General features: G+C 36.1%; 13 protein-coding genes and 3 long non-coding RNA genes across 33 annotated transcripts in view; 12 read left to right on the top strand and 4 right to left on the bottom strand.

Annotated features, from left to right (window-relative positions):
* Nucleotides 1-1,332, top strand: part of LOC143450433 (uncharacterized) — a 6,242-nt gene extending 4,910 nt beyond the window's left edge. Inside the window, exon 4 of the mRNA XM_076950983.1 lies at nt 409-1,332. Within this exon, the coding sequence (XP_076807098.1) occupies nt 409-539 (131 nt within the window). The 3' untranslated portion in view covers nt 540-1,332. The remainder of the gene's footprint in view (nt 1-408) is intronic.
* A 1,990-nt stretch (nt 1,333-3,322) lies between these two features.
* On the bottom strand, nt 3,323-7,316 carry LOC143450738 (uncharacterized). Its single transcript, XR_013114768.1, has 4 exons — nt 7,133-7,316; nt 4,484-4,572; nt 4,253-4,284; nt 3,323-3,762 (listed from the first exon to the last, which is right to left on the bottom strand). It is a non-coding gene; the product is annotated as an uncharacterized LOC143450738 (long non-coding RNA).
* A 1,594-nt stretch (nt 7,317-8,910) lies between these two features.
* LOC143449492 (uncharacterized) lies at nt 8,911-21,009 on the top strand. 8 transcript variants are annotated; one of them, XR_013114584.1, is made up of 5 exons: nt 12,654-13,058; nt 17,906-18,107; nt 18,232-19,620; nt 19,729-19,760; nt 20,371-20,393. XR_013114584.1 is itself a non-coding variant. In XM_076949711.1 (5 exons), the coding sequence occupies exons 3-5, from the start codon at nt 19,544-19,546 to the stop codon at nt 20,526-20,528; spliced, it is 267 nt and encodes an 88-aa protein (XP_076805826.1). In that variant the 5' UTR covers nt 12,657-13,058; nt 17,906-18,107; nt 18,232-19,543; the 3' UTR covers nt 20,529-21,009. The 8 variants fall into 8 exon arrangements, 6 of the variants coding, with proteins under 6 accessions (XP_076805825.1, XP_076805828.1, XP_076805823.1 ...); XM_076949711.1 differs by having other exon boundaries at nt 12,657-13,058; nt 20,371-21,009; XM_076949710.1 differs by lacking the exons at nt 12,654-13,058; nt 17,906-18,107 and adding an exon at nt 8,911-8,984 and having other exon boundaries at nt 19,532-19,620; nt 20,371-21,009.
* Nucleotides 21,010-25,577: 4,568 nt separating this feature from the next.
* Nucleotides 25,578-30,198, top strand: LOC143450364 (integrin alpha-X-like). Of its 2 annotated transcripts, XR_013114685.1 has the most exons (11): nt 25,578-25,909; nt 26,185-26,255; nt 26,363-26,502; nt 27,579-27,696; nt 27,884-28,058; nt 28,224-28,296; nt 28,401-28,543; nt 28,696-28,801; nt 28,889-29,003; nt 29,216-29,586; nt 29,715-30,198. XR_013114685.1 is itself a non-coding variant. In XM_076950880.1 (10 exons), exons 1-10 carry the CDS (start codon nt 25,743-25,745, stop codon nt 29,428-29,430), a joined length of 1,323 nt encoding a protein of 440 aa, XP_076806995.1. In that variant the 5' UTR covers nt 25,578-25,742; the 3' UTR covers nt 29,431-30,198. The 2 variants fall into 2 exon arrangements, 1 of the variants encoding a protein (XP_076806995.1); XM_076950880.1 differs by having other exon boundaries at nt 29,216-30,198.
* A 433-nt stretch (nt 30,199-30,631) lies between these two features.
* LOC143450365 (uncharacterized) lies at nt 30,632-33,197 on the top strand. Its single transcript, XM_076950881.1, has 5 exons — nt 30,632-31,162; nt 32,222-32,332; nt 32,636-32,721; nt 32,841-32,887; nt 33,040-33,197. Exons 1-5 carry the CDS (start codon nt 31,151-31,153, stop codon nt 33,195-33,197), a joined length of 414 nt encoding a protein of 137 aa, XP_076806996.1. The 5' UTR covers nt 30,632-31,150.
* Nucleotides 33,198-33,210: 13 nt separating this feature from the next.
* On the bottom strand, nt 33,211-34,426 carry LOC143450366 (uncharacterized). Its single transcript, XR_013114686.1, has 3 exons — nt 34,351-34,426; nt 33,942-34,096; nt 33,211-33,275 (listed from the first exon to the last, which is right to left on the bottom strand). It is a non-coding gene; the product is annotated as an uncharacterized LOC143450366 (long non-coding RNA).
* A 4,253-nt stretch (nt 34,427-38,679) lies between these two features.
* LOC143449808 (uncharacterized) lies at nt 38,680-39,723 on the top strand. The gene is made up of 3 exons (XR_013114614.1): nt 38,680-38,944; nt 39,158-39,220; nt 39,662-39,723. It is a non-coding gene; the product is annotated as an uncharacterized LOC143449808 (long non-coding RNA).
* A 3,249-nt stretch (nt 39,724-42,972) lies between these two features.
* Nucleotides 42,973-46,384, top strand: LOC143449539 (uncharacterized). Of its 3 annotated transcripts, XM_076949781.1 has the most exons (6): nt 42,973-43,294; nt 43,492-43,572; nt 44,321-44,422; nt 45,043-45,128; nt 45,624-45,664; nt 45,812-46,384. In XM_076949781.1, the coding sequence occupies exons 3-6, from the start codon at nt 44,345-44,347 to the stop codon at nt 45,970-45,972; spliced, it is 366 nt and encodes a 121-aa protein (XP_076805896.1). In that variant the 5' UTR covers nt 42,973-43,294; nt 43,492-43,572; nt 44,321-44,344; the 3' UTR covers nt 45,973-46,384. The 3 variants fall into 3 exon arrangements, with proteins under 3 accessions (XP_076805896.1, XP_076805898.1, XP_076805895.1); XM_076949780.1 differs by lacking the exon at nt 43,492-43,572 and having other exon boundaries at nt 42,974-43,294; XM_076949783.1 differs by having other exon boundaries at nt 42,973-44,422.
* Nucleotides 46,385-49,598: 3,214 nt separating this feature from the next.
* On the top strand, nt 49,599-54,052 carry LOC143450779 (uncharacterized). The gene is made up of 5 exons (XM_076951468.1): nt 49,599-51,382; nt 52,209-52,317; nt 53,189-53,274; nt 53,388-53,428; nt 53,572-54,052. The coding sequence occupies exons 2-5, from the start codon at nt 52,246-52,248 to the stop codon at nt 53,730-53,732; spliced, it is 360 nt and encodes a 119-aa protein (XP_076807583.1). The 5' UTR covers nt 49,599-51,382; nt 52,209-52,245; the 3' UTR covers nt 53,733-54,052.
* A 1,803-nt stretch (nt 54,053-55,855) lies between these two features.
* On the top strand, nt 55,856-58,169 carry LOC143448963 (uncharacterized). Of its 2 annotated transcripts, none has more exons than XM_076948940.1 (7): nt 55,856-56,062; nt 56,171-56,201; nt 56,480-56,748; nt 57,028-57,124; nt 57,201-57,287; nt 57,470-57,625; nt 57,745-58,169. In XM_076948940.1, the coding sequence occupies exons 1-5, from the start codon at nt 55,976-55,978 to the stop codon at nt 57,212-57,214; spliced, it is 498 nt and encodes a 165-aa protein (XP_076805055.1). In that variant the 5' UTR covers nt 55,856-55,975; the 3' UTR covers nt 57,215-57,287; nt 57,470-57,625; nt 57,745-58,169. The 2 variants fall into 2 exon arrangements, with proteins under 2 accessions (XP_076805055.1, XP_076805054.1); XM_076948939.1 differs by having other exon boundaries at nt 57,491-57,625.
* Nucleotides 58,170-58,415: 246 nt separating this feature from the next.
* On the bottom strand, nt 58,416-61,385 carry LOC143448962 (mitochondrial genome maintenance exonuclease 1-like). Of its 3 annotated transcripts, none has more exons than XM_076948937.1 (8): nt 61,257-61,385; nt 61,064-61,143; nt 60,779-60,925; nt 60,588-60,714; nt 60,243-60,459; nt 59,942-60,074; nt 59,317-59,445; nt 58,416-59,119 (listed from the first exon to the last, which is right to left on the bottom strand). In XM_076948937.1, the coding sequence occupies exons 2-8, from the start codon at nt 61,103-61,105 to the stop codon at nt 59,099-59,101; spliced, it is 816 nt and encodes a 271-aa protein (XP_076805052.1). In that variant the 5' UTR covers nt 61,106-61,143; nt 61,257-61,385; the 3' UTR covers nt 58,416-59,098. The 3 variants fall into 3 exon arrangements, with proteins under 3 accessions (XP_076805052.1, XP_076805053.1, XP_076805051.1); XM_076948938.1 differs by having other exon boundaries at nt 58,416-59,116; nt 61,064-61,166; XM_076948936.1 differs by having other exon boundaries at nt 61,064-61,166.
* Nucleotides 61,383-67,532, bottom strand: LOC143448961 (protein phosphatase 1G-like). Its single transcript, XM_076948934.1, has 16 exons — nt 66,629-67,532; nt 66,455-66,524; nt 66,121-66,266; nt 65,881-65,980; nt 65,621-65,694; nt 65,404-65,478; nt 64,961-65,027; nt 64,811-64,845; nt 64,675-64,729; nt 64,389-64,478; nt 64,090-64,285; nt 63,646-63,769; nt 63,433-63,532; nt 63,144-63,273; nt 62,851-62,980; nt 61,383-62,633 (listed from the first exon to the last, which is right to left on the bottom strand). The coding sequence occupies exons 1-16, from the start codon at nt 66,740-66,742 to the stop codon at nt 62,214-62,216; spliced, it is 1,926 nt and encodes a 641-aa protein (XP_076805049.1). The 5' UTR covers nt 66,743-67,532; the 3' UTR covers nt 61,383-62,213.
* A 2,726-nt stretch (nt 67,533-70,258) lies between these two features.
* Nucleotides 70,259-73,379, top strand: LOC143450352 (uncharacterized). Its single transcript, XM_076950863.1, has 8 exons — nt 70,259-70,884; nt 70,969-71,161; nt 71,258-71,351; nt 71,489-71,536; nt 71,602-71,751; nt 71,814-72,028; nt 72,218-72,504; nt 72,704-73,379. Exons 1-8 carry the CDS (start codon nt 70,460-70,462, stop codon nt 72,912-72,914), a joined length of 1,623 nt encoding a protein of 540 aa, XP_076806978.1. The 5' UTR covers nt 70,259-70,459; the 3' UTR covers nt 72,915-73,379.
* A 3,989-nt stretch (nt 73,380-77,368) lies between these two features.
* On the top strand, nt 77,369-80,345 carry LOC143450491 (vacuolar protein sorting-associated protein 28 homolog). The gene is made up of 4 exons (XM_076951056.1): nt 77,369-77,598; nt 78,470-78,677; nt 78,755-78,900; nt 79,677-80,345. Exons 1-4 carry the CDS (start codon nt 77,441-77,443, stop codon nt 79,789-79,791), a joined length of 627 nt encoding a protein of 208 aa, XP_076807171.1. The 5' UTR covers nt 77,369-77,440; the 3' UTR covers nt 79,792-80,345.
* Nucleotides 80,346-82,065: 1,720 nt separating this feature from the next.
* On the top strand, nt 82,066-86,163 carry LOC143448917 (protein fuzzy homolog). 2 transcript variants are annotated; one of them, XM_076948854.1, is made up of 9 exons: nt 82,066-82,212; nt 82,712-82,840; nt 83,231-83,422; nt 83,573-83,665; nt 83,749-83,846; nt 83,957-84,085; nt 84,371-84,561; nt 84,858-85,103; nt 85,443-86,163. In XM_076948854.1, exons 1-9 carry the CDS (start codon nt 82,146-82,148, stop codon nt 85,675-85,677), a joined length of 1,380 nt encoding a protein of 459 aa, XP_076804969.1. In that variant the 5' UTR covers nt 82,066-82,145; the 3' UTR covers nt 85,678-86,163. The 2 variants fall into 2 exon arrangements, with proteins under 2 accessions (XP_076804969.1, XP_076804970.1); XM_076948855.1 differs by lacking the exon at nt 82,066-82,212 and adding an exon at nt 82,435-82,600.
* Nucleotides 86,164-87,702: 1,539 nt separating this feature from the next.
* Nucleotides 87,703-108,579, top strand: LOC143448919 (uncharacterized). Of its 4 annotated transcripts, none has more exons than XM_076948859.1 (29): nt 87,703-87,850; nt 90,241-90,428; nt 90,648-91,121; nt 91,234-91,469; nt 92,558-92,767; nt 92,871-92,951; nt 93,206-93,346; nt 94,116-94,239; nt 94,299-94,382; nt 94,486-94,583; nt 94,758-94,898; nt 96,131-96,268; nt 96,348-96,469; nt 97,463-97,582; nt 98,079-98,208; nt 98,408-98,542; nt 98,737-98,900; nt 101,212-101,266; nt 101,921-102,037; nt 102,335-102,443; nt 102,965-103,045; nt 104,547-104,647; nt 105,422-105,880; nt 106,092-106,219; nt 106,293-106,418; nt 106,608-106,746; nt 106,826-106,957; nt 107,053-107,213; nt 108,047-108,579. In XM_076948859.1, exons 1-29 carry the CDS (start codon nt 87,848-87,850, stop codon nt 108,080-108,082), a joined length of 4,233 nt encoding a protein of 1,410 aa, XP_076804974.1. In that variant the 5' UTR covers nt 87,703-87,847; the 3' UTR covers nt 108,083-108,579. The 4 variants fall into 4 exon arrangements, with proteins under 4 accessions (XP_076804974.1, XP_076804971.1, XP_076804972.1 ...); XM_076948856.1 differs by having other exon boundaries at nt 87,704-87,850; nt 94,486-94,589; XM_076948857.1 differs by having other exon boundaries at nt 87,704-87,850; nt 94,486-94,589; nt 98,411-98,542.
* Nucleotides 108,580-110,253: the final 1,674 nt, after the last annotated feature.

A 110,253-nucleotide genomic window follows, 5' to 3' on the forward strand; every position in this document is an offset into this window, starting at 1 on the left:
ACATAACTGCATCTTTGCTTGGCACACCAGGTATCCAATGGGTTGCCGGTCGTATGTGCAATGATGCAGTTTTTTAGCTGTTATGTTCGTCTGCATCCCAAACCAAAAATTCATGCATTCGTTGTCCGCAAATCTTACTGAAAGTTTGTTTTGCTTAATTGACAAAACAAAACGATTTTTTGTAGACAAAAACATTTTAAGTGTCTCATCGTAAGCGATGCGCCATGGGTAGGAAACGACACATTTAAAAAGATTGCAAACCTCAATGAAAAGCTGTTACCAAAAGCGCAGAGCTCGTTACACCGACAGTGTTTTGCGATATTTCATGTCCTTTGTATTGCAAATAAGCTAATTCATATGTACTAAAAAGAATTCTTATTCAACAGTAAAATGTTTGTTTTTTCTCAGGAATGCCTGAAAGACAAACTGCCATTTCCATTCTTGTAGAATTGGACGAGATAGAGCAGTTTCGTGTAATCAAGGAAAAAATCCAGGAAGCTTCTATCTCCGTTATTACAGCTCCCACAAGTGACGAGTAAAGCGATCAAGAAGAATTTAGCTTTGATGCTTTTAAAAACCGGATTGTATTTTATTCAGCTTTGATATTAAAGAGGGAATTAATCGAATCAAATTTGTTATTATTGCAATGTTACTTTCCAATGTTCCTTTACTGCTATATCTGCTGAACCAAACTGTTGCTAATAGCTATAATTGCAGAATTTGATATGTTCATAGCGTACTGAAAACCCGAGTGATACGTACAGTAACTCCAATGGGAGTAAGTTATATTGCTGCTGTGTTTGTTTGGTATAATGCTGTTGTTTGGGAGCTGCCTGTGATTTATTGTTTGTGGTCACATATAAATTTTAACTTGATTAACTAAACTCCAAGTAATTCAACCCCAGGCGACCAGGCCTAGGTTTGAACATTCTTTTATTCAAGTTATAAACAAAAGTAAGTTACAGTGAAAGTAAACCACCACCGTTGTATATCAGTGCACAATCATAGAATTATAAGTAACTTCTACCCAAGTGATATTAGAAAGCTTCAAACTGCAATTGCTGCAGTTGGAGCACTGCATCAAAGTTGTATTATATAAGAAGTGGTTACTGTTTGAAAAAAAAGATATCTAACTTATTTTGCAAGTTTGTTTGTTCCATTTAATAAGCTTTAAGATTTTGCGAATTCAATCGGCTTTTGAAACATCACGCTGTTTTTTGTTCAAAATTAATTATCGATTTATTGATAGAGTTCATATGAGTTTGTAATGAGTAAAAGTTGTGTTTATATGAGCTAAGTATGACCGCAAATGTTGTTTGTATGATTAAAATAGTGTCTACACTTCCATTTGTGTTCAGTTATTTAAATAAACTTTCTGGTTTCAAAATTTGGTTTATCACGTGCTTCAAACAAGCATGAAGAAGTTCAAATAGTTACAAATAAGGTCGAACTCTAATGAGAGCATCAGAGCATCCCAGAGCACTTTGTATACGCTCTAGCAATACTTTGTATACGCTCTTGAAAAGCTTGCAATCGTGCCATTTGTTTATAGAATTGGTTGTTTAGCTTGGGAAAAGCTGTTGTTGTTGTTTTCGTCCGGTATTTGCTAAACTGCAGTTGGGTTGATGTTTTTTAAACTACCAAAAGCTTTATAACAGTACAGTAAACTTTAGGTAAACAGTAAACAGTAAGATATATGATGTCTTTGGTTAGGAGATCACCCTGTTGGTTTTTAACAGTTTTTACTGCAGATGATCTTTTGCCCTGCAGTCTGCTGATGGTTTGCCAGAATACTTTATTAACCGTTCCATAGTTTGATTCCAACTTTTGTCCGAATTCCTTCCAAGTCTGCTCTCTGGGCTGCTTCACTGCCTGCGCTGCAGCTTTTCACGCCTCAGTGTATTGAGCTCGCTTTGTAGGCCGCCATCTTTGCTCGAATAGCATCTTTAACTCCTTGGTTCCACCATGGGGATTTTTCTCTGTATTTCTCGCCACACCGAGTCTTTTTCGCCACTGGTAGCAGATATTAGAACTGCCGCAGACTCAAACAGCATCCAATCCACCTTAACGATCTCCCTGCACTCCAAAGAACTTTCAAACTTTTACTGTTTGCCTTTGGCCGATTTGTGAGAGAATACGTGTAGGACCTCCATAAGTACCCTGCGCTGTCCCCAGTCGCCGCTCCAACACGTAGCGAAAGCATTGGATGTCGCTTTCTTACGAACGAGCCACTCTGCCTAAAACTCGAACGCATTCCTTGTTGACCTGCGCGATGAACGATGAGGTATGGTTGGGATTCTTGTGCATATTTATAAGTTTCTCTATGAGCATAAAGTTGTAACAAAACTCAGTATTTTAAGCGAAAACCAAAACCGACGTTTGCTATATTGATGATGTGAACTAAACTTGCGTAGTTGCACATTAAATAGAAAAAATATGATACAAAAAGTTACATGAACCGAATATATTATATATTATATCTGGATATAAAACTATCTTCTGGAAATATTCATTTTATGCAGTTTTGTGCATCTAACGGTCCCCTACCAAACGTCTAAAAATATAAACCGCCCGTAATTACTAAAGCGTGACAACATGGGCTCATAGTTGTTATTGGCAATCGTAGACGCGGTTGCGCAGATGTGACGCAGCTGAGACAAAAAGCCAACAGCTCAAGCGCCAATATCCTTCGAAGTAACACAACATTGAACAACATGCAAGGATGGATTAAGACTGGGCGGGGCTTAAATTGTACGCAGTCCGTCAATGCCTACATGGAAACGCGCAACTACTAGACTGCGTCGTGTAATAAAAAATGCTCAAGTTCTGTACGGTTATTAACTAATACGGTTGGTAACAAGGAACAAATAAAATAATACTTCACGTATGCAAGTGTACAGAATATGGTTATATTACATATATTCGTTGTGAGAAATAGGCCAGGTATGTCTGAAAACATAACGCGTTAGTACTGACTTGACCCCACACCCTGTACATGACACAGTGTCCTGCATGAATGTGTTGCGCTTGCTCATAATTGCTGTTGATGCTTTCTTTCTTAATTGGGGAAGTTTGTTCGAAAAATATAGTTGGTTTGATGCGTTTTGTTAATGGACTTTGTCACTTATTTCGAATGAAAACTATAACTTAAAAAATTCAACTAATTGAATAGTTATGTGATTACAGTTGTTTCCTTAAAAGAATTTATTTTCCTGGGTAACTTTTTCCAGAATATGTTTGGCACAAAAGTCCAAGTTTAAAGCAACTTCTGGTTAAAAGTAATTTGATGCCAAAAGCGTCATAATCGACAACAACAACAGTCTTTAGTTAACAACAGTTTTTATTACAATTTGTTTTATTTACGATTTCGATATACGGTAAATATACGACAGTGTACGATAAATTTTGTTAAGCTTGTAATTAAGGATTCAGAGCAAATTTAGAGTAAGCGTCCACTCAGAACATCAACCAAAAAGTAGAATCAATTCAATGCAAAATGTCTTACAGCACGCTGAAACATAAAATTTAGCACAATTTTTGCATGGAGCACCAAATGTACTGAATTTTATCCAATTGTATATGTTGTGTGCATTGCGTTACAAAATGATTTCAGATGCAGCCAGATATTTTATTAATCCTGGTCGCCAGATGGACATGTGATAATCAGCAACGAAGCCTTTTCTATTTTCTGTTTAATCAAACGATAATTCTCTATTTCCTCTTCCTGGATGTGAATTAAAATGGCAAAGTTGTCAAGAACCCCTGCAAAGAAAATGCCAGACATGAGCTATACATACAGTAATATGCATAGCTGTATCATATGTACGATAATTTGTATAATTATTGAACTCGTGGTCTGTTGGTTTATGTAGCTGAAAATGTTTGACCATCCAAAATAAATACAGTCGGATAAAGAACGTATTGTCCAATGTAAAGCACAGCTCTTTATCTAGTAAGTTAATACATAAGCATGTATTTTGACAAAATTGACTGATTGATTCGGGATGTACACTTTACTCACTCACTATACTTTAAAAGTTGTACTTCGGTTTTAAAGCAGAGTAAACTTTAGACACCAAAAGCCAATCAATCAACCATACAACTACACATGGTGGAAACATTGACGTTTATTAGGAAGCATTAAAAAAGGGAACAATAGACATACAATAAACACGAGTACGGTTTTACCGCTTTGCATTGCAAGCTTTCGCTTATTGAATGAATACTGCAATTCAAAAAGCAAGCAACCTACTTCCATCTGTGTTCCGTCGCAAGTACTTCACTCTGGAAAGTACAATTGACATCATTATGAAAATCATAGGAACTATTAGATCTATCTTTTCTATTTAGATAAAGGAGAAACATTTTCCTAGATTTGCTGTATTACAATATGAGCAAGTACACTGAGGACTGGGAGATATAGAAAAGGCAAAATGAACATGCGGAAAAGTTATTTAATTTGTGAAATAAAACAACTGCTTACACGTCACTAGGCAGCACCAACCGCAGTGGAAAAGCTGCACCATTGTCAAATTCTGCCATCGCATGTTCCATGACAACAACTGCACTCTCCTGCAAAACATATTTTGAAACTGTGTGTTACAAGCTTTATTTCTTGTTTCAATGACAAAAAGACAAAAACTGAAGCTAAATAGCCAATTGCCTTCTGGTTAAACTTGGCTTTGCTGTTGTACACTTTTGTCGTAAGCAAGTCATTTATAGAGTGCGTTTTACATGGGTTTGGATTCACAGCTGCACATTGAAATTTATTTCGAATACTACATTGACTTTATGAAAATTGTCAATTCATCTTCGAGACGAAACGCCCACAGAGGATGTGGTACCAGGCGCATTACCCTCTCAAATGAACCTGAAATGATCTCAAATGAAATTTACGATTAAAAGTTCCAAAAGAAAACATTTTTGCCTCTCACAACAAAAGCAATTAGGACGCTTAATTATGATGACTACAATACAGCATCTCAGAATAAAGAAGGAAATGTTGAGAAAAGTTTTTGAGTCGACTGGCTTGAGCCATAGTAGCTTGAAGAGCAATCAAAAAGCTTTCAGTCGACCACAGCCAAGCCAGCTACTACCCCACCGTAGCTGAAAATTATGTCGCCCACCAACTACTCTGCAATCTTTTATGAGTCTCAAAATCTCAGGTCGTGAGTTTGTTCCCTACTTGGGGTACCAGTTATATCTAATTGATTATTGATAAACATCATATAAACAATGGTAATAATAAACCATTAACTGTGTTTTGGTAGATATTGAGTTATACTTATAGTTCATGGTTACGTGGTTACATGTTGTGATTTGGTGGCTATATTAAATGAGTTTCATAATTCAAGGTCGTATGTTTGATCCTCAATCAGCTTTTGTTTGATGACTGAAGGTTTTGGCAATTCGATACGTGTGCAACCTGTCCTAGATAACTTTACTATAGTTGAAGGCAGACCTGATGGACACAGGTGCACCGTCATGTTATATTTAAGCTCACGCTTTTCTTTCATGTTGTTAAGGTGAAAGGGTGCGGACACCGTTATCGGCTGATGTTTAATTTCTATTCCTGGAAGGAAACCGATAAAATGGTCATATCTTGACAAAGGGTTCTCTCCACTGTTTATCATTTCCTTTCCGAATGCACAATCGCCAGATCGTTCGCAAACTTACACGACACACTTGCAATAAGTTGACCTTCGATATCGTGTTTGTTTGATTATGGGTGCAGATGTTAGAGGAGGAGGTTAAGACTTTGCTGGTTCACAGCTTTTAAGGCGTCACTGCCTGTTTCCATGACAGCTGATAAAGATAAAGGTTCGGTTTTACACAAGCTTCAAGATCGTGTGAATGTGCCTGTATGGGAGCAGACGGAGCAGCTCGCAGGCAAGGCCACAGTGTCATTATTTGTGCCAATATGTGGATCGTGGACTGGTGCAAGCTTTTAAAGTACAGCTTCGCTCATTGAATAGCCTCAAAGTTGTCTTCCACGAGTCATCCAAGTGTCTTGGGTCATGAACAGTATGGGTGACCTGATTGACTTTCTGCATCGATACCATGACCTGCAGCAAAGGATGTGGGGGCCAAAAATGGATTCAACACGGATGTTGATCAACCTTTTGAGGATTTTAAAAGGGATACAAGAAAGAGACGAACAACGGAACGGTACCTTTCTGGGTTCCTTAGTGGTTTTTAAGACTTTGGGATTGCGACTGGAAGGGCTCTTCTCAAAATTGGGAGTTTTTAAACAAAACATGAACTCAGATTGAGTTCAAAGATAACTTACTACATTTGTAGGATCACATTCATAAATTTAGAAACATGTGTTTTATACAGTTAGCTGTATAAACTGCTAGATAAACTACACAGCTACTTCTAATCCAAGGATTTCAGTTTGTGACATTACATTTAAATTCCGAATTTTGTTCAGCAGTGTTATAAAAAGGCAATGACAAATAAATCAAAAAACAACAAGTTTTATTACAATTTGCCAGATATGTTTAAAGGATCCGCAGAAGAATCGGTTTTTCGATTGAATTTCACTTCGTGAATGAAACTTACTCTTCTCTAATAAACTTTTGGCTATAACTAGATATATCAAAAGATTTCTTCATACCTGTTTGCAACAGTGTAATTGCGTGTACAGATTCACAAGCTACTTTTACTAGTATTGCGGAGTTACACGTGGTATTGTAAACATAAACAGTCCAATCTTCTTCACAAATACATTATTTAACATCTTTGTAAAAAGAAACTTAACACCTGCGATTACAGGCTATTAATATGATACTTAGTTTGGTGCAACACCATACCTCTAGTTCAGCAAGGGCCAGTCGTTGGTATTGACGAAATATTGCGGATAAATATGACATACTAACCTAAAAAGATTTTCTTACAAAAGTTTTGTGTGCAAAAAGGACTTAAAGTACGTGTGAAAAAGACCTTGCTGTAAATGCTGTAGTGGTTTTCTCATAACCAAAATCATCAACATCATGTAAACAATGATTATAATTAATATTTTGTGCAGCGCCCTACACCCAACAATATACGCTCCATGACAAAATTAAAGCAAACAAAAGTTTAAACAAATTGATCTATGATTATGTGCAATAAACAATTTTATACTCACTTTTCAATGTTCACATTTTTAATCTTGCTGGCCTTCAGATATTTGACAAAATTAATTCAAGCTTGTTCAAATAATCCCACAACACATTTTTCGGAACTTAACCTAAACTAAAAAACGTTCCACTTCTTACAAAGATTCTATTTTGATGTTTTTATATTACTCCACCTATTTAAAAGACATAAGTTGACACTATGCCATTATATTCGTCTTTAAACTGATAATAGTCCGTCAATATGCCTTCCTTCACACTTAAAATGAAACAGAACACACAGTATATCTCATCTCGGTACTATCTTTACTAATTCCTCTTTCTTTATTAACGACCAGAGTTGCATGAAGCAAGCCCCATATGTTGTTGTACTGCAGAACATCCTGTGGCGTCTAAGCGCTTCCCTTTGTATTAATTTGCAATTTCCTGGTAATGTCACGAAAGGTTTATTCATCAATTCTTTATCCCGCTACCGTATGTTTAAGTTGTGTTATAGTTTACGAAACACTGCTAGAAATTTCATATCTGGTATTAATATTGGTGAGGAATTTGCTTTCTCTTCATTAGTCCAAACCGTTTTTGCACTTGCTTTCTTCCATTTATGTTTACACTACATCTAAATGTTCACTGCAGTAAGTTCAATCCTAAACTTTACGATCAAGTCATGGCGCAATTGTTTGTAAAAGGTCTGTGCTGTTTGGTCTTGTGCTGGCTTTCTGGAATTTGTAAAAATGTTATTTCAGGCCCAATTTGGATCTTCAATAATGTACTTACCTTCAGGTGCCTGAACTTTAACTGTTTTGTTTTTTTGTAAAAAATGCGAAGTCATAGAAATAAATAGTTTCTGATTATCTTTCTGTAAAACCACTCATATTCTCACTGTAAGCTTTCAAAATTGCAGCTACAATGCAAGATGTCCACAAGATTTTTTTAGTGTCGGTGCGATGTTTACCAAGCTTTTTCTGTCGTAGACGCCACCCTGTTACATTTTTACTGATTTTTTATTATAACTGTTTTACAATAGATATACTGTATTTACACATCAAACATCCTGTTAGTTCTGTGTAAGACCTTGAATCCACTCACCACCAATTGCACTTAAAACCATCCAGGGCTTTTATTCGCAATAATATGTTGTCCTAGCAAGATAAAGTAATTGTTTCTGCAAAAACTCGAAACGTCTCAGTCTTTCAGTAATGGCTTCTTTTTGTCTGAATTATCAACTCGCAGAAACGTGAAGGTTTGTGGTCAGTGTAAACAGCTCGCATCACTCAAAACGTTCTGGTTGGTCAAGGAACCAAATACCGGTATTTTGCAACTCAATCAATCGAAACGTCATCATGAATACCAGGTTTTCTCAACATTAAAAGCCCAGAAAGGTTCATTTTGTGTAATGCTGCTTAGATCGAGTCTTTGTAGATTTTAGTTTGCTTTAAATACGCCATAAAACTAGTTTAAGTGTTTTTTATCGTGTTCCCAGAAAATTGCAACAGATTGGAAAAATTTTGTTTAGAAAAAACATTATTTTACTGCGATATTGACTAGTGTTTGTCAAAAAAAGAAATAAGAACAAAATAATGAAAGAAGGAAGAATAATCAATAAAATACAATCTGTCCAATCTGTCTGCCTGTCCATTTGAAAGTCATAAATGTACATTTACGACAAAATGTACAGTTTACGACTAACGATTATATTGACGTCTCCATGGAAAGACATTTTAGATGTCGGGCAGCAACAGCATTGTAGCAAATTGCTTTAAGGAACAACAACTAAAAATCATAGCAAAAACGCAAATATAAGCGTTGTAAGTTAACTTATAAACTACGCAGGAAAGAGGCAACACTATAATGCAAAATGACAAAGTGAGATTTTTCTGGCTTTTCTAATAAGCTGTTTCTGTTTCACTTATAATCAACAGCATATTTATGTAAGTTATTTTGCGGGAAAAGTTTTGCAATTGATATAAAACTGATAATTACAAGCATGTTAGCTAAAACTACAGGTAAGTCAGTAGCCACGAATATTTTTTGAATAATATTTTGATATCGATTTACAATTTCTCGAAATAATGTGTGGAGCGACCACGTGCGTACAGCCTGTTACGATTAAGCAGCAAGGTTTGCCGGTTGTACAGTTAATACATTCCAATTTAAGCCATATTCCAGTTTGACCTAATAAAGTGTTATAATGGCATCTCTGATGTTCATTGAAAATGTTGAATTTGGCAATGACGTGTTAGAGGTAAGGACATGAGATAAAATGATGTTTCAGATACAACTTGTTTAATCCGGCTGCAGTTGTGGAAAGTTTTGTTACTCTTGTATACGACTCTATTGAAGTTAATTCGAAATTACGTGTTATACGTTTTACAAAATATTTCATTATAATGACATTCTTCTGCTGATAATATTTTCATTTAGAGTAAGGATTTCAGTTCTACGTGATTGTGTTAGTTACTGCAGGAATTAAGTGAAAGCGTTTTGTGATGTCAAGAATGCAAATTACACAAGAACAGGCTATTTTTGTTGTGATACAATTGTTACTTGATACATAAAGGAGAGTATGTGTTAAATGTTAAAGTTTTCTGTGTAATATACCTAAACTTGTCTCAAGGTATTGTATAATTAAAAGTTATGTTGACTTCAATCAACTCATAGTTCTGGTTTTCAACTGGATTTTGGTTTGTGCAAATGTTGTGTTAGAATGCTGTTGGTCTTTGGGTTGTAAAAATCCAGTTCTGAACATTTCTATATATATAAGTTAAAGACATTATATTCTATGTTGTTTGGTGGGCTTGTAGGAGAACAATATTTATTTTAAAGCGTTCCATAGCATTTCAAACTACTTGGAAAGGTAGTTTACTTACTTACAATGTTTTTTTCCATAATATTTCTGACTTTTTTCTCTTTCTTTCAAACTCACGTCTTGTTTTCAGGAATATTGTGGGAGCACAAGCTCGGAGTTTCTTCAACAGTTTGCAATTTTTTGCTATATCTTCCTTGTTCTGTTAATTGAATACCAAGTCGTGACCAGGCCCAGGTATGTAATTGTACCACCTGGTGTTTGGTCGACCCGTTGATCTTTTACCGGTGGCTGTGGCAAGCATGACTTGGTTTGCAAATCTTTCTTTAGGCATTCTGGTAATATCACCAAAAACACCATCGTAGTTGGGTCTTCTCAGTTCGGAGATTTGTAGAACCTTAACGTTAAGAGATTTACGGGTTTTAGTGCTGTGCATTTGATCTATTAACGCTACACCATGAACCCCTATCATCTGATTTCTAAAGCCTTGACTGTACTCTTTGAGTTATCATCCAAGATTCATGATCTACAGGTGAGAAGCGGAAGAAAAACTGACACAAAAATCGAGGCAAACTCGTCAATTGCACTCCCAGGTACTTGAACTTCTGCCTTGTTTCCTTCAACCTGTTTCAGTGTTCTAATCACGCTTGCAGTGAGCACTGAGCAGGTTTCTTGAAAAGCGGAGTACCTCAATCTTCTTTATGCTTATTTTCATCTCGGAGTCATTGCGAACAGTTGCAAAACAATCGAGTGCAGGTTGAAGGTGAGGTTTGCACAAGGCGAAAAGAACCAGGTCGTCTGCAAAAAACAAATGACTAATCCTACTTTTTTCAACTAAGACATACTCTTCACCAAAGCCCACTTTGTCTATCCAGCTCATGTAAACCATGAAAAGGAAAGATGACGGCACAACCTTAGCAGAGACAAAAATCCACAGTGAATGGTTTCGACTTAACCTTGTTCAATCTGACACAAACTTTAGGGCAACTGCACTTGAGTTAACAGCTACTAGTAAGCTACCATCAATACAATACTCTTGCACTAGTCTCCAGAGTAATATTGAGATTCCAAATTCCTTTCAAGTCTGCACTTTAAACTGTTTCACTGTCTATGCTGCTACTTTTCGCCCCTCAACACGCGGAGCTGGAAATCAGACGACAGCCTGTTATGGAGCAGAGCTTTGCCTTGCAGGTGTAGCAGGGCCTCGCAGGGTAGCAGGGTAGGTAGCAGAGATTTGCCTTGTTTGCTGGGATAGCTTTCATAGCTCCTTGGTTTTACCAAAGGATATCTTCTCAGTATTCCTCCACACACCGAGCTGACTCCGCAAGCTCTGGTGGTTGTGGCTGGACTTGTGACATTAAACCGTGTCCATTTTATGTTGGTGTGTTTCGTGCAATTTGAAAATTTGTTGAACTTGGTTTACCTGTTGCTCACAAAGGCTTACCTTACATCCTTGCTCCTCAGGTCCCGATTTGAGTCTATAAAGCCAGTTGGATTTATGAGATGTTGGGGTTGTTAGAAGTTTTAAAAGATGTAGGTTGCAGACAACCAGGTAGTGATCGGTAGATAGCTTAATTCCCCTTTTAACTGAAACGCCCACCACACGAAAAAATGTTGGCTGAAACCAAAATCTCTCAGCAATCTATGCTGTGCAATACCATTGTAATATGTGCAGCTTCAGTACTGCTCTGTTTTGGAAAACGGTGTTCATAATGCTAAGACCATCGGTGTCACATAGCTGTAAAAGACACTTTTCGTTCTCGTTAAAGTCTGCATCTCCATGCTTTCCAATCGCACCCTTCCATGTATGGCCATCACTCATCAGTGCCACCATGTGCATCGAATTCTTCCAATAAGAGTTGGAACTTATTGGGCATGCCCCTCTGCAGAGTATCCTCAATTTCATTAACAAATTTGAAATGTTGTAATGTTGAAACTAGTTCATATTTCTATACAAAGCAGGCTACTATGTTTCTTTAACTGTAGCTGTTCCTTAGGCATTCTGGTGATATCACCAAAAACACCATCGTAGTTGGGTCTTCTCAATTCGGAGATTTGTAGGATCTTAACGTTAAGAGATTTACGGATGTCAGTGCTGTGCATTTGATCTATTCACGCCACACCATGAACCCCTTTTTAACATCTGATTTCTAAAGCCTTGACTGTACTCTTTGGGTCATCATCCAAGATTCATGATCTATAGGTGAGAAGCGGAAGGAAAACTGACACAAATATCGAGGCAAACTCGTCAATTGCACTCCCAGGTACTTGAACTTCTGCCTTGTTTCCTTCAACCTGTTTCAGTGTTCTAATCACGCTTGCAGTGAGCACTGCTGCACTGCTGCTGCAGCACTGCTGCTGCAGAAACGTGAAGGTTTGTGGACAGTGTAAACAGCTCGCATCACTCAAAACGTTCTGGTTGGTCAAGGAACCAAATACCGGTATTTTCCAACTCAATCAATCGAAACGTCATCATGAATACCAGTTTTTTTGAACATCAAAAACCTAGAAAGGTTCATTTTGTGTAATGCTGCAAGTCAAGTTTTGTAAATTTTAGTTTGCTTTAAATACGTCATAAAACTGAGCGTTTTTTATCGTGTTTCCAGAAATTTGCAATAAATTGGAAAAATTTTGCTTTAAGTAAAAACATTACTTTACTGCGGTATTGACTAGTGTTTGTCAAAAAAAAAAAAAAAAAAAAGAACAAAATAATAAAAGAAGGAAGAATAATCAATAGAATAAAATCTGTCCAATCTGTCTGCCTGTCCAATTGAAAGTCATAAATGTACATTTACGACAAAATGTACCGTTTACGATTTACGATTATATTGACGTCTCCATGTAAAGACATTTTAGATGTCGGGCAGCAGCAGCATTGTAGCAAATTGCTTTAAGGAACAACAACTAGAAATCATAGCAAAAACGCAAATAAAAGCGTTGTAAGTTAACTTATAAACTACGCAGAAAGAGGCATCACTACGCTACAAAATGACAAATTGATTTTTTTGGCTTTTCTAATAAGGTGTTTCTGTTTCACTTGTAATTAACAGCATATTTATGTAAGTTATTTTGCGGGAAAAAATTTGCTGTTGATATAAAACTGATAATCACAAGCATGTTAGCTAAAACTACAGGTAAGTCAGTAGCCACGAATATTTTTGAATAATATTTTGATATCGATTTACAATTTCTCGAAATAATGTGTGGAGCGAACACGTGCGTACTGCCTGCTACGATTAAGCAGCAAGGTTTCCCGGTTGTACAGTTAATACATTCCAATTTAAGCCATATTCTAGTTTGACCTAATAAAGTGTTATAATGGCATCTCTGAGGTCCATTGAAACTGTTGAATTGGGCAATGACGTGTTAGAGGTAAGGACATGAGATAAAATGATGTTTCAGATACAACTTGTTTAATCCGGCTGCAGTTGTGGAAAGTTTTGTTACTCTTGTATACGACTCTATTGAAGTTATTTCCAAATTACGTGTTATACGTTTTACAAAATATTTCATTCTAATGACATTCTTCTGCTGATAATATTTTCGTTTATAGTAAGGATTTCAGTTCTATGTGATTGTGTTATTTACTGTAGGAATTAAGTAAAAGCGTTTTGTGTTGTCAAGAATACAAATTACACAAGAACAGGCTATTTTTGTTGTGATACAATTGTTACTTGATACATAAAGGAGAGTATGTGTTAAATGTTAAAGTTTTCTGTGTAATATACCTAAACTTGTCTCAAGGTATTGTATAATTAAAAGTTATGTTGACTTCAATCAACTCATAATTGTGGTTTTCAACTGGATTTTGGTTTGTGCAAATGTTGTATTAGAATGCTGTTGGTCTTTGGGTTGTAAAAATCCAGTTCTGAAGTTTTCTATATATATAAGTTAAAGACATTATATTCTATGTTGTTTGGTCGGTTTGTAGCAGAACGATATTTATTGTAAAGCGTTCCATAGAATTTCAAACTACTTGGAAAGATAGTTTGCTTATTTACAATGTCTTCTCCAGATTATTTCTGTCCTTTTTTCTCTTTCTTTCAAACTCACATCTTCTTTTCAGGAAGATTGTGGGAGTACAAGCTCACAGTTTCTTTAACAGTTTGCGATTTTTTGCCACAGCTGCCTTGTTCTGTTAAATGAATACCAAGTCGTGACCAGGCCCAGGTATGTAATTGTACCACCTGGTTTTTGGTCGACCCGTTGATCTTTTACCGGTGGCTGTGGCAAGCATGACTTGGTTTGCAAATCTTTCCTTATGCATTCTGGTGATCTCACCAAAAACACCATCGTAGTTGGTTGTTCTCAATTCGGAGATTTGTAGGATCTTAAGGTTAAGAGATTTACGGATGTCAGTGCTGTGCATTTGATCTATTCACGCCACACCATGAACCCCTTTTTAACATCTGATTTCTAAAGCCTTGACTGTACTCTTTGGGTCATCATCCAAGATACATGATCTATAGGTGAGAAGCGGAAGAAAAACTGACACAAATATCGAGGCAAACTCGTCAATTGCACTCCCAGGTACTTGAACTTGTTTCTTGTTTCCTTCAATCTGTTTCAGTGTTTCTCAGCACAACTGCACTGAGCAGGTTTGTTGAGAGGCAGAGTACCTCAGTCTTCTTTATGCTTATTTTCATCTCGGAGTCATTGGAAACAGTTGCAAAACGATCGAGTGCATGTTGGAGACTAGGTTTGCAACAGGCAAAAAGAATCAAAGAATCGTCTGCAAACAGAATATGACTAATCCTACTTTTTTCAACTATGACATACTCTTCACCAATGCCCACTTTGTCTATCCAGCTCATGTAAACCATGAAAAGGAAAGATAACGACACAACCTTAGCAGAAACAAAAATACACAGTGAATGGTTTCAACTTAACACTGTTCAAACGGACACAAAATTTAGGGCAACTGTACTTGAGTTAACAGCTACTAGTCTTCTTCTTCGTGTGGAGTAGTAGTGTGGTGTAGTTCTTTAAGTTTTCTTGAGAGAGGGAACAAAAACCTGATATTGTAGGGCAGGTGTTTGTTAGCCAGCTGACCAGCTTTTCATCCATTGTTGTCAGACCACGGTTCCCACAAGGATGGCGGTATATGGGACAAGATGTTATGACGTGGTGTGCAGTCTGCTCTTCTGCACCACACTCATAGGCCGCAGATGGAGCCATACCCCATTTGTGCATAGGTGAGCGGAAGAGGCCAACGCCAGTTCGAAGGCGATTGAGCTTGGTCCAAGCACACTTGGGAAAATGCATTCCCGGTGGTGATGTACTGGCCTCCGAAATGTAACCATGGAGTCTGGAAGAATTTTTTCTTGCCACTCCATGCTCCATTTGTAATCCGCCCAGCTTGCCACAATGGTGCTTGACTGGTTAAAGTCATCCAGTAAATCCAATGCAGCAGGGACAAATGGGTGCCTCGACTTAAGCTGCCGGTGTCCTCTAAGTGGAGGAGGCAGGAGCCGGTCATGCAGAAGATGCCCAGGCTCCAGTGCTCGGCGTGCTAGAGACAGTGTGGCTCTCTTGCGGCGAATCTCAGATGGGTGGATACCTGCTAGGACAAACAGGTTGTTTGTTAGTGTGGGGCGCAGGCATCCAGTCACTAAACGCAGAGCGTCATTAATCGGCTTATCTATGAGGCGGGTGTGTGCACTACGACACCAAGCTGGTGTGCAGTACTCGGCGGCAGAGTGGACCAAAGCCAGGGTAGCTGTGCGAAGTGTTGTACCTCCAGCACCTCAGCTAGATCCTGCCAGTCGTCTTAAAAGCTCAACGCGTGTTGTTAGTTTTTTGCGAAGTGACTCCAGGTGTCGACGAAACGTGAGTGCCCTGTCCAGCTTTATGCCAAGGTATGTTGGTTTGGCAGTGTAAGGGAAAGGACGTCCATAAACAGTGATGTTGACCTCACTTTGTGCCTCCTTATTGTACAGGTGGAAGGCAGCCGTCACAGTTTTGGTTACACTGAGCTTCAGCTTCCATTTCTGGAGATAATTGGATATGGTTGCCATATCCTGGGTTGGGGACCCCTCCCACTCCTGCCAGTTTTCTGCTCTATGCATAATTGCCAAATCGTCAGCTTAAGCAAACTTTTTGGCAATTGTTTCTGGCAGGTCATGCGTGTAGATTTTGAAAAGGAGGGGAGCTAGGACTGATCCCTGTGGGACACCATTTCGCAGGCGTCGCAATCTGCTTTTTGTGCCATCACCGGTGGTGAGGGTGAAACTGCGATTTCGGACAAGTTCCATGATTAGAGAAACCATGATCCTGTCCGACAGTAGGCGCAAAAGCTTGCAGGTGAGGCCGCGATACCAAACGGTATCGTATGTAGCTGTGAGATCGACAAACACAGCACCTGCTTTTTTCTTAGCCGGAAAGCTGTCCTCGATTTCTTGAGTCAAGAGAGTAACTTGGGCCACGGTTGATGTTCCGTGTCGAAATCCAGCTTGCTCTTGAGGGAACAGTGGGTCGATAAAAGGTTCGACACGGGCTTAGATCATTCTCTCCAGGATCTTGAAAGGGATACACAAAAGGGAAATTGGTCGATAACTCTTTGGATCCTCTATCGGCTTCATCGGCTTTGGGATGGTAACCACAAGTGCTTCTCTCCAGATTTTCGGAAGCTTGAGAGTGTGTAAACAGGAAGACAAGAACTTGTTTAGCCAGGACTTTAAAGCAGCTCCGGCATGGATAATTTAATCAGCTCAGGGCAAATTGAATCAGGGCCTGGAGCTTTCCCAGACTTTAGCAGCTGGAAGGCGCTGGCAAACTCTTCTGGAGTAAAATCTCCAGAGATTGTTTCATCAGGAGGTGTAGGGATCCTCCAGAGCTCAGTCACCTCATTGTTAACAAGGTAGGCTGATTTGTGATCTTTCACTCTATAGACCCCATTCTTTACTAACTGTGAGGCAATACAGTTGGCAGAGATGGGGCATGGTCGATGCGTTTGTCTGGATCTGCCAGTCAGGTTGTTGATTGTTTTCCATGCCAGACGACTGGAGTGCCTTAAGTCGATGGTGTTGACAGCCTCTGTCCAACACTTTCTTCGCTTTTCATCGAGTCGAGCGTGCAATGCAGAGGCGGCTGATTTTGATGCTTTGCCCTGCTGGGCTTTCAGAAAAGCCTGGTAGAGGCTCTCACACTCCGCATCCCAGCACGGTCTATAGTTATTTCTACGACCGCGAGGGATTGATCGCTTGGCTGGTTTAACGATGGCAGAGCAGAAGTCCTGGTAAGCCTCATCTACAAGGCCCGTATCCGGAGGTGGAAGGTCCTGGGCGAGCTCGTTGGTAGTGAGACTATATAGTTCCCAATTGGCCTTGCGGAAGTTCCAACGCTTATATGGCTCACTTGGAACTGGAAGAATAGTTCTTGGAGTCATAATAAGTTAGGGTCGATGTTGAGACTTTGGAAACTTCTCTCAAACACGTCTGTCCAAGTTCCAGCTAATGTGGCCAGTGCTCGCGAAAGCCAGGTCTGGGTTAGTACCAGTGTTCCAGCGACCATAGAAGAAGCTTGGAGCATCCTTAGGGTTGTGCAAATACACAACAATACTCTTGGTTGCCCAGTCAATCAAGCATTCTCCTTCTGGACTGGTGGAATTATAACCCCAGTTCGTATGTTGGCAATTGAAGTCGCCAGCATAGATACTAGGGTGTGGGAACACTGGGATTGCTGTTGGTGTTAGTCGCGAGGTAGGTGGCTTGTAGACACTGACAACTATAACACCATCAATGTCCGCACATAGCCACTCAATTGCCGATCCTGTTGGAGGCTGGTCGACAACGTTCCACTTGAGCCTGCTGTGGACAAACGTAGAAAGGCCGTGCTTCTTGCTTAGGGTATGTCTGACTAAAGTGAAACTTTGTATCACCAGACAGTCCACACTTGTGCAGTTAGTTTCCTGCAACAGGATGATGAGGGCTTTATGCTTGGTGGCCAGTTGGCTAATAATGCAGATCTTGTTTGCGTTTAGGTCCTCGACGTTCAGCTGCAAGATGTTGGGCAGAGGTTGCCCGCACTGAACTTCCATATTGTCACCTCTTTGTTTCCGTGGCCGAAGGACTATCCTTTTACCACCTTGGAAACGTCTCCTTGTTTTCATCATTAGCCTGGTCATCATTAGATTTCCCAGTTTCCAGGACTCACCGCGAGAAGATTGATGAAACGAGCCCCAAGTAAGTAAGCTACTAGTAAGCTACCACCAATACTACCTTGTCAATCTTGCACTAGTCTCCAGAGTAATTTTGAAATTCCAAATTCCGTATTGTATTAGCTGTGTTAGCTGTATCGCTGTATTAGCTTTCAGAAAACGGACAGCTCAGGCAACTTCGGCCTCAGGGAGACTACTTTCTTCTCTGAAACGTATCGTTTGTGTGTCAGTTGATATTTCTGGGACAGGACTTAATGGATCTCTAAAGTATTCTTTCCATCTGTCAGGGATGCCACCTGTTGATCTTCTACAGACTTTGTGGCAGATGATCTTTTGGCTTGCTGTCTGGGGATGGTTTTTTAAAATAATTTATTAACAGTTCTGAAGTAGGAAAACAACTTTTGTTCAAATTCCTTCCAAGTCTGCACTTTAAACTGTTTCACCCTCAATGCTGCTGGTAATCAGACCACCATCTGTCATGGAGCAGAGCTTTGCCTTGCATGGGTAGCAGGGCCTAGCAAGGTAGGTAGCAAGGCTTTGTCATTTTTGCTCGGATAGCTTTAATAGTTTCTTGGTTTTACCATAGGAAGTATTCTCAGTATTCCTCCACACACCGAGCTGATTCTGCCCGCACATCCTAGTAGTTGTGGCTAGATTTTTGACGTTAAACCGTGTCCATTTTATCTTGGTGTATTTCGTGCACTCTGAAAATTTGTTGAACTTGGTTCACCTGTTGCTCACAAAGGCTTACCTTACATCCTTGCTCCTAAGGCTTCCGATTTGAGTCTATAAAGCCAGTTGTTTTTATGAGATGTCGGGGTTGTCAGAAGTTTTAAAAGATGTAGGTTACAGACAACCAGGTAATGATCGGTAGATAGCTTAATTCCCCTTTTAACTCAAACGCCCACCACAGAAAGAAAAGTTGGCTGAAACTAAAACCTTTTAGCAACCTCTGCTGCGCACTACCAGTGTAACATGTGTAGCTTGTGCACAGCTCTGTGCTAAAAAACGGTGTTCTTAATGCTAAGACCATCGGTGTCAAATAACTGTAAAAGTCGTTAAAGTCTGCATCACCATGCTTTCTAATCGCACCCTTTCATGTACGGTCATCACTCATCAGTGCCACCATGTGCATTGGTCTTCCAATAAGGGTTTGAATTTATTGGGCATGTTCCTTCTGTTTCTTGCTCATCTCATCTTTTGTATGTTCTCAGCGGATTTGGTGGATTTTGCAATTTGGTTTATTTACTGGTGTAAGTAAAACGAGTAATGCTTGCATTATCTTAACAAGCATAGCGGCTCTCAATGCGTTTGCGTGGTATAAAAGTTGTCACGACATCTTTTCCAAAGTAAAGCAAACAATATTTCAAACAGTGCTAAGCAACAGGTCATTTATAAAATGACGTAATGCTGGAGTCTAAACAATAAAATATCTCTTTTCTATTTTAGGTTTTAGCTTCTATGTTGATGGAACATTGCATGGCGGAGTTTGACGAAGGAGTTGAGTTCCCATTTCTTTACGTTTTTCCACCAGATGTGTGAGTAACTCTGCTTCTGTTGGCTCTATGCTTTAATAAGAACAAGTTTTATAAACTAAACTTACTTATTTTTACCACCCTGATTATATATCTCTACCTTTTTTGTAGGATCGAATACGCTCATCAGAAAGTGGGCGCTCGTAAGTAATGCAAAGCTTTTCATGCCGCGAAGTGAATCTATCTCTTGTAATTATCAAAAAGCATAGATCAATATTTCATTCATAAAAAAATTTTGGTTACATTGACGTCTCCATGGAAAGATATTTTAGCAGTTTTAATCGTTTTCAAAAGTTACAACTGTTGGTACCGTATGGGACATAGAATTGTTTCAAACAGCAATAAACAGCTTGCTAACTATCACTACACACTTTTTGTGTTACTCGTTAATTATATTTTTCGGAGAGATGCAAGTTTGACAGCTTTTCTTAAAGTTTGCTTTGCAGTGTTGTCAATGCAACAAGATTCATTTCACTCATAATTGATAAAATAATTGTCATAATTGATAAAACAAAACGACGTTTCTTATACAAAAACCACTTTGTGTGTCTAATCGTAAGCGATGAGCCATGGGTAGTAAAATGCTCATTTAAAAACATTGCAGACCTCAATAAAAAGCTGTTATCAAAAGCGCAGAGCTAGTTACAGGGATAGTGTTTTGTGATTTTTCATGTCCTTTGTATTGCAAATAAGCTAATTCATATATACGAAAAGGTGTTCTCTTTTAACAGTAAAATGTTTGTTTTTTCTCAGGAATGCCTGAAAGACAAACTGCCATATCAATTCCTGTAGAATTGGACGAGATAGAGCAGTTTCGTGTTATCAAGAAAAAAATCCAGGAAGCTTCCATCTCCATTATTGCAGCTCCCACAAGTGACCAGTTAAACGATCAAGAAGAATTTGAAATTTAGCTTTGATGCGTTTAAAAACCGTAACTTGTTTTTTCTGCTTTGGTAGTAAACTGAGAATTAATCAAACCAAATTTGTTGCTATTCCAATGTTACTTATCAATGTTTCCTTACTGCTATATCTGCTGGAAAAAAAATGTTGCTAATAACTACAATTGCAGAATATGATATGTTGATAGCGTACTGAAAACTCGACGTGATACGTACAGTAACTCCAATCGGAGTAATTTAAATTGATGCTGTGTTTGTTTGGTATAATGCTGTTGTTTTTTTGCGAATGCTGCCTATGGTTTACTGCTTGTTGTTACATATAAATGTTAAGTTAATTAACTTAACTCCAAGTAATTGTTCAAAACTATTGATCAATTTGTTGACAGAGTTCACATGAGCTTGTAATGAGTTAAGTATGACCATAATTGTTATTTGTATGATTAAAAACTATCCGTACTTTCATTCGTGTTCAGTTATTTAAATAAACTTTCTGGTTACAAAATTTGGTTTATCACGTGCTTTAAACAAGCATGAAGAAGTTCAAATAGTTACAAATAATGTCCAACTCTAAAGAGAGCATCAAAAGCATCACAGGGTACTTTGTATACGCTCTAGCAATATGCTCCTCTTGAAAAGCTTGCAATCGTGTCATTTCTTTATAGAATCTGTTATTTAACTTGGGAAAAGCTGTTGTTGTTGTATATCTTAGAAACAGTTGTTTTCGTTTTTCATTTTCCAAACTGCTGTTTGATGCTTTTTAAACAACCAAAAGCTTTATCACAGTATAGTAAACTTTAGGTAAACAGTAAACAATAAGAATATAATAGAATAATAAGATAATTTTTTTTGTTAGGAGACCACCCTGTTGGTTTTTAACAGACTTTACTGTAGATGATCTTTTGCCGCGCAGTCTGCTGATGGTTTGTCTGAATACTTTATTAACCGTTCCAAAGTTTGATTCCAACTATTGTCCGATTTCCTTCCAAGTCTACTCTCTAGTCCGCTTCACTCTCTGTGCTGCAGCATATCGGACCTCACGTCTGTTTTCACGTCTCAGTGAACCGAACTCGCAAAGCAGATGAAGACCTGTCATGGAGCCAGGATTTGTAAGCCGCCTTCTTTGCTCGAATAGCATCTTTTCCTCCTTGGTTTCACCATGGGGATTTTTTCACAGAATTTGTCGCCACACCGAGTCGTTTTCGCCACTGGTAGCAGATATTAGTGCTGCTGCAGACTCAAACAGCATCCATTTCACCTTGACGATCTCGCTGCACTCCAAAGAACTTTCAAACTTTTACTGTTTGCTTTTGGCCGACTTGTGAGAGAATACGTGTAGGATCTCCATAAGTACCCTGCGCTGTCCCCATTCGCCGCTCCAACACGTAGCGAAAGCATTGGATGTCGCTTTCTTACGAACGAGCCACTCTGCCTAAAACTCGAACGCGTTCCTTGTTGACCTGCGCGATGAACGATGAGGTATGGTTGGGATTCTTGTGCATATTTATAAGTTTCTCTATGAGCATAAGGTTGTAACAAAACTCAGTATTTTAAGCGAAAACCAAAACCGATATTTGTTAGATTGATGATATGAACTAAACTTGCGTAGTTGTACTTTAGATAGAAAAAATATGATACACAAAATTACATGAACCGAAAATATTATATATTCGGTTCATGTATTATATCTGGATATAAAATTATCTTCTGGAAATATTCGTTTTATGCAATTTTCTCCATCTAACAGTCCCCTACGAAACGTTTAAAAATATAAACCGATCGTAATTACTAGAGCGTGACGACATGCGACCACAGTTGTTATTGGTAATAGTAGACGCGGTTGCGCAGATGCGACGAAGCTAAGACAAAATGTCTAATTCTCATGCGCCAATAGCCTTTGAAATAATACAACATTGACCAACATGCAGGGATGGATTAAGACTGGATGAAGCTTAAATTGTACCCAGTCTGCCACTGCCTGCATGGCACGTGCAGCTACTTTACTGTATCGATCGTGTAAGGAAAAATGCGCAATGCTCAAGTATTGTACGGTTGGTAACTAATCCGGTGTTAAAAGTTACTGTTTAATGCGAAACATTTTGCAAATATTTGCAATTACGGTGAAATACGTTGTAAAACGCGCCACATTAAAGGTCATACTCAAAAGCCACTTGCACACGCCCTATACTTGTGCGCCACGTTCACGCGCCAGTCTTGCAATAAGTGGCGTTTAAAACCAAACACATTACTGACATTAGTAATAGGCTACTGTACAATGTACATTATTGACGAGGAACTAATGAAATAATACTTCACATGTGCAAGTGTACAGAATATGGTTATATAACATATATTCGTTGTGAGAAATAGGCCAGGAACGTCTCAAAATATAACGCGTTAGCACTGACTTGACCCCACATCCTCTACATGACACAGTGTCCAGCGTGTTGCGCTTGCTTATAATTGCTGTTGATGCTTTCTTTCTTAAATGGGGAAGTTTGTTCGAAAAATATAGTTGGTTTGATACGTTTTATTGATGGACTTTGTCACTTATTTCGAATGAAAACTAAAACTTAAAAACTTCAGCTAATTGAATAGATGTGTGATTACAGTTGATTACAGGGACAACTTTTCCCAGAATATGTTTGGCACAAAAGTCCAAGTTTAAAGCAACTTTTGGTTAAAAGTAAATTGATGCCTAAAGCGTCATGATCGACAAAAGCAACAGTCATCATTTGGTAGCAGTTTGTTTTATTTACGATTTCGGTATAAGATAAACATGCGGCAGCGTACGATAAATTTTGTCAAGCTTGTATTTTGTAATTTAGGATTCAGAGTAAATTTAGAGTCCACTCAGAACATCAATCAACAACTAGAATCAATTCAATGCAAAATGTCTTAAAGCACGCTGAAAAGTAAAATTTAACACAATTTTTGCACGGAGCACCAAAAGTACTGAATTTTATCCAATTGTATATGTTGTGTGCATTGCGTTAAAAAATGATGTCAGATGCAGCCAGACATTTTATTATTCCTGGTCGCCAGTACAAGAATGGCCGCAACAATACGGGTCGAATATATCTTAATATACATTTAAAAACACATCGTGGAAGCCATCTAATTATACACCTAAAAACATATCCAAGTGCAGTGCTACATTATCACACCTGTCAGCATGGTTAATATGCAAAGAATCACCAAACGTGAAATTTGGTGACATATACTCTTACAGTTTGTACGTGCATAAAAATACGGGTCTTAAAATATGTGTGTTTTTTTTTTCAGAATAAAGTTTGTTCTTCAGCAAACCGAAGAAGGTAAGATTGTTTGTGAAAAGCTTTTTTTCTAGACTTTATTGTTGGTTAAGTAATAAAGAACAACATCTAAAACACATAAACAACAATCAACAACAACAGTTCATAGCTCGAAGCAATGGTTTTCCTGGTGTTTCATGTACTACCAGTAATTTGTAGGCTGTAGAAACGTACTTATTTTATGGAAAACAAACGTTTTCTGCCAAAATGAGTTGACATTTTGTTAAAACGGTTTTTCTGTTTCTATGCTTTCAAAATAAAAAGATCTTCCGGATTTTATACAAATGAGCTAACAGTGCAAAACCGAGCAGGACAGGCACTACCACATGAGGCACGTGCACGCACATACGCTACGATTCCAATAAAGCAAAACGAGCCAACCGCACAATCACCATTTTACCTATAGTGCTACTTGGGTAAATAAAGGATGTTGGATAAGCCATCGTGTCACTAGGTCAACATCATAGCACTGTGGCGTATCTGGTGTGGTTCTGGGTAAAACTTGATCCACGGTGTTTTATACCGACGCCTGAATAGAAATGTTAATTCATGATTTGACAAAAAGCTGCTGTTGACAAAAAGCTTAACAAAAATCTGTTTTCCTTAGGTACGTTAACAAGCAGAATTGTCATCTCCATACGAGTTAAATGGGAAGAAATCGAAAATCTTCGCTTGATACAGGAGAAGATAAAAGATGCTTCCTCACTCATCATCACTTGCCCCAGCAGTGATGAGACGAATTAAAAAAAGATCTGAGAATGTTTATGTTTTATCAAGCATTAAGTTCTTTAAAAACTTTGACTTTCAAAAATGTTTCAGACATATCGTGCAATGTATTCTGTAATTTCTGCTGCGTAAAAATAATTCCATAGATTATATTAAACATCTTCATCTCTGACGTTAAGTCTTGGTGGATACGAAAATGTCTTTCAATTTGATTTTAAATAACACACTTTAATGACCTTAAGACGGTCTCATACTATTATGCTGTTTCTAGTCTTTTACGCCTAATTCAAAGTTGCAGCCTTGTCATTTGTTAGATCTGTGACGTTTGAGTTGATATTATCATGTTTTCTATAAAGATAGTGAACGTGAGTTCAGCTTTTTAAACGAAATTGGATTTTTACCTGTATTTTCATGACAGTCTAATAAAATGTGTTAATGCATCATCTTTCTTTTATGTATAAATCAGTTGTTTCCTGGCTTCCTTGTTCTGAAAAGAAAAACAGCCTTTCGATAAGAATGATCTGATGATTGAGAAAAATGTAAAGTGAGGGTCCAAATATGAATGAAATAAAATCGAAATAAGCATACAGAGTGAGAAAGTGGGAAAGATACGTTACAGAAGTTACATCTATTTCTTGATATATATTGCAGTATTTTCAAAAAGAATAAAGCTAATATTGTTGCAATTAGCAACGTATACGCAATGTAGTGTTGCACATATGAGTAGCCAGCGTAAGTGGCGACAGCCTATGCCAAGTCACGCGTTTTTTCCGAATAAGCGCTTAATTGTCATTGGAAGTGCTTAAAACGTGCTACTAACATCTAATTATTACAACAGCTTCTGTTTTTAAAACAGTTCTTTGAAATTTATAATAATCCATTGCAGTCCACTGTGTTTTCTTGCACCATTTGTGCAGGGCAGGAGATAGAGATGAGACGATATGTATCTGAAAGTTGAAATGCTATTTGTACTTTCGAAGAGCGATTTTGCTTACTAAATACGTTATTTGTAGTTTAGACTTAAACTTTAGAGTTTAAAACCACAGAAAGGTTTATTTCTGTTTATTTGGATCTTCAAAAATTACAAATCTTAAATTTTTTTGTGACAAAACTCGCATGACATTAGCTGTCAAAAACAAAAGTTAAAGGAGCGCGTTTCAAAACGTCAAAAACTGGTCATTTTCCGAAAATGATGATTTATCTGACAGCGGCACTCGCTTATCTGGTGGCTCTTACACCAGCATCGAACTCCTACAACATCGACGATGGAGGAGGAGGATTTAAAGTGATGGGAGAGAGAGCCTCATCATTCTTTGGATACAATTTACGCATCAGTAAAGAAGGAGACGACTTCAGGTGCGGTTTGTTGCCATTGAACGTAATAATCAGTTAATAAAACGTCGCCTTTTTCTGCAACCACCACCAACCACTTGTTTCTGTGCACTTATAACGTAACAGTGATATTGCAGTGGCCTACTTTTGGACAACAGTAAATATAAGTAGCCTACAGTATACCTGTATATACCTACCTACCAGTCTAACTGCATATGTAAGTGTATTTAACGCAAGTAAATATAGTACAGTAATTATAAGTGGTCTAACATTACAATAACACTCTGTTTGCCTTCTAGGCTGCTGGTTGGAGCGCCCAAAAGTACCAAGTCAAGTAACCCCCAGTCAGTAAACACATCATCACCTTTAGGTATGTTTCGAAAATAAGATGCGAAAGCTGTATAAGCCGGTGACAGTTTTTGAACTTTTAACGAGATTGGCAAAATATTTATTGGGAATATTTCATTTCACTGAAAGCTGAGGGTAGCATCGAGTCTTGCGGGTTGCAAAATTTTATCGAAAGCTCAGTGAATTGCATTTCGGTCGCTCCACCAACTGCAAGTCCTGGTGACTCGTATGGACTCAGCTTAGATGTTGCTACTGACTCTACTTTGCATGTAGGTTGTGTTAATATTCAATGCATGCTTAGGATGGCAGCATAAATGAGTAGTTTTGCCAACTTAGAAATACAAAATTTACAAGTATTTTGTACGAGGGTTACCTGATCACAATTTTCATTCTACTGTACAGTTGGTTTAGTGGCTATAGAGGAAATTGTTAAGAGCACCGGAATTGTTTGAACGCAGGATATTTGTGTGATGTCGGCTATATAGAAAGCGCGCACGTATTGGGAAAGTGAATTTCTCGTGATTGTACAAAACGTGACGTGATGTGACAGTCCAGTCTCAAGTAAACACAGTCAATATGCTTTGGGTCCCAAAATCGATTAGAATAATTTAAAATCAATTAGCTTAATTAGTGGCCCCAGTCCACCCGCGTTACATTAGGCTATGGCACAAGTAATATAATTGCCTAAAATCAGACTCACAGAACACTTACGGTGCTTATAAGATGATTGCAAGGTTACGTGATTATTGCCTATTGTGATGCAAGATTTATTATTTTGTTATTGCACAAAAATCATTCCATCATTGCATAGTTGTTTTCAGAGTTTGCGCTATGACGTCGAAATTACTTCTATCGGCAAGTTCTATGCGCAATGACCTTTGGAGAGTGCGTTTATGTTTCTCATAATTGTACTAAAGTGTTTCTTATGTCGCTTGTGTCGATCGCATGTACATGAGTGAACATGTTTTAAATTCGAAGTATGTTTCAACAATTAAAAATTTAATCAGCTTTTTAGTGGATTTTGCCAAAACGTGACCAATTAAGCTACGGAACAAAATGCAAATTATAATTAAGTTTAAAGAAAATTCAATTTTGTTTTAGTTGAACAAGTTTCTGTCAGTTTGATACGTAAAGGTTCGAATTTCTGAAAAAGGTAAACAAACTTAAGTTTCTGTCGTCATAATCGATGACGTAAGCAGTGATATTGATACGCGCTGACTTCAAGTAAAATCCTTATTTGCAATTGCTTGGCAGAAATCAACTGTCTTTGTGATATCCTTTAATGACTATATGACGGCAACAATGTTTTGCTTAATAAGCTTAAAATGTTTTGTCATTTTTAAAGGTTTGTTCTCCTATTAAGATGCAATCGTGCCCTCCAGTGGCTTACAGCCCTGGATACTGTTTCAGAAGAAGCGAGGAAACAAGAAACTGGACGGAAGGGCCACAAACCGAGAAAACAGGTCGGTGGTTGACTAAGGTTTGTCGATTAGACTGGAATGAAGCAGCGAATACAATCGTTGCTATTTGCTGTATCTTAAATTATTTCATTTTTTTGAGATTTCACAACGAATGCTTTTCATGTACATAAATTTAAAACAAACCACTTTCCTCAATCCTTACTAAAAAACTGTTTTACTGCTGACTTAGACTGTTCTCTGGTTAGCCTTGACATTGTCATTCTGCTTGATGGGTCGTTGTCAGTTGGTCGTGTAAATTTTGAACTGGTCAAACAATGGACAATAAATGTTTCTCGAAGTTTCGATATAGCTGATGGGTCAACTGAAATAGGAGTTATCCAATATTCGCATCATTATAGCCAGCAGTAAGTATCCACACTTTCTATCTGCCTAACACCTAACGTGTTTCGTTCAGCAGTTATAAAACTTTTTCATGCTTTATTTATATAATGAAACTTTCTTCTGTTTGAAAGAAACAAAATAACCGCCATACAGTTGCTTTGAAATGAAATTTTAATACAACTTTTAAGAGATCTTAACGAGCAAGATTATATCGTCACTGAGATCAGTTTGGGTCAGTACAGAAGCCAAAGTCAGTTCGAGGTAAAGATCCTCTAAGTTTATCAGTAAAGTTCTGCTTTGTCTAAACATTAATGGAAAGTCACACGGAGGGCACAATGTTGAGGCCCAGATATGTTTTTTTCCAGGACGCCGTGGAAATGATTAGGCTGCATTCCTTCACAACTTACACTGCGCATGCGTTGAACAAGTCGGTCTACGATTTCCAAAGCTCAACGCGTTATTCAGATCCAAGAACGGCTAAAGTTATGATTCTTCTCACAGATGGAAGGTGGGTCGGTTATTTGATTGCTAAGACAAGTATTTAAGCTGACATTGCGCCTTCCGTAAGTACATGATTGTCAACAAGGTACATTTTATACTAAATCTTTATAAAACTAGTTGATTTAACACTGGAAGTCAAGACAACTTTTCTTTTAACAGGTCAAGCGATAACGAATTTTTGCCCTATAGCGCCAACTACCTGCGGTCCCTCGGCATAAGAACATTCGCAATTGGGGTCGGAAGAGCAGTGAGAGACGAATTACAGGTGTCATAAGAGTTAAAGCAACCGATATTTATTTTAATCAAAATTTACCAAAAAATCCAAAATTTATCAAAAAGTGTGTTTTGTAAGATTATAGCAAATGGAGATGGAACAGACGAGAGAGTCTTTTACGTCACTAACTTCGAAGATTTGTCAAAAATAATTAGTGCTTTGCGAACCGAAATCTTGTCGTTTGCTTTGGAAGGTAAAGTGTTTAAAGTCATAAAATATTTTTAGTTACATTTTCGTTTTGCGTAGGGGAAGTTATAAGGAAAAACGATATAATCTAGCTTATTCTAGCCTATATAATCATACACATTCAATTAATATGCAAGTTATTAAAAATGGTTTACAAACTTACTGCAAATACGTCATTACTTTTTAACCAATAAAAACCAATCACATTTCATTTTAAAGGCGTCAGGGAAGGAGAGGGAGCGATGACGTCAGTGCATCATCTGCAATTCGGAGAAAAGGGATTTTCCCTGAGTAGTGGTTTGGTAAAAATTACAAGATTTCTATCGTGTTTTGTAAATTATCTAATTTATTTTTTTGTGCGTTTGTTTGTGTGCCTGTGTGTGTGTATGCTTGGGTTTGTATGTATATGCGTTCGCGTGTGTGTGCATTGGTAGGTTTATTTTTAGCGAGTTTCCTCGCAAAATTCTGTATAAAACAAAAGTCGCTGCGCTAATCTAGCGCACAATCACAAAGCAGTAATTACGTCAGTAAAGATTCGGCGGAAACAATAAAAGAGCTAGCGATCATTAATCGGTGAGAAAATAGAAAAGGTGAGAAGTTTTTTTAGCCTTTTAATTAGTTAGATATATAAGTTACTTTGACAAATATTACGTTCACTAACATTACAAAACTACTTGTTGTGGCTTTCATATTTACACGAAAATCTTTACATTTTTAGGTTTGTGATTTGAATAACTGACCGGGCGTATGAAAAGCTGCAGTAAATGAAAAGCAAACGAGCAACCCACGACGAAGAACCTCAATTTTCTTGAAAAATTCAAAACTGTTTTCATTTCGTTTCAAATGTTTTCATTCACGCCCGATGGATGTAGAAAAGCATTTCGTTCTGTTTATCGTTCTCATTTTCGTTCAATTTAAGCCTGTTTACTGTAAAATGCCAAAGAGCGGCCCAAAACAGCAACCTGGGCATCTGATCTGTAAAAATGCGGTAATTTAAGGTTCATTCACCACAAATATGCTCAACGGTATAAGATGTCGTTGCATGAAACACAGATGTTTTGTTGAAATGTCACCAAGTCATTGCAGTGTTGTGTGAAAAGAAATAAGGAAGTTATCCTTACAATGTGTTCGTCTGTACTGTGCTTACTCACTGCATAGGTCACAGAAGAGTAGCTTTTGAGAAATAAAACATGAAACAAAGACGTACTGTATTAAGTTTAATTGTTTGGTCATAGGAATGCCGCTTTAACAACGATTCAAAATTGAATTTTAATCAACAAGATTTCTGAGAATATCACATAAAAATATTTCCTTTTTGCAGCAAATAAAATAATTTAAATATATCTTTAACTTTTAGTTTTAAATTTTAAATATTTGTGGTTCATTTATGTTCATTAAAGCGTAGCGTAACCTAAACATGAAACACTTACAAAGTTTAAGTTTTGTGTATAAGCAATACATCTATTTTGAATGGATGCCACATCGGGCCATGGTTCTTGTCACGCAAGTTTTTACGGTTGACTGCTTGGTAAAGCTGTAAGGCAACACACCTTGAACATTTGCCAGGAAAATTGGCAAATGTTACTGAACATGAACAAAGTTTCTTTGTATTATTTTCATTTGCAAAAAAGGGTTGGGCAGAGACGAAATTTTAACAAATTTTGTTCAAGTACAGGGACCATTTCGCCGGATGCGGCACAAAACAACAGCTTATCGCTTTAAAAACATACTACTCCAACAACATAGACATCAAACTGAGGAAAAAGTTGAAAACAGAAGCTTTATTTGTCTGAGAAAGATTTAGACGAAGAACAGATAACTCAAATTTGAAAGCAGCAAGAAAAAAATAAATGACAGCGTAGAACTTAATTATAGACAGTATCAGCTTTTCTTCGAGCAAAATGAAAAGTGAAAAGGTATATTGACATTACAGTTTTAACAATATTATTGTATATAGAAAATATTACAATGAACTTGACACCGCAATCTTGAATACGACCAAAATACTCTTAATGGTATTTTAAAAGACTTCAAATTGGGGAAAAAGATTTGCAATATGTTATTTTTGAATGGAAATATGGTTGAGAACGCAAAGGCGGAAGTAGAATTACGTAACAAAGGAAAATAATTCGACGGAAATATTTGTGCCAGTGGATGGTAAATATGGTAAGTAAAAGTAGATGTAGGAATTAATTTTTAAAAGTTGTTTTATACGATGTGAAAACATCAGGTTTATCCGTATCTTTTATCACGCTCAAGCCCAAGTTCAAATGACCTCCGTTTTATATATTCTTCCGCCAAACTTAGCATTAACCCACGAGGTAAAACAGATTTTTTTCATACAGTAAAGTTACAATAAAGTTTGTGTAATACTACTTTATGGAATGCTTTAATTTCTTTAATTTCTTTGATGTAAACTTAACATAAAATCAGTCAATTTATATACCAAGTGTAGATGACCATATAAAACTGTCAGAAGACACACTGGAGGCTGAAATAAGATTAAGCCTTCTCTTGGCATCACTTACATAACGGCGACATAAATCTAACCCTGATTGTTTCTATATTTTGCTTTATGTGGTTTTTGATTAAAGTTTTAGTTAAATCTAATCTGGAGCAAAAGTTTTTCAATGTCAATATCAACGTTGCAAACCATAAACATTTAATTTGTTCCTGTCAGAGTTTTATAATTGGTCTGTTTTTCGGTCAGAACAGATTTTTTGGAAGTTGTTCATTACAGTTATTTTTTATTTATGCATGATTGAAATATTTTATTATCACTTGATATTTATCGGGTCAGTTGTTAACATATAGTAACGTTGTTTATTTCGTAGTCTTTATTTCTATATAGTTGTATTGCAATATTTTCATTGGGTCTGTATAAACTGAAAGTTTTTTACAAATTAGTGTTAATTAGAATACATGTAATTGATCGGACCGCATTCGTTTCATTCCTCAGTTTAATATTTCTAATGCTAATATACCATGAATGTGACATAAAATTATCCAAGTAAAAAAATACCATAACATAATGCATAATAAATGATATGAATCATGATATGAATTCTGCAGGTTAGAAAAAATCATGATAGTCAAGCTAGATAAGAAAATACTAATTAACTTATTTATCATTCATAGTTATTATATAACTTACTGATTTATTGATTGATAACTAAAACTACTTATAAATATTGATAATGAACAAAGCTTTTACGTTTCCTTTAGATTGGAATTTCAACCAATATAGTTATTGAAACAATGCAACCATTTTCAAAATTGAGCAGTGTAGCAAAGGAGGAACTTTCTGTTAACATAGTTCGCATTTGTCGAAATCAGGTAAAATAAAATACATATTGCAAATTTTGTGATCTTGATTGCAATTCACATATTTGTTAATGTTTTAGTTTTTTAATAAAATATTTTTAGATAAATGTGCTTAACATTTCAGCAAAAACATATTTTCCGTTTTCTTTTCATAAATAGCTAGAGTGGCTTTCATAATAGAAAAGAAATATGTCACAAACTACAATGTGACTCACAAAGCTTGGAAGAGTCATTGTGGTTAAAGTCACTAACTAGTGATGAGTCATGAAAGACAACAAAACATGATGATTCATTAACCAAACAGTTTATTTTTAGGCATCAGCCATAAATATCTTAACTCTGATTCTAAATGGTGTTCCTTACAACACGGTGACAGCAAGAAAAAGGGCCTTAGTACAAATGTAAGTCTCTGCTGTGGTAAAACTTTGACACATGTAATTTAGCTTATGTCTAATCATTTTTGTCACGTTGATTTTCGTTGTGTTCGTGCAAGTGATGGCAAAATATTTTGACATTCTAGTGTGGATTATGAAGAAGAACAGAGCTGGGATAACAACAGTAGCGAAGGTAATCAAATAGCAATACAATGTCGAATGTCTCTACTTTCCAAAACCTATAATCGCAGGGTTGCTAAATGCACTTTTACTCACAAACGGTGCAGTAAATATGTACATGCAGGACATAATTTGCTTTTTTACAGAGTTTATGTTTAATTGCAGAAGTTCTTCTTCCTCGAGTCCGGAACAGGAGAATTATCCAGGTGGATATCACAGGAGGAAATCTTCTGGACGATCTTGGAGCCATTCAACATCAGCTGGATTCAATAATAGCCACCCTAGATCATCCAACAGGAGATACTTGTGACGTAACAGATTAATAGCTGTTACCAAACAGACTTCCTCATCAAACACAGGCAGTTTAAACAAAAATAACCAGGGGACTTATAGAAACATTTCTAAGTACAAAAAATTGTTACAAAGTAATTCGTTACAAAAACTGTAAGAATAAAAATCTTCTCCACTGTGGACAAACTACTCTCTCTCTCTTGTTGGCATTTTCAGTAAGAGTAAAAATGTCCTGTACTCTTTCTCCAATTTTGTTTTGTAGAAACTATTTTGTGTTACGTGACTGTGTTTAAGCGCATACTGTGGTGCAACTATGGGAAAAATTGTGTAACTATTGAGTAATAATCAACAATTGCGTAGCTGCATGCTACGTATTGGAAAATTTTCTGCAGTCTCGTGCTGTCTCTACATTCACTGCCATTAAAAATTGGTAACGTACTGCTGAAAACCATGACAAACCAGCAAAACCATGATAAATTTGTGTGTATTGATTTCAGGAAACAATGTGTTTACTCAAGACTGTGCCTTTGCAAATCCACTGTTGCGATTTTACTCTGATGTATGACTTAAATGCCATAGGGCAAAAAAATGGATTTTAAATTGCCTGTGTTTAATGGCAACGTCTTAATACGAAAATAAAAAATTTACAAACCAATTTACTGATGTCTGTGTTCTTTTACTTCAACAGAATATAAACAATTTCAACTTTTTAGAAAACAAGTGTAGAATTAATAAAACGATTACAAGATATATATATTATATATTATAAGCCATACTTATTGTACATAAAGAAAACGACTTTTGAAACAATGCCGTCAGCACAAAAGTTTCTAAGTTGCTTTAATGAATTAGCAGAGTCCTCAGGTACCCCAGCATCAAAAGTGGTCAAGCGGAGCACGACATTCTGCACTGGATTCAAACAGCAAATGTTCTGCTGTTTGAATAGTACAGTAAGTAATCCAACAGACAAAGTATTAAAGAAATCTTGAAAGCTAATTAAAATTAAAATAAAAGCAGTTAGAATCAGATTGGCAGATTGCACTTTGTCGAGGGTGCATGCTGCAACTTATCGTTTGTCAAACTAGCTTACATGAAGACAATGGATTAAGATAGCCTTGGTGAACAGTTTTACATGGCGGGAAACAATATATGATAAGCTGTTGCAGATGATCTTACTTGTCTTACTGTTGCAGATGAGCTGATGCTCTTGGCTTCTTCCGAATGTGATCCTTAACATCCACTCGATCGTTTTGCAACTGTGTGCTATGATGCTGGGATGAAAACAAGCACAGGCTAAAGAAAAGGGAAGCACTCTACCTCTCAAAAACCACTGCAAGTGAACAAACACCGAAGCAGGGTGACAAGTTAAAGTACTTGGACGTGTAATACTTGAAAGGTGGAAAGCAAAAAGTATCCTGTGACAGATTCATAAAACTTAACGTATGAGAGTTCTATGGGTACAAATGCTCAGCTTTACCTCCAGTTGACTTTTTTAGTAGGAAACGAACGCTTTGGTAGGTTTCTGATTCTATTGTTCGGTAGCGCCACCTGCCGACAATTTCTCCACATCAAAAAGCATTGGAAATCGCGCAAATAATAAAAAGATGAATGAAAACTGTTATCAAGCCGGCCGTGGCCACAGTACAATCGATTCGTCCTACTTATAAAAAGCGTAATCAGACAACTAATTTTTAAACTGAAATACAGCTCAAATAGATTACCATTGGTTTAGTAGAACACCAAACTGAAAAACTACCAGCAGAACACTTTTTGGCCAGAGCTTTGGATACACTGGGCCGTGAAGTAGCGGAGAGGCGTTTGTCATATTACAATACACCATCATTGAAATATGTGTCTTTAGCTATTGCGCGCATCAGGCAATCTACTTAATTTTATCAAACGTTTGGTTTCAGAGCTGCGCATAAAGAGCGATGAGGATATTTTCCTTGAGACGTCAGGATACTCGACAAACAACTTAAGTCTAGTCAAAATTTTACAGCAAACTCTCATTAAATCTTGAAGCCGTTTTACTGTTGGAAAATTTTTACTTATTCAAGCTTTATTTACTTTAATAAAGCGATGAAGCGTGCAATTCCTAGCAACAAAACAACTGCAAACACATTTAGTCGGCTCGTTGCGCTTCAAGTGGTTTGTACCGACGTTTTTCAAAGATGGTCGGGAGAAAACTTCAAGCATTATAAATCTGAGGAAACTCCAGTTTCTCTTCAAATCTATTGTTTGAATCTATCTATCTATCTATCCATCTATCCATCTATCCATCTATCCATCTATCCATCTATCCATCTATCCATCTATCCATCTATCCATCTATCCATCTATCCATCTATCCATCTATCCATCTATCCATCTATCCATCTATCCATCTATCCATCTATCCATCTATCCATCTATCCATCTATCCATCTATCCATCTATCCATCTATCCATCTATCCATCTATCCATCTATCCATCTATCCATCTATCCATCTATCCATCTATCCATCTATCCATCTATCCATCTATCCATCTATCCATCTATCCATCTATCCATCTATCCATCTATCCATCTATCCATCTATCCATCTATCCATCTATCCATCTATCCATCTATCCATCTATCCATCTATCCATCTATCCATCTATCCATCTATCCATCTATCCATCTATCCATCTATCCATCTATCCATCTATCCATCTATCCATCTATCCATCTATCCATCTATCCATCTATCCATCTATCCATCTATCCATCTATCCATCTATCCATCTATCCATCTATCCATCTATCCATCTATCCATCTATCCATCTATCCATCTATCCATCTATCCATCTATCCATCTATCCATCTATCCATCTATCCATCTATCCATCTATCCATCTATCCATCTATCCATCTATCCATCTATCCATCTATCCATCTATCCATCTATCCATCTATCCATCTATCCATCTATCCATCTATCCATCTATCCATCTATCCATCTATCCATCTATCCATCTATCCATCTATCCATCTATCCATCTATCCATCTATCCATCTATCCATCTATCCATCTATCCATCTATCCATCTATCCATCTATCCATCTATCCATCTATCCATCTATCCATCTATCCATCTATCCATCTATCCATCTATCCATCTATCCATCTATCCATCTATCCATCTATCCATCTATCCATCTATCCATCTATCCATCTATCCATCTATCCATCTATCCATCTATCCATCTATCCATCTATCCATCTATCCATCTATCCATCTATCCATCTATCCATCTATCCATCTATCCATCTATCCATCTATCCATCTATCCATCTATCCATCTATCCATCTATCCATCTATCCATCTATCCATCTATCCATCTATCCATCTATCCATCTATCCATCTATCCATCTATCCATCTATCCATCTATCCATCTATCCATCTATCCATCTATCCATCTATCCATCTATCCATCTATCCATCTATCCATCTATCCATCTATCCATCTATCCATCTATCCATCTATCCATCTATCCATCTATCCATCTATCCATCTATCCATCTATCCATCTATCCATCTATCCATCTATCCATCTATCCATCTATCCATCTATCCATCTATCCATCTATCCATCTATCCATCTATCCATCTATCCATCTATCCATCTATCCATCTATCCATCTATCCATCTATCCATCTATCCATCTATCCATCTATCCATCTATCCATCTATCCATCTATCCATCTATCCATCTATCCATCTATCCATCTATCCATCTATCCATCTATCCATCTATCCATCTATCCATCTATCCATCTATCCATCTATCCATCTATCCATCTATCCATCTATCCATCTATCCATCTATCCATCTATCCATCTATCCATCTATCCATCTATCCATCTATCCATCTATCCATCTATCCATCTATCCATCTATCCATCTATCCATCTATCCATCTATCCATCTATCCATCTATCCATCTATCCATCTATCCATCTATCCATCTATCCATCTATCCATCTATCCATCTATCCATCTATCCATCTATCCATCTATCCATCTATCCATCTATCCATCTATCCATCTATCCATCTATCCATCTATCCATCTATCCATCTATCCATCTATCCATCTATCCATCTATCCATCTATCCATCTATCCATCTATCCATCTATCCATCTATCCATCTATCCATCTATCCATCTATCCATCTATCCATCTATCCATCTATCCATCTATCCATCTATCCATCTATCCATCTATCCATCTATCCATCTATCCATCTATCCATCTATCCATCTATCCATCTATCCATCTATCCATCTATCCATCTATCCATCTATCCATCTATCCATCTATCCATCTATCCATCTATCCATCTATCCATCTATCCATCTATCCATCTATCCATCTATCCATCTATCCATCTATCCATCTATCCATCTATCCATCTATCCATCTATCCATCTATCCATCTATCCATCTATCCATCTATCCATCTATCCATCTATCCATCTATCCATCTATCCATCTATCCATCTATCCATCTATCCATCTATCCATCTATCCATCTATCCATCTATCCATCTATCCATCTATCCATCTATCCATCTATCCATCTATCCATCTATCCATCTATCCATCTATCCATCTATCCATCTATCCATCTATCCATCTATCCATCTATCCATCTATCCATCTATCCATCTATCCATCTATCCATCTATCCATCTATCCATCTATCCATCTATCCATCTATCCATCTATCCATCTATCCATCTATCCATCTATCCATCTATCCATCTATCCATCTATCCATCTATCCATCTATCCATCTATCCATCTATCCATCTATCCATCTATCCATCTATCTATCTATCTATATAAAATCTATCTAGTGAATAATGAACAAAACTTCCATTTATTGTGTGATCACGTGAATTAATCAAAGCACGAGAGAATCAACAAAGTTGCGCATTTTGTTGACGCCAGGTTTGTGCCTTGCTCCAGATATTTTGCATCATTATCAATTGGTGGGCACTATTTACAATCAATTGAAATAGTAAATTTGAAATAATATTCTACCTTTAATTTAGAATATTTTAGGACACATCTAGTATGTTTTTCAAGCTTTAAATAGACAAAAACATTTATGATTCTTTGTTTAGGAGTTAAGCAATGTTAAGTGATTATTATTCAATGTTTATGAAGGATATTTGCTGTGTTTGATCGAGGCTCAGTGGTTCTCGATTTAAATAATGGCAGATCTGAAACATTTATCCTGCAATGATAGACATGATAGATAAAGTATAGCAAAGCTCGGGACGTTCAGCCCACACAAAGTATTAGTAAATGTTTATTTCAAAAACCAGTTCGTACTTGTCCAGTGTTAAATATCTACAGTACATGGCAAACAAAAGGTTGTAATAAAATGAAATTCAAAAGCTCATAAAACTTGCACAAGCAAGGTTTGAGCTCAAAACAAGTTTTAACGTTCATAAATCGTTCGCATTTCAGTTATCTTCACATAACGGCTCTCGCATTTTGTCAATAAAAAATTTGTACCAACAAAACACAGAACTTGCTAAAGCTGTAGCAGGAAACTAAGCAAAATGAAAAGCATATGTAGGTATCCAAACTTTTTGCAGATTCAGAACTTCAAGTTCAGCATAAAATTAGTTACAAAAAAGATCGAAACAAGATGTGAAGTTGGGCAGCGCTAGGCGTCAGCGCCAGGTGTCAACGCCAGGCTTCAGCTCCGTAATGACCTCGAAATATTTTGGTAAGCATCGTTTTATGAAAACGTGGGCGTAGAGCTTTCCGTTCTGAGTTAACGTATTAACATGTGCTCATACTAAGTAGTTCCAAAGAGTGTTTAATTATGTAAAAGCTGATGCATTTTTTCATTTGTGAGCAATAATAATTAATCAATAGTAAAGTTTTTTCTCATGTAAAGTAAGTAACCAAAACTTTAACTAGTAACTTATATTTCTAGCTCAGGCAAAAAGACAGATTTGCTTTTCCAAAGGTGAAAGTGTGGAATTCAATTTTTGTTAAGGTAGAAACTTCAGTATATTTCTGCTTGCACTACGTTAGTTGGTACATAGTTGAACTTTTGAGTAAATCCGTTTAACAAAATAAAAAAAATACTCTTTTGGCTGCCATTTTGGCCTCTATGCTAAGCTAAAGGGACTCAAACTACATTAATCAACATCTGTCTGAATCCAATATTGATTTCTAAAAGTTGGTTTAAAGACATGGTTAAGGAAAAATTCATCTGCATTCCATTTCATTGATACTTTCATCGATCAACAGAAACGATAGTGTAAAACCTAAATTATTTTTAAAAAAGATGCATTTTCTTTGGTCATTTTTCAGTTTGGGGTGTTGTTGAAATTAAAAATAACTGTTATGTTACTATGGTATTGATAATTCAATAAGCAGCTTTAAAAAATTCCTGTTTAACTAAAATTCAAACAAAGATTGACTTTTTTTCCAGTTTTCAAAAGATGTATTCAATTAACAACCCTGGAAATCAGCTTCGAATCCAACGAAACCAGGTAATATTAATCAGAGACTCTTCTGCAGAAAAATACAATTTTAACAATTTTGTTCCTAAGGAATTTTTTTTGCGTTTTAGCAATAGTTTATAGCAGACCCTAAAACGGCTGTCATAAATTACAAGCATAAAAAGTTTGGATTAAAAATTATTGCAATACCGAAAATTCAAAACGCACCTGACGTCAATTGTAAACGCAAAATTGAACCTGTCAATAAACATTTGACTTATCTCAGGCAACTGCAAGAACGGTTATGAGGCTGGTATTAAATGGTTTTCAATACAGAAGAACACCAGCCACACAAGTAGAACTGTAAGTTTTCATTGACAAAAAGTGTTTCTGTTCTCTTACCAAATTTTGTAGGAAATATCACGTCATGACTTAAATAATAAGTTCCAGTCTGGTTACTCATCAAAGTAACAATTTTGTTTTCGTTTTCAGTGTTAACTATGACCAGGAAACCTTGCGAAATGTTGGCGGAGGTAAGCAACAAAGTTTGATGGAATGTTTTCAAATACAGTTCAAGAAAATTCAGTTTAAAATTTTAATACGATACTAGCAAAAACTTATATAAAAATTAGCGTCAATAATATTTTTTTACTCCAATTTTAAAAACAATTTTGCTTTATAATAAAAATTTATGAAAGCTATTAAAAATACAGTAGTTTAGGAGTAATGAAATACAGATCCATGCATGTTTTGTTAAAATCAAATATTAAACTTATGCTTGATTGCAACAAATACAATTGCTAAGGCAATAACATGCCCAGTTGCACAAACCACTTACCAAACTTTGCTCATAAATTAACAAAGAACAAGCATTTTTTACTTGTATAAGGTAACTACTTTTAACCAAACGTACTCTAATTATGACACAGCAGCAAAAAAACTGTTTATTACAAGAAATGTTTTGCTAAAAGGTAAATGTTTCATTAGCTTTTTCGAATGCTCCACAGGAAGCTTAGTGATTGAATGTGTATAAAGGTTTTCAAATACAGTTAAGTACCTTTGAATTCGAATATGCAACTTGCCAATATTGAAATAAAAAGCTATCCTATATGCAAAATTTTTCCGTTTTGTTCAATTTCAGGAGTTCTTTATCCTACAATCAGAAACAGGAGAGTTATCTTGGTAGAGATTAGAGGAAGGAATCTTCAGGAGGATCTTAATGCCATACAACGTCAGCTGGATTCTGCAGGAGCAAGCTTGGATCACCCAACAGGGGATATCTACACAGAAATGGCACCTTAGCAGCTGACACATCACAGACCCACACAACAAACACATGCAGTTTAGAAGCTGTTGTGTCGACGGATGGAAAAAATTAAAATAATGACATTTTAAAACAAGCAAGTAAGAAGTTAGTTAGTTAGTTACATAGTTAGTTGAGTTAGTTAGGTAATCTGCAACAACATAAACATGATTACATGATGAACAACTTAAATTACAGTTTACTTACTGCCACAGCACAATCATAATAATCAAAGCTTAATAACTTTTACATTTTGGTTATGGGTTACCATTATACATATTGCCTTTGACGATTAATCATTGATTCTCTATAGTTGAGACTGATACCCTTTTTGCTTACTGCCAAACACTCTTGGTTCACTATTTGTATTGTCGTTTTATGCTTACTGCCACTGAGATAATCTGATAATTTGAAAAAGTAATGCTTGATACTATTGAAATACCTTTTATGTAGTGTAGATTAGTAAATTTTGAATTGCTTGTGTTTCTTGGTGGGAATTGCTGATGCCAATAAAAAATTTAAAAAATAGTTGTCGTTCGCCATTTTCACGTTTCTTTGTATAGGTGGAAAGGATGACGTCCATTTAAATTTTATAGGTTTATTGCTGAGGTAAATATTTGAAGTCAGTCCTGCAGAGAGGGCATTTATGTCATATACATGAAATCGTGAAATCAGTTATATTTCATACGTCCTATTCGTATACTATGTCGCAATAAGTATGATTTTATTGGTTTTCGATTTATGTTCGATGCCAAGTGATTATGATTCATTAAATAATTGCACAATTGACTTTCTGTTAAGAAATAGATTACAGAATTTGAAGAAGGCAAACATAGGTTGGTAGCCATGTCGCAAACAGGAGCAAAGCATATTAAGTAAAGTTAAAAAAAAAACGATGTGTGAAGATCATGGTGAAGAAAAAAGTGATATGAAACTCAAATATTCCACGAAATATACGCACGAAAATTGTATGACTTTACTCTCTTTCTAACAGTTATTGCAAAACTTGTATCTTGCAAAGTTATTGTAGTGTAAATAAAATGGATGAGGAAAAGATATTTAACCAATGTAAGTTAACTATTAACTTTATTGTAGAAACCAATCCGTACCTGTCCTTTGTTAAAAAGCTTTACCGCAAACAAAATTTCTCAGCTGTAAGTACAAAGTCGAAAATATTTCTGTTTGAAATAAAGAACATGCTACGACTTGCCACATATTTGTCTGAATGAGACTTCTGTTTAAACCCAGCAGGTACCATGTGATTGTTCCCACTGTGTGTAACAATCCCGTCATAAAAGTAAACGTACACGAAAAAGTTTGCGTAAGCGCTATTCCTAAAAGTTGCTTGAACACAAAATAATCATTTCAGGTCATTAGTATGTGGTAGGGGAAAGGGATGCCGAAATTACAAACACAAAAAATGTCAGGCATGGCATATACCGAAGAAAAATAGGCTATCATTAAGCTGTATTCACTCCCTGCGAGTTTATTAGACGTTTGTAGATTAAAAAAGAACAGCAAACGTTAAGATTGGTAACTTAAGTTTTAATAGAGATGAAGTTTTTAAAAATCTACTTCTCAGAATCTTGAAGTAATCACTTAAAAAGTATAAAGTACAAGGACTGACAAACATTTTTGAGAAAGTAATTTGATAGAGGAGTTCGGCAATTTCTTTCAAAAGTACCGACGGTACTGGTATCGGTACTGGAGAAGTACCGTGATACAGTAATTTGGTACTATAATATCGCGTTACTGCCCACCTCTACAGTATGTAATGTTTGCCCGCTTTATGGCGCTACAGGATATATCGCGAGATTTCAAACGCGAGATAAATCCACGAAGCCGACCGACAAAAATTGATGACTTTTGCCATGATAAAAATACAGTTATGCGATATCGATAGAACGTTGGACGCTGACGCTGTCAAAATCCGCAAACAGACTCTAAAAAATTTCTTATTGTTTTTAACGCCAGTAATGAAAATGTTTTAGGGACGAACTGTTTCAGCAATAGTGAATTTCTTTTAAAAGTATTGATCACTTAGCAACACAAAAACATATTTTTGTTACGTTTCGTTGAACAAGATCATAGGTATGAGGTCACCTAGTGTTCAAATAGCTGGTATATAATTTTTTCTCCGCCTGAGTACCGTTTTAACCTTTTTTCAATACCTTTAGGTGGAAACTATATACTAGATGGGTGATTTGTCATAAAAAGTGTGAGAACTTTAATGCTTAGGTTTTTTATGATTTGATAAAAAGAAAATTGGGAAATAAAAGAACAAGATGTGTGGTGGGAAAGCGACAACTTGCGGAAACGTGTAAGTATTACGTCATACATTTTAAGTGTGTTTGTAACATGTGCAGTAGGATATAGTGCTAAAAACGTTGGTTGCTTTTAAAAGACTTGGCACATGATAAGTTAATGCAAATCATCATCAATTAGCATCTATCGTTAAATTTAGTTATATTAATCTAAAAAACTGAAATATTTCTTATTTTTCTAATTTTGTTTTAGCCTAATCGGTGTTTTAGCTTCTTTTTGCTCTACTTTAAAGTGAGAAAAGCTTAGTTTTGTTTTAAACCTTCAGATTTCACGGTGAGTGTACAAAGCCTAAAGAAGGAATGTAATTAGAAATATTAATTTACTCTTTTGTTAATCTGAGAACCTTTGGCAGACTCGTAAGCAAAGCTGAAAATAAATTGCATGTTTTCAGGGTTTATCACAATACAAATATGAAAAATATTGTAAATTTTAACACTTCTCGCTGAATCAGGCCTCGTGGATAAGCAGGTTTAACTCGCTAGATTTCTTAACTTAGATTTTTCCATAATATTGAAAGCAGTAGCAACTAACTATGCTTTTGGCCTGTAACTAGCATTTTGGTTAGTGCGTACTTTTTTAAAGAGAAGATTCTGGTTTTGTTTCAAACCTTGCATCAATTTCAAAGATGTTTTACTATTACTTATCACTGTCCAAGAAACTATTGTAATTCGACATTCGGTTTGCTTACGTCTGAGTACCTTTTTTAATGTCTGCTATACTTGACACATCTTTGTGTTAGACTAGTGACTAATCCCAAGCTTGTTTTCCAAGATATCACTGGCTTCTAGAACATGGTTGACAGTATTGGCTGAAATAAAAACGTTTGTTAAATTTTTCACACAAAAAAATGTTTGCTAGAAACAGCAGAAAAAGAGTTCAAAATATGATCCAAATTAAATCGGCTCAGCACTTTTTATTCACTTTATTTTCGATTGTTAAAACCCTGAATAACGTTATGTAGTTATAATCAATCATTTCTGTGTAAATTGATGTTAATGGAGATAACAACTTTCTTTTTCAGCTTCTTCTCATCTAGAAACAAAATATGCATTCACAAAGCAAACTTGGCGGTGTTAAACAAGAAACAAACCACATAAATTTTCTTCGTGTCCAAAGAAAGCAGGTAAAAATAACCATGTAACCGAAGTTGTTACAGTTTAGCGCTTAACGGTGACGCAGAACTATAGTTTTACAAGATACTTAACATCATTGATGGTGTTGAGAGTGGTAAAATCAAATGGCACATAATAATGGTAAAGAATATTATGCGCAAATGAGTGTTATTTATGATCACAGCAGAAGTGGGATAAATCTGTTAAGTGCAGAAATGCCCAAAGCATAAAATTTTAAATCCACTTTGTGTAAAAAGCTTGATGGGCCAATACAAAAATATTTGACTATAATGCTCAATAAAACAACGATTAAGAGCTGGTTAGAGAAATTTTGAGCTTAGCCATTAATCTATCAATGTTTGTTATTTTTATGCTAATTTTATATACAAGAGAACTCTTAGTCTCAGGACTAAAAATGTTTTGGCTGGACTCAACCATGAAACGAGCAGAACTCATGAAATGGCCTGAATGGCCTGCCCAAAATGGACTGAACTCAAAGTTAACAGTATTTGGTTTCAGAAAGTTTGAGGGCCGAGTTTAAACCCATTTCTCTGTCAGAACTTTGTCTCCAAACTACAAAAGATTTTACTACTGTAAAGTGTAAGATACGATATTCACCGTTTTTTTGCAGGCCACAGCCGTAAATGTGATGAACATGATCTTAAACGGGGCTTTCTACAACACGGTGAAGAAAACTGAACGTATAAAAGTAGAAATGTAAGTTTCCGCTGTGCGTTGGACCGAAATATTTTGGCCCAATCATGTAGGCTACGGTAATTTTCGGCATATAGCCAAAGTTTTGTGACACGTTAATTTCAGAGGTAGGCAGTACCGCAGAACTATACTGTAGTACCTATAAAACTATAGTGTTTATTTTTAATTTACTAAGGTCTAATGAAGTTGCAAGGAATGAGGTCAAATATGTTTTGACCTCTAGTAACCTGTAGCGGGAATCCTGAATAGGGACAAAAGTTTCACTTGCAACAGGATCGGCAGAAATCATACCAAAATTACCAGAATTCCGCCAAAACTACTTTTTAAAACAGTACTGGATACCGTTACCGTCGATACACTTTTCGCCAACAGTTACAGTTACCGACAGTACTTTTAAAGTACCGACTGCCCACCTCTGGTTAAGTCCTGTTGCTTGTGAAAATCGACATGCCTATGTCAGTTATACATAAAAGTGAAAAACACTTTTTGATATTTCAGAGTAGACTACGAAGAGGAGAGCTTGGATAACACTGGTGGAGGTCAGTATTACAATGTTCTCTTTTGCCTTGTTTATGAAACAGAAGTCAAAGCATTAAAAAGCAATGGCAAAGATACAGTATATAAACCTACACTCAATACAAAACTTGCATTTGCTCTAAGTTGAGTTAGATTTATTTCAATTCCAGGGATTTTCCTTCCTCCAGTCAGGAACAGAAGAATCATCCTGGTGGAGATCGAGGGGGGAAATTATCAAAGGGATCTCGCTGCCATACAACGTCAGCTGGACCCCATTACAGCTGGTTGGTGTCACCCGACAGGTGATACTCAACCAGAGGTGTCTCCCTAGCTGCTTGCACCCTGCCACAGCATTGACCCCTACTACAACAACATTTGCAAGAAAATAGGTTATAGGAAACTTTTTTATTGTTGGCGCAATTGTTTGGTGCATTTACTGATGGCTGATGCTTCAGTTGTATTTTATCAAAATTTTTGATAACAACTTTTCAGTAATGTGAAATGCTAAACCACTGCACCACCGCCCGTCTGCTTTAAATCAGTAATATACAACCTAGTAAGCAACCTAGTACGTAATGCCTAGTCTTACATTGAGGACGCGTTGGTTTCATTGTTGTCTTGCTGGTTATTCATTAACTGTTGCTTTGAAAATCATCGGATTTTTGTTCAACTGAATTAGCATTGACTTCTGAATTGCTTGTGCTTAGTGGTAAGGTGTCTTGCTGGTAGTAATAAAAGCGACCAAACTACAGCGGGCTTACTTCTTCTTCTTGTTTTTGAGTTTCGTCAAAAGAAAATTAAAGATTTAAAAGCTGATTTTTTTACAAACAAAAATCGGAAAAGTGCAAAATGTCGCGCAAGGCTCTAGAGCAGGGGTTCCCAACCTTTTTATGTTCTCGTACCACGTAGCCACCACGGATTGTCAACACGTACCACTATTTTCAAAACAACTAATTTTATCCAATATTCGCACAGCAGCATTGTATTAATAACAGTGACAGCAGGGAGCAAGATCGACAAAAGTAGCTTACTGAGTGCAGAGAATTTAGTACGGAAAGAAATAAAAGTGTTGTTCGCATATTTTAGCAACTCAAAATTAAATTGTTATACTACTATACTGTATATTGCATGCAACGGAGAGCTGCTCGCGTACCACCTAAAAAGCTTCCGCGTACCACTAGTGGTACGCGTACCACCGGTTGGGAACCCCTGCTCTAGAGTCTAGAGAGGTTAAAAGTTCTAAAGAAACTGCTGCCAACGATCATTTTACCATGAACAATAAAACGCGACGTCAGCACAACAAAACTTGATATTTTGTTGTGATGATACGTGTTTACGATCAAGCCATTGACCAATATTCTTCTAAACTGTATCTGCGAACAAATATTAGTCTTTTAAACAGTTGCACACTTTGGGCTACCGGAAGTAAAAATAGAAACAGATTCTTAACCTCATTAAAGAGGTATGAAACGACCCAACATTTTGCTCTAGGTAAATAACTCTTAAACAGGTCTACGCAGAACACATACATAGCATTACATGAGTTAGTATAATGAAAGTTTTGATATACTGTTGTTTGTTTTACTATTGTAGCTTTTACTTGTGATTTTAATGTATAGTCACCGTTTTACTTTATACGTAGCCAACGTGCTTTATACGTTTACATTTAGGGTAAGTGGACTTGGAAATAGCTTTATTTTTACTTTCGAAAATTGTACGAACACTCACAGAAACCACAATGTCTTGCAGTAGAAATACGTTTTAACTGTGTACGTGTTTTGCATAGTATTTTGTATCCCCCAAAGAACTAAGTGAGCCGAGCGACCGGTTTGCACTGATGGCTATCAATGAATAATAACTGATGTACTACTACGCCTTATGAGTGGTACTGAAGAGCGCACTGGGCAGAGACGGTAGCATATCGTGAAGAATGATCGTGTTCTGATCCCAGGCTGTTTACGTGAACCTTCTTCTTACTCCTTTATAATTATTTTGGGCACAATTTTGTAATACAAGTCATTTATAGCAACCTGTTGAATACTTCATTCAGCAGCAGTAGAAAACAAACCTTTAGTCAGCAAGCAACTGGAAGCACGGAATGACGAGTTTCCGTCACATTAGGAACCCATGAATATGTAATAGCCTACATAATTTGCTTTGTTCGAAAAGGTTTTGATGAACTGGCCATTGACATTGGAAAAAATTCAATGCTTGAAATACTGTAAAGACGTGGATTGTTCACTTGACGCGTTACAGCAAACCTCTCACGTGCCCATTGTATGTAAATAAAGCGGCGTCAAGTTTTGTATGGAGCAAAGATCAATACAGACGTAATGCATGTCAACACAAGAGACAAAGGATGTAATCTACATCTTACAATTATACAATGTTAAAGAGTCGCCTTAACCGAACAACAACAACAAATGTCAATTTGGGAAAGGAATTCAAATAAAGAATAGCTTTGAAATTAACTTTGTAATTAAATAAGACTACATCTCAAATTGGAATTAAATCTTTATCTCATACTTTAAACCCAGCTCAACAGCAAAATCGCAGAAACCGCTCTGCGGAAATTGCCAATTTTTCACTATTTGTTTAACTTAATAACACAAACATTTTGTAAAAGTCATTTTCACTAATCCTTCTGGCGTTCAGATGTGAAGTAAATGAATGATGAATGTAAGCAAGAAAGTAAAACGACAATGTTGTTATTATTTTCACTTTTGTTCAAATTATAGTTAACCAATATCCCTAAACTGTACTTGAGAGCTATTTACGAAAATTACATAGAATCTTGGCTCGTGGTTCTTTTACAAAGGGTCTACAAAGTTGATGGCGGCCGAGCCATGTTATCCCAGCAGATAGTGAAAAAAAAAGATATAAGGTTGCACTCTGAAGTTAAATTTATTTTGGATTCTTCTACTCAAGCATTCACAAACATGAGCTTGTTAAGGTGTAATAAGTAATGGCAAAAATATTTCGAAGTTGGTAGGTAAAAACCATTACATTTACTTAGAGTACACTGTAAGAGCGTTGTACTTTCAAAACAGCTATCATGCAATGTTGCATGAAATAGATGAGTAGTAAACATTTAAGTGACGTCATCCTCCAAGATGGCAATAAAAGGTTAGTTTAACAACCTGTTCGTACAAGCCCTTTGGCAAACATTTCTAGCAAACAAGACTTTTTCTTTAACTTTAACAGAATCAAAAAGGTTCCTCCCAGGAATGAAGAACCTGTCATGACATGTCTTTGGTTTCAATCTAGCCTACGTTCTATCACCTTATAGATTGGACTTTGCTTTTAATAAAATAACTTACACAGTTTCTTTGTTTAATTGTGCTACGAAGCAGAATTGCATTCACTTTGTAAGCAAACTTGCGACATTAACGAAAACTAAAAAATATAAATAATAATTTGTAAATCTGTTGATCTGTTGATAAATGGCAACTAAGCCAAAAGCAGAGTTGAACGGGACACAAGAAAACTTGATAAAAGTGGATTTCAGAAATCGCTGCCATGGAGACATATTAGACTACGACTAGATAGTTTCTAGACGTACGTTTTAAACACGTGATTGCGTTAAAGTTTTTGATACAAATAGTATGGCCTTTTTGCGGAAGACAGCATCCACGTATTACAGGTTCAAGCGCAAAGAAATTGTCTTCTTCTGTTTTAATCTGGATGGCATAAAAAAAAGGTTTTATTTGTTATGAAACTTTCGATAACTAGTCCTAGGAAAGTCGTGTCATGACATGTTTTATTTGAACTATACGCTTTAACCTGAATTGATTTAAGACATTGCTGTGATGTGCAGACGGTATTAGGCCTGAGTCGATTTTTTTATTTTCCGAGAATCTTAATTCGTCATAAAGTACACAACAGGTTGCAAAAAAGTTTCCACTATTACTTATAAGTGTTCGGATGAAAAAGTAATTATTTCAGCTGGAAAACATATTGAGGGAGGCACCCCGTAGCTGAGTAAAAGTTTTATCGAGCTGTTTTGCCGAGCCTGATCAAACTCAGAATCGTTTGTCAAAACCAAGTTAAACTGGTGTCTAAAAGTCTCTCTATTTAAAAGTAAAATGAAGCATACGACATGAGCAAAGACTGGTTTTATGAATGGAAAGAAAATTATCAAAACGAAATTTGCATGAAGTTATTTATTCTGTGATGTAAAGGTTTTATCGAAGATTTATGGTTTTAAATCTCGTATAATTTTATCACATGATGGCGCTAGGATATTATCAAAATATACTAAATAAAATGGCTCCATAGGAACTGGAAGTTATGATAAATTTTATCATTTAGCTTTCCGCTTGACATGAAAACCCATCTTTTCCTTGATGAAAGAAATAAAGTGATACGAAGAGTAAAGTTGTTGGACAGCGACGCCGTTGTAATGCAAAAATTGACTTCTTAAATTAAAATCTAATGGTTATTTTTGTCATACTCCAGTGATCATACGGTAAAGCTGAATCACTAACTTTAGTAGAAAAATGTCATATGTAATAAGCACAATGGGAAAATCTGGCAATATGTAATTTGTAAAATGAAATAAACAATTGTAACGTTGTAAAATTCCGAGTACAAAACTTGTATCTGCTCCCTATTTGTGCGTACGTAGGTATGTCAAGGAAAGGAGTTTCTAGTTTCATGCGTCATACACCTTATGAAAGATGATACCTGCGAGCATTATTATAAACCTCTGTGAGAAGACAAGGTGACTTTACTGTCTCAAACAAAGGGTGTTCACTTCAAACAAAAGTACAGTCTCAAACATGTAGCGCCGTCCGTGAATTTTGTTCCTAAAAGAAAACCATAGAGCATTAAAGGACTCAAAATTTTAGAAAGGTTTTAGTTGTTTAAATAAAAACAGCGCGTTATGTAATAAGTGGTTTAGCTATTGCAGGTTTGACTCTAAATTCTTTTCTGAAACTGATCGAATCGATCGAAACCGATCGGCAAATTTTCCAGCATAAACAGAATTATTGTAAAACATAATTAGAGACAAAGAACACAAAATTTTAGTTGGTTCATAAACTAGTTAGTTGATATAAAATTGGCAGCAAGCTGCTCTCCGCTAGGGGGTGTTGTGAGAACGATTATCCGGGCCCGTGCAAATCCAAATATCAAGAAGTTTGACCCGTTCTTATTACCAGCAAATTGTAAAATTTCATGCAAAAGTTGACAAATTTTACATACAAACTTGACATAAATGCTAAAAAAACTTGCAAAGCTTTGTTTCAAAAGAAATGCTGTTTAAATGGCGATTTATAAAGAAAATCGTTTAGAAAATTATCTTTATTGCAAGGAATGTCGACGCCAGTTTAGCTTAGCCAGGAAAGTAGATCATTATTTTTTACCAAAATTTATCAATTAGTCAGTAAAATTATATTCAGGTTTGCCATAGCTAATATTTGTGTTCACTTGAATCTTCTACACAAGAGATATTTGACGAATCTATTCGGATTTGGGTTTGCATTGGCCCATAGACACAACAAAATAAAATGATGTTAATAATAAAAAACAGTGAAACAATGAAAACACAGTGGATATTTTCACAAAATCACATGTTGTTATGTAGTTGCCTAAAACTGTGAACTTTAACTTCAGTTTTACATCCATAAACGAATAAAATTCTGTCAATACGCAAAAAAAGACGTTTCCGGTCTGGAAATTCCCAACTTCGGAGAACAAAAAGGATGTGACGTTGACATTGAGGATGTGACGTACATAAGGTAAGTGCTCGTTTTATTATCTCATTATATTTATTATATTTAAATAAACAAAATCTTTTAAAACAAGGAAGGATTTGGTTGATGCATAAAAATAACGTAAACGCTTATGGCTAATCGAGGCGTATTCCTCCGCCACTAAATGGCGAAAGTTCGTAGTAGAAAGTAGAAAGTAGTTAGAAAGTAGTTCGAAAGTAGAATATCGCCATTAAGGCTTCAATTGCCGTTAAGGGTTTCGATTAAAACTTTTTTGTAGTGGAAGTAGCTTTTTTTAGGCGTTGTAAGGCTTTAAATTTGCTTTCTGTCAGGATTTGTAGCACAATTATTAAAACTATTACATTTGTTAATAAACCAATTCATATCCAAATTTAGAAAAGTTAGGAGGCCCATCTCATAGTTCTACTAGTTTAGGCGGCACCTGCACCTTGCTTGAGAGGCAAATGTCAGTTTTGTTCAAACTTCAAGGAAATGTTGGATTGTTTTGAAAATATTTTACTATAATTTTACTGTTTAAATACAACTAGGGCCCAGCATTGGTAGGTTTTTGCATTAAATGCGTTACAAATGTACTTTCTGACCTATAAAAGCTTTCAAGTCCAACATGCAATTGGTTATGGCATAAATATTTATCAAAACCTATAGTTGACAGCGTTAAGTGGAAAACTTTGTATAGCTCTCCAGTAATTTAATAATCATTTGCACAAATCTGGAGCATTAACTAAAAAACATTCAACGCAAGTTCAAAATCTTTCGCTGCTCTTTGAATTGCAAAGTGTGTATTGAGGTGCATGGTGTTTATCATCCAATGTTAGAACCACTTTTTTTCCAGGTTTCTGAGTTAAGCTTTTAAGAAAGGCAAAAGGGAAATGGAACCGCCTTCTGAAAGTGTGGGTTATGAAGAGAGAATAGCCAATTTTGTTCGCATCCAACGAGATCAGGTAAGATTAAACATCATAATATTTTCTGTTCGTCAGGGCAAGAACCCTTTCAAAAGTTATGAAGTACTCGGACCACTACCTATACAATTCCAATGTTTTTTTCACTCAAAATTTCGCTGGTAAAACGCTTCTAAAGCTTTCGCATTGTGCATATGGTTATATTATGCAGCACAACTCCTGCAAAATCTCACTTTCTAAGCATTTTCAGGTTTTTGAAAGTTTTCGGGCTATCTTTCCACCACAAAATTATCATCAGACCTTAGCTTATGTGCATATTGTATTCGGTATTTCAATAATATCTATAGTTGATAAACACGATGATCTCATATGTAGCATTTTCATCGGTTTACTATTCACTCAGTGATCAATTCCTCACAGGGCTAACACAGCCCACTATGTTTGTGCAAAACACAAAAGAAATTAAGACATAAAAAACCAAAATTCGAAACGTAGTTTCTAAAAGTCATCGTGAAATTTACTGAATTCCCTGAAGTCTTTCCTGGGGCCCCATGTAAAGAACCACTGCTCAGGCTCAAACGGTTACTTTCATTGCTGACAGGATTAATAAACAATTTTAGCTATAAAAGACAACGTTTGTAATGATGTCATCGACGGCGTAGTTCAAGTTCACTCAGATAATGCTTGAAAAGGTTTCAACTCTTGCCAAAACGTTAATTTTGACCAAAGCAAAAGCGGGATAAGGCTGTCAGTGTCAGCTTATGTTGTAAATTTTGCTTTCAATTCGCAATTTAGACATTTTAATGTACACTCCATATAAAATACATAATGCCACAGTTCCGGTAAAATCAACTCCAAAGAATCAAATTTATCGCTATGAAAGTTTGACATGGTACCAACTATTTCCTTTTAGGCAACGCCTAGGTCTGTGATGAGATTGGTTTTGAATGGAACTCCATATTCTAAGGTTAGGACAGTTCAAGCAAAGCTAGTCGAACTGTAAGTAACAATTGAAAAGGTCTGTTTAGCCATGTAATTTTCTCCGTGGCCTACGTTTGGTGACACATTAAGTAATGCTTCATATAAAGTGATAAGTACGTTTGATCTTTCAGAGTGGATTTTCAGGAGGAACGCTTGGATGACACTGGTGGAGGTTAGTAATGCCAAGTCATGTTTTTCTTGTTACTAAAATGAAGGTCACGTAATAAAGAATACGGTTGTAACAGTGTATAAAGGCCTACACTCAATACATAGCTTTTATTTTGCAAAATTAAGTACGACATATTTCAATTCCAGGGGTTTTCCTTCCTTCAGACAAAAAGAGGAAGGTCATCCTAGTGGAGATCAAGGGAGGAAATCGTCTGGAATATCTTGCTGCTATACAACGTCAGTTGTATTCCCTTAGGGCTGATTGGTGTCATCCGACAGGAGATATCCAACCAGAAATGTCACCCTAGTTGCTTGCATCATGCCACAGCAACGACCTTCAAACTACAATAACATCTACAATTTCCTTCTGCTGTGATAGAAATTTATTGCTGCTTATATGTTAGATGGCCACAGTGTACTGTATACATTCATGACGTATATATATGATATACAACCTTCCTTGTAACTATAGGCCAAAATGTGAATGTGTTGATTTCGTCATTTAATTATTATATGGCTTTGAAAATCAATTTTCAAGCATTGTGTTCTACAGCATTGGTTTAGGAATTATAGAATTTGTGTGTAGTAGTATGGTGTCTTGCTGATGGCATTAAAAGCAATTAATTCACTTGCACTCCTTTTATTGAGATTAAGTTTAAAATCGTAAAGAGCAACAAATTCAACCCTTTCACAAACAACGTCGAACAAGCCCCAGCATAAAAGAAATGCTAACTACCGCTCAGCTTGAGACAGATTATATGTTCAAAGGCTTGTTGGATTCAGCACAAAAAGTTGACTGCTGTGATGACTCAGCGACTTCTCGATCAAGGTAGGCACTAAAACAGATGACTCGCGCGCTGTTCTCAAGTCAGACTGTGGCACTTGTGCTAGCCTTAGGATTTAGGCTGTGGTAAGGCAACTTGGATTCTATGGTTGGCATCGAGTTCGTGCCATCTGCGTTGTTATGTTTCAAAAGTGTACTTCCGTGGAATTTCTTCAAGTTCGAAGGAAGGGCGACAATAAAGTTGACATTCTCCTAAAGGGAAATCAAAACTGGTTGTAGGTTTTAGTATTTCTGCTTTCAAACGGACCCACATGCAAAAGCCAATCAGCACTCTCGTCACTGTATTTTGAGAAACACTGCAACCAACTTTGCAAAGTACCACACCCTAACCCATTACCAAAATCCAGAAAATCATTGCTTTCATTAAAACGCTGGTTTTTTATCACACAAACCGCTTTATGGCAGAATAGCGGAATAGATCTAATCGCGTGATTCACCACGACTAGCGAATATCCTGAGCGTCGTGCGTATTCTTCTATGTAAATGAACTGTTTGCTTTAAAAACCGTAATTACATAAACCGACGTAAGAGGTTCGTTGCGACGGAAGTAACCAAATACGACAATTTTGTTAACAAATGGCTGTTGGTAGCTCTCATCTGAAGGCGTAGTTTGAATTGTGATGGTAGAAGCCCATCAAAGTTTTAAAACTGGGTCTAAACGTACGTATTTTACTAACGTACTTTTATCTTACTTTACTAAAACGTACGTGTTTGGGCATCATCCCTCTGAAGTCTTTGGAATTTTACCGGGGTAGCGTTAATCAAACCTAGGTCCTAGTTAATAGCGGATGAATATAGCCTTTAGTCACAAACAAGTGATTGTGATAAACGAAAAGGATAAAAATCTAAAAAATACTTGAATGATCCACAAAAGTGAGGGGAACAAATTTCTCTGTGAAGGAAGTCAGTCACTACACTGTCTCATTCCAAACTTAGCAATTTATTTGTTTTCAAATCCCTTCAGCAGGAACAACAATCTACCTTCTGGTCTAAATATCTCGTCTCGTCTCAGTTAATCATCAAGCCTATAGAGTATAGATGATGTCGATGTCTAGATACTCACTATATTCACTCAACGGTCATGCACGAAAATCCCTAAAGAAATCTTTAATCACATCTGTACTTTCAAGTGGTGAATTCTTAATTTAAAGTGGTTCGAAGTTATTCTACATTTTGCTCCAGGTATATACCTCTAAATCTGATCTATGCAGATCACAGAACTGTCCATAAGTTAGTAATCCATGATTGTAACAAGTTGTAATAAATTGCATTGTTCGTAAAGATTTTTATGAACAGGTTATTGATAGCTCCACAGTTCAATGCTTTAAAATAATATAAAAATGCGTGTCGAATTCTGTTCGTTTATTACCAACGCTGAAATATTTCTATGGAATGATTACTTGAAGTGTTACCGCAAACCTCTCACGTGCCCATTGTATGTAAATAAAGCGGCTTTATGACAAATCGAAAACAAAACACTGCAAGAGAATCGTTGCGTCAGGGATATTACGCAAATGTAACAAAAACATCGCCAAAATGTGTCATTTTGATCATATTCTACAGCTAGGTACAGTTATCAATGTTAATTTGTGCTGAGTGCAAGACTTCATAGTGGAAGTGATATACCAATATAAACTTGGTATTTCTGTAACTGACGACGGTCTATAAATTTGCTTTGCTATCTCCACAAAAACTGAAGCATCAAATATGATTAACTGGAATGTCACAGCGAGCATTGTTTTGGCTTTAACTTTGGTCGCCTTAATCGCGGCCCCAACTGCAATCTTACTCCAGGTTAGTCTTGCATTTAGATTTGGTTTTGGTGAGCAAAATATACTTTGACCATCTCAGTAAATTCAATACCCAGATAAGTTATTGAATAACAAGGTATTTTTTCTTCAGCAATACTTCAGCAACAAACTGGAAACAACGGGTTTGTTTTAACGTTATTCGGACTAAGCAACAAAACTTTTTTGAAACTTGTTTTTACGTGAAGCTATTAATCAAACTTGAAACATGTTACAACCCAATCATGTTATCTCATATAACATTTTGCGATAAACACGTAGCTTTATTTTAACTTTTGTACAGAGTCATTCTAGTGTGGTTGAAATAGTGGCGTTGTTTTATGAAACGAGTTTTGCAAAACATTAAAGGTATTCAGCACAACAGCTTTCACGTCACATGCATCAAATCTTACATCTGTTGCAGTTTCACCATCATTTTCCACCACAACGTCTTCATCAACTGATAATCTTAATGCATCAATCGCATCTTCTTCTCCGGAGCCGTCTCTTACTGACGAGCCAAACATATCTGCGCTAACCAGCAAACTTCTGTCAACAACCACTTCGACAACAATCAAAGAACCATCAACTTCTGCAACGCCGTCCATTGATTGGTGCGTCAACAAGACGACTGGAAACGGGGTCACCAGTGTAGCTTCTGTTGGAGAAATCTTTTGCGACAATGGATGGGTGGTGAGTGATGGAGGCTATTTTATCAGAAATTTTTTTTTTCTATGACATTTTTTTTTTCTTGATCGTTCAAACCGGCCCACAGTGTTTTACTTTTTGGTTTCTGACAAAGTCCGTTGTCAGTAGAAAACCGGCATGTTCTTCAGTTATTTCATGAAATTAGTTATTATACTTTTGTGTCACTATTTCATATAACCTTAAAATCTTTATTATAACTTTAAAATTTTAGGATAACTGTTACTGGAACACAATTTTCAGACCTATCGCTTATTGTCTTTATAGGTTTTACAAAGACGGTTTGACGGAAGAGTTGATTTTCAACTAAACTGGAACGACTACAGCAACGGATTTGGTGATTTTAGCGGAGAACTTTGGCTCGGTTTGTGAAAAAACGAATCGTTCATTACCAAATTTCGTTGTTTATAAGATGTTTTTGCCGTCTTAATATGCAACAGGGTCAACCAACTGACACAGAGTGAAGAATGTAGACTTCGGGTGGATCTGGTTGACTTAAATGACGACTTTTACTTCGCAGATTACAAGTACGTTGCCATTATGTAGCCTATTCGTGTTTTCTCAGTTAACATTTGTGCTAAAACCAACGCTTTTTCTAAGGACTTGGTTCTGTTATTCGTTCTGCTGATGAGTCCTAAGTCCTTTTTGCCTACTTCTATGATTATATTGTTAGGATTAGGAATATTCTCAACATGCTCTACCAATACAGAATATATTTTCTACTGCACAGCACATTCTCGGTTGACGACGAAACCAATCTTTTCCGACTCCACGTGACGGGATACAGCGGAAATGCAACTGATGCTCTGGTAGCGCACGACAACAAAGCCTTCTCTACAGCAGACCGAGATAACGACTCGCATCCGTACGTTACGTTCATTCCTATTAAAATCATAATTACCCAACGTTCTGGCACAGTGGCACCCAACGAGCGGCATCCTGTGTTGCAGTAGCCTAACTACATGCCGTGTTTTTCTTCATCAGTGGCAATTACGCAACAGCACAAGGTCCATTCTGGTTTGGGAGCGGCTATCTCGCTGCTTTAAACCGCGAGTGGGTTCCCGATCGAGCAATGTCCTGGACTGGCGTTGGATTTGCAAAGGAAACGACGATGAAATTTCGATGTGACTGACGCAACGACGCTCAATGCTTCTTCCGAATAAATCATTTGCTTACGCGCACCATAGTAATAAACATTTGTACGGTACAATTCCGTAATGTATTTAACTTCATTACAACGCTAAGTTAGCATTCTGCTTCACTGCCATGGTCACCCCGCTAAGGCACCAACCAGACCGTTTCACAGCGGTTTGATGGGTTGTCCAAGTACCGGGCTTCGTCTGTGTATGTGATATCCATGAAATGAGTTATAGAACGTTTCATCATGTTAATAAATGCCTATAATCACGTTTTTGTTGTGTTGTCAAAAATCTTTATTCTTAAATTTGGTAATGACAGCCAGGATGGGCTTCAGCACCTGCACACATCGATCTTCTCTCTGCTACAGTCAACCTATAACACGTCCGGTACCGTATGGACACTTTTCCAGCTGACGTAACCGAATTTGAATCAACATCGACCAATCATGTACCACCGCAGGCATTTGCAAATCATCACGCTTGTAAACCTGGCCCAGACATAACTTGAAACTCAGCTCATGTGCAAGAATGAACTTTATGTCGTCATAAATATAAATCACGAAACAGCATTCGAAGAAATTTTGAAGAACAAATACAAATTGTTACATGATAGTATGAAAAGAACACCAAATGACGTCATACACACAAATCAAAGAGCGCAAAATATCGGCCTGGAATTGCTCCATAAACTAAACTGGGACGATGGGAAAATTGCAACCAACTTATATTAGCACCACGATAAAATACTGACCTAAGCTGCTATGACAGAATAAGAGGTCGGGTTTAAGCGACATTCCATCATTGATTGAAAAAAGTTTATCTTTTCTAAAGCAGAAAGGGGCGTTTAAGTTACACCGGCGCGTTATAGAAAATATTGAAATGTTTTCAAAAAAGATAAAGTGTGTGACTTGTAGGCAGTTGGCCTGCTGCGAGCATCAAAGTAGATTCATAGAAACCACAAAAAAACAGCCAATGAGCTACGTTGAAGAGGCACACGTGACTTAGAACGATTTTGTTTTGGCAGTGTGAAATTTGCATATATCGCAGGTTGCAAAAATAAAACTAGCTCGTACGTCTTCATAAGCACCTTACTCTTCAGTTGATTACATCAAAGTGTCAGCTGGTACCGTTGTCAGCAATGAAAAAAGCATTGCGTTGTTGGTCTTTGCACAATTTTGTCAATTAGATGTCGACATCAATCACAATGAAGTGGAATCCTGCTGTAATGAAATTTAAGAGAAATTAATCAATTCATTAGCAAATAAGTTGAAAACAAAGCCAACATGAACCACAAACACTCTATCTTAATTCAGTTAATCTATGATTATATTTCGTCATTGAAGTTGTGGTGGGAGAGAAAAATACCACTTACGGTAAATTCCGTTTTATCTTTCAAGTTCAAAAACCTTTGACTTACCAAAGAATTATAAGCAGCCAGTCTTCTGAGCCACTGCCGCCAGTAATATTCGAGCGTAAATTCGTTCATCACAAGTGCCGTGGCAGGATTTCCCTGATGATATATTTTAACAACAACGCCTTGTTTGACCTAAATAAAACTCAGTCGCTCAAAGTCAAGTCAAGAACTATGACTAAACCTGTCAAATTCGTCGGAACAATCTTGTTTTGGCTCTACTGCTTGTCCTGCGTATGAGTCATAGTTTTGCGAAAAAGTCATTGTTATAAACCCATATTCTGGGTTTCCCATGTGACAACTTTTTTCTGTCCTATTCCCATCCATTGGAATTCCCAATTTTTTTATACAATGTTCATTATATTGTCTCGTGTTCAGTTTCTAGGTCTAACACCAACCTATGCGCATAAAAAGACTCAAAATACAGAACAGCCGAAGTATTTTCTGACATTGCAGGACACAGTTTCTGTTTTGGGCCAACACAATCACATATTCTTACAAGTGGGGCAGAAAAGATAAATAAACCTAATCAACATCTTTTGCTTAAATGCTTTGTTATTCATCAGTAAACTAAATAAAACTGACCATTGGAAAAATCCCACGACCACGGGCGACCGTGCAAATTCCTCACCTGTTTGTCGGGGCTGAGGTTACAATTTACTGCACCGGCGTATGCTGCCACCTGGAGGGGGTCGTCGTAGCAGTAATTCAGTTTAGTCACAGTTCTTTTCGAGGTTTTCCAGTCAATCACACACAGGTTCCCACTAGAATTATATAAAAATTAACTTAATACTTTGCATCTACTGAGTTTTGGTCCACTACTCAGCTTGCTACCTTTGTTGGCCTAGTTGCAATGCCGCCAAAACAATTAAGAAGCGACAAAAGACACAAAAGAATGGATTAATCTGAAATGACCATCAGACTTTACTTACCAGTAAGTGGCCACACAATCAACAAATCCATAATATTTGAGGTGGGGGTGGAAACATTTGCCTTCGACCATTTCAATTTTATCGACGTCTTTTAGAATCGGCTTCACACTCGACCACAACTTTTCACTAGATTCCGGCACAATGATGTCATCGATGACATCACCGTTCAAATATTGTTCGATTGCTGAATGACAAGCTGAGCCAGCTTCCAGGGTTTCTGAGAAATTTGTAAAAAATCAACAATCAAGACATAAAATGTGTATCGTAAACTGAAAAATACAATAAACGGTAATGCACCATTCAAACAGCTCCATCAACATCATAAAAATCAAACTCATCTCTCACTTTTTTGCATTTCGGCAAAACCTTTCTCTCCTAGTTTTGCAATCATCTTTCGTTTCCATGCCAACAGCGCAAGAGCGCTCTCCACTGGCTGAGTCGCTTGCAATATTCTTGTCACAGATGGCAGTTTCTAAAAATCTTTCTAATCAACATCAAAAAAGTCGAAAACAAAATCCGACTTCAACAAAACCAACCTCATCATTATGAGAGACATTATCGGAGCCATCTTCTCTTGTGAGAGGAAAATTTAATTTATCGCCCAGTGCAGAAACATCATCTTCTGTTGAAAGCAGCCTCTTGCAGCTGCACACGGCCCAACTAATCCTTCCATTCAAAGCGGGCTGATCAAAAACAAGGAATTTTAAAATCCGCTGTCTGACATTTTTGCATAAAGCTACAGGGAAGAACTTAAATAGTTAGCAATAGTTAACCATTATTGGTAACAAGCGCAAGACAAAGCTAATTAGAGCGCAACCAACCTGGCAGTATTTTAAAACCAGCGAAGTCCTTTGCAGCCACATATCACCATTTCACAATGTGCTTGAAGTGTTATTTCTTCCTTCGAGTTAAAAGACAAAGCATCTGAAAATGCGAAATGGTGGTTTTGCAACTGATCTTTTGCGTCAGTGTATTGCCACGAATCAAAGTGAAGAAATTTCAAAAGAAACTCACCTTTTTCGAAGCAAACAATTGGGGAGAACTTCAACGGAATGCTCAGTGATTACCGCTGACCGCAATAATGATCTTTACCAAGTTATGACAATTACATCACGAAAATTTCCCTAAACATGATCTTGATCTATCAACAAATAACAAGTCATGGTAAAACTGAAATGTGCAGAAAACAACGGGCTTCACTTTGAAATTATCTAAATGTGCAGTGATTAAAGACGTTTGAAGTGAAATCATAGAAATGATGCTAAGTCTGGCAGCAGAAAATGCAAAATTTAACTAGAAATTTCATGTCAATATATTACACAAACTTTTTACCACATATTAAAACGAAATATCTTATCACACTTTTGAAGTCCCTGTTTTATTCGTGTTTTCGTGAATAGTTGAAATGAACCGACTCAATGTGAGCATCATAAAATGACATGGCAGTCCAACAATGTTTAAAAAAACAAAACAACACTTTATCAAACGTTACGTGTCAATTCCTAGGGTAGAACAATGAATCTAATCTTTCAATTTAGCGATAAATATTGCAGGCTTTATATACAGATTTGTAAAAAATACCTAAAACTTTTCTAGGGGAATAATTGTATTATTTCAGTTAGAATCATCAGGATACTAAAAACTATATTAACCATTTATAGCAACAGGCAGTCAGATGTAACGTGTATTGTCAGCCATGGATTGTATTGATACTAAACTAAAAGAGTGAAATTGAAGCTTTCAAAACATAACAAAATTAAGCCCAAGAAAATGGTGTTTAGCATCTATACAGGATGATTTGTCGGCAAACAGTGTAATGGCGCGAGTAAATCCAAGAACATCTTCAAATTGGCCAACATAGGGGCATTCCCTTCACCTGACACAGCAGGTCTGTTGGAACTTTAATGTGCAACATCAGAGTGAAAGATTTCTACTATCGTTGAACAACAATTCCATTAGAAATTGTGGATATCATTCTGTCTTCAGCCGTTTGACTGATGCACCGTTTCCGTTAACACAAGTCACTAGACCTTGTTCATCAGTGTGTACACGTTTGTTGTGTTGGTTGACTGCAACTTTTTCCTGCATTTTGTTCAAATTCTTTCTACCATCTTCGCCAATAGTGACATCATTATTGTCCTTTGTTACGGCATAATCGCCACTTTCTTTCATGTCAGAATCAGCCTCACTGCTTGAAGTAACATCCGGTGTTTTTCTTAAACATATTTCATTCTCAGATTTCTTTAATACTTTGTCGCTTTGCACAACAGCATCAGGCTTAGTAGCGTTCTTTTTCAGCCAGTCTTTGTTAAATTTAATGATCAAGCACGTCATGTTGTCACACCCAGTGCCGTCTCCCATCGTATCTGGGGCCAGACATTTATCAAATAACTGCAAAAACACAACGAATAGTTGTTTAGTTGTATAGCTGGAGTGTAGGTAAAGTAAATATATGTTTGTTGGAAACAGAAGCAATAGAGCAGACACTGCAATTATAGTTTTACAAAAGTTCTAAAATTCAATAGTTATTTGCACAAAAACTATAATAATTACAACATAATGATTATATATAAAACGATAACGATTCCTATTCCAACAAAAAACTTGCCTCCTCACAAATTTCTGACAGTTTAACCTTTTCACAAGATTCAATTAGTTCCTGCTCATTTTTGTTGCTTTCCTGAGAATTTAATCGATCACGGACGAAATCAACGACCTCTTGGCTTGTGAAGACGTTCCTGGAAGATGCAAAGACATTTGCTTATGAGGACACTACCCATAAGGTACACATAAGGTAAACCACACTACTGTCACACAATATTACGGTTTCTCCTCCATGTGTGTGAATATCAGAGACATAAACTTACGAGGACAAATCATAATTTTGTAACAACAACTCACCACACGCCATCACAAGCGAGAACCATGAACTCATCGTCCGGGTCGAGAACAACGCTCCGGACATCAGGCATCGCGCTGATCATCTGCTCCTCGAGAGGAAGATCTTTGTTTGTTTTGTAACAATGGTCACCTAAAGACGATTGTTCCCGTTTATTACAGTCAGAAGCTGATTAACAACGGCGAGGTTAATTAGAAATTACTTAAACAAAACAGCGCAGGAGATGCTGCAAAACGTGAAAAAGTTAAGACTGAAAATGAAAAATAGAAAAACTTTAGTCAATTAAACGACCTATAGCCCTTGAAAGATTGAGGCCGCCATTTACTCTGCCTTGCAAGTTGACGTGACCGCCGGCAGCTTTTATCCTGGACAGTTCTGTCTCATCCTCAGGCTAAATAACAATGCCCATTGTTATAGTCATAAAACAACAGTGCTTAGTTAAGTTATTTTCACCAACTTGAAGGTGACAAGTAATAAGACAAAATAGAGAAGTTGAAGCGATACCTTGTGGTCATCAGACATATCGAAAGCTTTTCCATCTTTTCTGCACAAGACACAGCGGGAATCCCCAGCATTGGCGACATGAAGTTGAAATCCGTGGAGGAGTGCAACGACGGCTGTTGTCCCACTTTCATGGAAGAGAAAAATGATACTATTACTAAGTCATAATTATGTTAATACCACTACGTTACTCTTGTACAACTTTCACCACATATGGAAACAACAATGCCATCTAGTGACAGCGGCAATAATGACAGCTACAAACAAATTCACAAAAATGAAAATTTAAATTTGACAGAAAAAATTAATTTTTTAATCAAACTCTATACGCTTTAACATTTTTTCAGGTCCATCCATGACATGGACTTTGACAAACCCGGCAAAGCCACACTAAGTTATACTAAAACTCATCCAAAGGCCAATAAAAGCAATATGTAAACAAAGTACCTGTCAGAACCAGGTTCTTCAATCGTGGAGCCCACAGCTGCGATGCTGTCAGCAGTCAGGGATGTTTTCTCCTCAGACTCCTTCTCATTATATTCATCCTCAATTTCTTCCGTTGACTCTTCCTCCTCGCTACTCTCTGATTCCTCGTCACTGCTGCTTCCCTCCACGGCCTCGTCACTTTCAAATCCGTCGTAATCTGAGAAGAGAAGTTGAAGAAGCCATAACTTGTTTCTCTCGCACAACACAACACTCTCAAAACCTCATCCACTTGGAATGAAAAAGTCTTCTTTGAATCTTACCTTCATCAGTTTCGTCGTCATCGTCAGGCATCTTGGCTGGTTTGTTTTTGACAAAAGTTTTGGTCAATTTCTTCGGATTTACATCTTCCTCTGCAAAAGATAAAAATTGTGAAAATCTTAAAATTTTTCTCAGCGTGGCAGACTCTCTATCGAATGTAACTGTAATTACCGTTCTGTATCTAAGTAACCATACATTGCTTTTCAACTTTTAGCAGCTAGTGTTTCAAACACAATAAAGTATAAAGTGGTAATGGATAGAGTAAAAATTGCAATTACAAAAACTAACCATTTACTCCTGAAGATTTATCGACGACTTCACATTCTTTTAAGTCAGTTTGTTTCTGAAACGTCGACAAAATATTTCAGACAAATAAATAATTTCTGGTTTGTATCAGCTGTGAAAGTGTTCGCTTTGTACTTACGCCTTCTGCTATTGGCTGGACCTCGTCATCAGGATCTAAACATGCAAGTACAAAGCTTTCGTGTTTAACTGCATAAGAACATCACAATGAAATTATGACGACTATAACACGAACTCCACAATGTATTTATTAAACTTAACACATACATACCTTCTGTGTTCTCCGTGTCAGCTTTACAAGATTTTTCACGCAGTTTCAACCTTCTTGAGGAAACTTTCTAAACATTAATATACTACATTTCCAAAAGTTATCATTAAAGCTTGCAAAGTACAACAAAACAGATTCATATTAAAGAGGATAAGATATCTATTTGGTTGTAAGCCGCGGCTTATGAAATTATGTTTATCGCCATCTTTTGCCGCCTACATTCAAGGGCGGCTTACATTATTTCATCAAACTGAAATGTTGTGTGTTGTTTGTGATATTGTGGTAGAGAATAGAGAAAACATATACTGCAGAGTGCAGAGGCTGTGCTGTACCTTATGTATTAGTTCAATTTACTTGCTCCATTACACGCGGCTTACAATCAAGTAAATATGGTTATTTAGCTACAATACAACATATAAGTAAATTTCGAAGAATAAAAAATACACCTTTGAGTAGGAGGACTGAAGACGGAAGTCATCATCTTTAAAGGAATTCATCATTTCTTTTGTTTCATTTACAACCTGGCACCGTTTAAAAACAAACAAACAAACTTAAAACACGAAATAGTCTCCATTGCGGAAGTTTCAGAATTAGACTACGATATATAAAAGAAATACGAAGCAAAATGCGTAATCTTAAATTTCAGTTAATATCGTCCATTACCCTGCCATATTTGGCGAGTAGATCTTCAATATTCATCGTGGCTTCTTCATGCAACAGACGTGTCTCATCTTCGGCTAATAGTTAACAAAGAGATTACGCAAAGATAAAAAATTGAAATGAGCGATTCAAAGCAAAAACACCAGAACCACAGCAGTTGCCAACATATTTGTATCTATTTTGGCTCCAGTGTTTTTGCTTCAAATTACTCGATCTTCCCAACATTTTGCTCTTATGGATAGGAATGGTTCTTCGCTACAAACCGTTCTCTGCATCCTCTCTATCTTGCTCCACCATCTTCTGGATCTGTTCCTCGGTCGGTGGAGCGTCACCTGGTTCGATTTCGCTTAAAAGTTTAAGCTCCTTCCGACAAATAACAACAATGAATAAAAACATTGGACAATGGATCAATTAGCAAGAGCACAATTCCAACATGAAGTAGGGTTTGTTAGATGTAACGGCGTAAGGAGAAATTTGCGGAGTGGAAACAACGATTAAGTTACTTGTATGACTTCGGGTGCTTTAAGTTTTCTGTCGATTTCCATGAAAGTTTGCTTCAGTGCTTCTTGCATCTTCCCGTCCTTATATTCCTTCGTCTCTTTCATGATCTCAACAAAGTGGTGAGAACAGTAAATCGCAACCTCTCCTCCTGTTCATCATCATAGTAACGAAATCATACAATGCACAATAACAGAAACACAATATTAATCGTTAAATTAAAGTGTTCCATTTTGCATTTTGAAAAATTTTCTTTTCTTTGTCTGCATTTACCCATATCATAGTTGGTAAATTTCAATAACTTTAGCTATAAGTGATAAGTTTTTGCGACGAAAATACCTCCGTGGCCGTCATAAACAGAAAAGAAGGCGGTGTCGTTGCCGATGTCTGGCTCACAATTGTAAGCATCCTACGCAAAAATATCGCAATTGTGACATCACAAAGATGAAGAAATAGGAAAATAAAATCGGAAGCACTCCGTTTATTATTAGGTAATACTCCAGGAACACCCACTTCCATGCTGATCCTCCATCCCTGCATCCCGGACACTCCGCAGGAGAACTTGTCATTGTCAGGAAATTCATCGGACTTTTTCTCCTTCGAGGGAGTCGACAAATAAGCTCCCATTTTACTCAACTCTTCTTTAAATTATCATAATATCTTAAAAGCTTCAAGGAATATAAGTTCTGAACAAAGTTACAGTTAGGCACCACGTTAATTGTTTACGACAGAAATATACAAAAAGAGTAACGAGGTTAAGTTATAAATGATCAAAACCAAATATTAAGAATATGATATTTAATGTTGAACGGAGGCAACGAGACACATAGTCAGTTAAAAAGTAACATAAAATGTACATAGGAACAAAAATTCGAACATGTAGGACTTTGTAATCTTAGCTTCTTGTCATATAATATATAAATATTATTCACTTTAACTTACAAAAAATATATATATGCTCACATAATCGTTACGATGCACCTTATGCTCAATAACAGAAACAAAACTTGGAACGCAACAACAACATAATGTAAATTAGCGGTTGGAAAAAGAACATTTGTGTATAATGTATAGTAAATATCTGCATTATATTATAATGTATATTGTAACTATTTGTATATTCCAAGGGGCCAATTTAAATTTTCTTCAGCTAATTTTCATAGAACATGCACATGGCGTGATAATAAAGACATCATATACAAGCCCTCTGCAAATATGACAAACGTTCCAACTGCACAGTAGTAAGTATTAAATTGCATTAAAATTTGTTCTTAACTTCAGATTCAAGGTACCTTGCACAGGTGTATAATACACATACAAATACACACACAACATTGGTCAACTGACAACTAGAATATGTTTTAATCACTTTGTATAAATAAAAAGCATATTAAAGACAAAACTCTATCCCTATTTATTCTTTTTTACACTTTTCCCTGTGCTGCCTTCTCAGCTGATGTTGCTTGACTTGGATGAGGGCAGTTGACGCTGTTCTCATCCATTTTAAAACAACAACCAACAAATTAAAAAGTACTGGAATGGAGTAAAAAATTGAAATAAACATTCCGTGAGAGTCAAAGTATTGGTGTTTCGTCGACACAAGCTTCCAATTTGCCGCAAGCCACCTGTTGAGATGTTCGGCTGCGTAAATTGCAACGCACAAGAAACAGAAATACGCGGCTTGAAGGTTCATTCGTTGCCAGGTCAGAATGGTGCAGACAACACAGAAGAGGTAGAAAAGGAACAAAATCAAAAGCAAACGATGTTCAGACGACCAATCCACTCCTTCAATGACATGCAAAACTGCTGAGACGTCATCCATTTGCTTTTTAAATGATCAGCTGAGACTTAAGAAAAGTAGTAGCAGCTCTAGTATATTTATTATACACATAAACTATTGAAGGCTATATATTAAAAATGAGTATCCTGTGTAAAAATTTTAATTTAATTTAAAAGCAATATAAAGCACGATTTTGTTTAAATTTTGGATTAAATTAAAATATAATACAAAATAAATCCGAGTTATGATATATGATGTCGAAATTTTTATTCCTCGTTTGAGGAAAGTCTCTGCATAACTTAAAATTATCCATCCAAATGGAAAGAACGACAGTTTTCGGACGAATCGGGTGTACAAAGAAGAAGATTTTATTTTGATGACTGATGGCTTGCACTGAAGCCTTAATTCTTTGTTTATTTATTGACATTAAAAAATCCAGTTTTTCTTGTGTAACTAGAAAAAGTTTGGCGTGCCTGGTAATGGATCTTGTGCGTAAAAGTGCCAACAACTTCCCACTATGGCTCAAAGATGATTCCTCTTTTTTTTAATAGCTCCAAGTAACTGGTCTTTTTTCATTTTCTGATATAGGCCTTTACCTAAAGGTTACAAATAAAGTTTATTTTGAACTACTTACGAAGACCAGTGGAGAGATTGCTAAGCTAGGCCTATGTGATAACTTCGAAATATGACAGTACTTGGAAAATGGTCCAATCTCAATTATATTCACCGCACTCAACTGAAACTGATCAGGAAGCGAAACAAGGACAACACTGCTTCATAACAAGAAGAATGTAACAGCCTATTAAACTACAGAAATTAAAAATTTCAAAATATTCCTTACTATCCAGGCAGCTTTTATCGACATTCATATTTCGCATTCCTGACCAGAAAAGAGAATGCACAGCCTGAGAGTCAGAGATAAAATTTCGCCACGGCTAGCGCTGAAGCCTAAATTCTTCATTCATTGTAAACGAACGTTCGAAAATTCATCTTCCTTTTATTTGTTTATTATAAATCGGTGTAAACGTTGATGATCGATCCGTTTATTAGTTTATGGAAATTACCGTACTCATTTATGGGCATCATCAATCGCCATGAAACCCATAAATTGTGTTGCGTTATGAAGATACTTTAACGCATGATTAAAAAATTTGTACTTGCATTACAGCCTAATTCAAGAGCAATTTGCAAAATACTAACACAAACACTAGCAGTAACCCTTCACTCTAAAAAGCTAGGCTATTTTTACAGAATCTAGGCCAAATACTACGGTTAAAATAAAACAGAATGCCTGCGTGCGTGTCAACAAATTCACATGGCGCCCATCATAGACATCAAATAAGGTTATCACTTGATCAAGAAAATTCAGTGCTGTGTTACGATCAGAAACTTTACATTAGAAAGTTGGAACATTAAATTCTTCAAATACCGATTCGTTGCAACAAACTCAGCTAGTGCACGTAAACTCAGATTATTCTTTACATTATGGCTAACATGTTTGAGATATCTTTTTTTCATAGAAAATTACAAAGATAGTTAATTCAATTAAATGGTGAATATTATCTATAAGTTAGTTCATATAGATTATACATCAACTTAAAAGTTTTACAATAAAAAAAAACTATAAAAACTTATTTGCATTATTTCATAAAAATAATTTGATGCCTAGTTTTTAAATAAGATAAATACTTTTCGCTCCATAGAGCCAATAGCGAAAATCAAACATTACGATATTAAAACGAAAAGTGACGAAGAGTAGCCTCAGGCGACAAACGAGTGAACCTTTACTTTAGACAGTTGAAGCGTGAGACACTCACGCTGAATACATTGACAATTAGTGTTTAACGTTGTACGTTAGACAGGAAACTAGAAGATTTAAGAAAAGGCGCAGGTTACATTTTAATTAGCAAGAAGATGTCTTAAATGCACGTGGATCTGTTTAGAAACTGGTTATCGAAAGGAAACGGCAGAGTAAGTGCAAATCAACTTCACTGCCCCAAGCGAAAAACTCATTCCGAATATGCGGTTGAATGGCAATCACCAAACAGACAAGGACAGATTTGTAGATTATACAAGGGAAAGGCAATGTGAGTACTAAGCGCATAAATTCATGGCTTACGCCAAACTGATGTTAGGCTAATGTTGCAACTTATTGCAAAGAAATATTTTTTCTGCGTGCAAATACCGTCAGATTTGCTTTCTTGTTGACGTCACAGCCACATAGTTTGACAGGGAGGGATTAGAAAAGAGTTTATTAGAATTTTACTGAATTTTTCACTAGTTTAATTGAATTCATGATGGGGCAGCGATGGCCTCCATGAAACTATTTAGCTTTAATGTGCAAAGTTATTGATCTTTGACAGCGATGCATTTTTTACCAGCAGGTTGATAGCAATTTAACAGCCACAGCGATTAACTCATTTAAATGCTGAACGTTGTTGATGTTTTCCGATGGTCTACTCTATGGAATAGATGTTTACTCCATTGTGGTGTAAGAATAAAAATTTTTCAACAGTTTGCTAGCCCTACGTGACCTCACATAAGAACACTGATTTTGACGAATCATGAATTGGCCAAAAAGAACAATGTTTAACGGACGAAAGCAGAAAAAACGATTGAAATCATTTTTACGCACATTTTTAACTTACCTTGTTTGTATAAGCTTGGGATACTTTATATATAAACAGACTAGTGCTTATCAAAGAAAAGGATACAAATCTTCAGTTATCATCTTGGACTACAATGAACGAACACCCAGCTCACAAAGTGTTGAAACGATACGTGAACAAGAAAACCTAATAACGAAAATTGAAAGAGACGAACATTCCCAGCTTTGTTTCAAAAGGTCTGAAGTGAACTGGAAAACAGAAATTAAGTCGTTCTACAAATCCAGTGCAGATCGTTTACTTCTACCCTTGCTGTATAATGGACCCAATAATCAGTTGTTTGGCTTACGGCAAGCCATTGCGCTCGCAATCTTGCTAAAAAGGTAGCTTATAATTTCTTTATAAAATAAGATGCTATGCTAGGAACAGGCAATGGTCACCAAATAAACATTAATTTTTTGTCTCAGAACACTCGTGTTACCAAGTTTCTACGAGCACACCCTCGATGAGAGCGTAAGGTTGAGGACGAAGACACGCGCTGAAGATCGACTTGACGTGGAAAAACTTCGTAAACTTGTGCGGGTGATCCCAGCGGAAAGTGCTGCGGAAATATGCCAGGGAAAATTTCACGCGTTTTTCCTCCGAGGGTCAATGCAACCAGTAAGCCAAAGCATGACATGTTTGCACTCTTTATTGTACCTTTCCTTATGCGATGCTAAAAAAAATTACTGACTTCATTCCGTACGTTTATGTTAGCATTTTTTGGAAGAACTACTGATGACAACTCATGTGGAAAGTGGAATAAGTGGTCTAAAATATCGAGATGGTGTTGACGTAGCAACCATCAAAGGTTTAAACATAAACAATGAAAGAAACGAATATGATTAACCTGACTTCAGCTATATGCTTTGGGCTTTAGCGACGTAGATTAAATGGAACTTGCTTTATCTTGCAACTTGCACGCAATTTATAGGCTATGTATTTCAGATTTTCTCTTGAGTAGCGAGGAAAGCCACGACCACTTGCTGGATGACAGTGAGTAACAATTGACATTTAAATCTATTTAAAATGATCAAAAACGTTCCATTTTCCGAAACTAGAAACACCTGTGATTGGTCAAGTTTTCAAAGGACCCAATTCCTATGTGAACATCACCCTACCGAAAATAAAAGCTTTGTACCAGTCAACGGGAAAATGTGCACTTTATGTGTATCCATTCAGAGAATTTGGAATCAAGTCTAACCGGCAACGTAAGTATTCTGTTGAGAGCTGATCATTTTTCATGAATTCTTCAGCGTTACTTTTGACGTAGCTCCTGAAAATTGGCCAAGAACGAGAGATGACATCCTTAATAATCCATGGAGTGAAAAACTGCAAGATGAAGATGCGGCAATTCTTCGTGATTTTGTAGAAGAGTACACTCCTCCACCCAAGTTCATCCAAGAGATAACAGAGGATTTTATTCAAAGTGTTCTGCGAAAACCTGATTTGGAATACCTTGCAGTGCACTGGCGCTACGATCCAAAGGTAAACAAGATGGTGTAACTAGGTGTACACTGCGGACAACAATTTTTTGCGTTTAGGTGACCGCACATAAATTACCCGCACCTACTGATTAACGGTAAATCTACGTGTTTTACAGTTGAACTTTTGGTTGTACCTCGACTTAGGTTTAATCATGTCTTACTAGGATGCAACTTTCTCTTTGATTTGCAGGACTTTGGCCAATACTTGTGTGGCGCTCATTACCGAGAAGCCTTTGAGAAACTGTGCAAGAACGTTAACGCTATCACCAACTCAAACGCTCTTGCAAAAGCTATCGCATCGAAAATTTCAAAAGTGAACAGTAAAAATGGGCGGCGCATAGTCTCCGTGTATATTGCCGCACCACCGGGCGCGCAGGAATTTATGCTGAAAACCAAAAGACATTTGGATGAAATAGGGATTGGTTTGAATGCTCGGTCAGGAGATGATTTGGAGAAGTTTATACAAAGCAATTATAGGTAATTACTTAATCAGAGCTATAAGTTATTGTACGTGGATACTTATAATAAGGTATCCAATAACCTATAACGTATAGCTAATCAATGAAGTCAATGATGCATAGCAATTAATTTACTATATTAACATTTCATATGGCCTACAAGTGGAAGGCCTTCTGTTCCACAATTTAAAAATCGCTTCTCTTATTTTCTGTTTTAGACAGTGCGATCGCTTCTTGAACGTCAGCATGAATGACGTGGTCTCAATGGTCGAAATGGAGCTTAGTGCTAGGAGTGACGTATTTACTGGCTCTCGCCAAAGCAACTGGTCCAGTGTTGTTAAAAAGCGGCGAATTCAACTGGAACTGAAGTCCACTGATTTGGACGAATTTATTATAGATCTTGCTGTACAAGCAATGGAAAGGCCTTAATATGGAATAACCTTAATCTTACTATCACGTATCGTGTTGTAATAAGCGTTGTTGTGTTCCAGTATGATATAAGCTAAGTTACCGCGCCTAACCACAAAGTTTTACTATTAATTATTTAGCCTACAAAATGCTGTATAAAGCATTGTTGCATTTTTATGTTAGTTTATACACGTGACACAGCTTCGTTCACGCTCCATTGACCGTATCGTTTATTTTTCGCCATTACTTGCTGTGAGGAGCCAAACATACGATGCTGACATGTTGTAGCACAGACGAGAAAATGCTCGCGAACAGTTACTGGACGTTGGGCCAACCAAGGCTCGTGGTGGTTTCATTCTGGTAGCTTGAAATTCTTTAGTAGGTCTATTAAACGATGGATCTTATAGTGTCACATCGGGGTCACCAGTGCATTGATCTCTGGTTAGTGATCACGTGGCTGCTTCAATAAACTCTGCTTGACCTGGATTCCATTAAAACTACGTTTCCTTCCCTGCCAGCACAAATGTAGACAAACAATAAAGTTAAAAATTAAACTAGAGTTAAATCTCAACTAAAACGTTTATTCGAACTCGTGAAACATTCCGTGACATTCTACCGGCACAAGAATTTATATTAGCGCTGGATCTTATAGTGAACGTATTATAGTCATCATTCTGTGTAGTATAGCTGAGGCATGTGATTTTTTAATATCTTATTAGTGACTTGTACCACGCCCTGTTGTAACTTGATGTTGAATAAGTTTAGTGCACCAGAGGTCCCTGCTATCATTCCCTCACCTCGGCCACACAAACAGGATTCCGATCTTTGAGGTGGGTGAGGATGGAGTTTCCTATTGTGGGGATTACTTTTCACAATCCTGATGCACTAATCTTCATTAATTTAGGCTAGTGCTACTCGTCTTTTATTATGTCAATGAGTGTATATTTGCATGTCTTTTTTATCAACCTATTTGTAGCCTAGTTACCGCACTGCCTCAGTATCCAAATTTATATAACTTATTACTAGGGCAACCAAAAGTCAATATGGTCAATTTTTTTTTACCTGCTCAGAATGCTATGAAACAAGCACAAAACAAATTTCAGCTTTGTACGACGTGTGGTATAGAAGTTATTAGGTCAGATAAAGTCAAAATGTTACGTTAGGTCAAAATACGGTCAAATTGTTTCGTTAGGTCTTTTTTTTTAGGTCAAAATCTATTAAACTTGTAATTTTGTAACCATTTTGTAATATTATTCTTCCGTTTTGCTCTTTTCTTGTACCGCAAACAATTCCAGTCCCGTAAATTTTACTTAGAACCAAAGCCACAAAGAGAGGGAAGGCTTTTCAGCGCGTTTGGTGACGTCACGATGTGACGGCATTGCATTTGAAACTGCAAGTTGTCAATCTTAATACGCAGAAACGAAAAAAAAGTCAACACTAGAAAAGCATTTTGTCATTTTTAAATGCAGCTTTAGATTAGAAAGTTGCTGTAGACATTGTAGAGACTATCAGTATAGCGTTTTTCAAAATGAGGTCAAAATTTAAACGTTTTAGGTCAAAATAAGGTCAAAATTTAAACTTTTTAGGTCAAAATAAGGTCAATATTTAAACTTTTTAGGTCAAAATGAGGTCAAAATTTGCAAATTTTAAGGTCAAAATTTAAAATTTTTAGGTCAAAAAACTGGTTGCCCTACTTATTACGTATGTTTGTGTTTGTGAGCATTGATTTGTCGTTGTAATTTTATTTTATCAACTTATTTATTGTAAGTATGTTGGGTTTAGGCTTGGGTTGGGTATGTTTGGGTTGGGCCGTGCTAACCATTATTCATCTAAATCATTTGGTTACATTATTCTTGATCGTTTTAAGCTCTGCGGGTTTTTCACGCTCATTATTTGCTGGTGAAATTGTTAATTTCTCACGATTTAATAAGGTCAGCATTTTATTTTTCGTTCCCCCACAGACAATGACGAAAAATAAACTATACAATGAAAATAGCACAAAAACTCCCGTAGCTAAAATACTGTAAATCATGCTTATTTATCCTTCTAGAAAAAATTCATAAAAATTGCATTGATTTAGTCAATGACCGTTAATCGGTATTCATAAAAAATCCCATTGAATACTTTACTTACGAAATTGGTAATTCCGAAAAAGTCTGTCTTTTACCCATTTTAAGGTTTCCGTAAGAGTCCGTACGATTTCCGTCTTTTACTTCTTCACTTATTCTTGGCAATCAACCTTAGGGAGGGAAAAGTGTGGTGCAAGCTTTAAGTAGCCTAAATGGTAAACTGCTAAGTTGTAACATTTTTAGAGCACAATAAAATATAAAAAACCCGAAAACTATCCATGAAAGGCAAAGCCTCGAGGGCTTAAAATGCATGATCATTTTGTTAACCATAGAGTTGTGCTGGCGCTCACTAAAAGCATGTCCAAAAGCACAGGCAGACAGGTCTGCAGCAGATTCAGGTCCAAAATTTGTAGCGCACAATCCAACAATCCGAATGGAAATAAGTGACGCACGAAGATCGTCCAGAAACCATTTCTACAAATGCTGGTCCAAGTGACGGTCCGAAAATCAATTCAATCTGGACCTTCTTTTATTGAGCGCAGTAGTGCTTTAGCTTCACCGACAAAAATTCTAGATCAGTGGTTCTCAACCGGTGGTCCGCGGACCCCTGGGGGTCCGCGAAACGTTTTCAGGGGGTCCTTGAGAACTTCGAAATTTGCAACATAAAGTACGAGTTTTTAAAATTTTTTTGTTGTTTATCATTGCTTTTTGAAATAGGCTGGAACATTTGCTTAATTGCCTATTGTGATGGGACAATACAAAAGCTTATTGAGATTTATCACCCGCAGGGAAGGCCTATTGTGATGCACAAGATTGCGGATTATACGAGAAGACAGCTGGATACAGTGATTTTAAGTTGCTGGAGATTACACATAATCGCTTTCTCAGTTTTAGCTTGTAATGAATGAATGAATAGCGCAGTTGTGCACCAAGACTATTAAGTAAAGTAAAACTAAGCAAAGCAACATTTAAGTGCAGTCTCAGAACCCTTAGTTTGCTTCAACTTCAGGGGTCCGCCAACTGCTTTGACAGCACCAAAAGGGGTCCGCCAAGATCAGAAGGTTGAGAACCACTGTCTAGATGTTTGCGGTATCGTATATACCAGCCTGAGTCAAGCCAGCAAACAGCGCATGGCGAACACTGTCCGCCAGCTATACAGAAGCAAAGTGTTATTTTTTCGTATTTTTACTTGATCGTTGGTGGTCGTCGTTTAATTTGACCATCAACCCGCGAAATTGGTAGTATTTTTGCAGAATCATCTTAATGATATTTTAAGTTTGGTGGTGTACAAATTTTTGGAAATGGTCAGCGGACATGAATATTAAAATGTTCAAAAAGGGCATTTTTTTGTATTTTTTCATGTATTTGGTCTTTGTGTAAGAGTGAATAAATGTTTCACAATAATTTCTAATTTTGGATTTTTTGTTTTTTGTGTTTTTTGTTTTTTTTTCGGTTTATTAGACAAAAATTTTGCTCATTTAAATGTTTTTTATTTTCAAGCTTTTGTTCGCCCACTTTACTTTGTATTGCTAGCGAACAATGTCTGGGCCTGGCGAACCCTGTTGCAACAGTTTGACTCAGGTTCAGGTATTCAGTACCGGTATTGTTTTTTGTTCACTTGTAATACTGTAATACAAACGGCATATAACTTTATTAAATAGCTTTTAAAGTCTGCAAGTGATGCATGGGCTAGCTAAGTGCGAATCTGATAGCCTAGCCAGCCCCTCAAAGAAAATTTCACGGTGTCGTTACTGCTGAATCTAACATTAAGGTTTAAGGTAACACTTTCCTCATTTCTGGTCTGCACTTTCTCTCTTCAACTATATAGGCCTAGCTTTGAAAATAATTAACCGGCCTCCATATCAATTTCATCGGGAAGGAATTAGATTAATAAGGAAACAAAATCAAAAATGTTAGAATAAAACCATCACTTAATGAAATAAAATCATTTTTTCTTTAACAATGAGAGGGCCTAGGCCTAGTGTGGAAGTACACAACGGCATGATACATTTCTATATTAGACCCCAGCTACTCAAATTGTGATGTCATCTGGTTGTGCACTTCTGCACTAGATCCAAAACTTGTCTTTTATTTCTTTGCATAATAGAAGATATGACCAACGTCTGTCTGTAAGATTCAAATTTGTAAAAATTACAAAATTGGCCATTGTTTGTGCTTACCAGTGTTAACTTAAAATATTGTGTGGGAAATGGTTCGATTAATAGGTTTAACTTTTGTACAAAACCAGTATAAATCTCTCTATAAACCCCAGCCTAGAAAGTGAGCCAGGCTGTAAGCAGCTAACTTCTAAATTATTATTTGTTTATGACTGTATAGGAAGAATAATAAAAAATTACAAGCCGACTAAATTTATGTAGCCTAACTACCAAGTTACCACGTTTAGAAAAATCTAAATTAAAATATTTGTTTAGTTACATCAAAGGTCATGAACTGTGTTACTTAAAAATAAACATCACAATGTCTGCTGTGAGACCTGAACTTTATCAAGAAGTCAAACTTTATAGCACTGCAAGGGAAAGGGAAAAGTATGACAATTTGGCTGAACTTTATTCCATCATAAAGACGTTACAGGCTCTGGAGAAAGCTTATATTAAAGATTCGATTCCTGCAAAAGAGTATGTGCTGTTTTTCTCAAAATATTGTTTTCAGTTACAATTAAATACAAATTATAAATATGTTATAGTCAAGTTTTGTAAGAACAGTTAAGTGCATCATCTTTATAGAAACATATTTTGCATTTTAACGACATATTTGTAGTGGCTTGGGAGCCACATCCAATACCATTATACCAATTGTGGAAACATATGCGCCATTTAAACATTGTTCATTGATAAACCTACAGCTAGCATTTAATATTTGCAATGCAGATGCAATTCGGCTGCAGTCGCAACTTTACAAACTGCAATCGTTATGCAATATTTGGAAACTTGCACTAAATAACTTTATGTGAAAGCGCCGTTTAGTACGTTACCAGGTGATTTCATAACATCCGAGTTTTAACTGTAAATAATTCCCATTTGCCAACGCTTTGCTTTTATCGTTCACACATTCTGAAATGTGCGTGTATTTTGTGTTGAATATTTCCGTTCACAAGCGCTCTACGCTGTTATAAGCTTAAACTTCTGTGCGTGTAGGCGCCCAGTCAGAGATACCGAATCGTACGAACGTATTACGTCAGTCGTGTTAAAATGTAATTTGTTAGACTTGTTTTAATTGGTGAATGCTAAGTTTGTGCTTGTGTCATAATAATCGGAACCTGTACAGTTCCTACAATAAAGGATTGTTTCTGATAAACTGTATCTGTCAATCGTAATAGCTTTCGGCTAGTAACAGTAGTAACACGTTAAGGTTAGAGATTTCTAACCGCACGCAACCACGGAGTCAGATCATTAATTCGGCAGGTAAACTAAGACCTAAAGGTTAAGATAAGCAGTAACCTCTGCATATTCAATCTTAACGCTGTATATGTAAATTTTGCATTTGCAGTTACACGGGCGCTTGTTCGAGGTTATTGGAGCAATACAAGGTTGCCTTTCGACAGGTTAAAAGTGAAGTTTCATCCATTGACGAGTTTGTAAAAATGTACAAATTGGAAGACTGCCACGCAGCTCTCGAGCGTATCAAAGAAGACCGTCCAATCACAATTCCTGATGACAAGGGCAATACGAGTAAATGTGTTGCCGACATTGTGTCGGTAAGTCTCTATTTAACTGCATACACTACACATTTTAAATTCAATTTAAATAACTAATTGTTTCTATCTTCTATTAGTTGTTTATAACGGTCATGGACAAACTTCGATTGGAGATTCGCGCCATGGATGAATTGCATCCGGACTTGAAGGATCTTGCGGAAAGTATGACAAGGATGAGCACGCTACCTTCCGATTTTGAAGGAAGAATGAAAGTGACTTCATGGTAGGTTGACAAAAGTGTGCTTTATTTCATTTCTTGAAACATTGACATCATCTTATCATGTCACTCCAATGCTATGTGAAGACAGTTTTTTTAAATCCATGTCGGTGCAAGCTGTTAGCAGTCACGAGAGGGCAGATTTTCATGCAGTCCTCCATTTTTTCTGTGCCTCATTTTACAATTTGGGTCATTTGTATTTTTAATTTACAATTCAAGCAATTTTTCAATTTACTTCTGCAGCCTAAGTGCTTCTAACTTTGCAATGTACCTTGTTCAGTGCCTACCATTGTTTCTAGTCCAGTGTTGTCTCGTTAGTGAATGACATTGGAAAAAATTGGTCTGCTGTTGACTCTTCGCACTAATTTATGAGTCTATCTTTTCAAGTTCTTTAACATCGCCACTTTTCAGCTAAACCTAACTTACAATTTTTTTAATGAAGTAAGAGACGTCTCTCGTGTTTGTGCTGCTAACTTCTCCTTGCACCAGTGTCCTTTAGAGTGTTGTGAATACTAACGTTGTTCATCATAATGGTAGGCTGGCAGGGCAATGGCAACCAGGCAATGAAATTGATCAGCTTTTGAAACTATTAAACTTTTTCTGGGATATCAAATGACTCTTGGAAAATTTCTTTGTTCATTTATTTTGCCAATGAACTTTCGTCAGAAGAGTGAAAGGCTTTTTAATGCAAGATGTTTACTTTCTATGTACAGAAGATCAAAGTGGGTCGTTTCATGTGCATTAGATTTTGTATGTTTGCTAAAAACGTATCTATTTGGCAGGTTGGTCATTTTTGAAGGAATGGCCGCATCTGATGATTTGACCGACGCACAAGCTCGTCAGATGCTATTCGACATGGACTTCGCTTACAACGCTTTTAATCGTTTTCTCGCTTGATGCTTGCACTTCTACGCTGGACTTGGCATTTTCTCTCTTGCTTTGTTATTTAAGTTTATTGTTTTAAAGGGCACTATAAGCCCATAGGCTGCGTGTTAATGGTTCATTTGTTATGTCATAACGAAGGACTTGGGACCATCTGGCACTCGCAAACACATTCTTGCATTTTTAGTATTATGTTGCAAGTGGAATAATTTGTTAGATTTAAGGACAACATTAAAAGGAAATCAGAGTTGATATCTATATCTTAAATTTATCATTGCTTGACCATTCAGTGCAATAATCCTTTTTTTGATTGGATAAACATATCTGCGTTTTTACAACTATGGCGGTTACAGATGTTTACCAACTTTCCGGTTGTGGTGTAAAAATCAATAATAGAGTTTGTCCCGGTTCTCACATCCTTTTATGCTTGTATATTGTCAAGTGTTTCCATAGCCAATTTTCTCATTGGTTTTATATGTTAGAGACATTTTGATGTTCAATTTATGCATGATTACATTGCTCTGTGTAACTGTCTGTCTTTAGCTAAATAAACACGTCTTGTCTTGTTATTGGCATAATCAAGTACGTTTAGCTAACCTTAGCATGGTCCAAGGAAATCAAGTTCTATAACAATTATAATATATAACAATTTAAGTTAGTTTTTCATCTTATCAGTCAGGATAGTGACATATTTTAGCTATAGCTTATGTAAGATGCTAACTTTTATTGTACAGTAAAAATATTCCTACAAACAATTAATGGTCGAGAAAACATAAGTTAGCTCAGTGTTGTAATTACTGGAGTCACGTTATGACAATTGTGACAACAAAAATAGAGCTCTAAGTAAGAAAAACTGATATTTTGGGAAAAAATTACACTTTTCTGTAACAAGTATTAACTAAATTGTAAACAACCATGACGTAATACTAACCAATTTAATGCAACGGATAGTGTGACCCCAGAAAAGTTTTAAAGTTAAAGGCCTTGATTTCACTCGAGTAACAAGTTAACTTGACTCATGACTTGATTACATACAAACCTGGGTTAGCCTCCTGCTCCTACCGTACGGCCATAAAGTGCATGTAATTTTTTTTCTCAGAACAACCACTAAGTTTGTCAACCACATAAAACGAAAAGAAGTTTTGAAGAATAAGAGCTTGGCGGTCACAAAACTGTTTCTACATCACAAAGCGCAGCCATGAAACTAAATTAAGTTTGCAAAACGTATATCTGCATTATATCTAAAACTTGGTGGGTAAAGTTAATTTCATTGTGGCTTGCGCCAAACGCGTATAAAGCATTATCTCACAGCAATGAAAGAATCCGTTTTTAAAATGTTGTCTGAATGGTGTAGCCCAGGGGTGGGCAAACTACGGCCCGCGGGCCCATTTTATGCGGCCCGCCGGCACTTGCAGAAACTCCTACTCATCACTTATTGTTTTAATTAAACAGGTTACATGACAAAAATATTCTTCCCTTTACGAGTGTGTTTTTCTCTTCACTTTCAGTGCGTAAACACACACACGTCAGTCGCGCATGTATTGCAACATGCTCTCAGCAACTAGCCGTACACTTCTCACGCATTGTTTGATTCAATTGTTTGATCATAAAATACAAATACGGTAGCGGCTACCGTAGGCCTACCCGTACTTCTACTTTCCTCCAAATAGCTTTTCATTGTTATTTGAGACGCACAGTTTAATGTTTTCTACTTCGACAGGATTTTTGTTAAAAAATAAAAGATTTATATTTTTACTCTGTTAAAATAATTTGTGCTGTTAAGAAGCGAAAGATTGAAGACGAAAGTCGTGTTTTCAATAAGAAATGGACTGTTAAATACTATTTTATCGAAATTGGGAATAAAGCAGTTTGCTTGTTATGCCGTGAGTCCGTGGCTGTTTTCAAGGAGTACAATTTAAAAAGACACAACCAAACTAAACGTAACTGAGTGTGAAATACAAAAATTGTGTTTAATATGAATATGCGTTTATTTACACACCGGGTAAATTTTCCTACTTTGTAATGAGAGTGTGCGGCCCCCGTCTGCAACATTTTTTCAAATGTGGCCCTCAGTACAAAAAGTTTGCCCACCCCTGGTGTAGCCCAAAAGCAAAAACTTGCAAACACGTTTCGACTCTTATGCGTTAGTACGGTCACAAAGAACCGCTTGGATACGCTGTGAAACGGCCATAATTGTCCAGCATTTCGGTTTTGTGGCTGTTTCGATTTTTAATGTGGCAGTTTCGAAGTCATTTCTGGACGCCAAATGGGTAACTATAAGATGTCTATGACCTGATTTTGGTTACTGGCAGAGAATTTGAAGTAGCTGAGCTTGTATTAGGTTAGCGTCCTTCGAGATTTCTTTGAAAATGGCTGAACACGTCATCTGTATAACAGCAAACGCAGGACTTCCTTTGTTGACACGATCAAAACCAGGTGCTACTGCTAGCTGCTATTATGCAATAACATTTAGATAGGTTGCTTATTTGTTGAATTTTTATCAAGTTTTTTTAACTTGGCTTTTCAAGCCCATTTGAGTAGGCCTAGTTTTGGCCTTTTTTGACGACATTGTTAGCCTAATAAAACAGTAATATGGGTCAAAAATTAGTGTTAACCTTGTAATTGTAACTGGAGTAAAGTAGGATGCTAAACCTAGCCAATATGTAGGCTACATTTGCTAACACAATAGTGACAGACGTTTAGGGTCTCTTTTACTTTCGCACTCTCACATGAAGGTCTGAATGGGAAGGATTTGTGAGGTCATTCGGGAGATGTTATGACGCAATAATTCCACAGTATTCGATCTTGATATGAGAGTGCAAAAGTAAAAATTTATTCAATGTTCTGTTGTTTCTTGTATTTATTGTAATTAATAATTGCAAAAAAGTGGCTTAGCTTATGTTCGCCTATTGATAACCATAGTTTTCCATTTCAGGATGCCCACCAATGACATTCCCTTTTATTGGTTCTCTTTTCGGCGTTCATATGTTTGGTTCAAATCAAGGTGCATCACTGCAAAGCACAGTCACAGTTCATCACAGAGTCGTCTGGAAGACATACCACGGTTTGTATTAATAACAAACATTTTTATCTAACCCGTCCTGAATTTTAAAGCTATTGTACAACAACAGTTTTGACATTGTAAAAACAAGCCTTTGCACATATCACAAGCAAATAAACCTTTTCACTTAACTTGAAGGCTTAGCTATAGCACTTCCACATTCACCATGTTATAGCATTAAGCCTACTCCATTGACACTTTCAAGTGGTTTTTGAACTTCTGCAAACTTGACTTTTTTCTTGTTCGCTGCACGATTTACTGACAGTCTTGATGTCAAATAAAATATTGTACAATTGAGGCAAGTATGAAAGTTTTTTTGTTGTGCTTGCAGAGGCTGAAATTTTGATGTAATGTTGTTCACTGCTGTCTCTCATCATCTCATCAAATATTTAGAGAGCATAGTTTTGATTGTGGTCGCATCAAATGAGGACAGGAAAAGTAAAAATCAACCTGTGACCAACCGAAGGGAGTCAGATTCTGCCCTCGAACTTCAGCAATCTTCTCGAAACTTGACATCAACTGTTCCCGATGATCATTTATTTCGTCTTGCGGACAATATTTTCAATGCTTTGGTGATGTTGATAGGTAAATTATGGGAGTGTTCATTGTGTGTTTGCTTACTCTATTTTCACTTGCATCTTTAGCTGTTTTTAAAAGCCAAAGTGTTTTGATTGAAGTTAAAAGGAAATTGATCCAGATGCATTATCCCTGGGTTTACTATCATCGTTTGTTTAGGCATTGATGATTTGGTGAAATTCCGAAGCATTGATCATCTAAAAAAAGCCTTGAAATCTAGTTATCATATTATTGATTCTTTTCTTGAATCAGGTTGGTGTGACAGTGTGCTGCTATGTTGTGTTTTTTGCTTAAAGTTTATTTCAGTTACAAGTAACTTGCTTTCATTTATGCAGACACAGTTATGAAGAAAAACGAAAATTGTCCATTATTTGGTGATCTGACTCAATGCGTGGATGTAGCAGTAAATACAGAGGCAAAATTTCTAGAGAAGGTATTTCACCAATGTCTTGTTCGAATCGAATCGCTTAAATTCTAGATTTATATTCAGCTCTAAACACCGGTTTCAATGCAATTCATTTGTAAAATGTTTCTTCGCTGCAGGAACATCTACAAGAGTTTGCCAAAGCAGCAGGCAGCAAATATGGATGCCTGGTGGTAGATGGAAGGCTGCTGTGTGCGACAGAGAGTTGGTGGCTTCTTGATGGCCAGGAACTTGCTCTACTGAGCAGAGTAAGTTGATCTGTTCAATTCATAAATAAATCAGCCGATAAAGACATTTATTTAAATCTTTCGATGGAACAAGCTGTGTTAAGAAATCTGTTTTCAAATTTTCATTCTTGATATCGTTGTCGTTATTTAAGCTTAATTTTTGCTCAAGTAATTCAGTTATGTTAAATTTATCACTACCAAGGCAAACAAGGATGTTGTAATGCCAGGTACTAGCATGGTTTCTACTTCAGTTTCTGCAATCATTTCTTCATGAGCACTTAGTGAGTTTTGCATTTTCATTTCAAGCTTATTTCACTTTTCCCTCCGTCTGTAACGGCGAGTGACATCCCCGTATTCCTCCCGAATGTGAGCCCGGCAATTCCGCATCGACTTGTCATGCTCACCCTCATCGTACGGCCGAGGGGCGGGGTGAGGGTGTGTGTCCTGTGTGGCCCCGAACCTTCATTGATGGAAATCGAGGAACGGTTTGTGCAAAGGTAAAATTAATTTATATTTTACACTTTCTCTTCAGCCAGTGTTAAGGTTAACAAACCAGCAAACCTGTTCCAGCTGAGACTTTATTCTATCGCTTGCTTTCACCCCAACTTCTGTCTTACTAATTTGTATAAATAAATTTATAACTATTTGTTATATTTTTAAATATTATGATAAATAAATTTACGATTTACTACTTTTCTTTAACTGATTTTAGGAACACCAAAGCTAGGAGATTTTTTGTAACTCAGAAGTTAGTTTTAGAATATTCCATTTTAAACAAACTCCTGTCTTCTAGTTTCTGGGGTCCTGTGACGAACAATTTGCAGAGATGTTGCACTCCAACCCCCATCCCAGATGCCACAACATCCCTCCTGCCGTCTGATCTTCTCGCTTTCCTCCTGGTAGACATAGAAATCAATCGATGTTTGGCATATTTCACGCCACCTGGTGGGAAGGAAATTGTTAATCGAAGAAAACAACAAAAATCAACGAGTGATTATGAACCATCGTGGCTCTACGATAAACTGGTTGAATTTTACAAGTGAGTAATAACCAGAATTTCTATGTTGTTGGTAGAACTGCATTAATTTGCAATCATAAAGACATTAGCAAAGATTTGACGATAGCAATTCTTTTGGATATTGGCAGAACTGTGTCTAAACCCTTATTATTGTTTATTGACAAAAAAATTAACTTAACCCTTGAGGTGCTTCCCCTATCCTGCTTTTGTGATATCTTCCATGTAACTTATCAGCATACTTGTCTTAAGTCTTTAGCATAATTGCCCATATTTAGTTCTTAGGCTCATGGCTTTAAAGCAATTTCTGTTATATGAGCCAATGCTAAGTAAGCTGATTATTTTTTATTAACTTCATTGCAGATGCGTTGTGGGAACTTCTTTTCCATTTCCTGAAAACGAGGATGACACTTCTCGCGATAGCACGCCTCATGCGGGCATAGCTCATTATCGTTGTTTGAGACGTCACAAATGCTTTGCTCTTGTTAAGTCACAATACCAATTGTTTGCTTTATACTCAAAGGAGACGCCCACCTATGCAATGCAAGGTCTCACTGAAAGAATTCTTAAAGTCCTTTCAAAAGACGATCTTCTATGAAATGGACCTCGATAGAACAGAAGCTTGTTTGTCGAGTGACGTTCATCTAAAGAAATGCGCTCTTTCAAATATAGTCACTGTGGGTCCCAACTTGAGGTCCGCGAATTATACTTTAATTCGTCATAGATAGCCTATTAAGTAACAGTTTCGGAGTTGGGGTCCGCGGGAAAGGAATTATTGCAGCTTGGGGCACGCAAGTAGAAAAAGTTGGTACCCACTGACTCAAACGTAAGTGCTGGACAAAGTATTGATGACGTCATCGTTTTTCTTTGTTTTTGTCGAGATAATGTCATGAGGCAACATCAACCTGATCAGTTGCAATTGAAGTTTATGCTCTTACTCACCCATCTTATCATGCGCTTGTGTTTTGTGGTGGTCTCCACATCCTTGCGGTTTCTTTGTTAATTAAGTACTGTATAGTTCTCTCTTTTATAAAAGATTTATTTTTATATTGGCATTAAAATTAAATAATTCTATAGAATTATATTGTGTTGTTGCGTTTCCTGAAGACCCTGACCTTTCACACGTTGTAAGATATAAGTTAAAAATTATCTTTTATCCCCAGTAATCTATGTACTTGGCATGTTTAGCTCGGTTGTGTGTTTAAATCTGACCACTGGTTTGTAAGATATTTGAACAACCGCTCGAAAAAATGGTTAAACAACCATGACTAGGCTACAACACAGCTTAAAGTCTGAGTTGTTTTACTGAACAGATGTTAATATTAAGTAGTCCTATTTTTTACTTTCCTATACCCAGTTTTTACGACTAAATTTGTGTCGTAAAAAACATCAAAATGATCAAAAAATTTAGCTAAGAGACCAAAAAACAGAACTTTTTATGAATGACCATGAAATTGTTGAAAAATGAAAATGTGAAATCGTCAAATAAGCTTCTGTTAAATTTGCAGCGAGTGGAAAATACTCGGCACAAAATTTTGTTTGCCGTAATGATTAGCTCTATAAAACCAGAAGAGATTGGAATTTATAGATTTTACAATCTGCGAATAATGTTTGCCAACAAAGTTTACAGTTAGGCTACACTCACGCAATCATTCTGCAGACGATGCTACCGGAGCAGCAAGTCAGCTCTGTATACTGAGCTGATCGAGTTACAGAGCGGATGACAAAATAGGTTATACATGTCATATCGCTTAGAAACGTGGGTTTACTGTATTTAGTCCTCTAAAAGTTGATTGAAATTTTTTGAAGTGGAAAAAGTAGCCTATGTTACGAACCTAATGTTTATTACTGTAGTAAACGAATTATGCTAAGGTTATCACATAAAACGATCTTTTTCAAATACTCCATTGCTTGATGTTTAAGTGTTTTTGCAATGGCGTAACTACACTATGATTTACTTAGACAAATGCCTAAGGACCCACGCTACCGTTGGGCCCATGGCTAATAAAATAACACATCAGGCATTTTAATTGCGTAAAGCTTACAAAAGAATGACCAATGCGCTCTTTCAACTTTACGTTAAAGCGATGAAAGAACGAAAGAAAGTTAGAAAGAACGGTGTTGATTTGAAAACGTCAGTGATGTCAAACTAAATTCTAAAAAAGAGCTAAACGGTGCTAAATTATGGCAAATACTCACATATTAGTTAATAAATGAAACTTTCGAATTATTGACTATAGTAACAAAATAAGGTAATAAAAGTGTAATTAAAGTCCAAATAAAAGGGCAATAAAGTCGAACGGCATTCAACAAGATAAAAGGGAAATATCATAGCCTACAAGTAGCAGTGCGCAGTGATATTGTAAGTTTCTTTAATACAATACGAATATTCTTCCACTTGAGGCAGCCTAGCTGTCGGAATAATTTGATATTGTTAAACCATTTATTTAATTTGAGAAGCACCGATTTTATTCCATTAATAATGACTAACGTGTTTGTTGTTAACGTTTATGTTTGATTGTTAATCTCTTCATCATATAAGTTTTTTTTCATATAAGAACTTAACATTCTCGGTTGTTACAACTTCATAGTATTTGTCTTTTAAGACAAAAGTTTATCTTCAATTGCCTCTAAATGTAAGTGCTATGGTTTTGCTGGATGCGCAGTTATACGACGTTGTTTGTAGCAAAGTATGTAAAGTTGTCTGTTCTGTGCAGCTGTCCTCAACGTGTTAAAAAGACGAAGATACAGATTCAATTTCAACAAAAATGGTGAGTTTTTTTATCGACTGCAAATGTATAAATAATTTTTGCAAAACATTGCCAAGTGGTTACGACAAAGATAATGTTATTATTACGTTGCCTTGCAATGAAGTCGGCCACCCACCAACGAAACATACCCGCATGGGTGCGTACCTACATTAAAAACTTATAAGTCTTTCTTTCTTTTTTATACCATTATGTCTGTTTGTTTGTTAAAAAAGCATTGTTGTTGAATTTTTCAAAAACATAAAAGCATATTAAAGAACAGAAACATTTCAAAGTTATTTCAAAGAAAGTCATTTCGAAGAAACTAAAGTTAAATTCTGGACCAGAATTGCATGTTCAGAAAAAAGAACTTACAACAAAATATATGATACTGGCTCTATATAGGGACCATCCCCAAAGCAAAACTATTACCATGCCGAGCCAAGAGCCCATATTAGGCTGCGTCTATTTCACCTGCTGCCAGTTACCAACTTTGGAAAAACCTACTTCGGTAAACGGCTAGCCGGTTGCGTAATTGGTGTATTCGTTCTTCGGTAAACGGCGGCCGGTGAAAAGACACTTCCTTTACAGGCTACTCTTTACCAAAGTAGGAAATTACGACTACGGTAAACCGCAATTACGCTAGTCAATGAATTTAAAAGTATGCTAATTTTCGACTTAGAACGACGTAGCAATTTTTCCAAAGTGTAAATTAACCTAAAACTAGTCCCGTCTGACGCAAACTATCGCTTCTCTTGATTAGATTACTAAGCAAGGCTGCGAGTTGGAATGAACGCTATTTATCAGCTAAAAATCACGATTTTTGTCCAAGGTCTAAATTAATTTAAATCTAATTCCCTTCGACCCAGATTCTCATCTCTCATGAATAAACTAGCTCAAAAATAAGTGTAAACAAATAAAAAGAAAGAAGTCAAACATAAGCAAGATCTGAACCTGAGACCTCCAGCATACAAGCATTGTCGTTAACCACTACGCCACTTCAATGCTTTCTGCCACTCGTCTAAAATGAGGGTCATAAACCCATCCATAAAAATCTGCCAGTCACCGTATTGTGATTCAGCAACTTCTGTCTAAGGACCCTTATGAAATAGTCACTTCAAAGACATTAACAAATAACAAGCCCATTCGCTCTACTCACCGCCATATTGAAATGACCAACAATTTTGGTAATTGGAAAATGTTGATGGGACAAATAAAAAATGGATTGAATTCGGTGTGACTATATTTTTATATAGCTTCTGTAGTGGCTAAACCATGTCAACCTCAGCCCGTCCGTCAGTATAAGCTAAAATACAGCCAGGTTCAGTAGCCGATTGGTTTAAAGCACTGGGCATGCTATAATGTGAACTGTGTTCGATACCCATTGTCGTTATCATTGTAATGTCCTTGGACAAGGCATTAACCATACTCCTTGTCAGTGGTGATAAACAGTTCTATATTAGGTTAATACTATGAAAAAAACAAAATCAAACTAGGTAACCCGGGTAGAAGAATCATCACCGACTTTAAGTTGTGCAAAAACATTCCTCACTCTGAGGATATAGATTATGATACCACACCAGGTCTGGTATAGTCGAACCTTCAAAACTGCGGAATTGATTTCTTCTCATGCATTTTGCCTTTCTATTAATCTTGAAACCTGGCTGCCTGACCCTGACAATCAATCAATCAACCAAATCATTAAGAAATGCCCGATAATCTGGATTACAAAAACTGTTACATACTTATACATATCTTTGTATACTTCAATAATTACAATTATCTAAGATGCAGTCATTGACTTATTTTTTAAATTCTTTTTCTTGAATCAGTCATGTTTGGTCTCTAATATGGTTCTTTTTTCTCGTCTTAATTTCTAGTTTAGTCCTAAAAGATTGAACTGTAATATTTTTTTTATTTCAATTATTCGGATATTTAGCTAAACCAACGATTTTCGACAAAACAAAGTGGTATGGATTGAAGAGGTCTGCATGACTTTAAAAAAATAGTGGAATAAATATGAGACGTAGGATAAAAGCACTTAATGCAGTATTTTGAGCAAATTCTCATATCTGAAAATATCACACCAAATGTTTCAACTTTGAAACAACTTTTTTCATTACGTTCAAAAATCATTTATACTTTTTCTATAGTGACGTTTTGCATGCGACCTTCGTCGCAATCGCCGTGTTGCCGTTTCAAACCTGCTTAAAATGGTACTACAGGCCCTTCAGGCTTTGTTTTTCTAGAATGTGCATCCCTGCTCATTAAATACTTAGGCTATGCTGAAATGTACATGTTTAACCATCGCACAATGCTAATAATTGATCTTGATAATAATTCGTAGTGATAATAATAATACTTGTAATACTTGATCTATTAGTCACAATAACCTACCACATTGACTGGCACAGGAAACTTGTGATCATGTGAAAAACTATAATGCAAAAGAATTTCTCACTTCCTGGAATAATGAAGATTATATCGGAAATGGAAACTTTGCCAGTGTAAGACGATGTTATCATCCAGAATTGGATGCTGTGGTAGTGAAGGCGTACTCTGTTACGGGAAACAAGGACAGAAAGAAGAAAATCACAGAAGAGTATGATTTATATTTTGTTTTTTTTTCTTTCTATTTATTGTATTCATAAGATAGTAATTTAAATTGCTCATGCTAGAAATTATCCACATTTACAAAACGTGTAAAGTATAAACCAAGAGTTTCACGATTTCCTCCTTGGAAAGTTTTTATTTGAAATATATGCTAAATCAATTTTGGTACACAGTGAATGATTTAACTTATTTCTTGTACTTTTCTCAGATTTTATGATGAAACAAAGGTTCTTGAGCTAATTGCTCACAAAAACATTGTCAAAGTTTTTGGCACTGCAAAATGGTCAAAATTTTTGGGTATTGTGATGGAGTACATTGATGGTGGGGCACTGCAGGATTTTCTTTTAGATAAGGAAATCAAAAGCATTCCGTGGGAACTCCGTCTTCGGTTCATGTTGGAAATCACTCAGGCTTTGGTGTATTTGCATTATGGCGATAAAAGAGTTGTTTACATTCATAGTGATCTGAAGTCTCAGAATATCCTCTTCACACGTGATTTTACAATTAAGTTGGCAGATTTTGGGTCTGCTAATATTGTAACAGCAACAAGAGTAACGAGAATGCCAACAACTACTGGTTCCAAAAATCGACGGCATTCTTCCCAGCATACTGTCTATTATGCAGCACCAGAATTTTTAAAAAATACTAATCAAAAACGCACTCGAGCAATGGATGTGTACAGGTATTCCATAAAGATTTCCAATGTAGAGAACATTATCAAGTTATAATGTTGAGATCTGTTTCAAAAACTTTCGAATTAGTGTATGTTTGAAAAGGATATTTACTTTTTTCAGCTCTTCTATGATTTGTTATGAAGTAATAACTAGATCAGAAGTTTTCGATGGACCAAATTCTTCAGTTATTACTTCACTAATAATGAGTCAAGGACAAAAACCTGACAAGAAACTGATAAAAGAGGTTCAAGATCAACTGACTGATGATGTAGATCAACATATTTTCAAGGTCCTGAATGATTTCATGGTGAAAGGATGGAGTTTTGATCCTGCAGATCGTCCTGATTTACGTGATGGTACACGACAAAGTTGTAATAAAAGTATCGCTATTTTCATAAATCATTCTTAGATTTTTTAGCTATAAAATGCATTCAACTTATTCTTCGTTTAAAATCAATGAGCGTTTACAGCAACCTTGGATCGACATTTCAAACAACAGTCAGTATAAAGGCAAATGACCACTAAGTTAAATGAAAAAGTGAAATTAACCAGGGTCGGTTTGCATAATTATACTATTTCTATTTGAATTAGACTGATGATGTCTATGGGTATTTAGCTGAAATATGTTTTTGTTTCATCCGTGCAAACCGACCCTGGTCTATTTCTCTTTTTTCATTTCTTTAAAACCAAATTTTATTTTTAAACCTAAAAATTAAAATAGATATTACAAAAAATTACTTTGACACAAGCACTCAGTTACGTGCATTTGTCTATGTCCATTGTCCTATAAACACATAGTTACTTAACACGGGATCACGACATATGGCCGTGAACAAACTCACCGGCGACAACTGGTAGTGGACAACTGGCCGGCAACAAATTGGCCGGCGATCAAATTAACCGTGACGTAAACTGGCCGGCGATGAAATTAACCGTCGATACATTGGCCGGCGATCAAATTAACCGGCGACAAATTGGCCGTCAAAAGGTCAAAATTCTAATTCACTATCTAGTCACTATCCAGTATGTGTATTGCAGTCAAGGTTGTTGTTGTTACTGGTATTTCTCGTATTTCCGGAAATATTTCTGTTAATTTCAATAAATGTTTCAATGTGTATTGAAATAAAAAAAAATTTTGTTAAAAACAAAGGAAATAGTTACAAACAAATATTTACATATCATATACTACCATCAACTTAAACACAATAATTCAGCACTTGCACGGTCAATTTACCTCCCGGTCAATTTTCATTCCGGTAAGTCTGTTCCCGGTTAGTTTGTTCGCGGTCAATTTACATCACAGTCAGTTTGTTCGCGGTAAATTTACGTCACGTTCAGTTGTCCCCGGTGAGTTTGTTCGCGGTCATTTTCCCGTGGCCATATGTCGTGGAACCACTTAACACACTGTATCTAGACCTTCACCGAATTTTTTTTTGTGACTTAGTCGAGAAAAGTCTAAAAGAAGAATTTGAGGCAATTGATCAGGCAGCATTTCAAGAGAAAATAAAACCTTTGAAGGATTATGTTGGAAAAACTGCTGTACTGTATGAAGAAAGCAAAAGAGTTGAGCTAAGCAAGTTTCAAGATGATTTAGAAGAAACGGAGTCTCCACCGGAGTCACCCAAACTCCACTCTCAAGATTTAAATGTTGCTTGTAAGCTTAATCTCCCATTATGTATGTGATGAACTTGATGTAAGTGCTTTTGACACTTTATTTTTTATGCATACATGCAATAACTTAAATTTCTATTTTGCAGTTAATAATGGAGCAAGCATTGCTGTTGCTGATCCATATAATATTCCACCAGCAGTGCCTGAACGAGATGATGATGTGAAAAGTAACTCTCACTATTCTACCATTTGTCAATTTTGTCCTAACTTTAAGTAGTCTATCTCCAAATTTTCTTAAGCCTCACTAAATTTGGATCATATACATCTAATTAATTAATATAAAGTAGTTTCATATATATTTGAAAAGAGTGGAAGTGAATTATGTGATGATGAAGTAAATTTAATCTTACTCGAAAAATGTATCATTAGCTAAACCTTAAAATGCCCGTTTTAATAACTTTATTTATATACTCACCGGTAGCAGAGATACCATCTGATGAGAATGGGTTGCAACCATACGTGAACGACGAAGTGACTTTAGCAGAACTATCAAACAATTTCGACGAAGATGAGGAATTGGAAATCTCCAGTTTAACAGCACCAGAATTATACCAAACTCCAGGTATTATATCCAAAGTGTAATTTTACTGCTCTTTATTTCATGTTGTAGCTACACTTGAAGGCGCTTGCATGCTTTGGTATGGAGCCAGTTTTTTCACTTTATCTGTTTTCTGATGGAAGAAGGCAAAAAAAAGGATTGAAAAAATTGTTTTGCGTAGGTAAAAGGAACTTGAAAAAATTTGTTTGTTTTTTTTTCCATCAAACCAAAAGCCAGCTGGTGTTAAGACAAATGTGTGCTCCACACTTAGAAATCTACTACTACTACTACTAGAACAAAAATAAAAACCGAAACAGTAGAAAAAATTTTATAAGTTAGACAATCCGGTCAATGCTACGGTCATTAATCATTATCAATGAGAACGTGAGGAGGATTATAATTATTGTAGTATGAGAGAAAACAAATCGACAAAATCACATAATAACTGATAAAACCTAGATAAGGACGGTGTCAAGTGTTAAAAAGAAATATTGGAAGTGATTTTCCGTTAGTTGATTTGTTGGGCGTTTCTGATACATTTTATATACCGCCCTTAACTTTTGCCCATGTTACTTATGATAGAAGTGAAGTTAAAGTTGCAGGATTTTCTAAACTGTCACAAACATTTTTAGCCAATTTATGGAAATCTTTATATATTTATCGACTTAAGCCACTTCCTAATCTTTGTAGCTAATATGGTGACAGTAAAAGATAAATTACCACCAGCAAAAGACAACTAAAATTTATTTTTCTTTTCATTATGTTGACTAACTAACTAACTCACCTGCTGTAGAAGAAGAACTTAGTGACAAACAAATTGAGGAATGCTCAAGATACGTGACTCTCTTTGATTATGAAGCAGCAACTGAATATGAAATTTCTTTGAAGAAAGCTGAAGTTGTACTTATTCTGGAGAGGTGTGTTTGTGAGTGATGTCGAACTCAGCAAAAGGTAAAAAATTTGATTTTGTTTCCAGAAATCGTGGTGATTATTGGAAGGTTTATTCCATTGAACAGAGAAAAAGTGGTTTGGTTGATGCCAGAATGTTGATACCACAAGCGTATGTATATAGTTAGAAAATAAAAACTTTGTATCTTTTGAATACTTTACCTTAGCCTATTGATTATTTACTGATTATAATTTAGTTTGTTTTCACTAACTAGGTGGTATTTTGGAAATTCTGCCGTTGACAAATGCGAAAGACGACTGCTAAATGCTCATACATTCAATGGAAACTTCATGATTACTGATCTTGAAGAAGGTGGAAGTATGTGTTGACAACTAATTCAAGCAAAACAATAAAGAAATATTAAACATACACTTATTGCTATTATCAGGATCAAGATAAATGAACAAGCATAACTAACTCATAATACATGTTTTCCCATCACATTGTATTATTATTTATTTCTCTCTCATTTAAATACTTCCATAGGCAAACTAAGGTTGTCTGTGATGCACAGTTCTAAACCGTTTCATTATGAGATTGAGTTTCCGCGCAGTGATTCTACTTGTCGCCTTTGTAGTGACTCTGGTCATTTCTCAAGTCTTGTGAAACTGATTGAAAATTACCAAGGTGCGTTTGTAATCGATTCGAAAAATATCACGATTCTATTTGTATGATACAGTATGTGAACATTTAATGGCTACCCTTATTAGTTAACTTGATAAAAATGTGATTTCCCTTACTATTTAATTTTACTATTTATACGTTTTAAAACAGTTTTTTGAATTGCAAACATTAAGAAATTTCAATAAAAGTGTTGCAATGCATTGAAATTTTGCTTTAAATTCTGTTTCTAAACTGAAATTTTTTAATGTAAAATGCTGGGTTTATTTATAAAAAGTTGTATGGATAGCTATTTTGTAACAGTAGGATGTATTTCTGTTGTCTACTAATTCTTGACGTGATTCATTACCCAGCAGCACAATAATTTGTTGGCCAAGGCACAGCAGCTATGTGAAAATTGGTTGACTGTAGAACATTTCAAATTTCTCAAATCGAACTTTATCTTTACAAGTAACTACTGTGTTATTTTTTCGTAAGTCCAATGTATAACAAATGATGGTGGGTTTTAATTTGAAACTCGAAAGATATGTTACCCTCCATTTAAATTTTTTCTTTATTGAATTTTGCCTCAACTTACTTTTGTCACAAGAAGCATGCATTGGTTAAAAACGATTGATAAATGCTGCGGCTGATACCAGAGAGATTAACTAATGCAGGGATGGCGAACCACTGACCCGCGTGTCACGAAGTGACCCATCACGGATTTTCAGTGACCCACTTGTCTTTTTTAAAATAATGAAATTTAAATAAAATATTTAAGCAAAGAATAAATGTTTCACTAAATATTTGTAATAAGGCCCCCACCTATTTTAATCTAGTACCGTACCGAATTGCCATATAGCAGTCTGACACAACTAAAGCCGTAGTAGTGCGTTATCAGTATCACGGCAAGTTACTGGGTGCTTATAATGTAATAAAGCTATTGTGCTCTTGATTGTTAGCAAATCATGTTACATTTTTGTACCCTTTAGTCAGTTTAGTGACTGCATGCCTCTTGGCTGTTCAGGATTAGTGTGGTCTGGTAAGCTGCAAACATTTAATGCCTGCAAGTAGCCCTAAGTTTTTAATGTATGACCCACTTTGCTTTTTCAAGGATTAAGGTCTCTTTTGTGACCCATGCACTAAAAAAGGTTCGCCATCCCTGAACTAATGTAATGCAACACTGTGCTTTTACTGCTGTTATTATCAGTTGCAAATTAATGAAAAACACACTTATAAGATATGTTACCTTTTCTCAGAAGTCGATGAAAAATTATGCTGCAGACTGACGACACCATGCTCCCGGCCTAGAAAAGTCAAGTACTTGTATTTTGAACATGATGACATTTTTTTGGAAAGAAAATTAAGATTTGGACTTGTCAGTGAAGTCTGGAGAGGTGCACTTCATTTGCTAATGGCGCTTGTGGTTAATTAAAATGTTTTACTTCTTGTGATGTTTATATACATTTCTTTTAGGTTTGTTACATGAGACATTACCGGTGTTGGTCAAAGTAGCCGAGAACACTGCAGTAACACGAGAAAAGTTGGATATCATGCAAAGGATTGCTTATGACAACGTAGTGAGATTTTTCGGAACCGTAAGTTTCTGAGCTAGTTCTTGTTTGATTTATCTCATGCATTGTTATTCGACATTGAACATTCCAATTTGCTCTGTTGAATTCTTACTTCTGCAGCCAAGAAGATCTTGTTTCTCCTGTCATTTATTGGTCAATTTGTTCTTTTTTATTTGTATGATTAACATTAAGATGTACCAGAGCGCTTCTTTTTAGGAGCTTTTTTTCAAGGGCAGTGACACTATTTTTTCAAATTAGGATAGAAACCATGAGCACGCTCTTTTTTAAGGGTTATCCACTCGCTGCTCATTTTTCTTTGCACAAGCAACGCTGCAAACGCACAAAATGGATACAAAGGGTTGAAATAACACATACATGCAACACACGATGTGATGCTGTAGTCTTTTTAATGGATTTGAGCCTTCCAGCAGATGTTTTTTACTACTTTAAAACATTTCAAAAATAAGAGAATAAACGAGAAAATAAGAGAATAAACCAGCAAAATAAGAGAATAAACGAGAATATGGCTACAATATCTCAATAACGTCAACCTTAATGTGCTTGATTACTGTCGTTATTTTTTTACTACTTGAGATTGGAATTTTTTCACTGAAAATGTATCAACATAACTCTACAGTTAACATTCTTTTTGCATCTATAAATTTGTATATTGTAAACTTTAACGTTAATGACATAATTCCTTATTTTTGCTCACACGCACATAGTAACTCATGTTTCATTATGACATCACAGACATTCTCTTTTTTACATCAGGGTTATATATACTTTGCTATTGCTACTATTTAAAGTTAAAAGGGATGCTTTTGTTGCAATGGTGTACACAAAGGTTTTCTGTGATTTTATTTCTGCTAGGAATTACGAGCTGTCTCGCAATTATTTATTGTTATTAAAAGTAGTTTTTACTGCTTTAATGTTTTTGTTTCTTACATAAAAAGTGTTAGCTTGGAAACATATTGCTACCTCAGCATTGAATACAAATGTTTGCTTATTATGTAGACTTCAGCTGCACCATTTTATGTGACAACAGAATACACAAGACGTGGTAATTTACTGGAACATTTCAGCAGTGAGAGTAACGTCTTTGATTTGTGTGATGGCATTGAAATGGGATACCAGGTATCTTGAACAATCAAGTTTAGTTTTATCTTAGGAACGACTCTGCTGCAGGAATTTTTGGACCTAAAAATTGCAGCTCTGTTGTAATGCTTGTTGAATTAAAAACTCTTCTCATTTCTCAGCAAAATTTCAGAAATGAACCAGAAGTTTTTTCTCAAGCTTCTGGACATGTTCTTGAAAAAATGAGTCAAGTTGTAAACTTACTATGAAATCTCATGTTCAGAAACAGAAACAGACTCACATTGTATATCATTATTTAAGAATTAAAAACATCAAAGTTTGTTTGCCTCAAATTGTTTGTCTACATGAGTAACAGCTCTGGCAAAGAAAAACTTTCTAGCTTAATTTTATCTGACTTGTATTTAAAATGCATTTCAGATTTGGTCTTAAAAGCCTCTCAAATAAAAGTTTAAATCATATCAAAACACTTACAACAGACTAGTACACTATTTAAGTATGCTTTATCATTTTGTTGATAATAATTTTTTAAATACAGATTTCTAATGGAATGGCTTACATTGAGCGCATGAATTACATCCATGGAAATCTTAGGGCTTCAAATATTCTGGTTGGAGAAAAAAACATTTGTAAAATAGCTGGGTTTGGGTTTTATCATCTTCAAAATGGTAATACTATCTGTAGTAATTTTAGTTTGTGTTTTTTGCATATGTATGTCATATTTATGCACTAGAAAAAATATTTCAGGCAAAAATTTTCAAACTTTGCGTTTAAAGAAAGAGCTGTCGTTATATCAATGTGCCAAATACTCTTCTCTATATTCCTCACTTTTGCTTTAATAAAGTAAAAATAAAACAAAAACATCAGCAGCTGCTACTTTTCCCAACAAATGGTCTTCTCCCGAGACATTTGAAACTCGTCATCTGACACCTAAGTCTGATGTATGGAGTTTCGGCATCTTGCTCACTGAAATTTTCACCAAAGGCCGTGAGCCTTATCCAGGTCTGTCAATTTTTTAAGATCAAATCATTGCAAATGAACTGTTAACAACAACATGCATGAATATGTTATGTCATACTATATTACATGCCATACAGCCTGTGTATGCCGTTTTGATCAGTTTGATTAATATGTGTTATTGCTATAGTCACAAGCTGTATTTTTTAAACGAAGAATAATTTTATATTCAACGTTAGGCATGAAAGTAAATCAAGTCATCGAAGAGCTGAAAACTGGATATCGAATGCCAAAAGAACAAGTTGAACTTGAAGGTATGCCATTACCGGAAGACCTTTATGAGCTGTTGTTAGAGTGTTGGGAAGATGATCGGACAAAGCGACCAACTTTTCATTATATTCGGGTAAGCTGTGTGTCTTGTTATCTGAGCTTTGCATCACACATAATGTGCAGTCTAATATACGCCAATTTGATACATATACATAGTTCTTGCAGTGTACCTACATATAGCTTTTTTGACCTTGTTGCCTAGAATGGCAGGATAATGGCATGACCTTGTTGCCATGAATGGCATGGCATAAAACATACAGGTGATTGGACAGTGATATTAAATTGCTATCAATTTTGAGCTTTTCTTTGCACTACCTGTAATTTTATTGGAGATAAAGATCACCAAAATGGTTCACAAAGACAAACAATAACATTTAATCATTAATACTTGTGACATCCAAGCCAAGTTAGACCCCTACGGTTCCCATTATCTTATGTCAGTTCATATTTGCTTATTTGTAAACCATGGGCTAAAAGAAAGGAGCTAACTGCTTGTTAAACACAAAAACAATTCCAATGGAACCAACAAGCTGGAAAAATTTTATACATAAAATTCTTGTAACAGTGTAAAACGAGGAAATTCTGACACATTACACACATTACAATGCCCAATGCATATTACGATTTCAAGAAACATATCAATTTAAACTTTTTGAAGCCCTAAATAATTAAGCATTTTTGCATAAACATAGATAATTATAACATCACCATCCTTAACAAGCTTCCGCCCTCTCATATGTCACTCTCGTCACTGCCCCTGTTCCTTTCTCCCGGTTTATACGCTGGTGAATTCAACCACCACCACATTGACTGGGGATACATTATACCAACAGCGATGAATGATGTTTGGCTTCTTTTGCCGGGAACAAAAACTTGACACTTTTTATTAACTCAAAGGACAAAATAAATTTCTTTCTTGGACGTTAGGGAACAGCAATTAATCCTGACCTGGCGTTCGTGAGCAATACTGACAACCAACTACTGAAAAATTTGTGCTGGAGATGTTTCCACGGTCTCAACATTGACCCTTGCTTATCATTTCTTGCAAACTTATGACATCAGCTCCAAGCACCTTAGATGGAACTTTAGTAAAGCCAATAGGAAGCATTTTAACCTTTTTACCAACAAGTCTGCATCAAGCCTACTGTCGCTTGAATTTGCAAACTCGAATCAGGCTTACCAAAACTTCTACAGCAACCTACTATTGGTGACAAAATACTTACCTGCTCTGCTTTCAATAAAGCCCCCCTCTTTTAGAGAGGTTCATTGGTAAGACTGTCACGAAATGGACGGAATCTGTCAAAGCTTTGACTTCTCACACTCGAGCTGCAAGGTGTGCAGTATTTTAAACATACTTACCGGTTGTTCAGTTTAATTCCCCCCATGTCTGTTTCCCTCTCTCTATATTGCCACCCAGCTGGTGAAAAAGAGTGTATACAAGAGAAGAGAGATCGCAAGTTGACTAAATTTGTGACAAAGGAAAGTGTTTTGCGTACTGTGTCTATATCTGCATTCAACATCATTGGAAAATCTTCTTATCCTCACATATGGGCTTCACTGGAATGACGCCACTCTTTCCCTTGCTCGTCGAGCAACAGAGCCACTCCACCCCAAGTTTTTTCCTGCTATAGACTTTGCCCAGTCTGCAGCTTCATCATGAACACCGATTCCTACCCTAACGGACTTTTGCTGCCCAGCATGTCTTGGGTACGGCTTAATCACCTGCGAATCAGCGTTTCTGCTCAACTCTGTACAAATGGAAAGCTACAAAGTTTGCAACTTCTGAGTATGGCATTGAGTAGCTAGCCATATATCAATATTTTTTGTGGTGTGGTATATCCGATTATTCTATATAGCACATCCTCGAGTAAAAGAGTAGTAGTTGGAAGTCGATAATGAGTTACCTCCTTTTTTCTTATGCCATGTCTGACTCGGTTTCAACTTTCAACTATTTTATTGCTATACTCGAACTTTCTGGTGTTATGTTCACCTCTACTACTATAGCGTTAACTATGCCTTTTTTCGGTTTTTTTCCTTGTTAGCATCAAGTTATATGAATTAATATATTTACGTAATATACTGTATATATAATATGTACAGTACAAATCGTCTAAGTTACTCAAACCGCATTAATAAAACGTTAAGCATGACAAAAACGTCCGTAAAAGTGGGGATTTATAGTTTCTTGCCTCTAATACTTATTCTTCCAGTAACCCAAAGGAACTGCACTTCAAAAAACAGTTTTTGCTTGTTTACTATATCTTTTTAATATAGTAGAACTAGTAACAAGTTGCGTTTCAGCTTTTTTGGTGAAAAATTACAATTAACCGATACCTCTATGCAAGTATATAGAGTAAGCTAGGGAGAATTTTTTTTATTTAAAGGGATTTCTCCAAGATCACCCTCTGATGACATCGGGTTTTGCAACCTACGAGGCTGGTAAGAATGCTTGTTATGTTTTAACTTTTTATTCATAAAGTATCTAAACAATAAATGTCAATAAAATTAAATAGATAAGAATAAAGTTTTTGTTAATAAAGTAAGTATTAAGAATTTTCTGATGTAAGGAAAAATGTGGGTTAAACAAAAAACATTGGTTGGAACATTCAACATGGGTTGAAACAACAAGTTCCAATTTTTAAATGGCTGACTGGCATATTGTGAAACTTATAAAGTGTTGTTGCCGGTGGTGGCATGTTTATGAACAAATAGATTTGTCATCTCAATAAACATCGTCGACCTAAGTTTGATTTTTAAACTTCTAAGGTACTTGCCAACAATGTATATTGCTGTTGACTGCTCAGTAAGGTCACAATGGACATTTTTTTTCCATCAATAGACCAGAAAATGTGTCAACACTGGCACATTTATAGTTATTTATATAGCTGTGATCGTTTTATTTCATTTTAGCCAAACAATAACACATGAAAGCTATGCTATTTCAGTTGTTTGCAAGTATATTATTATTATTAAAATATATGTTGTTATTGTTTATTTTTATGTCTTTCCTGTTTTCATTCTATCATGACTCATTTAGTCATTTAAAACATTATGCCCCCAATGTAAAGTATTTTTTAAATTACATTACAATAGCTTTAGAGGCAGAGACTATTAAATCACCATACTCTTCAAGAAAAGGAGCAAAGGAGCATCTTCAAGATTATCAAACACCACATATTCCATTTCCACCACCAACTGGAAATCAACCAAGTAAATACCACCTATATCTATTCCTAGCTAGCTTGGTAGTGGAGCGTTTAAAGACTGGCTTGTAAAAAATGCAAACCATTGTAATATCTTTGAGCAAGGCATCAACGACAAAAAATAAATAAAAAATGTGTGTCTAAATTGCACATTGGCAAACTTGGTAACCAACTCAGTAAGTCGTGCAAAGACTTTCCTCATTTCAAGGATAAAAACTATCACACCGTACCATTACCCCTGCTTAAATTTGATTATATGAAGATGTAATAGCACTTGATGCCTTAGTAGAAAGTATTTTTACAGAAATTCCGTACAAGTCATCACCAATGTACATTGCTATCTTACCACACAACGCTAATGTCAAAGATGAGCTTTCTGTAAAAAAAGGAGACATTTTTTACTTCCCCGAAAAGTATGTGACATTACCTGCACATAATTATACCAGTGTGTGGATTGTAATTTTTTTGTGTTCGAACAAATAACAACAAGTTTGAGATATAATTTTCTAAAAAATATTGATACATGAATAACAACTAAAACGATGTTTAATTTTAAAAATAATTTTAACTTATTTCATTGATGATTCATCGTGATTTCATTGTAATTAGTGTTTATATTTTCTTAAATTCATGATTGCATATAATTTGATTTGAAAGGATCAAGTTTAGCAGTTAGCATTTTAAGCAATCAAGTTTGACCCTGTTTGTATTCATAATCAGCAAACAGCTGACATTGCAAAAGTATCTCACAAAAATTTGAAATTATCGTTGATTTAATTATATGTATCATTGATAACACCCTCAACATATTTTCAACACATACAATTTTTATTTTCTTATGTTTTTTTGGTATATTGCTTAAATATGATAAAATCATAATTTTCCTTGACATTGCATTGACATTTGCATAATTTAATTATTCTTTATTATTTAGACCTGAAGACAATTGGTGCAAGGTTTTCAAAAGAAGTGGAGAAAAGGGATTTGTGCCAGCGAGCTGCATTCTTCCCTTGAAGTAAGTGTCACAAACTGTGGCAAATATACTGTATAAATGAAAGCTCTTGCACTGGTAGACTCATAAAAAGCATTTAGTGTTGTTTATTGAACCAATTTTTCAACATCTGCAATGATTTTGTGTAATTTGTTTGTATAATTTTCACTTTGCCTCCCAGCATAAATTCAATTAACACTTCTAACTAACCGTCTTGAACTATTTTACCTGTATTGTCTATAGTTTTCAATTGCGTCAATATTTTAATTGGATTCCGTTTCAAACTTGCTATGAGGAAGGACAAATGACTCTTCTACAACTACTCACATTGTCATGTCTCAAATATATGTTATATTACTCGTTCATTTACTTTAGCATTTGTTACCACAGTTATATAAGAAATTTACTTGATTTCTTCTTAAATTATGTTAATGCCTTAAGTTTTCTTTAAAATGGCCTATCGCGATGTTAATATTGACACTGCTATAGAAAGATAGAAATAAAGCATTAAACGGTAGTATTTTAATCCATGAGAATGAAGATGTTGTGAAGCAAGGTCTAACAATTAATTTGTCCTTGCTGGGGTGATGATTTTGTTTTCATCAAGTTTCCAAAAAAAGGTAATAAAAAACATGCGTTTATGAAATTCCAGTAGGGTTAGAATGAGCCAAGATTACCAAGCTTATCTTTGGGCAATTTCTGTTAGACAAACCCACATTGATTTATGTCGAGCGAAAGCATGTGGGAATTGGATTCTAGGTTTGCCCATTAATATGTCGCCTATAAAAGACCTCTTACTTCCTTATATGTTTAGTTCGTAAGCTTATTTAATAAGTGCCTAAATAAGCTATATAACTTTTGTGGAGATATATAGCTGTCAGTTTTGAGCACATTGAGCAATGTCTTTGTGTTTTGCTAAACGCTTGGGGAAGAATTTTATGAAAATTTTAGAGAATCATTACTGTCTGCCTGTAAAATTGCACTGCCTACTCTCAAGTCGAATAAATCAACTGGTAATAGAGTGTCTTTTGAGTTTTTGACAAGTGCTGATTCAATGCAATTTAAATGGCACTTTATCAACACCAAGTAGTCATTGTGTTATATTGCGCAATGGGGCCTGAGTTCATTGCAGTGTCATTGTTACTGGAACTGCAGCTTTTGATTGCCATGCCATCATGCCCTATTTCTATTCTGCTGTGCTAATTTGGGCTGTGTCTATCCTTGAAGTTAAAGTGGCAGAATTGTTGAACGTTAAAGCAGCCTTACGTTTATGTTTATAAAAATACAATACATAATGTTTTCACTTTGAGATCACTAATTTCATGCTATGACCGGGTTCAGGCAACTGGCAGGCCAGTTGGCAGTTTATGGTAGGTTTGTCTGTCTTGTGTACAACTAAATAAACAAAGCAGTGACCATTCTACCGATTAAGTTTGCACCTTGTTCACCTTCAGGTCAATGATTACGTATTCCTAATTGGCATTTAAAGTTTTTTGATTAATAGTACAATATATTTTTGTTGCAGGAGCTTCGGTGGCTGTATGAGTGAAATTGAATGTGAAAAGCTATTGCAAGAAAATCTTATGCAACCAACATTCATGATCAGATACAATGATCTTGATCAAGGTAAAACTATTTATCATTGCCATAGCTGAAGCTTGTTAAAAGCAAATCATTTGTCTATGTTCATTGCCATATTCTATTTATGCATCGCATTGCAGTAAAACTTATTTTTTTAATAATTTGAAAATATAAATTTTCTTCATGTTTAATCTCACCGCAATAAGTCTAATGTTTATTTTAAACACAGCCAAATGCAAATTTATCTAAATTAAGCTTTATCAACTCAAATAAAAAGAGGCAAAAATTCAATTAGAAATAATCATAACTATAACTCAATGTAAACTTGTAATTACGATTCTACATCAGATGTATTCACTTAACCCTCCGTTGAAATTTTGAAGTGATTTACCAATTAGCATATTTTTCTATATTTTTATTACATATTCTATATTTTATTTACATATTTTTATTACTGCTCATGTCATAATGTTTGTCTTCAATTTCAAGTGATACTTACTTACTTGCTTACTCCAAGTGATATATGTTCAGCTGTTTTAAATTTGAGTGACTACCTCTGGTAGTCTTACTTGCAACTATGAGATAAGTTACCATTAAGTAGCCCCATTTGAATACTAAACTATTACTGTTACGGTTAGTCTCTTACCAAAATAACTACAATCAGACGTCAATAAAAAATTCCCTTAATTGGCAGACATTTTTTGATATAGTATATGCTGACCTGCTGATAAGATTGCAACTACAAAATTTGAATATAGCATGCAAGTAGTGCTTTGTTTGCTTCTTGTTCTTACTTGGAAAATAAATTCTGTTTCGCAGGAGATCTGTTTCAGGAAACAAGCAACACCCTATTCCTTTCCATGCTTTGCAGTGGTTGCAGTTGTGTTCATCATTATGCAATTACATCTACGAAATTTCACACATTCTATGTTGATAAACAGTCAAAAGAATTTACAGACTTGATAAATTTTGCTGACGATTACACTTTCCAGCCATGCTCCAGATCACCAATTCATGACTATGCAACTTATTACAACTGCAGATTGCCAGTGTTTGAAGAAGGCATCTATGTTGAGATTCCATCGCATTCACAAACAATTTCAAATGAAACTAGGCCTACTGCTACAATTGCAGCATTGAGCGAAAGCCGGCTATCTGATATTCGGCCATTTTTTGAAAGAAAAGAGTTGTATTTATATGAAACCATGAAATTGGATCGTTCAGAGTTGATTCTACAGCAGAAAGTTGAAATTTCTCCTATGGCTACTGTTCAGAAAGGTAAATTTAGTTTTTTTGTAATTTGAAATCTGTGTCCCTTGTACATCTTGGTTTTAAAGTTCAGATTTTGCACAATAAACCCCTAAAACGTAAAAAGACAATTTTAGATTTTTTATAAGCATATTAAATTAAATTTTGCAATTAAAGCATCCCAACTGTGTTTGCGGATTTTCCAAAACTTAGACGAAGAGAAATTAAATATTTTTTTCAGGCCTTCTAAGAGAATCAGGGGAACACATTCTCAGTTACACGATTCGCAGACCAGAAATTGAACATGGGATGTTGGAAAAAGCATTCTCGCAAATCTGTCACAAAAATGTTGCAAAATATTTTGGAATCGTTAGTAATTCACATTAATTTATCATTTATGATTTTATATTCATTTAGGCAGAGTATTTTGTTGCATATCCAGGTGAATTTTGCTGGATTCTTTAAGATAATAACAGAATACTTGCCACATGGGAATTTACAAGATTTTTTCAAATCTTCAACAGGATTGGAGACTAATTTTAAGGAACAACTTGCCATTGCAACCCAGGTTGTGGCTCTTTTAGTGTATTTTACAGTGAAGATAACATTGCATTGTACCGTACAAGTACCTGTTCAGAGCGTAGTATTTAAGCTGTATGTATCGCAAATAAAATTCATCATTACGCTGTGAATGGAGTCATGTACCGCTGAAGCACACACCTTCATAAACTGTTATTATAGTTTGTAATTTTAACAGGTTGCCGGTGGAATGGCCTACCTACAAGCAAATGGAATAATACATGGAGACCTGCGAGATGTCAATGTCCTGGTTGGAAAGGATAAGCTGTGCAAAGTGTCTGGCTTTTGTGTTGCTGATTTCTACAGAGATTCTGAATGTAACAACATTATAATTCCATTAAATTCTAAACGTAAAACCTGACACAGTTATTGTGTGTTTGCTGTTGTTGCTTTTAGGTTTGTATCATTTTACCAAATGGACGGCACCTGAAGTAAAAGCCAATAAGCGAGTGACACATAAGTCTGATGTGTGGAGTTATGGTGTTTTGCTCTATGTGATTTTCTCCAAAGGAAAAGAACCTTACTCTGGTATTTATATTTCAACAAAATCGTATCTTACGTCTTTATGTACTGTAACACCCATCACCTTCAACAAACCAAACTGCGAAATGTGTTTTTGTTAGAGCCAGTCATAAAATCTCACAAAATCCACAACAAAACAAAAGCAGGCTATAGGATGAAGAAACCAACAACAATACCACCACTTCAAGATAGCATCTATGACCAGATGAAGCTCTGCTGGAGTGAGGTGGATAAAGAGAGGCCAGACTTCATGCATATTAAGGTTAAATGACAGAATCATTTAAAGATTCAAGTCAATTCAATAAAAGTTATAGAGTTATAGACGGAAAGTTATCAAGTTCAAGAAATCTCCGCAAGAACTGTTATATCTTATTTCAAGTTATATGCTTTATTTCTTGTTAGTACCAACCGTTGCCTTGTATACTGTACAGCAGGGTTCGACTTTTTATGGTCGTCCAACACGACTTAATTTTACAGCAAGCAAGGAAGGAAAATAAAGGCTATTACTTGCCGTAGTCCCTGGTGATATTTAATAACACAATGATTGCACGTTGGTTACAACTGCGTATTAGACCCGTGCTTGCCACTGGAAATTTTGTCGTGTATAGTAAAATGAATAGATAAAAAGGTGGGATACAACTGGTGTATAGTAATGGCATTGGGCCAATAAACTCAGATATTGTAACTAAGCGGTTGAGTACATTGGAGGGTTTAAAATTGACCAAAGCCAAAGACCATTTTAAGCAGGCGCTATAAAATGTTGATACAGTTTCTTGCCTAATGACATACTTCATTTTGGATTGATTGGTAAATTTAATAAATACTGCAGTTGGAGAGACGTTTAAATTTTGCATTTACTTGACGATATTGTTTAACGTCAGTAATGACAGAACTTTGTCACTAAGCAGGTTGCCAAAAACAGATGAAAACTTTTCACCGTAAGCACAAGTCATTATTAGTGACATCGTTTATTAAGTTTTTACCTTCTGTACAGTATTTTTGCCCTAAAAGACTAACAATTGTTAGCATATTGCAAACTTTGATGGTAGGTTTTGTTTTTATTCTAATTAAGATTAACCCGCTTTTTCATTTCAGGATTTTTTCAATGGTTACTTGCCGTGCAGTTCCTAATTGTGTGCCAGTTGTTGTTGCGTCATATGATGTGTACAACCTCTGTGCTTCTAATGTGAGCATGGAATCGCATTAACTACAAGGAAATGCAAAGTTTATCACCCAGCATGTCTTCTGTGATGTTTCCCTTTAAGTGGTTGCAGTGCTGGACAGTGTTCTGATTTGTTATTCCTTACATATAGTTATCGTTGTGTAATGGTGTATAAAAATGTTCTATAATAATTAGTGTATTTTATGTTATAATTATTTTTGTAACCAACCAAATAACATTTCACAAATTAAGCTAATTATTTGCCTTACATTTGTAAATAAATTTGATTTTGTTCATTGCTGTCTTCTTTTCCTGCAGTTGTTTTATGAAAAGTGTGCTTGCTGCGTTTCTAGGTACCATAATGGAGTAATACGTTGTGCATTTTCAACACATGGGTGTTTCCTCATTGCACTTGTCATTAAATTGCCGTTGCCGATATATAAATAAACAGGAAAGCGTTTTTGCAGCACATTATTGTAACTTTGCATTATTTTATGATTTTACTAAACTAATTTAATCCACTGATCTCGTTGTTTTTATTGCTTGCTGCTTAAATATACCCAGATTCAGATAACTAAAGTCAATATTACATATGTGCGATAAATATTTCAGAACTCAACCACTTAGAAAAAATACTCGAACGAAAGTAACCGCATATGAACTCCACTAGTACGGTATCCTATATTTTTGCACAAGGAATTCTATGCCATCGTTTTAGGTAACGGAGCAGCTTTTTTACGATCTATTTTTTAGTTTAAGTTTTATGAGCGCTCAAGTTGGGGCATCTACGCTAGGGTTGCCATACGTCAGGATAGTCCCGGACATGTCCAGGATTTTAGTGTTCAAATCTGCATCAGGGATATATGTTAAAAAGTTCTTAAATGTCCGGGTTTTTGATTAATGCAGTTTATGAAATTTAACGGGCAATATTTTCACAATAAGAAATTGTTTAGTGCCAAAGATTAAACCTTGTTATCGTTTTACTGTTGAAAATGACTAAGCGAAAATGTAAATTTACTAACGAGATGCAGGCAAGCTCTGAAGAGACCCTTTTGACTTATGAGGGTATCTTAACTTAATTTACCTGTTGAATTATCTGACTCTATTGTTGTGTGCGGTTACAATACTCTAACCTTTTGCCGGCCGAAAGGTTTTGATATTACAACAGAAATAGCTTACAAGAAAAGGTTTTTATTGTAGGTGCTGTACACTTTCTCAATATTATGAATAACCAAGAACATAAGTAATACTACTGCTTATAAGATGGCTATTGTCTATTAAACAGAAAGTTGTTGGACTAAGCAAATGTGGCAATTCTGTGCTTTTTCCCCTCAGTGATGCTGTCTTGCAGAAAAAATAAGCGTTTAGATTGGTAGAATGTAAGAACATACTGTAAAATGTCGTGTAGCGCCGCTTTGGTGTCGCAAAAGTTGGTAATTGCGACCGTCAGGGATTTGGCTTTTTATGATATGGTAACGCTAATCTACGCATTTACAAAACCGTTCATGATTCCATCATAGTTGCGTTATTAGGGATGTGAGATTCCCGCGTTTGAAGTCACGTGACCAGACATTACGTGCTCAATCAAGCTTGTCGCGTTAAATGACGTACAGGGACATATTTCAATACCGCAAAACGGTTGTTGTCGTCAAGTAGCATTTTGCAGCAAATTAAAATACTTTAACTCGGTAATAACCACAGATATTTAAGATGAAAACTTATTTTAGCGCAAAATCATAGAAAATTTACTGTGGGTAACCTCTTTATTGAACCATGGTAGTCTAGAAACGTGTTCGAATTTCGGAAAAAAAAGTATCGTAATAAGTCGAAGAATTTTTTGGGAAATTTTAAGATTTTCCTGTCAGAAAAATACTATGAATTTATTTAACCGACAGTAAGACGATGATCAAACTTGGTAAGTTGACAATCAACGCAACGTCAAAGCCGCACAACGAATTCTTTGCCACCAAGATAACGATTCAGTCTGGCATCGCAGTAACCGATGACAATGATGCCCAGTTTCAGTAACGAACAAACCAATCAACGCGAGTCAATCAGAGATCTAGGAAATTTGCCAAAAGATAATTGCCGAGTTACAAAATGTTAATTAAAGAATTACCAGCACTTAACCAATACTCGG

Source organism: Clavelina lepadiformis, chromosome 3 (genome assembly GCF_947623445.1).
Source record: "Clavelina lepadiformis chromosome 3, kaClaLepa1.1, whole genome shotgun sequence".
Taxonomy (NCBI): domain Eukaryota; kingdom Metazoa; phylum Chordata; class Ascidiacea; order Aplousobranchia; family Clavelinidae; genus Clavelina; species Clavelina lepadiformis.

Coding starts and splice junctions, on each gene's coding strand:
- LOC143449492 (XM_076949708.1), top strand. Junction 18,108..18,231: donor ATTGATGAAACGAGCCCCAA/GTAAGTAAGCTA, acceptor TCGCTGTATTAG/CTTTCAGAAAACGGACAGCT.
- LOC143450364 (XM_076950880.1), top strand. CDS start 25,743: ATGATGATTTATCTGACAGCGGCACTCGCTTATCTGGTGGCTCTTACA. Junction 28,059..28,223: donor TCGCATCATTATAGCCAGCA/GTAAGTATCCAC, acceptor ACAACTTTTAAG/AGATCTTAACGAGCAAGATT. Junction 28,297..28,400: donor GAAGCCAAAGTCAGTTCGAG/GTAAAGATCCTC, acceptor GTTTTTTTCCAG/GACGCCGTGGAAATGATTAG.
- LOC143450365 (XM_076950881.1), top strand. Junction 32,333..32,635: donor TTCGCATTTGTCGAAATCAG/GTAAAATAAAAT, acceptor GTTTATTTTTAG/GCATCAGCCATAAATATCTT. Junction 32,888..33,039: donor GGATAACAACAGTAGCGAAG/GTAATCAAATAG, acceptor GTTTAATTGCAG/AAGTTCTTCTTCCTCGAGTC.
- LOC143449539 (XM_076949783.1), top strand. CDS start 44,345: ATGCATTCACAAAGCAAACTTGGCGGTGTTAAACAAGAAACAAACCAC. Junction 44,423..45,042: donor TTCGTGTCCAAAGAAAGCAG/GTAAAAATAACC, acceptor GTTTTTTTGCAG/GCCACAGCCGTAAATGTGAT. Junction 45,665..45,811: donor CTTGGATAACACTGGTGGAG/GTCAGTATTACA, acceptor TTTCAATTCCAG/GGATTTTCCTTCCTCCAGTC.
- LOC143450779 (XM_076951468.1), top strand. CDS start 52,246: ATGGAACCGCCTTCTGAAAGTGTGGGTTATGAAGAGAGAATAGCCAAT. Junction 53,275..53,387: donor CAAGCAAAGCTAGTCGAACT/GTAAGTAACAAT, acceptor TTGATCTTTCAG/AGTGGATTTTCAGGAGGAAC. Junction 53,429..53,571: donor CTTGGATGACACTGGTGGAG/GTTAGTAATGCC, acceptor TTTCAATTCCAG/GGGTTTTCCTTCCTTCAGAC.
- LOC143448963 (XM_076948940.1), top strand. CDS start 55,976: ATGATTAACTGGAATGTCACAGCGAGCATTGTTTTGGCTTTAACTTTG. Junction 56,063..56,170: donor CAACTGCAATCTTACTCCAG/GTTAGTCTTGCA, acceptor TTTTTTCTTCAG/CAATACTTCAGCAACAAACT. Junction 56,749..57,027: donor TTTGCGACAATGGATGGGTG/GTGAGTGATGGA, acceptor TTGTCTTTATAG/GTTTTACAAAGACGGTTTGA.
- LOC143448962 (XM_076948937.1), bottom strand. CDS start 61,105: ATGTGGCTGCAAAGGACTTCGCTGGTTTTAAAATACTGCCAG. Junction 60,715..60,778: donor ATGTCTCTCATAATGATGAG/GTTGGTTTTGTT, acceptor AAAGATTTTTAG/AAACTGCCATCTGTGACAAG. Junction 59,120..59,316: donor TGGCTGCTTATAATTCTTTG/GTAAGTCAAAGG, acceptor ATTTCATTACAG/CAGGATTCCACTTCATTGTG.
- LOC143448961 (XM_076948934.1), bottom strand. CDS start 66,742: ATGGGAGCTTATTTGTCGACTCCCTCGAAGGAGAAAAAGTCCGATGAA. Junction 63,533..63,645: donor ATATGTCTGATGACCACAAG/GTATCGCTTCAA, acceptor ATTGTTATTTAG/CCTGAGGATGAGACAGAACT. Junction 62,981..63,143: donor CTCGCTTGTGATGGCGTGTG/GTGAGTTGTTGT, acceptor TGCATCTTCCAG/GAACGTCTTCACAAGCCAAG.
- LOC143450352 (XM_076950863.1), top strand. CDS start 70,460: ATGAATTGGCCAAAAAGAACAATGTTTAACGGACGAAAGCAGAAAAAA. Junction 71,352..71,488: donor TGACGTAGCAACCATCAAAG/GTTTAAACATAA, acceptor TATGTATTTCAG/ATTTTCTCTTGAGTAGCGAG. Junction 72,505..72,703: donor TTTATACAAAGCAATTATAG/GTAATTACTTAA, acceptor TTTCTGTTTTAG/ACAGTGCGATCGCTTCTTGA.
- LOC143450491 (XM_076951056.1), top strand. CDS start 77,441: ATGTCTGCTGTGAGACCTGAACTTTATCAAGAAGTCAAACTTTATAGC. Junction 77,599..78,469: donor GATTCGATTCCTGCAAAAGA/GTATGTGCTGTT, acceptor TTGCATTTGCAG/TTACACGGGCGCTTGTTCGA. Junction 78,901..79,676: donor AGAATGAAAGTGACTTCATG/GTAGGTTGACAA, acceptor TCTATTTGGCAG/GTTGGTCATTTTTGAAGGAA.
- LOC143448917 (XM_076948854.1), top strand. CDS start 82,146: ATGGCTGAACACGTCATCTGTATAACAGCAAACGCAGGACTTCCTTTG. Junction 83,423..83,572: donor TGCTTTGGTGATGTTGATAG/GTAAATTATGGG, acceptor TCGTTTGTTTAG/GCATTGATGATTTGGTGAAA. Junction 83,666..83,748: donor TGATTCTTTTCTTGAATCAG/GTTGGTGTGACA, acceptor TCATTTATGCAG/ACACAGTTATGAAGAAAAAC.
- LOC143448919 (XM_076948856.1), top strand. Junction 96,269..96,347: donor TGTCAGTGAAGTCTGGAGAG/GTGCACTTCATT, acceptor CATTTCTTTTAG/GTTTGTTACATGAGACATTA. Junction 98,901..101,211: donor CAACTTTTCATTATATTCGG/GTAAGCTGTGTG, acceptor TTTTATTTAAAG/GGATTTCTCCAAGATCACCC.